This window comes from Melospiza melodia, chromosome 2 (assembly GCF_035770615.1).
Source record: "Melospiza melodia melodia isolate bMelMel2 chromosome 2, bMelMel2.pri, whole genome shotgun sequence".
NCBI lineage: Eukaryota > Metazoa > Chordata > Aves > Passeriformes > Passerellidae > Melospiza > Melospiza melodia.
This window is the reverse complement of record NC_086195.1, coordinates 65319508-65457988: the sequence shown is the minus strand read 5'-3', so window position 1 is coordinate 65457988 and position 138481 is coordinate 65319508. Positions and strand designations below refer to the sequence as shown.

Genomic DNA, 138481 nt, shown 5'->3' with positions numbered 1-138481 from the left:
ACCACATGGGGTCTCACACCAAGACACCTAAATAGCTAAAACTACCTGATGGCCATTCCACCTCACTTCAAACAGCTCCACTCATAGCCACACCACTTTCAAGGACTCTCCTTTTCAACCACTATTGCCTTCAGAGATCTGACCACTCTTCTCTGCATACTTCTCTCTCCTTATTACACACAGCTCCCTCCTGTCTCCTGCTGTAATGCCAGACACACAGCCAGCAAGTTTCCCAATGCTCTGGCTCCCAATCCTTCTGGCTACCTCACTACAGGGACCATTTCCAGTCCAGCCCTAGGATTCCATTCCAGAGTCACTCACTGTCTCTGCCACATCTCCTGCTGTGTTCATCACTCAGTGCTTCACTCCATTCCATCCTTCCTTGGCTTCCTCTCACTCTGTTCCCTAACATCATCTTCAGTATCAAATTAACCACCATCAAACTGATCCACCAGTGCCATGCTGACTGCTCTGGGATGGCAGAAAATATTTGCTGGGCTCTGGGAGTGCAATGGCCTTCTGCATGACAGCATGTCCCTTGTGTCCACATTCATGTAACACCAGAGAAGGAAGGTAGGCAACTATTTGTGTGCCAGAAATCCAGAGCTCCAGTTGTGCCCTCAGTCACTCTTCCACTGATTTACAGCATCAGAGCATTGTAAAAAGGCACTGGCACAAGACAGCATCTTCAAACAATTTTTTTTTTTTTTTTTTGATGCAGCAGGTCTGGTAATTTTGAATGAAATTCATCCTAACTAAGGAAGGAGCTTCACAATGAATTCACGTGCAACAAGCATGCATGCAAGAGCTGGGAAAAAAGATAGGGTATGGAGAAGGTGGATGGAAGGATGGAAGCATTGCTTGGGTACAGAATGATGAAATCAGAAAGGCCTTAGAGCCTAGCTAGAGGAGAAACTTGCATGGAACAGGATGGGTGACAAAGGGATTATGCAACTATCCTAGTAACTAGTCCAGGGAAAATACAGGTCTGCTGAGGAATGGGGTGACAAAGTAGTGACCAATCACTCAGCCTTAGATGAGGATGAAGTACTCAAAGCCTTCCTTGCTATGGTCTGTAGAAGCAAAGCCTGCTCCCAGATTTCCAAACATATCGTAATGGTTTGTAAAACTGAGGGACAGCAAGGAGGGGGGCATCACCAGGCTTGATACTATTTAGGGATGTTGAATATATTACAGTGCATGAGATTGAATAGAATACACTCTAAGAGTGCTGGGACATTTCTGAAGCTGCTGAAAAAATTGCCTGATGTGATTGTGAGACCAGAGTCTTTCATCTGTCATCCCTGGCAGCTGGAAAAAATACTAATGTTGCATGCAGCTGTGCAGACCAAGCAGGATGAGTCAGTGAACCCCAGACCAGCCATCCCTACCTCAGTGCTGTGTCCTCTTGTCACCCAGTGCCACATGCACCAAAGACAAGGATGTGGTCAGGAAAGGGTGGTGCTGGTTTACCAAGGGCAAACTGACTGCCTTTGGAAATGAAAGGACTGGCTATATGGATTAGGGGAGAGCGGCTGATGTGATGCACTTTGACAGGACTGTAGGCACAGCATCCTCCCTTGGAAGGAGGGGGAGGTATGGCAGCAAACCACAACTCAGCATACTGGGAACTGGGAAGATGCAAAATATCCCAGTGATTGTGAATGATGCCACCAGCAGCTCCTCTAAACTCCAGGCTGGTGTCCTGTGACATTGCCCAAAGACTGCCCCGAGCAACCTCTCATGCTCTTCACACCCTGACACACGGCAGAACACATCAGAAAGAGTAAATATTGCACCTACACAGACTGGTTGTGCGACAAAATATTCTGTACCACTGAACGTTGCTCTGGAGACAGAGAAAAAGCTTGATCAGAATTAATTGACCAAATTTTATCAAATTTCCCCCAACCTTTTCATGAGCAATATCTGGAAACAAAAGAGGCATCCCCCATCTATTACAACCACATACTTCTGATGTTCTGCTGATGTTCTACATCCACTGAATGTTGCTTTACTCAAGCATGTAATTTGTAGAGATGCATTTGCCCATGAAATAGTTGGCACCTTCAAGAGGCCAGAGAAGATGTCAATGGAAAATTCATAACCAGGGAGACAGAGTGAGGAAGAAAGTTTTCACACTAGTTTCAGCTTATGCAAAATGGTTATCAGCTATTCCTTACAAGCTATCCAATAGTGCATCTATCTAGGCAGAAGCTGCTGGGCCCACATGGCCACTGCTCTGGCCATGCTGGGACAGCCAGCAGGACGCTTCAGTGCTGAGGGCAGGAGCTGAGAGCAGCCCCTATGGGTTGCCTGCATTTTTCTGTGCACTGGGGCGTGGAACTGGCTGGAGCGATAGTGGGAGAGCTGGGTCAGACACTGGGAGGTAGAATGGCAAAGTGCAGCACGCCAAAATCTGCTGGGTAATATGGATCTGGAGTGGCAGGAGATGAGTTCTCACAGTAGCTACTCACCCATTTTCTGCCCCATGTGACAGGGTGCTTCCGAGAAGGGATTGGTGTTTCCTTACGGCAAAGAAGTGCCACATTCAGATTTCTGTCCCAGTCCACTGGGAATGAGGGGTTGGCATTACAGGCACAGACAGAAAATGTGGAAAGGAGGGACCTTATGGCTTCCAGTTCTCAGGTGATCAAGCTAGAATGGGAAATCCCAGGTAGCAGGACTATTTTGGAGGAACAGTTGATTTTAATGGGCAAATAGAGAGAAGGAGATGGGGTAGAGCCTTGAGAAATTCTTCTTCAGTATCAATGCCTCCTCACAATTCACTGATAAAATCCCACCACCTGCCCCTTCTAAATATTCCTTGCAAAGACTGCCTCTCTTCACAGTAAGCACAGGCCTAGCTGCTAAGCACTCATGTTCAGACCCTCACCACCACTCAGACTCCAGAGTTCTGTAAGAAAGGCAATAAAAACTGTTCTGAGGGTTTCATATCTGTCCGTCAAGGTTTCAGTGTGAATCAAGGGAGCAGACATGGGGGACATAATTTCAGATTATGTTGTTTTAAAAAATGGGAGTGATAGGAAGTCTGGCTTAATCACAGAAATATCTTCTATCCCAGCTGCACTTTTAACACTGTACACTACCTTGAGCAAGCAATGATATCTGTGTAACCAAAGTGTTCGCACCCACAAACCACACATCAGATAAGTTTTTATTTCATAAGAAAGACGTGGACTCTAATATGAATCTCAGCTGGGGTTTGCAGCGTTAGTGGGAAGCCACTTCAAACATGGTTTTTATGGCTGTGCACCAAAAACCTTCCCAGGAGCACCCAGTTCAGAGAGTCCGGGAGCAGGAGCAGCGTGAACCCTTTGGATCCATCCAGGTCTTCTAGTTACCTGGCACCAGATCTTCCAGTCCTGCAGTCCATTGCATTTATATCAGGAGATCATCCCTTTCCTTTGTGCTCCTCTTTCCTCACCTTGCCCTTCCAAGCCAGGCAAGACAAGGAGATGAGGAGCCATGCCAGGCCTCGGCAGTCTCCCTCACCTCAGAGGCCAGCACCAGCAAATGCACCCCATGACTGCACGTCGGGTGCCAGGTGAGTGCATTTGGGACCATTCCCGTGTCCCTTTTGGCTTCCAGTCCAGAGAGGGCTGCCAGGGAACTGAGGTGTGTCCAGCCTGCCCAGTTCAAGTTGCAGTGGCTGCTTCTGGCTCCAAAGAGCTGTCAGCATTTCCAGGCATGAGTCCCATCCCTCCCTCCCTGTCAACCCTCTCTGCAAAATTCACTCCTTTAAGTCTTCCCATTGAGCTTTAGATTTCCTCAGTCACTATTTTTAAAGTGTCACTAATTTGTTTTGAACCTGCCTTCAGCAGAACAAAACCTGTTAATAAAAATTAAGTAGCAATCAAGGAAAAAATATGAAACTGTCTTTTCAAGAGCCAACACTGTGCACAAAATCTTTGTTAAAGCTTTATTTCTAGTCAGCCCTTGTGTTTGTTCCTTTGGCTGCTCTGTTCTCACACAGCCAGTCAGGAAGTGGACTTTCCAGTCACAAAGAAAAATGTTTCTCTCCCTTAACTTCTATTTTTTCCCCTTTTTTTTTGGTTTTGCTTCGTTTTCTTTTCTGTGTATTTTTGGAAACACCAAAACCTTACACTAATACAACGCTTTTAACTTTTTTGTGTATATGTGCTTGACCAGAGCATGCCAGCACACACCATTACCTATGAACTACATATGGTCTGTGTGAATGTAACTCTTGCATCAGAATGAGAAAAAGGAGGAGCATAAAGGTGGTTGAGTGCTGCTCCATCACTCCATAAAAATTTGGTCTCTGGCACAAAATAAGGGAGCTGAAAAGTATTCCTCTCAACATTTCTGCATGGATAAGTTTTTCTGAGATGCGGAAGCCCCTGAATGTTTCAGCAGTGGTGGTCTCTGCCCACACTGGGCTTTGCTGACACTGGCCTTGGCCAGTTCTGTTGGGATCTCATCTTGCACTACCTACCACAGTTGGGGAGAAATCTCTGCTTTGTGCTTATGGCCAGGCTGCTTCTGGCTTGCTACTGGGAGCCTTCAGTCCAGCTGAGCCAGCTGTATCTTGCATGCCCATCAGGTTTACCTGCCTGTGGCTCTCAAGAGGCATTTTTAGAGCCACCTTTCAAGCAAGCAGAACACAATCTTTGTGGACCAAGAGGTGAGGTCGTACTGCAAAGAACACTGTGACTCTGACATAGCTGTTTGTTTCAGCTGCAAAAATACTTCTGTACACATGGTGGAGGTGACACCTCTATTTCTCTTTCCCTGAAGAACCCATGACCTCTTCCCTGTGATTCACAAGCTTCTGGAGTACTATTGGGCTTCATTTTATTTTGCGTGCAGGTCAAGGGCCCACACCTTGGTTGTCTTCAGTCTTTCACTTCCTCAGTATCTCACCTGCTTCTTTTAAAGTTCATATTCCTCTCTTTTAGATCCTGTTCCACCTTTTCATACTTATAAACATCTTATCTTCCTTCCACATCTTGGGTAATTTTAAGATTTTTTTTTTTCCCTCATTCTCCTGCTACATGGCTGTGTCCATGTCCCTTCACACCTTCACCACTGCTCCTAGGTTTCATCCTCTCCTGGTTCTGCATCCTTAGGCCTTTCTCAGTGGAAAATTATTCTGGTGGCTTTCCTCTAAACCTTGAGGACTCTTTAGGTCATACACTGGACTCAAAGCAGAGTTAGTATCTTAAGACTTTCACTGTGGGTTTTGATCCATACCAGAGAGGAGAGCACTTTGCAAGAAATAAGCAGAGCAAAGGGGAGAAAAAGCTAGTCCAGACCTCAAAGAATTTAATGTAACAAGATAATATGCAGTCTGAGTGACAGAGCACTTGGTGACGGGAATATAAAGGAAGCAATAAACATCTGAGTTTGTTTGTGTTGGAGAATCAAATTTGTTAATGGAAGGCAAATTCGTTCATGATGGAAAAGACTAAAAAACAGGATGAAACAGAGACCAGAGATGGAAAAGCAGGATACTGTTCGATCAGGTTGATCTAGTTGTAGCTTAGTTTTAACGTGGATGACCAGTTGCTAGTTCAGAACAGGATCTGCAGTGGTCCCACAATGCATGTCACAGTGACAGGTGCACCAGTATGACTGCCTTACACAAATCCATGTGACCTCTTGCTAAACAGAAAATGGTTGTGCAACATAAGCAGAAAACAGACTTAGCAGGTCAGTCATGTGTCTGTCAGGCCTGCTGAAACTTATGGAAAAGGAAGAGACAGTTCTTGTAAACACTGTGTAATTTAGTGAGGTATAGCATTGAAACAAGATATATCACAGCAAGTTAATTGTTTTTAAAAGTTACAGCCTGCCTCCACCAGAAATGGAATACGTTCAAGTAACACCAATTAAATTGTCATAGCAATATAAATTTTAGGAGGCAAAATCATATTCTCTTCTTGTCTGACAGCCTGAGTGCTGCCTTTTCCCAGCAGCATATTATGAAGACAACTGTCTCTCTTGTCTGGTAACTCACATTGTAAAGACAGAACCAGGCTAAGTGACAGACCAGACCCCAGGTTTTCCAGCAAGCATCCCACATGTCTTCAAAGAGTCCTTCTGAAAGTGAAGAAAATGTTAGAATTGTGTCCTTGGTCTGATCTGCAGGAAGTCTGGAAAAAAAAGCCAGAGACGTAAATTTTCTGTGCAACAAAACGTGCATTTGATTTACCTGCTGGCAGGACCTTGCTCACAATGTGTGCAGTGGGAAAAAATGTTGTGGTGAGTCACTTGATGCTGCTCCACTGTGGCCCATCACAATGACATTGGCAGTGTGTCCACACCTTCTTTCCTCTCAAATGAAAGCAGTGATGGCACAGTCCCCCACCAAACTGGCAAATGTTCCTTCTTGAAGTAACCCTCAAAGAAGGGGTTAGTGACTTTGCTCAGAGGTAAGACTGCAGTCTCCTGCCTGTGCTCTCACCCAGACACCTTCCCAAGGGACAAGCTGCCCCATATCTCCCCAGCTACTGAGGTGTCTAAAATGTGTCCTCTTTTCAGAACAGAAAATCAAATTAAAAGATTTTTGCACTGGACATGGAGCAGGGAAATGTGCCTCCAATAAAATGTTATTTGCTGGAGGCTTTTTTCCCATATTTCTTCTCACAGAAATAAACTGCTGTTCTTGGCTGGTATGCAAAGACATTAATCAGAAATAACACAGGCAGAAAGCAACAGATGTTGGCAGTGATGCTGTGACACTTTATTGTGCTCCAGCCTGTAAAACAGCACTGAAACCTTTGACATGGCTGATGTCACTTGAGACCCTGGGGGTTCTTCTCCAATCCATTCAGCATCAGTTTCATTCCAAGAACTTGCCAATGATTAATTTCTGTGGGGTATTGTGGTGGCCACAAGTACTGCCTACATGCACACTTGGATGGGATGAACACTTCCAGCTGAAAACAGCCCATCCTCAAACCATTCAATTGCATTCAAAGCATTTAATTGGAAATAGGTTTTCCATTTGAAGCTTCCTTACAATTTTAAGAAGCAGATCTAAACCAAAGCCTTGTTCCCTAACCCAAATTTTATCACAAATGCTACACAAAAGATTAATTTAGTGCTCAGTGAATCACGTGCTTTGGCCACAAGTGATTTTGTTCTCTGCATCCACTTTGACAAAGAAGACCGAAATGTTAAGAGTTAAGTTTGAGCTGGATATGCTTATGAGTTTGGATGGCTGGGCTTTATTTTTGTAGTTGAGCTAGAATTGAAAAACAATCCTAGACAGATTAGCCCAGGGCACTCCCCAGCTCCAAGGCTGGTTGCATACCAAGCTTAGCACAACACAGGCGCGAGCTGGGAGCACGCAGCAGCCAGCAACAGCAGCTTTCAGAAAGGCTTCATGGGATCCCTGCTCTGCTGAGCTTTTCCAGACTTTACATTGCTCCCTACCTTCTCCTTGTTTTAGGCTTTGAGCAGCCTGCTGACTCTGGAGTTATATTAGCCATATTCCTGCTCTAAGGTACTCTGGAATCTGCCATCTTTTCCTTCCTTTCACTTAAGCCCATCCTCTTCTCCTGAAGGATATTCTGTTCACATAATTTTTGAGAGCAGCCCAAAGACCTGAGAGTAGCCCAAGGAATGCTGCAGGCCCTGAGCTACAGGATCAGCTCCTGAAGCAGTGGGTTTTTTTTCTCCATCCCTCTGCTCCTTTCCACTATTCACTGCTGAGTGTACAGTGGCACAATCTCACAGGAGGACATGAAGGTCACACCCCAAACAGAGGGAGGAAAGCAGCTACAGGGGAAAGGGGTCCTTCTTCTCCCTCCTGGCAGAGAAGGTGAGGAGTGCAGTGGGAACAGAGCAGGGGCAGAAGCCTCACCTTCTTTAGCTCTGGGCAAGATTCATATCCTGCAGCCACTTCTCCTCTCCCTTCCTGTTACATTGGAAAAGTATTTGCACATAAACAAAAAGGATTTGGGCAAACAAGAAGCAGAGAAGCACATCTTTAGTTTAAAAATTGCTAAGAAATGGTAGTAAGGGAATGATAGGTGATTTGCATAGAAGCTGAGAGAAATTATCACTTCCAGTGATAAAACAGTAACTCCAGAGTGCCTAGCAACCCAGAAAGGTTGCAGCGTAGATGCTGGTGATATTTCAGGATGCAGTCCCAGGCTTTGATAAAAGAATAAGAGAAGACCTACAAGATAAAGGTAAAATCCGAATCAGGTATTTATTTCATATTTTTTATTTCAAAACCAGGAAACAACCACATTAATAAGCATATAAAATCCATCAGAAATATTCACAATGCCATTACAGAAAAAGAAATTAAGAAAAATAGGCCTACACATTTCGGTCCAAGCCAACACACATCTGATGCAAAGTATGGAATGCTCTTATGCACAGCTGTGTGGGGAATTTCCTAACATACAGAGACCCATACAGAAATATCATGTCTGGATGTGCTGGAGGGCCAAAGGAAGGGCACAGAAATCTATGTAACTGAGCCAAATATCAAAACTGGGAGAGACATCTTATGTAATACTTCTGTGAATAAATATCTGGAATGTAAGCCTCAATAAAAAGCTTGGGAAAACTGGATGTAATATGATTACATTGTGCAAAGCTGGGGCATTTCAAATTAATTCATAGGGAGCATTTAACAGCAGCAAATTTAACTGATCTTTGCAACTGTTTCTCATTAGGGAAGGTAGAAATGTCATCACTAGTTACTAAAAATGTCAGACAGACCCCCCAGAATATACATCAATGGGAATTTCTCTAACCTGCTCTGAAGCACTATGTTGGCAAGAAAGCTTGGGCTATCCATGCTGCAAAAGTCTTGCTGTCATTCCAACCTTTCTTCCTTTTACCACCTCAAAACCTGTGGGCCTAATTCTTTTCTAGGATATCCAGTGATGAATTCCTGCAGGTCGACCCAAGTCTGACCACATTCAAAAACTGCAGCTTGATCTCAGAAAAACAGGAGAGTAAACTGGACCTACCTCTGTGCTACCTTTAGATATTTTGTGCAGGTCTGGACAGGCACGGGCCTGGAGCCTGTCACAGAACACTGCAGGGATTAAAGCTGCCCCTCCTTGACTGCAAGTGTACCCTAGGCACTACTTTTTGCCTGCCTGAGCTAGCTTGGCAGCAAGGGTGAGGAACACAAACTCAATTGTCCATGGAATGACAAGCAAGGAGACCAACATTTACTGATGAACAATTACTGCCTGCCACATCTCTTAGAACAGAGGCACTATAACAGAGCTGTACACATCTACAAAGCACACTGGTGAGCACCACAACATCATGCAGACCTTCCAGAGAGGATATATGGGGCAAAAAACACCTGGCCTTCAACCAAGCAGGGGACTGCGCACTACAGACCTTTCACACTGCTAAACCAGCAAATTCCAGTAGCTCTGGTGTCTAGTCCTGCATCTCTACTCTCATGAACTAACATGTACCACAACTGACCATGCCTGTGTCCAGGAGGGTCATGCTACATGACCCTCTGTAATATTTATAGGAACAACTGCTAAGAAAATACAGCTATGAAAAATAATCTTTACCCTTGCGCTCCTTTAAATGACAATCTGCAAGTTTCAGAACTTATGATGTACTAGACTATAACAGAGAAGCCAAAAAGAAATAAAATTAAGAGAAGGCAGGAAAAACTACCTTCTGGTTTGCAATCACCACCCTCGGTCATCCATAGAATGCTTAAAACCATGTGTGAAAACATAATCCAACAAAACCCATTTTAAGATGCAATATCACACTCTCATCAACACTTGAGAACAATTATTTAAAACAGCCACCAAAAATCCCTAATAACAGAGATTTTAGTGCAGAAACATACCTCTTCTCACAAGTACAGAACTCCTCGAATTTCTTTCCAGAGGGCACAAATAACTTCAAGGTGATGTGCATAATTGGCTCTGCTGTACATACCACCTAAAATGCTCAACCTCCTTTTAGTACATTTCTCCTTTACAGTCTTATTGCACCTCAAGTCTACAGCATCTTTTGTTAGAATAGCTATTTCTCTTAAACCTCTCTGATTTCTTTATCTGTACATTTTTGTACACCATTAAAAAAATAAATATTTACAAAGTGACATACAAATAAATAAACTGAAGTAAAGTATGCTTTCAGTCTGTCTATACAAAAAATAAAAGAGCAGGAAAAAATATGCATGTGACTTGGTCCCCTTTTTCCTGAGGCTAAAAAGAGTGCACACTGGATAGGAAAAAGCACGATGGCTTTTTGGTAAGCTTGCTAAATTCCAGTGTAACACCATACACACACACAGAGTAGACTCAAAGGGCTGGGGACTTGTTTAGCGGGTCACTTCAACTCACTACAAAAATAGTATATAGGGTCAAATACATAAAGGTCACTGTGTGCATAAGTATGTTAACCCCAAATGGCAATTTTATGTGAGAAAAGTAAAAATATTGCCAGCTCTTCTCTGTTCTCCTGGTGTTTGTGGCAGGAAAGATGAGATTATTTTTGCAAGGACCAGGTGCTTTCCAGTATGGCAGATCACCCATATCAGAATTGCTTAATGCTGGCAAGCCTGGCAGAATGGGCGAGCATGTGGGTGAAAAGAAGAATATAGCAGCAATTGAGGAGGGGAAAAACGTCCCAGTTCTCATGGTTTTCTTTGCTCATTCCTTTAATGACTCTTTAAGCATGAAAGAGTTAAAGAATGGGTGCATCATCGTGGCTCTTAGGCAGCTTTGTTCATCTCCATCTTCTGGGGTGAGCCGGTTCCTCGTCCTTCAAAGACTCTGGAGATCTCTTCAAAAGTCCTGCCCTTGGTCTCTGGCACTTTGAAGAAGGTGAAGACAAAGAAGATGACCAGAAAAACAAGGAAGATGAGGAAGACATAGGAGCCACATAGTTTCTGCAGGGAGAACACACACAAGATTTTTTTTCATATTACACGTAAGGTCATTTGCTGTTGAGAGGTTAAAATTCCAACACCTTTCTCCAACAGTGCCCTTACTGACTTTTTCCTCACCACAGCATTTTAAAAATTGAAATCACATTCCTATGGGCTTCTAGAAGTCTTTAATCTTCCTGAGGGTGACCAAAATTGATGCATTTAAAGCAAAAGCAATGATGTGCTAAGATGGCTCCTGCAAATATTTGTAAGCTGCAACCAGTTAAAACAGCAGAATATAAGGTGAACAACAGCCTCCAGTAACAATCATAACACTGACTCAGAGACCTCTGGAAGACTCACCAGCCCTCTTCCCAAAGCCGGGACAATTTCTAGGAGAGGCTAAGCTATTAAAGGTCATATATAGTCACGTGCCAAACTCTTCAATGACACAGATTCTACTGCTTTTCTGGACACCTCTTCCAATGGTGCAGTGCTTTCACACTGCTTCATAAACCAGGACTTACCTCGGCATAGGGGAAGAGCATTCCCACCAAGAAATTGGAGGTCCAGTTGGAACAACCAGCCACTGCCACAGCTGCAGGTCGTGGGCCCTGGCTGAAGAGTTCTGCCACAATGAACCACGGGATAGGGCCAGGGCCAATCTCAAAAAGAGCCACAAAGCCAAAAGTGGCAACAATGCTGATGTATCTGATCCAGTCCACGACATCCTGCAAGGGAACAAAGTATGATCAGCACAACCTCATCTCTAGCATCACAAGTTTCTCAGCTGCACTGCGAACACTGTAGCAGTTCCCAGAGTTATAAAATTGCTCTTTCCATTGCACACTTGGCTCTACCTGCCTACAGGGCAGTATTGCAGAGAAAAGCAGATGTGTTTTCTTATAGGTTCCTGCTGGGGTCAGCCTGGACAATAACACCCATCACTCACCTTCAGAGCCAAAGCCACAGTCATAATAGCAGCACACACAGCCATGCCACCCAAACCAGCTAAATGGAGGGTCCGGCGGCCAGCACGCTCCACCAGGAACAGCTGGAAAGGAGAAGGCAGAAGGAAAAAATGTCCATTACTTTGGCAGAAAAGCAGGACCAACCTCCTCACTCAGTATCTCCTGCATCTTTTCCTTATCTGCCCATAAACCTCAGAGACCATGATGATCTCAGTGCCCATCACCAGGCTGCTCCATTGTCAGCACAAGTTCTTCCACTCTGGTTCTTGCTGCTGCTCCCTCTCATCACTCTTTTCCCCACGTGCTCTCCTTTTCTACATTCTCTTTCATCTAAGATAACAACATCTCTTTCTGCCCGTCTCTCCTCCCACCACGCCTTTGATGCATACTGGTCTTTGCTCCCACAGGTCAGTGCACAGCCCAGTGCTTTGCCACCACCTGGCTCCTTGTCTGTAGTGCCACCAGCCAGGGACACACCCAGGCAGACACAGCCCTGTCCCACTCACCGACACCACAGTGAAGACTGTGTTCACCACACCGGCTCCAATGGTGGCATAGACAGGCTGTGTGATACCAGCTCGTTCAAAAATCCCCGTGGAATAGTAGAATACCTTGCAAGAGAAGAGAAAGTTGGACAGAGTCACGATTCCATGTTTGAGAGCATGTCCCTCATCCTATGCCTACCACCTTGCACTCCCATCAGGGAGTTTCTAAGCAGCACTCCACACTATAAAACAGCATGCTTCCAGTCAAGGTTCACTCACTTGGTGCAAGGCTGCAGTGCCTCACCAGGGTGCACGTGGGCAAAGTGAAAGTCACAATATCCACTTTCCATCTCAGCATCTTTGCCAAATGACAAAACAGTGACCTCCATTCAAGGCAAAAAGATGTTTTGGGACTTGGAGTTCTCTCCACACCAGTAGCAAGTGCAAGTTTAGCCAGAGATAAGGGAGGCCCAGAAGATGGGACAGCAAGATAACTCACAGCATTGATGCCTGAGAGCTGCTGGGAGAGCTGCAGCATGATGGCAATGATAATGGCTTGACGGTAGTTTGGAGAACGGAAGAGCTCAGGCACAGTTACTTTCTTTTCCTGGGACATTTTAGCACTTTCTTCTTTCATTTCCTCGATGTCTTGAGATACATCTCGATCGCCACGGAGCTTCTGGAGAACTGGAGGGAAGAATCCAAAGACACCAGGCATGAGATACACATCTACCGGCCAGGGCAGGTGTGTGTCCCATCCTGCTGCTGCAGGGAGGGCACAGGAGGAAGACTCAACACCCCCAGCTGGTGTTGAGGCCTGCTGCATGGAAAGGCCAAGCTTCTACTGCCAGCCTTGCTCTTCTTTTCAACCCAGAGGTCAGGGTGCTGTGAACAGCACAGAAACTAGGCCCAGGTCCTGCTCATGTTTACTGATCTCCAAGCTTATGTTTGATCCTGAATTTCTGTTCAGACTCTTGCTAGAGCTGACCCCAGCCCTCCAAGCTCCTGTTAAATGCCAGCCTACTTCCTGCCTTTCAGGAGGAGTTGGGAGAGTGGCAGCAGCAGCTGGTCCTGCTACATCCCACCAGGCTAGGTGCCACTCCTCACATCTTGATCCCACCTGCAGCCTCTGTTGGCATGCCAGGTTTTTCATGCTTCCTGGCACTGGTGCAACCTAAAGGATGGGAAGGTAGGCCAGGTCTGATGCCCTCCGGCAGTCACACCCTAATTCACCACAGGCACCAGGATCAGTCCTGGCCTCCCACTCAAGCTCAGTGCAGGCTGGGAGCCAGAACACTGCCCTGCCCCTTTGAGATGAGTTCTTACCTGCTTGGGCTTTCTCCTCCTCCATCTTGTTGATCAATAGGAAGCGGGGGCTTTCAGGGCAGAACAGAAGACCAATACACTGAATGATTGCTGGGAGGATTGTGAAGCCCAAAAGCATTGGCCAAAGACCTTCAGTGCCCATGATCGCCTCCAGTCCAAAGATCTACACCAAGGACAGAAGAGAAATAAGAGTGACTTCAAACACTTCAATTCCTCACCCCCACCCCAGTGCGACAGGATCCACACTCTGCCCCTGATGGCAAGTAAAGCCCTCCTCACCCCACGTGAGGGCAGGATCAGGTTGTGCCAGGCCTACCTGAGCCACCAGGATGCCCACAACAATGCCCAGCTGGTTGAGGGTGCCGAAGGCTCCACGGAGACTGGTGGGCGACACTTCGCTGATGTACATGGGCACAAAGCCGGTGCACAGGCCACAGAAGGTGCCGATGACAAAGCGGCCAATGATGAACATCTCCACCGATCCTGCTGCCTTAGAGAAGGCCATGAGAAGGCCACCAGCAAAGGCCAAGACATTGACAAGCAGCATGGAGTTCCTCCTGCCAGGGTAAAGATGTCAAGATTGAACTTAAACTGGCAATACAGCAGGAAAATCATCAGGAGAGGGGTAAATGTAAACCCGCCCGTGATCGCCCATCTCAGGGGTGGGAACAGAATGGAGTAATTCTCATTCAGATCCTGCCTTGGCCTGCAATCCTTTTTGCAGCCCACACATTCTTGCCTTCTCCCCACACATCTCTCCCCACCTCGGCCCTCTTCCTCCCACCACTCCTTTGTAAAGGGAAAATTTCTCCAAACGCTTGCATCCCCCGCTTCCCAGCTTACCTGCCAAATCTGTTTACAAAGAGACTGACTGAGAATGAGCCAATCATTCCTCCTACTGAGAAGATGGCCACAGAAAGTGACCACAGGGAGGTGAGTAGTTCTTGGGAGGCCGCCGACCCGCTCCTTTCTGACAGGGTTCTGTTGAAAAAGCCCCGGATGATCTGCAAGAGGAGTCAGGTAGCAAGAATTACAATCCAGAGGGGGGCATTTTACACGTGGGAGAGGGGAGACTGCCTTCCTTCTGCTTCCTGCTACCATGAGAGAGACCCAGCAAGGCAGCAACAAGTGATACAAGGGAACGACAAGGGCACAGAAGTAGCTCAGTATGATGAGGGACAGTGCTTCACTGAGTGGAGGGGCAGGCAGGGTAGCCGCAGGACAGCAGTGTTTATTAATGAGAACAGGCTTATCTTCTGAATATTTCAGATGAGTCACTGGTGGTTCTTGGGAGTTGGGAATGAAAGGGAACAAGAAAACATGACCAGTGAGTGGATGGGAACATTTCCGGCAATACCAAAACATCGACAGCAGGGATGGGATTTCTGGTATAGAAATAGCTGGAGACACACAAGGCTTCACTGAAGTAAGCCTGAAAAATTGTTTATTTCTTACATAATGCTGTCTCAGAGGGGATGTGACAGGGCCACCTTGCTGATTTCCCAAGGCATCCTCCTAGCTGGTGAGGTAAATTCTGGCATGGGCAGGGGGGATGGAGTGTGTGCCCCAGCAGATGGCAGCAGGACATTAACTAGGGAGGACTGACCCCATCCCCCATCCCGTGGTGAACGTCTCTTCCCGGAGAGAGGGTGGATGTGGTATTCGTGACTCAGTTCTTGACAGAGGAACCATCTTAAAGTTACACAAAAAGCACATCTCATTTTCTTCACCTCTTAGCCTACAGTCATGGGATGATTTGGTCAAATGTCCAAGTCACAACCCTTTTACAAGCACTGAATCTATACTTAACACAAGGAATGAATAAACAAGTAAAATAAACTTGAAATAAACTAAATTAGGGCAGCTGTAATTCCTACCAACCTTTAACTGTTTTCTGCACACTGCTCTCTACATTCCTTCTGCCGTGGTTGGTTTATTCTGACTCAAAACTGAGGCAGCTCACATTCCTCCACACACCACATATGGCAGATGGAACCCTCCTGCCCTTCCTGTGCCTCTAATTAAGAGAATTAACCCCTCTGTTTGCTCTCCGCCCTCCCCAAAACTTTGCTCTTCCTGTTCAATATTGTATTTGAACGGGGGTTTTAATACCTTACTGACTTCATAAACCAAAACCAAATTACTTGGGAGACAGTCCCTCTCCTTTCTACACCACTGTGGTCCCATCAGCAACTCACCCATCCCACCTCCCCCTTCCTCTCACCTTCTCAGGGGCATTGATGACACCGGTGTTGTATCCAAATTGGAGGGATCCGATGGCAGCAATGGAAACCGCATAGATGAGAGGGGCTGTGAGTTTCTGTGGCAAGAGAGGGAACAATTATTTAGTTAATTTGGCTTTCTACACAACTTGAGCTTCTCTTCAGCATAAAGAGCAGCTGCAGCTCAGAGGTGGCTCCGTGCAAGTGCTCTGAGGGCAGGGAATGGGCTTTTATCCAGCGAGGGTGAGTACCAGTTGCATCCCTCGGATCCCCCTCCCTAGAAAGGGAGATGCAACTGTACAGCATGAAAAGTTCTGCGGCTACAAGTAGGAGGGATTGTCAGGGCCTCCCCTTTGTTATCTCCTGACCTTCAGCAACTATTCTCAGCTCATCAGTAACAAATACACTGCCTGCATTAGTGGCTGTTATTTTGGGTTGATCTGCTTTACAGCAGCTTTTGCTGATCTCTGGCATGTCATGAAAGAAAGGTCTAACTCTTCCCTGAGCCAGCTGACAAGTTCCCATAAATTGAGTCTCGGATCTGGCCACGAGCTACACTGGCAGTCACTCACAACAGTTACAACACGCACTCTCTTCGGCAACAAGCTTGTTTTTCCCAGGCTAGGGCTTCCCATCCCTGCCCCAGGGCACTGGCACAGCGGCTGCATCAAGAGGTGGCAGCAGTTGCTACCGAGCTCCCCGTCCATTTTTCTTTAAGCTGTGGCAATAGTTGGTATCTTACATGAAGCACACTCCCTGAAGTTTCAGCGTACCTGAATCTCTAGTAAATTAAAATAAAAACTGCTGAGCCCTTAGACCCATAGGGAAAGTTGAGGGACCAACCTCAGAAGTCCCACAGAGAAATTGAAGTGTCAGCAAAAAGCATCTGACATTTTATTCATTTTTAAAGCTTGTAGCATTTAAGCCAGCTCCGAGTGAGGGAGGTGTGGGGGAGCAGGTGACTCAGGAGTTGGCACTTAGGCAGCCACTGCCTGAGTTGGCACAATTCAGAAAGATTGTGTTCTTTCCCATCTCAGGAGGTTTGGAAGCTTTTCCAAAAATATTAACAGTTCCTTTTCCAAGACTTTCCAATTATTGTACTTAAGCCTGGCAGAGTAAACTACTAGGTGGGGCCCACTGTCACAGCTCCTCCAGTCTCTCACTTTCTAGCTCAGCTCCAGGAGTAGCAGCTCTCAAAACTGCCCAAAGTTTTGGACAATAACCTGTTATACAGTGCTTGTGCCACCTCCACCAATCTTTCAAGCCAAGAGTGTATGTGCTTCTAGCCTGCACAACCCTCAGACACAACCACTTCTGCCTCAATAAACAACATTTGGGGAAAGGACTCTCAGGCACAACTTCCTCCACCGACCTACATCATGTAAATGTCCTCCTGCCCAGGTCAGTGGTGGCGACAAAATGGACACGGGCCAGATGAGCACGGAGGTGCATTCAAACCTGAATGCAGGCCTAGGCAGGCCAGGCATTCTCCCTGGCACCCTGTGACCGCTCCCCTCATTTTTATCTCAAGGAAATTTGGCACAGAACCACAAGGACACAGCTCTTCCAAAGCAACTCGATGCCTGCAAAAAACGCATTATAATATCTAAACAGTTTTGGGACTCCAGGCCAGGTCATCTCTATCCAGCAGGTATGGCGGTATGGCAAAGCTGCAGACAAACCCCAGCTCTCCACATGGCTCACACAGGAGCACCTTCCCTCCAGGACTCTGCTTTGTCATGGCTAGCAGTGACCACAGCTGGCCGTCTCCTTCTGGGTGCTGCAGGGACCACAGGGTCCCTGCTTGGTGGGCACCCCTCACTTACATGACATATAAATGAGCTGCAGGGTTAGTAGTTCTACCCTCTTTCATGCTTCCTCCTCCTGGCTGCTGCCTGCTATTCATCTTCTGCCCAGCCTCCCACCACCTAGACATCACACGGCATGACCCATCCCCTCCAGTGAGCCAGACCGTGATCTAATGTATGGATCATTTGTTAGTGCTGTAAGTGCCTCGCTTCCCAAAAGGCAAACAGGGAGCTCAGAAATAGTACAGCTACACCCACTCGATCTGAAGGCTCAAGGCTGAGGTCTGTGCACCAGCACGGAATTCAAACCACCACCCCTCCCTCCGACCACAGGCGTCGGCAGCATTTGTTTGCAGGAGATGCTCCTCACCAGCTCCCCTCCCTCGCTGCCTCCAACCCCAGAGCTGCACAACTTGTTGAGCCCGGCAGGAGTGGCCTCTCCCCGCTGCTCTGAACGACCTTGACCAGACGCTCTCTTTGCCCCATCCTCTCACACTGCCCCCATCTCCCATCAATATGGCGATGAGACCGCCGGCCCTCTCCAATTCTGGCTGTTCCCGTGTAATTCCCCGGCATCCCGCCCCAGGTTCAGGCGGGTATATGCTGTCTCCTTTAGTACGTTCAAATACACGCAGTCATGAGCTCACTCCGCCGCTGCAGACGAGGAGATGCAGACAAATATCCCCTGCTCTATATGAGAAGAAGGGGAAGGACACGCTCTGCCACCTTCTTGAAATTTTAAAATGCCTTTATAAGTCATACTGCCACCACTCAAAAAAAAAATAAAAAATCTTTAGCATCAATCTCCCGCTTAGCATCCTAAACCCAGGGACCAACCGAGTGCGGCGCCGCCAGCGAAGCAAACCTCGTGACCAATACCCTACAACGCGGACAGCATCGTGTGCATCATCAGGCCACGCGCACGGAACCAAAAATCGATCGCGCAACCTGCGCCAACCTCTCCCGAACCGTGCGGTCCCCATCCTCCATCCCCCATCCCCCCCGGAGACAGAGCCGCCGAAGGGCCGAGCAGCGGCCCCGCCGAGCCCACCGCCGCATCCCTGCCCACGCCGAGCCGCAGGCGAACGCCGGCCGCGACCGCATCCCTCCGCCCGGCAGCCCGGGGAGCCGAGCGGCGGCGGCAGCAGCGGGGAGAAAGAGGGCGAGAGGGATGCGCGACGGCTCGCCTACCTTCTTGGTGTCCATCGTCGGCGGCTCCCGGTGCCCGACTGCCAGCGAACGGCCGCCCGCCGCTGCTAACGGAACCCGCGAGAGGCGGCTGCGGCTGCGCCCGCCCACACCCGAGCCTGCCCGAACCGCCCCGCGCACGCCGCCGCCTGCGCCCGCCGCCGCTTTATGGGCCCGGCCGTGGGAGGGGACACGGAGGGGCGGGGCGGCTGCCCCACGCTGAAACACAGCAATCACGGAGCACCCCCCGAGCTCACGCCCCTCCGTGACGGGAACCTGCGTGCGGGGCGGCCGGGCGGTGATGGAGCGGGCCCGGCGGCCGGGGGGCGGTGATGGAGCGGGCCCGACGGCCGTGGGGCGGTGGCCCCGCGCTACCCGCGCCCCGCAGGGACCGCGCAAGGAGCCGCCACACCTCGGATGCCAGGCGCGAAGCTTTCGCGAATGGCACAAATCGGTTTTTTTTGGGCGGCTTGCACCGATGGCGGCTGCGTGACGTAAAGCGACGTCTTTATTTATGATCTGTTGTATGTAAACATAAATGTCTTTATTATTCGGTCTGTCAGATAAAGCAGCAAGGCGGGCAGTGACGGTGCAGAGGCAGGCGCGCAAACAGCACCGGCAGTAGCATTAAGTCTGCGGGTGCTGCCACCACCTCGCAAAGCTGTGGATGAAGTACACTTCTGGGTAGCTGCGTTTCGGGGATTTTTTTGTTTGTCTGGTTGCCAAAAATATACTTTTCATACGATGCTGGAATCTACAGAGGCGAAGCTGAAGCTGGATCTGGTCCCAGACTTGCCCCTTCCTTACAAGGGCATGTAGTGACAGGATATGGGGGAATGGCTTCAAAATGACAGAGGGCAGGTTTAGATTAGAAAACAGGAAGAAACTCTTTACTGTGAAGGTGGTAGAGTATTGGCAGAGATTTCCCAGAGAAATTGGGGATGCCCCATCCTTGGAAGTCCATAAGGCCAGGTTGGATGTGGCTTCGAGAAAAAAGTGGAAAGTGTCACTACCATTTCAAAGGTCCTCTCCAACTCAAACCATTCAATGAGTCTATAATTCAATCAAACGCTACTGTGCTCCACATTTACTGTCCATCCTTCAGGTCAAACAATTGCCAAACTCTTCCAGAAGAATAATGAAGAGCTGTACTTTGAATCAAGCAAAAGTGCTGCCAAACAGTAAAAGTCTTCACTGAATTAAGAATCTGTCAAGGACTGACTTCAGAAAAAGCAGCAGCTGAGGGCTGGGGGCAAGGACAATGGGAAAAAAGCTGACTTACTTCCCCTGGTTTTTATTGTTAGGAAAAATACCTTGAGACCAGACACCACTTTTGCCATCAAATTCTGGGGAACTGGAACAATCACATTTTAAATTCGATTCTGCTGTTTATTTGGTGTCACCACCTGGCCACACGTAACTAAATTTACAGGTCAAGGCTTTCCTTCACTCATCCTCACAAATACCCGTTTATTTAATGGCATTTATGAGAGTGATGGATAAAGCACCCTCATGGGATGTTTATGTGTTGTATTTATTTGATAAATATCTCATGGGTATTCTGTGTGTTGTTGTTAAAATATTATTTGCTAGCAGAATAAGTGTGTAAGGGCACGGGATGCCTGCACAGTCCTCCTTCCGCAGCTGTGTGACAAGAGCGCCAGCTCACACCCACAGGGGAGCACCGAGGGACAATGGCAGAAGGAGGGCCCCAGCTAACACTCCGTCCCAGCTCCTCCCCGGCCCCTCACAGCAGCCATTAGCACTTCAAAGGTTTCATTTTCATACACCAGGAGGAAAACAGGGACACAATGCCAGGTGAGGACCCGGATTAAGGACACCCTGCCTGGGCCAGCAGCCCAGGAGAGCCATCAGCCCAGGTGTGAAATTCATCACAAAGCCAAAGCTGGAGCACCTTTCAAACTGCGAAAGAGGAGATGCTGTGTACAGGGGCACGGACACCTTACAGGATGTAGGGGAAGAGCATTTTGGGATTGTCGGAGACATACTATGGGATGTTTAGGGGAGGAAACAAAGAGGGGAAAGGGAGAGATATGGAGGAAGAAGGTACACTTGCATGAAAATTCCTTGCTGACCTGCACTTGGTTAGCACGGTTTGCCCTACCTCGCTATTAAATCCTATTCTTAGGGATGAGGTGCTCTCTGTAGGGGTGAGTACCACTGGTGTCTTCTTGTCTCTGAGGGTGAGTCCATGCCAGTTTGGCTCCTGGGGGCACAGGAGTGTCCTGGCCATCCGTGCACACACCTCTGTGTGTGTGTACCAGCAACAGGAGCGGGGCTGCAGCCTTGTGCCAGCACCAGAGAGACTGGTGTCTGTGCTCAGACTGCCTGAGCCCAGCTCCTTGGAAGGATTCACCTTATCATATTTATATGTATGTTCCCCGCTGCTGGAGCTCCCTCCAGCTCCTCCTCTGAGGTCAGTGGTGCTGTTTGTGTAACTGCACCGGTGCTGTTTGTGTAAGTGCACCGTGTGAGTTTATGCATGTGCCTCCAGGAAATACAGGGTCATCCTTGCTCCTGGGAGCAAGGAGCTATGTCAACCTCACCTCTGTCCAGTTTGAGTACATTTTCCTTTTTCCTAGCTTATTTTCCATTTGTTTGCAAGCACAGGAAGCTCCACATTGAATCTGATCACCCATCTGTCCCAAACTGGCATTAGCTCCGGAAATATTAATTTACTTGTTAGTGTGAGAAGTTGGCATATTTGTGGAGGCTTTAAGCATATTCACATTTCAGAGAGACAATCTTTGGACTGCATTCTTCTGAAATGTCCTCATTCATTGTTTATTCTTAACACACATAAGTCTGTTGCAAATGCTGAGCAACCCGAACTTCAAGATTAGATTAAATACATACATAGCTACTGGTCCAATTTAGAAGTAATAAAAGTGTAGCTGAAAATTAAATCTCTAACACATAATGGAGAACATCATGGGTAGCAGGTCTTTATTTAATAGAGCTGGAAAAGTTAACAGCAATAAGAAAGAGGGTTTCTTTCTCAAGCTCAAAATGCATCACTGAAACCCCAATTTCCCTAAGGAATGTGCGGGAAAATACCCATTTCAGTGAGCTTTGCCCCTGTGTGCTGATGCTCAAATATTTAGATTTGAAGTTTGCATCACAGCCTGTTCGTGCTAAATACCAGTTTTGTTTCTGTCCCAGGACACACGCCTACCTCCCACATTACTGCTAATTCTTCTGAAGATCGGCTGCTGGGGGAAGTACCTTAACACCTTCTTAGCAGGGCTATCTGATACCGCACCAAAACCATCCATCTTTTGGGGAATGTAATGCTCGAGTATTGTGCAAAGTGCAGTAACTGTGCTGGGATGGAGGCCCATGGCATGTGGGCAGCCAGACCTAGGGTTGCTAGGGGAAGGGCCAGGCAGAACCGGTCCCAAGCAGAACCTGATGCAGGCTGCCCCACATTAAACACCGGTATCCTAACCACAGAGCTGTGGGGATTGGGAAAGACCTGTCTTTTGCTTAACAAGCTTTTTTCTTTTTAGCTTTGAGAATGCTTGCATGTCTAAACTAGTGCATGCCAACTAGCATTTCACTTCCAGGGAGCTTACATTTTCTGAGAAAGGCTGGTTTAATCAGAGAGCCCCTATCTAACATTAAGCAAGAGCTCCAATGATGAGCAAGCCTGTTCTTATTTTAATTTATCTCAGGGACTGGAGCTGGCATGTCACCCCACAGAAGCACTCTGCTGTGGCTTTTTGAGAATGTCAGTGGAGATCCAGCAGGTACAGTTCTCTGGCAAACACATTCCATATTCACAAGGCCTTGGCTCAAGGCACAAATGAGGAGAAGGTGCCAAAAATTAGGTGCTAAAAAAATTTTACAACTAACATTTTTGGTCCTGTCCATGCCTCTACAACCTAATGTGAGCACAGACTGATCAACAGGGATTGATCAACCACATTGCTGTCAAAACTCCTGGTGAGCTATATTTCACCCACTTTAATGAATCTGCCCAAGTTGCAGTTCAGTGGTGCTGCCCCATATGATGTAGCTCTTTCCAGTCTCTCTCGCCTCCAAATTTGGCAAATCCTATCTCGTGTTTCTTCTTATTTTGCCTGGAGAACAAATTCTTCAGAGATAAGAGGAGCAGGGACAAGGAGGATTATTATGCAGTGTTTGCCTTGAGAGCTGATTTTGTGCTTTACTGTTTGTTGTGTTTATAACAAAAGAGCATTCAGAACAAAGGAGAGAGAATGAGAGCCAGCATGGGCCAGATGCTTCCCCCTCAAGCCATGAGTAACTTTTATTGTTGAGAGGAGGTTAGGAGGAGGGGGGGAAGAAGGGGAGGAAAGATAAAAGAGAGAAACAAGATGATGGGTGGGATGTAGGTTGGCCTGTAAACAACAGGAGGTTAAACGAGTGAGAAAAGAACCAATGGAGAGACAGAAGCCAAAAACAAAAGGACATAATGAGGTGAAGAAAGAAAATACTAAAGCAGATTAGAAGGGCAAGGCAGAAGAATAGAAGAGAAAAAATATCAGAGGAAGAAGGATAACTTGTGAATAGTCAGAAAAGATGAACAGAGAGGTAGAGGAGGAAGCTACAAAATTGCCCAGCTAATAAAGCACAGACATAGCACTGGAGAGATCACAGCAGTAAACCCAAGGCACCTTTAAATTCTGCCCTCAACCACGGTGCAGTATAGGCTGAAGCTACTGTCTGAAAACTTTGGTCATTAAGCTGGCTGGTTAGTCTGAATTAAACCAAAGTTAAAAGTTTTAATACTTTCCCCATTGCTTTCAAAAGGGGAAGTATCTGTTGTAAAAAAAAAAAAAAAAAAAAAAAAAAAATCAGCGGAAACCAATTTTTATTGCTTTAACAATGATTCACAAAGAGGAACTAACTTTATTAAAAGAATGAATAGTTCTGCAGAAACCTACATGCTGGAGAGGAAACCAGCATCCCCTTGAAAATTCTGTCCTGGTGTATGTGAAAGACGTGACAAGCCCCTGGAAGTCCTCTAAGGTTTCCTAGTCCCATTTCCTATAACGCTTCAGGCCTTGTCCTCTTCTTTTGTTCTGACTGGAAAAAGACTCTTGGCCTGCATCTAGGCCACAAGCCTGCTTTTTGTCCTGGTTGATTTTGCCTTGTGAAACCAGGCTTTCTAGCAAAGAGAGGAGCTAGATACCTGTACATTTGCCTTTCCTTGTGCTATTTATTGATCTGATTTTATTCTAACGCTGGTTCCTATCTCATAATAGCAATAATTAAGTATGTGCATGTGACTCACAGAGAATGTCATAAGTATACTTTTTTTTTTAACCACAAGCAAATGCCCTTCTTATGATCTCTCCCCTTTTTTGCCTCCTTTCATCTGTAATGTAGAGGTGACCTACAACTGAAACTGCCCCAAAGCCCATGTCCCAGTCGTGAACTGGGATGCTGCAGCTTCTGGGGTGGTGGAGACAGCAGCAGAGCTGTGATGGGAACTCAGGGCTGAGCTATCAGGAGGCTGCAGGGCTGCAAGAGCAAGAAGCTTTGGCCAAAACATTCGTGGTGTGGGGTTTTTTTTGTATCAGTCACTGCATCACACTGTGTTTTTGCCCAACCTGAGCAAGAAACTAAATTTGAAGGGCAATGTAAGAAACCAGGCTGGCTAATGAAGTTCAATTAAAGCCCATCAGCATAAGCAGAGAGGGAAAAAAATTGTACCAAGATGTGAAATTACAAGGGGAATTTCCTGGCAAAGTTTCCTAGCAAACTGGAGAAAGATAAACCCAGCTCAGGAGAGGTCTGGGATAGAGGAAATCAGGGTTGCCAGTTATCTTAGCCACCCTTGCTTCCTCTCTTCTCCCAAAGGCTGAGCAATATATGCATAAAGACTGGGTTGTTTTTGCTAAGTCTTCACAAAACTAATCTTTACTTCATATTGGTCAAGAAGTGACTATATTCAGATGGTCAAATGTTATGTGTTGAGGGTGGGAAACATTCTTCTCTGGAGACATAAGAAGAAACTCTCTTTGGTACGTGCGGGGCACTGTGCCAGCCTGAGGGAAGGACGATGGGAAGTTTGACGAGTGCAGCTCGACAATGTGCTCTAGCTGCCTAACCAGCTGCAGGGTTTCAGTCACACAGATAGCGATCAGAGGCACAGGCTTCCTCACAGCTTTTGCCCGGCCTGGTGAGTCCAGCAGCAGTGGAATGGGTGCTGGGGAATGCTGCCTGCTGGCACGCAGAGCCAGTCTGGGCCTGCACCCGTGGCACGGAGAGGAGGCGTTCCGTCAGGGCGAGCGAGCGGCCTTATCTCACGTCCCCTTTTGGCGCATTTCTCACACCCCAACATTTGTAAGAGCAGCACACACACACACATACGGAGTGGGCAGAGCTGAAACCACCCACTAGACCCACACACGCCCCAGCAAACACACACATTAACACGCGGATCTTGACAGGGCAGCTGAGACATGAGCACACAGACACACACCGGGCACGGCACAGCCACAAAGGGAGGCATTTCTCAGCAAGCCCTGCTCTGCTCCCAGGTAGCTGACCCGAATCACACTGCATTTTCCAGCAACACAGTGAAGGATGGTAGCCTGGGGCTGAGGGGAGCAGAGACTGTGAAAATGGCTGGGATCACAAGTAATTACAGCAGCAGAATTCCCAGGCAAAGAACAAAGCCCCTGGCCAACCCTTCTCTACTGCCCTCACTATTGTAATCTAAAGTTAGCTGTAAACACCCAGCGGGACCTGAGCCTCACCCTTATCCCTCTGCGGGCTAACAAAGGCTAAACCAGACCAGCGCACCCGGGTTTATCATTCCTGTCCCAGCAGGAGATGCTCTGAGCTGCCCCGGGGCACTGCTCCCCTCTCCCCCAAGCACAGCACCCCTTGCTTGCTGCTCAGTCACCAGGAGCAGCCCATGCAGGTCAAAAAAGAGGGTGACGGGAAGAGTGTCCCAAAACACCGCACACTGCTCCTGTGCTGAGATCCAGGCAGAGCAGATGAGGAAAAACGAAATTAAACTGGTCTTCAGGAAGTTTGTGCAGCCAGTCCTGCTCTCTATTGCCATCAGGGTCAACCACCAGAAAGGGGGCAGAAGGGACTCCAGCATGCAGCCTCATCATCCCATCCCATCCCATCCCATCCCATCCCATCCCATCCCATCCCATCCCATCCCATCCCATCCCATCCCATCCCATCCCATCCCATCCCATCCCATCCCATCCCATCCCATCCCATCCCATCCCATCCCATCCCATCCCAGCAGTTCTGCCCCACTCCCCTCAGAAATGGGTGCCAGCAGACCAGGGTGGGTATCTCCCCTAAACTGCCCCTCATACTTCTTCCTTTTCAGGGCAGTACCACGTTTCCTGATCCATGCTCCCTTGTCTCTTCCCCAGCCTCCTTTCTCACCCGCCAGTGATGCTGCCCTGGTCATGTAACCCCATCTGGCTCTTGTATTGCTCCCTCTGGGTGCTCCACATGCCCTTTGTCCTCCCCCAGGATCATTCCTTCACCCTTTCATGGCTCACCTGCACTCCCACACTCTCGCGTGTACCTGCTTGCCTGTGGCCCTCCTCACCCCTTTGAAAACCAGAGGGGTTGCATTCAGCCAGCCTAGCTGGGCAAGGATGCTGTGCACAGCTGCCCAGGTGTGTTTTGGTGGGCAGGTGGAGGATTCTTGGGGCCTGCTGCATTACAGTTGCATTTCTATATAAAATGTTCATATCTAAGTAACTTTATGTTCTGATACATAAACAGACACATAATGTGGGACATTGCAAATGTGTACAAACATTAGCATGCCTGAGATTACCAGCGTATGAATTCATAATATCAATAATATCACCATATTAAAATTTGTACATATTGCTTTATGTCCATATTTATGCACATGCTTTTATTTCTGAGCTTACATTTAAATACCTGAAGATATTTGCATACATGCTACTTTGTACATACAAAGGTATGTAGATAAACACATGATCATGGGTGTATACATTATATATAACTGTATTTTTGTTTCTGTTTGCATATCTCTGCTTGCATTCATATATATATATACTTGTTTTTATATATGTGTCCCTGTGAACCTGTTCCCTCTCTGAAAGCCTTTATTTTTATTGTTTATTTCTACTGGGCAAAGTTTACCCAAACTCCAACTTTCACATTTATAAAAATAAAGGCAAAATCCTACAGGGGAACTTCTGTAGGTAATGAAGAAGGGGGTTTTTTTCCTTCATATTTTGTTTTGCAGAAAATATCACTCCTTACAGCGATAAGGTCTCAAACCCGGAAAAAGGGAGAGCTTAAACAGTAAAGATAAGATTTTGCTGAAAGCATTAAGAAAGTTAATGCTATTGAACAAATCCTGAAAATAAATCTGTACCTTTCCAACCAGATGTGAAGGTCAATACTTTTAATATTTTACATGACCATTTGCAAAGGGTAGGTCACAAGTGCTGCTCTGCACAGCTTTACAGTGAAGTGGAAAGAGAGCTCCTTTGTACTCTCCAGTGGCAACTCCCTGCAGAGGTTCCCGGGGGACTCACACAGGAGCTGTGGCTGCTCTGGCCCAGACCTCTCCAGAGAAAGCTCTGGAAACTTGGAGAGGTCACAGACCTGGCTGCATGGCCTCCTCCTTCCAATCCAAGTAACTGCAGTGAGTCCTCTTCCCATCATAGTTTTGTTTGCTCTGAAACAGCTCTCGCAGTGGCCCTGTTTCTCAGCAAGGAACAGGCCACCTGCTCAGAGGTCAGGGACCAAGAATAAGCTTTGACAAACATCTCCAGTACTGGGAAGCTTTGGGTTCAAGTTCCCCGGAGACAAGAGAGCTTGCAGGAAACAGGCTCAGCACCACTCCATGAGAGTGCTGAGTGTTGTGAGAGCAACAACATCCCCGAGAAAGCATGGATACCACTTGTTCCAGTAGGGGCTTCGTTCAGGCAGGCTGCACAGGGATGTACTGCAGGGAAAACACCATCACAGGTGCTTCTGACCCCACTGCAGTCTGCCTGAGCAGGACAGCAGGGATGAGCTGCCCATCCCACAGCCCCAGGTAGGGCTGAGGTGGTGTTCACAGGGGAAGTCACCACACATCTTTCCAGGAGGCAAAGTGCTTGGCCTCAAGTCAGTGCTTCTGCACAGATTTGTTCCGGTTTAATTGACCAGGTGGGAACAGGGTGCACTTTGCTTGAAAGACATTATACTGCTGAATTAGCTCTCCTGCCAAGTGCATTATCGCTCTACAAACAATGTGAGTATGGGGAAATGCACCTGGGAAAGCAGAGACTAGATGCATGAGGAAGAGTGTAGATTCCTCTGTTGATGACACAGATAAGTAGAACTGGCCATTGAACTAAATTGAACTATTGAACCAAATTGAACTAAAGAAATGAGATGGCAGGTCTAGGATAGCAAGGAGCCACAAGGCAGGGAGTACACAGTGGCCAGTCCAAAATCCCTGGCAACTGACAGAGTTATAGAATGGTAATCAGGGAACATATGGGGGAAACCACCCACATGGAAAGACTGAGGAACCCACACAGCCTTTGAACTTTCTATCTTCAGCCAGTGGTCTTCTCCCCACCAATTTTAAACATCTGTAGTTTCCCTTCTACAAAACTTTGCCCCAGGCAGGCCCAGGTGTTTGTAGCCACTTTCCAAGTGCCTTGGTTTCAGTATGTCACATAACGTTCCTCTAGCTAGCTCTTGGCACCTCCTGCATTTGTGCCTTCATCCTCTTCAGGCTGACTGTCTTCCCCTGCTTTCTCTTTCCTCAAGTCTGCTTCCATCTCTTGGTGGATTCTCCATCTGCTCTTTCTATCCTTTTCCCTACTGCTGTGTCTGTTTCCAAGCAGGGTACATCTTTCTATATGCTCTCCCTCAAGATGTTTTTCTTCTTTGCCCTTCACATCTGTGGCTCCTCCTTTCCCCAGCCACACTCCCTCTCATCATTTCCCCCATCACTTTCCACTGTGTGTGCATCCCTGTTCCTCCTCCAGCCTCTGCTGCTGTGATCCCTCACTTGCATGGCAAGGTGAAAAGACATCATGGTCCCCACAGGGTTAAAAGCACAAGTGGGGGTGGGGAGCTGCCCTTCTCTGTCCTTGATTAGTGCCATCAGCCTTTTGGGAGGCAGCAGGTGCCCCGAGGGAGCTGGGCTGCATCCTCATGCAGGCTCTCACGTCCTCAGCACTTAGGGGAGTGCAGCAGCCCTGCTATCAGCTGGGCCAGTGCCAGGCTGCAGGGAAGGAGGGAGGCCATGAAAAGCAGACTTTTTGGCAGACACAGCCCGTACCACATGTGGAAACCTCAAACACACGAGGACTGAAGAGGATTGATATGGTGAGTGACTGTACTTTATGCAGCCAGAGGATGTTAGGTGTCATTTTCCTTGTACTCAGCTGCTCTGCAGAGGCCCCTTGGTCCCCCGTGCTGCTCCTGTATTCCTCTGGGGTGCAATGAGGCTCCTCAAAGCCTTCCCACATTATACCAGGAGTCCCTCCCAGTAATCCTTATTCTGACCCACTATTCACACATTCATATGTGCATATCTGAGATCCCCAAGCAGCTGAATTTCTAAAGAAGGGAACACCTCACAGCAGTCAGTCTGACAGACATCCACCCGGGAAAACCCAACTTCCCTGGCAATGGGACTGTGAGGAGACAGACAAAACAGAATTAGATTTTTCAGAAGTAAGAGCAAGGAGCAGGCATCTCCTGTGAAGACATCCACATACCCTCCACTCAGAAACACAGCAGGAGAATTTAGGGGGTAGAAATAAAACATACCAAAAACAAAGGGGACCTGGCTGAGAGAGACAAAGCATTGAAGTTTAGGTGTGATACCAGAGATTTTGCCTTTGAGCTAAAGTCCCCCAGCTGAAGGACTGCTGTGTTACTTCTGCTTCTGGTACAGCCATTTGGAACCTGATATGGGGTAGGGCAGCATCTTGCCAGATTCTCAGTCTTCAGGGATCACAGAACAATATGTTAAGTGCTTCAAAATATGTCACTAATTGTACACCCTCTCCCATCCACAATGCATATACTCATTACACCACTCCTGGAGCACTGAGAGATCTGGGCATCTGACAGTCTTGATTTTTCACAGCACCCCACTGAAAGGAGCAAAGAGCCTTTATCAGATGTAGAACTGAGACAAAGAGAAACAAAAAGCAGATCCCAGTCTGAGATGCCACAATGCTGAGCACTGCAGCACTGGGACTTTCTCAGTCCCTTAAATGGAAACCAAGAGCCCAGAAGAAGAAAAAAACAATACCCTGGGGAACCATAATACAAAATGACACAGAAGAAAATAGTAAATCCCAGCACTCTCCAGGTTACACTGCAGAAATCAGAAGTGCCGAGAGGTGCCTTCCTTCAGAGGGGCAGCCTGCAGTCTCTGCTTTCCTGAACCTGCCCTCACCCCTCACTGTACTTCTAAAAAAAGAGCAGATTCTTTAGTAGTTGCTTTTTCTCCACTGACAGGGTAGCTTTATGGTTGGTGCAATATCACAGAACAAGAGACCAGTGTTCAGCTTCTCCATTAAGGGAACCATTTTTTACATTCCTAGACACTAGACATGGTGTTCATGGATCCACAAGTTGCTATGGAAGGACAAACCCATGCTGCTCTGAATGCCTGATTACATCTGAAAACCACCTGCTGTAGTCCTTAGAATATACATGTGCTCTGCCTAATGAATTTGAACATGCTCATGGTGAAAAAAGACTAGGAGCCAAGATCACTGCTTTCTGTACCTATGCCAGGTAGGGCAGGAATCAGGCTGCCTCATACCCAATGCATCCTTAATTATCCTTTGTATGGGGATGTGTCCCACTGTCTGACCCAGAATTTGCAATCACTAACTTCTTAGGGTCTCCACCACTCCAGCTGCCTCCAGTGGTGAGACAGGCTTCCTATGGAGGCTTTTTTAAATGAATACACACTAATCACCACTGTGTTTCATGTCATGTCTGATCTCTAGTAGGGATTTAAACAGTATTTTCAGAAATAAAGCAGTGACAAAAAATTGCCTCCAGCACATGAGAGTCACTGAGTGTAGCTTTTTTTTGGAACGTGTTGTTTTAGGTGTAGTTGCCTAAAAGCTGCCTCTATCCCCCTTCAGATCCATAAGCCACTGTCTTGAAGTCTGCCTTAACTAACAAGCACTGCAGTACCTGTCCCAAGAACAGCAGGGGTGGAGTGCAACCTGTTTACACCAAATTCTTAGCTCCAGCCAGTGTCCTGGCACTACAGCCACTGTTACACTTCTTTTCTGCAACTTTAACTCATCTGTTTTTCTAGACCTTGTGGCAGCACAGTGACTGAGACAATAAAACAGAAAAAGAGATTAAGAAGAATTGAAGTGGAAAAAAAAAAAAAAAGAGGAAGGAACTATCTGTCTTACACAAAATGGACAGAAAAAGAAAGAGAAAACCAAGGTGCAGGTTAAGACAATGTGACAAATAAACAGCTGGGCAAAATAAATATATATGTGAAAGAAAGTACAAGGACATCATAAAAATTAAGAAAAAGAGAAATAGAAGAAAATGGCTGATATGGAAACACATCTCTAGTAGGCAATAGATATTCTTCTAATTCTCAGAAAGTTGCATGACAGTATAAGGGAAGTATGTTCTTGCAGCATTTTTGTGTCCAGTGAAGCAATTAGTGCAGCACTGGGTGACAGGGACAGAATGTGTGCAGGATTCCTCCAATGCCCACAGAAGGATTTTCTTGCTGGGTGAAAGACCACGATGTCAGCAAGTCAGTAATGTTCAGGTCTTCAAAGAGTCCCTTGGTTAAGTATCTCCTGCACTATCCCTGATGTTAAGTGCAGACTGTGCAGCTCTTCCTGTCACAAAGGCACAGGGCACACTCAGCTACCCTATGCCAAGAGTTCAGGTTTCCCTGGGAATTTGGGACCCTGAGCCAAACCACCTTTAACAGGTCCAAAGACTTATCAGATAACACATTCTTTAGCCTTTCAGAAGAATCACTGGATCAGACAGAGAAGACAATGTGCTAGTCACATGAGACCCTAAATCCTGAACTGACCTAAAAATGCAGTGAAGCTCAAAACTCTCTGAATAACATATTTATCTGCAACTGATTCCTGATCAAGCATTGATGCAAGATTTCTGGGAACACCTTAAACAGCAAAGTGAAATGTAGTAGTAAAATAAACGTCTGACCACTGCTGCCATTATCTGATGTTCATACAGCAGATCCAAGCCTCCCCAAATTCCACCCCATTCTGTGCCAGGCTCAGTGAAAAGATCTGGAATTATTTTCCCATGGCAGCCACTCCTCTGATTCTTCCAGAGTTCACCCCACAGAGCTTAGGATATTGCAGAAACCAACAAATGAAACTACTGATGACATGATCTTCAGAGCTTGGAGCCAGCTAGAGATGCATTATTAATAGGATTAATTAGTCCTCCTAAAGGGTCCAACTTAAATCAGGATGACACTGTAGAAAGCACTGTATGTATAAAAAGAGAGAAAGAGAGACTATATCCTGAAGACTTATCTCAAGGTCTACAGACATAAGGCAAAGGAAGAAGTATTAATTCTGTTTTGCTGGTATGGAAACCCAGCATGTAGTGACTACATTGTTTGGCCCAAGAGAAGATCTGTGATGGAGCCATAAATCAAATCCCAATATCCAGCAACCCAGACCAGTGTTTCACCAGCTAGGCAGTCCACAGTCTCCCTCTGGACTAAAAGCAGAGACCGAGACTCAGGCAGCTGCCCAGTCTGCTAAACAGAGCCACAAGTGCTGCATGTTCAGCGTTGTTTGTTTTCATTCTTGATTTCATGCTCCTTTACTTAGTTGAAGCCTCTGGCACCAACAAACAATTTTCTGGGATGCAAGAAAGTATAGTTATGGATCATAAACCCTCACTTGCCTGCTGGGAATGTGCATAGCTGATGCTATCGGGGGAACATACACATGTCAGATTGTGTCCATCTAGCCCAGACCAGAAACAAGAAAATGACCTTCAGAGTCACGTGTCAAATTTTTGTGGTTAGATGACTGAGAAGCTGATGTTGCAGCAGGACACTCTTCCTAAACTAGGAAGAAAAACAAAGCCACTCACTGGCCGGTGTTACACACCAAAAGAAGTTAGGATACGGCCTTGGAAAATAGCTGCACACAGCATGGAAGTATTGTGAGACAGCCTACGTGAGCCTAAGCATATTCTTACTTTTTACTGAGAGGAATAAGAGCTGCTGAGTACTGTGACATTGTTCCTAAACAGACTGACTGCCTCCTCCCAACAGCTGAGAGAGGACCAAGCTAACACTGAAGAAATCTACTCCTGCAGCCCTATGGCCATTTCTCCCTCCTGGGATTTTCAAAAGGCTAAACCAAACCTCAGTGGCCTGAAGAGCAGTAAAAGGCTTGCCAGTCACAGAGACACACACAACATGACATGCTTGAATACTGTACAACCTTTTCAGTCTCTAATTTTGGCTCCCTAATCACCTAATATCTGGACCTGATGTAAACTGCTGTGGCGAAGCAGGTTTATACGAGTTCAGTGTGCTCTGTAGAGATCAACTGTCTCCTCCTGCCAGGCAGCAGGTGTGCACATTAAACCTGCCCTGCCCTTTCTATCCATCAGTTTTCAAGGTGCCCAAAAGACAGCAAGGAGGTAATTTTGGGTCTTCTGTTTTCTTACAAAAAGGCTACAAAGATCCAGAGACTCAAGTGGCTCTCAGGCAATAACCGGTGCCCACTATCTGCAACAGGTACCAACTTTTCCAGTTCCACTCTGTTTTCCCTCCCATCACAGGCTCAGCTGCTGGGCAGTTATATTTCAACTTCCCCAAACCAATGAAGGTGTGTGAGATACCTAAGTGGGGTAACTCTACAGGCAGAATCTCTGATGGGGAATATGGGGCTCATTTCCATTATGTAAGGTAGACTTATTCCCTCTGCTTTACATTATGAAAAAGCCTATCCTCCTCTTATGTTGCCTCTGCACCCCTTTCTTCAAGCAGGAAGGCACAACCAGACTAGGAGCAAGTGCATATGTGCACCAGATGTGGGGGGCAAGTTAAGCAGTGGGGGTAGGACACATGGAGCAGACGTGGATTTGATCCACATTGCGAAGATCTTGCAATAGCCCTGACTTCACTCTGGCTCTTCCCCAGATGGAAAGGAGCTGCCACATCTGGCAGCAATGAAAGGCATTCAGGTACTGTGTTCCACTCATTCTATGTTCTCTGTATCCCCATTTTGCGTGCAGGAGCCCTGCTAGAGCTGCCCCACTTTGTGACCCAACAATGGGAATCTGCCACCTTCCACCAATGTGAAATTAAGACAGACCCACGGCAGTTTAAGTCAACAATAAATTAAACTCCCCTTCAACAAGAAGAGATGTCAGATATCCCACCCAGGGCACAAAGCCTGCAAACACAAGTTATCACAACCTGAAAAATTGGCTGGAGACTAAATACAGCGATCCAACACAGTCAAGTCTGCATCTACTTACTCCAGATACCACTTTTGTCATTCCTCCCTTACAGCAATCTCCCAAAAGCCTCTTTCCCTTGGGGCCCCCTCTGCCTGCAGCATCCCTCTATTATGCACTCAGGTAATCCTCATGGAGGAGCTCTGTTACCCTTTGAAATCTTTGCCCTCACCACTTGCCCGATGATATTTTCTTCCTCTGCCTTCCTAACTCTGTCACATGCAACTACCCTCCCATTTTCTAAGCACTTCCCTCAGGGCAGCACCTCCCGCTCTGCTCTGGAGGCTGATATCTCCCAGACTTCCAGTCTCAGCTGACCTGGCTTGATCTCCCACCTCCACACAGCCTGCCAGCTTCACCTCACTGAGGAAAAGGTGAAAGGCAGCACAGCAAAAGGGAGAGCTACATCTGGATCAACACACCAGCTGTGCCATCTCACCCTGTTTCCAGAACTTCCCCCATTGTAAGGAACAGAGGGGCTGATTTCTTTATACCTGTCCCCTGAGAAAGCTTCTGTTTGCTGCCCTTCCACAAGCACTGACCAAACAGGACTGCTCATCCTGTGAAAAGAAGGCCAAGGAAGCTGGAATGGGGCTACACTGCTGGGTCTCACATCCAATCCAAGATCAGACCATCAGGACCTCCTCTCATTTTCCCTCTCCTATGCTCTCCCTCTCCCCCTCTCACCCCTGAGAGGCTGGGGCAGATGTGCTTCTGAGGGGATCTCACTGTCACAGGGACAGAGCCAACATGCCAGCACTAACCTGAGACCAGCAATCCTGGACAGATACAGTGTCTGCAAGGTTCCTTGGTTTGCTGTCTTTTCCCTGTTCCCCAGAGGAGCTGGAATGACAAAAAAGAATGACCCCACAGGGTTAGGCTGCCTCTTTAAACTCAAGTGGGTTGCAGCGGATCCCCAGTGCCTTTGGGATTGCCAAAGGGCATGGTGAAATGCATCTAGGAAAACCTAAAAGCAAGATAGGGTACTTCCTCTTTGTTAAAGCTTTCCAGTTGTCTTCTGTTCACAGCTGAAGCAACCCAGTTGTCCTGACTTGCTCCACCTGGGACAAGGACTCTGCCTCTATGTATATGCAACAAATGTGACTACTTTGGAATTACTCTGGCTCATGACCTCTGTAAAAGACTGACTGTTTTCCTTCTTTTGGACAAGGAGTGTTGGTATCTGCAAGCATGATAAAGCACGATGGGTTCTTCTGACAACACTTCTTTCCACTCCATATGGGACAAACAAACAGAGAAAATGTGACTCTTCTGTTGTGCATAGGACAATTTTAGGCTTTTTATCTGAATTTGTTGAAGTATAGGTCACAAATGGGCAGCTTTTGAGAAAGGTAAACAAATTCCTCTTGTAGTTTTTCATGTGAGTCACATTGTCTCAGATCTGCTATAAAAATCTCTTATCAGCCTGTTTCACAGTGAGTGGTTATTTTGATAGTTATATGATCTGGTTTTGGTGTGCATGTTGTTTCAAAGTTCCAAAATTTTTTCCCAGACTAAAAACGGTTTTGAAAGTTTGCACTTACCACTGATTGAGGTAGTTTTTATTTTGTACAGAAACAGATGTAAGGATAATCATAGCAGAATGATTATGCCACTGCAATACACACCAGTTTATTTCCCCTCCCAAGTTAGGTACAGTTAGGTTCAATGACAGCGTGAGCCGTTGTAGCCAGCAAGGCCTTAGAACGAGGGGATCCTCTTGGGCATGTTAATATCACTCCAGATAAAGTCAGCCTTGATTTGTCATTAAGTCCCTTACTAAGAACAGTGTGTTAAGGACTGCACAGAGAAACTTCCACGGCACAGTAACAAATATTCCCAACAAAGGTCAGAGTTGTTTAATGCCTCTGCCATATGACATGGATCAGTCATGCCCGACCTGGAAATAGACTTCAAGCCTTCTAATTTTATAATCCCATTATCCTCTGCTCCCCACCTCCTGGCGCTTCTTCTGTTCTCTTGCACCTTAGCATCTTTGCAGTGAAAGATCCCAGGCAGGTAATGTGATGGAAATGTGCAACTGGATCCTCCAGCCTCCCCTTCTTACCTCATGCTCTCACCTCTGCCGTGTGGTTGCTCTCCTGTCCATTTTCAGCCAAACTTTGCGCTCTGCTCCGTACCCAGCATGCACATTACACATCTCCCTTGCCTTTGCAACAGTGATTTTATGTATCATTTCTTCTCCATCATCCTTCTTCTCTCCAGCTGCATTTCTTCCAATACCTACCTCCTCCTCTCTCTCTGAGCTAATCTAGTCTGAGTTTAAGGTGTGATGTTAGCCACAAAGGATATTGTGGTAATTTAACCAGCCTGATATTGACTCAATAGACTGGCTTTAAGTGTTGTTAACAATCCTAATTGAGGCAAGAAAACAGTGAAAGACTGATTTACCACTTTGCATATTTATTAGGTTTTATCAGTTTCTGATATGCTTTCCAAGAGTCCCTCCTCGTTTTTGTTCTGGTCATTATCTTTTGAAACTTACCTCTTTTTCCTCCCTTTCTGACGAAGAAAAGGCTGCATTTCACAACTTGATCATCACCCTAAGCAAGATACAAGCTGCTTCCCCTTCACATGTGTTTATGTTAATGTGCTTGCTTCCTATTCCAAGTGTAGAGCTCCTGCTTCAAAGTCAAAAATGATTTTTTTTAAGAAGAACAAAGAACTTCTTTTCCATCTTAGATATGGATAAGGCGAGGTCATGATCCAGGAAAGCTGTGGCTAATCATAAAGGGAGGCAAAGAGAGAACAAAACTGATACTAGAAAACAAGGCTGAAGTGAAAGCATGAAGGCAAAAGGTTACAGATAGGGCTGAGTAAGAGCTAATATCAAGAACAAAGAGGAGGCCCAAATCCACCTTCCCACAGGTGTCTTAGGTACCCGGGAACGGGAAGGTGCTGGCAAAAACCGGACTGTGCCGCAGGATCCAGCTGACTCCAGCACTTCCCTCTGCTGGCCGGTGTGGAGAGCCCCAGACAGGGCACCCAGAGCAGGGGAAGGAGGGCTCTGGATTGCCCCACTTTGTCCTGGGACACAAGCCATTTGTGGGATCCAAGGGAGCACCTGAACCACCTCTGTTTGCTGAACCACAGCCTTCTTCCAAGACTGAAGATGGCTGAATTATTGGGGGAACTTTAGGTCAATTCTAGGTATCTATATTGTGTTCTCATTCAACTTTAAGGTCAATTAGTAGGCCTTTTATGTTTTGAAATGCACACAAATCTACTGCAATACTCCAGCTTCCTTGTGGCACCTAACCATTTCCCCCAGTGGCTTCAATTTTCTTACCTCACTGCTGTTGAAAGAGGGCAGAAGCTACAAGGAAATGCTGAACAGGAAGCCCCAAAAGGCCAGATGATTTACAAAACAACATATAGACACATGTGTCCATAATGTATTGTGGATAATACTCAACAGCATGGAAAAGAGTTATTTGTTTTGCTGTATCCTTTTGTACTTAAATACTGATGTATGATCTTGGTTTAACAGGCAGCACGAGCTTCTTGGCCTGCTCCCCAGATGTGCACAGATCTGTAAAATTTCCTAAAGCTTTTCTGTTGACAATGCAATATAGGAGGCACTATTTGGCAACAGCAGAGCTCTTGCTGTTTTGTTGCAGGGGTTCTGCAGTGTACGTCATGTCTATTGTATGTGTATTGAAGAGTTTCTAGATTTCCTTCCTATGCTGCAAGACTGCAGGCTTACAGCTAAGTCATATTTTTTTCTAAGGTTCCCATCTCTAGATCCTTTTGCAACTTCAAATTTCCTTTATCTTGTTTTTAGCTACAGGTTTCAGATGATTTTTCTGGGGTATGTATATCTTAATAAGCATTCATTTCAACATGTTCATTCCCCAAACCTCCCACCTCTGGCTGTGCCCCACCCTCCTCGCCGGTGCCCATCACAAAGCTTTCCAGCTGCCCTCGCTGTCCATCTGTCCTGCTGCCTCTCCTAGCCACAGTTCTTCCAGCCACCTCCTTTTCCCGTTTCTCTCACCAGTCTCCCCTCCTTCCCCCTCCTAGTTCCTTCTTCCTTTTCTCTTTCTCTGAATGACTGTAACGCTGCCAGGACTTGGCAGATGAGCCAGCCCCTGTCTTAGAATTAGCTAAATTAGCTCCATCAGCGGTGTGTGAGACAGGGAAACCCCTCTTTCTTTCGCAAGCTCAGCCCTGCCCATCCTGGACACGAGAGGGCCGTTCTTAGGGATTTGCTTTCCTGCAAGCACTTACTGTCTGACGCTGTTTGCTTCTGAGGCTCTGAGGTGTGCAGTGATGTACCCTGACAGCTATTTATAGGATAAAAAGATGGGCATGCTGCCCCAGGAAACAGCTCAGGCAGGCAGGCAGGCAGGGTTTGCTAAGCGGTGCGTGCTCATGCTCGGGGGTAGGGGGAGGCAGAGCTGGGATCTGGCAGCGCTTCCCGCACCTGTTGCGGAGACAGGCAGGACCACCCCCGCTCAGCGGCAGGGGCACGGGGGACACGGCTGATTTATTGTAGGGTTTGACGAGCATCTAGCTGCGTCGTAGAGACAATGACAGGAGGGGGCAGCAATCCAGTTCCCATGGCAACCGTGCTCAAGTCATCTAAGGTCAAAATGATGGCCGACGCCGCCGGAGAAAACGAATTTTGATGAGAGGATAAATCCCACATCAGTGACCGCATGACTCAGTCTGCCAGCTCGGGTGCCCGAGCAGCCCCGCACCCCGCTTTGTCCGCCGTCCCTCCCAAACTGGACTGCACTGCTCCCCTCTATGATGCTTCTGGGGCCCTCTCAAAGCCTGATCATCTCTCTCAGTGCCTGCCCTGAATCCACCCCCAGCTATTTCTGTTTCTGGGTCACCGAGACCACATCTGCACAGCCACCAGCGGCTGACTGCAGTGTGGGCTGGCACCGTGAGCAGGGGCTGCCCACAGCTGCCGGGCTCAGGCCGCCAGCGCGCCACCGGCCAGCAGAGCCTCGGCTCGCCAGTCACCACCTCTCGCTGTCCTCAAGGCTCCCACCTCATCGAAAGCCATCGCGTACGCGCCTGGTGACGACAAAAACCACGTCAGCTTTCATCTTTTTTGGAAAGCAGCTGGAACTGAGCAGCCGTCTCCGCAGGATGCTGCCGCGCTGAAACGGATTTCTGTTGCCATCTGGTGGCTACTGAACAGTACTTGGAAGTACAGACAAATTACCAAGCTCCACGCCCCACTATTCCCTGAGAGGGGCTCGCTCTCTCCACTGGATTGGAGGGAGGTGCCCAGGGAGTCACCATTCCTGAAGGTGTTCAAGGAACGGCTGGACTGGGCACTTAGTGCCATGGTCGAGTTGACAAAGTGGTGATCAGTCAAAGGTTGGACCAGATGGTTTTGGAGATCCTTTCCAGCCTGTGATACTGTTTATTCCACAAATCTTTACTCGCACCACATCAAAATTTCCTCACTTTAAAAGAGAACAGGGGAGAATGCTAACACTATTAGATTCGATTTGATATCTAGATTCCAGATTATACTTGCCATTGCAAGTGTTGTCCACAGTTTTTAATTAAACACCAGCAATTTTCTTAACTACTCCACGTGCTGTAATCAAGACTCTCTCCTATTATCCCCTAAACCCTGCTGTTTAGCTCACCATAAATTAGAAATCTTCCCTCTGCCTCTGAGAATTGTTGAATGAATCATCCACAGTTGGTCAGTTCATGAATGTACAATTACCAACCCCATCTGGCTATTGCAGAAATCTCCCTAAAGGACTGCACCCCTGCTTACTGAGAAACATATGAACCAGAAGCCAGCCTCAGACTCCCTCTCTGTCTAGCTCAGGGCCCCATCCTATCTCTGCTTAAGGGCAGAGGCCTCATGAAGGGCAGAGTTTTCTCATCAGATGGTCTGCCCTGACACGTTCCTCTTGTGGGCGCTATTGCAGTTTCGGCTGGAGCCTGGCTTACACTGCAGCACCAGCATTTCTGAAAGCAGCCACAGATTGACCCTCTTGTCAATTCACTGCTCTCTTGTAGAGAATAATTCCCTTCCTGTTTAAGGAGGGCACCAAACCATTGGACTGCATGGACAATGCAGAAGCAGGGCATCGTAATGGCATTTGATTGCGTAGTCCTCCTTTGGTTTTTGTTCCCACTTATGCATAGCCCTGCCTTTGTGCCTTCCCTCATGCCAATCTTGCTCCTGCCCGTTTCCCACTCCAGCCCAGCCACATCTGCCTGCTGGAACCACCCAACCTCCTTCATGGTCATGTTGCCTCAACTCCAACAAACCGCCTTTACCAGTCAGGCAGAGAGCCCACAGAGAGTTTCCCACTCTGTTGTTCCCACAGGCAGGGGTGACTCATGACATTTTGTCACTCCCAAGTAACTCAGCTGATGAAATCCCAGAAGCAGCCAGCCACACTCCAGCTCCACGTTGGTGCTCCAGCACCAGCTTCTGCTCCATGTGAAATAATCCGAGGAAGTGCAGTAGCTCCTTCACTAGCCCCATCTCAGAGCTGAACCTTCCCTTGCCACACACAACTTACAATGGCCACTGATGTTGTTTTGGTGCTGTTCATCTTTCTCACAGGTTGGTTTTGGCCCAGTCTCCTGTGTGTGCTCTTGCTTGCCCGACACAGGATGTGAGTGAGGGCCCAAACAAGCCCTCCCCCGCAGAAGGTGAGGCATTGCTTTTAATCCTTTGTTTAGATCCCAGGAGAGAGCAGTGAGCAGAAGCAGCACTCACAACATTAAACCAAAAGCAGAAGGACTCTGTGGATATCTGGCAGTACTGTGATCCTCAGCATGGTCCCAGAAAGAAGTTATGCAATGCAGCCACCCCACTTCCAACAGGAGCCAATTGGAAAAGCCCTGGTGCAGCTGTAAACATCCTTCACTTTTATTAATTTATTTTTTTATTCTCTACATCTGTTCTGACATCCACTTTCAAGAGAGGAAGGCTGAGTGTTTGAAAGGCTTGTAACTTGAGGTGATTTTCTCATCCAGTTCTCTACAGCTTCATGTTTCATCTTCATGTTGAGTGCATTCAGAACTGTTACCTCAGGCCACAGAGCAGACAGAGGCACTAGAGAGTCACACCACAAATGTAGGCAGCCCGACCGACCTGCTCCAAAACGAGGAAACCTCATCCCACCACCGTATGGTGGCAGTGAATCACATGGGTATGAAAGACACAGGAGCCTCCACAAACTCCATAGACACAGGATTTTATTGAGAATGTGAATGGTTTTTACAATTTAGACTAGGAACAGATCTTCAGTCACTGTACGCTGTTTTGGGAAAGCAATTAGTTGGTTACACAACAGCACTAGTAAATGAAATGGTGGCTGGGAGTGTTCCCCACTAAAAATTGATGATTAAAGTTAGTAGTCCAATAGAAATTTTCTTACAGTTCTGTACACAGTTTATAAGTCAGCACATGGGAAAGAATGTTCCAGAAGGAAGTATCCTGCAGCCAGTCTGTTATAGAGGGTAAGATTTTAACACTATGGCCACTCCATGCCCAGTAGCCTCAAAACCAAAGGAGTTTAATCTACTGCCAGAGTGAGCCTTACTCTCTAAGTGGGCATTGAATCAATTTCTCAACACTTTGTTCACTTTTCATGTGGCCCAATTACTTTAAGCTCTCTGCATGGTACCAAAATAATTTGGGTCAAGAGCCTAATGCAGTTTAGGTTCAAAGTCATCTTTCACTAACGTGTCTCTACATGTAATGTTTGATTCACTCTGATGACAGAGTCAAGTTTATTATTTTTTTTCCCTTTAGAAAAGTAGAGCTTGTTGCTGGTTTTGAGGATCCAAGTTACTGGAATCACTGGTCAATAGGTCAGGTGTATTGCTCCACCACATTTGTGCTCTTCCCCACAACTCCCATTGATTTGATCCCAGACATGAAGTCTCCCTAAAAGAGACAAAGCCAATGTGGATTTGAAACAAAGCCAGGTTATTCTGAATGCTTAACATAGGGTTCCTTGTTCCCAGAGCTTCATCTACACATTCTTTCACAGCTGGAAAGGACAGCTTCCTTAAATCTTGTGCTGCCTACCAAATACTGAAGAGGAAATACTGGGAAATACCTCTTGCATTGCTTCCCTGACCTATTGGCTTGCATATGGCAAAAATCACCGCAAAGCTGGAGTCAGGAAAGCATAGTTGTTCTAAATCCAATAGGATATAAATAGTAAACAAGTCTTCCAGGCCAGAACTGGTCATTTGGGGTATATGGCCACTTATCTTGTTAACAGTATCTTTTCCAGAAGCTGCAGACTATTTTGCATCATCCCCACAACCTCAGCAATGCCCTTTTAAGCAACCCAGAGCAGAACTATTGGCTCATACCAATTTTTAAGAAGGACTAAGAATGACTCACATTAACATTTCAAAGCTCACAGACTGAACCAAGCCTACTGCTGTTTAGGGACTCTGCAAATGCTTCTTACCAATTTCTTACCAGGTAACAAATAATCTCTCTTCCTGACACAGACTCCTTAAGAAGGGGACAGTATTTTTGGGACAGCAGCCATTCAGAAATGCACTGAAAACCTTACAAAAGCCTTTAAAAATACTTCCCCCCTCTCCTATTAATCCTGTTTCCTCAAATACTTGAGACAAAAATCTTCTGAATATGCACAGGAACACAGTTGTCCCAGGTCCTCATTTCTTGGACAGAAAGACATCTGATTCTGGCTACTCCTATAAACCAACACTTTAGAACATAATTAGCAATGCTGTCAAAAAACCCTGCAACTAATTAGGATCACGTCTGGTCAATGGTAAACTCCACTTGAAGGAATATGTTGTGCTTTAAAATGTGGACTGATCAGAAAACTTGAATAGTTCAGACAAGAAACCAAATTAAGTTGGAGATAAATAGCTGTTTCCACCTCAGGCTGAGTGAAAGAGTAGGACAGCAAATGACTGTCCATGAAAGGAAACATTAGTCAGTCCCCTTCTTGAGCTCTGTATCTTCAGTTTAAATTCAGCTATGTTTCAGTGTGACTCACACGCCCTTGGGACATTCTTTGCTATCATCTCTCCTGGGCATCAGTAACCCACCAAATAATTTGGCATCTGTAGCCAGGATGTCCCCCCTCAGAACCTCTCAACAGTTTGTGGGGACAGTACCGTAACAAATAGTCCTGCCCCAATTCTATTGTCACTGATGACAGCATGAGACACTGATGAGAGCTGTATAAATTTCCAGTCCTTTCTGAAAGCTAGTGAAGCATTTGAGTCAACCACTTCCTTCAGCGATGAATTCTCCAGTGCAATCTCATTATATGGAAAAGCGATCCCCAATTTTCACTTCCCAGTTTCATTGAATGGTCCTTTTGTTCTCATGTATATGATACAGGCAGAACAGAAGCTAAGTCTACTTTTCCTACTCTAGCAATTATTTTATAAACTACCTGTCCACTTTTATATCTCTCCTTTTCAAAATAGCAATCTCAGTTTTTCCCATGTCTCAGAGTTTTTGCATGCTGTAGTTTCTCATGTCACCATTTCCTGAAGTCTCCTATTTGAGGGCAGACTCCTGTGTTGTCTCCAGAGCATTCATACAAGATGTCCTCAATGGTAATGAAATCTCATGCCTCTAATTATTGCAGAGTTAATTTAAACCCCACAAGGGTAACATCAGCCCTTGCAATTGTACTGTTGAGACTGAATTTCAAATACTGTTGTGTTGTCCAGGAACCTTCCCTGTACAGGTCATTTTAGGGAAAGACGTTGCAGAAAGTCCTTAAATAACTCTGGAATTTTTTTTTTTTTTTTTACTGTTCACCCTCACTTTGGGACATATAAGTTCTTAAATTTGTAGCATCCTCCTGACTGAAAGCTCCTTTCCTTATCTGTTGATTACCATCAAGTGTATCTCTGGAAAACCATCAGCCTTAATTTTACTAGGCAAAGTTGTTAAGCCAAAGTTCTCAGGATAGGATCTTCATTCTCCAGAAGATCCTAAATGAAAACACCTGTTTTCATTTGCGTGAATCTTTATTGAGAATTAATGATCAGAATTATTCACAATATTCTCTATGAGACTTTTTACATAAAATATTCTCTTGATACTTTTCTGTTTACCATTTACCTTTTAGCAGTTCATGATGTGTGACCACCTAATATTCAAAGATCCTTTTTTCTCCTTCTCTCTCATTTCCAGTTGGTGAGCTCCCAGGAACAAAAGTTATTAGTCCCTATATCCATGGTAGTAAATTTTGCATACTCAAATCTCATCCAAGATTTCATTTCATCCATCTTTCAGTATTCATTTATAACATCCTGATCATTCTGTCCTTGTGCCATCAGCAAATTTCATCCAAATGCTCTTTTTATTTATGCCAAGGCCATGAATTCAAATATGAAACAAGATAAGGCCCCATAGTGACCTCCATTAGTAATCCCTTTTCCCTATCAAGATTTTGCCTTTGTGGAGCAGTCTCAAAGGCCTTTTAAAAATCTAAACATATCAGATTAAATGTTTCTCTTTTATTAAGTTCTTTGTTGATGCATCCCGAAAACTGAGCAGAGGATTTATGAGATACTCTTTGCTTAAAGAATTAATCTCAGTTATCAGGCTCTTCCAGGTGTTTTGACATATTTTTAATTACCATTCTGACCAGCTTTCAAGAAACAGATAAAAGCTTCACTATTCTACTTCCCTGATTCATCCCTAGCACCTTTTTCAAAATTGTGGGTAAAGTCTGTGTTCCCTGAAGCTCTGGTACCATGGCAGCTTTCCGTGACAGACCATGTATTTTCCTTCCGTGACAGACCATATATTTTCCTAACCCAAGAATCCAAGAAGCCCCACTACTACTCACTTGAAATTCCTTGGAATTCTTGGAGTTATACCATATTATATTTTAAAATTATCAGTTTGGTCCAACATTTCTCATTATCAACTCTCAGTCTTTGAAAGCTGCTTCATTGTTAAAAACAGACTGCATGCAGGACAGGAATAGAAAAGTCTCAAAACTGAAAGTGTATTGAGAAAAAACAAGGTTTTTCTCAATTGTTCTCTTTAACCACCCTTGATCCAACACATCCACTAATTGTTTCACAGGCTTCCCAGTTCTCACACCCAGGAAGATTCTCATTTATCCTTTTCATTCATTTAGTTGTTTGCTCTGCAACTCTCTGTTCTGTCTTCCCTCCTAATTATTAAATGCTGCAAATTCAAGCTTCTCCCTCCTGTAAATTTTGAAGAACCTCTTGCTTGACTCTGAAATTATAAGTTAAGTCACACAGGTATCCTATTTTCCTTTTGATCCACAGGAATGCTTGTCATCCAAGACTATTATTATTGCTGATATCATAGGTATCTGCCAGCACTTCTAAGGATTTTAATCTTTTACTATTAACTCTGATGTCTGCTTCTCAGTCAGGACGCAACGGCATGACCTGCTCATTAGTTTGAGTTATTGCGATCAAACTTTATATCCTGTCTGCATTTTCTCACCATCTGCTTTTGAAGTGGCAGATAGGCTGCTAATCAGACCCACCGTGCTTCAGTGCCTGTGAAGTGTACTGGCTCTTTGAAAAGTGACTTCAGGTGGTTCTTCATTTACTGTTTCAAGCAACTGCTGTCCACACTTACAGGCAGACAGAGCTTTCCTAGCTGCCAGTCCTGGGAATGTGTCCACAGCTTTCCTTTCCGGGCGCCAATGCCCAATATGAAGACCCAAATTTTGATACACAAAACAGGGTTCTCCTTTAAGGACAGCTACCAATTGATCTTTTGGTTTGTTCACTATAAGCACACAAAACTTAGAATGCAATTTTGTCAGTTCCAAAGGGAGGAGCAGTATCCAGCTTCCTCTTTCAGAGCTATTTTTATTCTGCAGGGCTAACAAGCAAGAAAACCAGTAAAAATTACTTCAGCTTATCTAGTGAAATTAGCCAAAATGAACCTAAGCATCTTAACTGCTGTGTAAGAAGGTACCTTTCATGTAGTCATTTCAGAGGAGAATCACTTTATAACTTTGCTGTACTTTGTATTCATTGAGCCTGTGCTAATACATGTGACAGTACCTCCGTGAGCTTTGGGGCCCTAAAATCTGACCTTCGATATCAATTTGTCTGTCTGTCCAATGACTGAAATGTTTCCCTTGTGAGTACTTCACAGTCCTTATCATAGTAACATTATGCAAATCTTTTGAGTCAGGAAAGTGCAATTGTAATGGAAATAATTTTTTTTATGGAAAACTCTTTAGATGTTCTACACTGAAGGGAAAAACAGCACGACTTGGAAATGTATGCAAAAAAATTCATTCACTAACACTCCTTTCTCTTCCTAGAAAAGCACCTTTGTCTCACCCAAGTCTTCTAGAACACAGCACAGCAGTCCCTAAGCCACCAGAAATACTTGTGAAGACCTCAACACCCTGGTCCGCCAGACCACGATGGCCAGGAGTCCCTGCCCAGGGCTCCCCTGCCCTCTCTCCTTACAAGCACTGAGATCACACAGGAGTTTGCATTTCAATCCTGCTTAGGATCGTGCAGGCTCCTGCAGACTGACAGCTTCAACTTTATCCTCCAGGTTTTTCAGTTTGAACACAAGCTCCAGAACAAGGCTCCTGCATATGATCTTCCTCCACCAGCCTTTCCAGATGACATTGTTCCCAGAGCCCATTCACAACACAATTCAGCCACAGGGAACCCATAGGAAGGGCTGGGGCAGACCAAAAACATCATGGGTAAAATATTTTCCCCAGTTTGTGTTAGATCTGTATCCTGACTCCTGCCTCGCTGCACTGCTTTCTGTCAGAGATAGCACAATCTGAACACACAGTTAAGCATTGTGCAGCAAGTATTTGTCATTTTGTATCTCCCTGGTATCTCCCATGTACTGCCTGAATATCCTAATGACTGGGATTTGTAATCCACCTATTTTTGTCTCTGTGAATATTTAATCAATCATTCACACAAAGAGGATAAGCTTCAAGGGAAAAAAAAAGTCATTAAAAAACAATTACCTCCAATTATCCAAAGCTGAATAACAAAAGCATTTGCCTAGGATATGCTGGCACATCTCTCTTTCAAACAGAGCACTTGACCTCGGGACACAGAAAGAGCAGTCTCCCTCTGCTCACAATCCTTGGGAACGAGCCCTAGTCTGTTCCCGTGCCTACCTACAGCCACTGCGCCTGTCTGAAAGATCAAGGGAAAAACGGGTGAGCCAGGTTTAAACCTCTGCTAAAAAGCCATGAAAAGAATGAAAGTCCCTTGCAGAGATCTAAAAAACCAAGAACTCATGTAGGGTTCATGAAAATAAGAGACCAAATACAGGAGACAGACTTTATTTTTGTCCTTGCAGAGGGAAAGGTCACAGTACAAACTAAAGATTTAAAAGGCTTAAGAGAACCAGAATGAAAAGAGACATTACAAATGCACCAATTAGGGGAAAAGCTTCAGTTAGAACTTGTGCCTTGTCACTCATCAAAGGATCCAATTACGAGACCAAAACCAGGCTTTGTTAGTACTGCAATTCACAGAACTACCTGCTTCAAAGCACATTAAAGTGCAGCTGCAGCCTGAAAAGTGACTGTCACAGCTACGTGGGATGGCATGGAGCCTGCACTGAGCCTTGGAGGAAACAAAGACCCAACCTTCAGTCCCTAAGGAATGAACACAGGGACTTTCCTCGTTTCAACAAAGCCTCCCTGTATTGGAAGTACAGCCAGTGGCCATGTCTTGGACTTCTGAGGACTTCAGAGAGAGCCTGTACTCTTTCGGGTCCTATTTGAAAGCAGAGGTGGGCCTGGAAGAGACAGGACAGCCCATGTGGAAACCGTTTTTGTGGGTTGCGAGAGACAGAGGGGCTTCTGTCCACCCAAAATATTCCACTGCCTTTCCCAGTGACTAAACCTCTGGAGCACAACTGGTTTGGGTTTGGCTGGCATTTCTTAGGCAGGGAATGGCTGAAAGACAAAACACACCCCACTGCTGGGAGCCCCAGTGCTGTGTGTGGGAAGCGGACATACTTCACCCTGAGAATTCCGTCCTACCCGCTGTGCGAGTAAATGAATTAACTTTAAAGGCTTCCAGGATGAAAGGATATAGTCTCAAGATGTGCCAGGGGAAGTTTAGGTTGGGAGACTTTAGGTTGGATAAATTACTTCACCAAAAGGGTGTTTAGACATTGGAATAGCCTGCACAGGGAGGTGGTGGAGCCACCATCCCTGGAGGTGTTTAAAGAACACTGGATGTGGCACACAGTGCCATGGTCTATTGCCATGGTGGCGTTCAGTCACAGGATGGACTCTGCGGTCTTTCCCAACACGACTGACTCCGTGTCTCCACCCGCAGCCGGAGGGGCGCACACGGGCGCGGCCCTCACGCACAACATGGACCCCCCGCTGCCATTTTGCGCGCGCCGCTCCCCACGTGCCCCGGACACGGGGGATGGCCCCGCCCGCGCCCTGACGTCACGCAAAGCGCATGCGCCGAGCGGAGGCGGGAGGGGGCGCCACCGCCCGAGGCCGCGGGGCGGGTCAGCCGGAAGCCGCCGAGCCCCGCGCAGGAAGTGGCCCTACGCGCACGCCGCGACCAGCGGCCCCCGGCTGCGGCCGCCCGCGCGGCCCTTTGTGACTCATGTGACTGACGCGCGCGGCGCTGACCAATGACAGCGGCTCCTCCCTTGCGCACCTGGCCCCGCCTCCCCTCGGGTATCACGGCCAATCGCGAGGGCGAGTTCGCCTCCGTCGCCATCTCCTCCCTGATGGATGGGTGCGAAACCCAATGAGATCGCTAGCCCCGCCCCCGCCAATGGGCGCCGCGCAATGCGGCGCTCGCGGGCCGGGGGCAGCCGGGGAGGGCCCGGCCGGACGCCCCCGCCCCGCGGAGTCGTCGCGGGCGCCGCCGGCCGCGCTCCTGCGCCGGGGGCAGCCGCCCCGCCCTCCCCCCGCCTCCGTGAGAGGCTCCGGCCGCCCCCGGCCCCGGGCAGCCCCGCCGCCCGCCACACGTTCCCTGGCTGGATGCGACACGGGGCGGGGAGGAGCCGCCCGGCCGCTGCGTGCGGGGGCTCTGCGCGCTCTTAAGGTGGCCCGAGAGCCCAGTGGGAGCGGGACCGGGATAGCCGGGGGTGTCCCCGGTGGGGCGGAGGAGGGCGCGGAGGCGGGAGCTGCCTGGTGTGAGGGCGGCTGCTGGGGAATGCCCGCTCGGCCGTCAGGGTGAGGGAAGCGGGTGGAGGTTTGTATCGGGAGATAAGGGCCTGTCACATGAGGATTCCCGCTGCAGAGACGGGGAGCGGCGGCTGGAGACACTCTGTGCCTTCCTGTGTGTCCGAGGCTGGGCCAGCAAACACGTCCCTCGACGATTGTCCAACCTTTGAAACTTTGGAGCTCCCGGCAGGTGCGGTTGGCTCTGGTGGAGATATCAGGTACACTGGCTTTCTTGTAGTTAGAATCCTAAACGTGCAATTGAAGGGCTGAGTTTTAAACCACCAGTTTTGGCTTCTTGATTTTGCAAGGTGCATCATTACACGCATAGGTATGTCATTTACATAGAGCACACCAAGAAATTATTCGAGATACATAAAGTGAGTAACCAATAAATTTTTACATATGTATCTACAGAATCACAGAATCTGTGATGTGGCAAAAGACCTCTGAGAAAATCAAATCGAACCTGTGACTGAACACCACCATAGCAACTAGACCATGGCACTGAGTGCCACATCCAGTCTTTGCTTAAAGACTTCCAAGGACATAGGTTGCACCACCTCCCTGGCAGCCCATTCCAATGTCTAATCACCATTCCTCGTGAAGTCCAACCTAAACCGCCCCTGATACAGCCTCTGGCTATGTCCTTCTGTCCTGTCTCTTGATAGCTGGGAGAAGAGGCTGACCCCCACCTGGCTGCCCCCTCCTTTCAGGTGGTTGTAGAGTCAGAGGGTTACCTCTGAGCCTCTTCCACAGGCTAAACAACCCCATTCCCTCAGTCATTCTTGTACTTGTGTGCAAGTACATAAACAAAGGTTTTGCTGGCTAAGAAGGGCTTTTTAAAAAAACCCAAGCCAAACACCTAACCCTGCCCAGGGAGAAAAACATGTTAGGATACCTGCACGTTACATAGAATTGCTGAGATGCCTGTTTATTACTAGTTGCAAATGGAAGGAACAGTCCTTCAGCCAGGATGTAGAAGAGAATTCCTTCCCAAATACTGAGACTTTCAGTGTCCCAACTGCCAAAAACCAAAGCCACCTCCTACACCTTCCTGGATGCAAGAAGCCCCAACTGCCCGCTATCCATCTGTCAAAATTTATAGATCTCCTTAGACAAATATTAACAATTCCGTCATGCGCAAAGCCTGTGGCATATTGAAAAAATTGGGAGAAGGATAAAATACAGTGAATGTAATGTAAAAATAAGCTACGTGGTGACTGGTTTACTCTTTTTCCCTGTGTCTCCATCTGCTCTCCTCTGCCTTCTCTTTAGCTGTGAAAGGCTTTGGGATGTGTCTTTGTTCTCTGAATGCTGAATATGATGATGGATCACAATACATTTATCTCTGTGCATTTCTGCCACACTGATCCTTTGCCCTGCCTCCCTAGGGCACTTTTTGTGTTGGATGGTAATTTTTACATTTACATTCTTACAAGCAGTGGAACAAGTTAGTTACATCATACCTTTTAATTGTCTATAAAAAGCAGGCAGTACTTCACATATTCATTCGAGGAGAGGATCCTGAAAACCAAAAGGAAAAATAAGTAGGGAACACACATCGGATGCCTGGCACACGTCGAGTCCAACCACAGCTTTTTAACACCTCTGCATTTGGCTACAGATCAAACAACTTGCAGATACCACCCGTCTGCCTCGCAGCACAAGGATGCTCCTGCCTTGTCTCTCAGTAAAGAGTAGTCTGAGCACTGTGTGGACACAAATCCTAGCTAGAGGGGAACTGGAGAACATGGACTAGGAGTAGCAGGCACACCCAAAGACCACCTAGCTCAAAGAGAAGTCAGAGGCAGAAGAGGGGAGCTGAAGCTAGGCTGTTCTCGCAGGACTTGAGTGAGGCTGGGAGAAATGACAATAGGACAGAGCTCTGCTGTGGCACTGGGAGGGAAAGAGATGGTTGTTGGCCCTTGGTAAGGCTCAAGAACTCCATAATTGGGATCTGTAGTGAGATAAGGCAAATAGTATGGGGAAAAAGGCAGGAAACCCTTCTTGACAGAACAGGTAGTAGCATAGGGAGGGAAGTTGTGACTAGAGCTGCTGGCATAGGTGCAGAAGAAGGGGATAGTATGGGAGAAGGAGAACACAGAGAATCCTGAGAGGATGGAGGATGATGACTTGACTTCCTGAAATGAAGGCGTGGAACTATGGCACAGGTTTTGACCTGTCGAAAGAATGCAAAGAGTCATTGCAGGTGCAATGGTAAATTCAGCTCTGCAAAAGCAGCAAGTCTTAAAACACCCCTTCTACTATCTCAATTTCCATATTACAGTTTCCAGAAGTAAAAAAAATTATTTTCTCAGAAAGTGCCATTTCCTCCCAGTATATGTGCTGTCCTCTACTTCAAGCCTTACAGCAGTGCTACCATTTGGAAGCATTCAGATGTGAAACCACACACAAAAAGATGAGATGATGAAATACGGGGTGACTTTCAGATAACTGGGATAGGGGCCCCAGGGGGGGCTGTTTCAGTCATGCTTTTCAGATTGACACATCAAAATGATCTGCCTATGACACTGCAGGTGTATGGGACACCAGGCAGCACCTGCTCCTCCTCAGACACACATTTTAGAGTATTGGCTTTATTTGGCTGCTTTACTGCACAGTCCCCTTTAACGTTATAATGAACTACTGCCTTGATCTGCATCCATGAGACACATCGACAGGAGACTCCTAGTTTTTGGCCTGCTGGGTCAGAGTGGGACAGCACTGAGTGTAATTCAGAGTCACAGAATGAGTTAGGTTGGAAGTGACCGCAGTGGGTCATCTGGTCCATCCTCCTCATTTTAACAGGGTCTTCCCAGAGCCCATTGTGTGTGATTGCATTCAGATGGTTCTTGAGTCTCTCCTATGAGGGAGACTCCACAGCCTCTCTGGGCAGCTTTTTCCATTGGACAGTCTGTACAGTGCAGTTTACCTGCACAGTGAAGAAGTTCTTCCCCATCTTCAGGTGGAACTTCCCGTACATCAGCTTCTGCCTCTTCATCCTAGTGGTTGGCACCACTGAGAAAAGCCTTCTTGCATCTTCTTGGACCCCCACTTTACATATTTATACACACTAATGAGGTCAATTAATGGGGTTTCCTATATGGTTCTAGTTGGCGTTAACACACAAGAGAGATAGCAATGAGACTTTTAACAGGATTGTGGTAGAAACACCTTTTAAGATCTAGTCATGTCTCTGCAATAGCTTATGGACACACACAATGTTTGAGGGAAGACTACCAGAGACGGAGGGCTGCATTGTTTGGGGTGGGAGTTGACTCGGAGCACTCAGGGCTGAAGCAGGGCACCACCGCTGCACGGGCGGTGTGAGCAGCGCGGGTGGGCAGACCCCGGCCCGGGGTGGCCATTTGCGAGCCCCCGTGCCGGGGCTGTGACCGGCTGTCGCAGGGGTGCCCCCGCAGCCGCTGCCCCTTCTTACAGCGGCGAAAGGCGGCTGCTGGCCGCGGCCTGGGGGCGAGGGCCCCACGGCCATCTCCGCGGTGAATCGAGCCCCGTGCGGGGGACGGCCTCGGCCGGTCCCGGCAGGCGGGCAGCTCCTCCCCTCTGCCTGGCAGAGCGGGCGGGCAGCCCCTGCTCCCCCGGCCCGGCGCCTCCTTAACCCGGGGAGGCGGGGGCGGCCGCGGCCGGGGGAGCCGGGGGAGGCGGAGCGGCAGCCGGGGAGGAGCCGGGGCCTGCAGTGGAGCCGCAGCCCGGAGCAGCAGCCGCGGGAGCGGTGGGGCCTGGATAGAGTCAGCGCCGCCCGGGCCGGGCCCCCCGCACCGGAGCCCGGGAGACCCTGGGGACGAAGCCGCGGCCCGGCGGAAGGCGGCGGAGGCGCCGCGCAGCCCCGCGCAGGCCCGTGAGCCGCCGCGGCCTCCCGTGGTAGCCGAGCCCGGGCAGGAGGAGCTGGGGCCTGGGGGGAAGCCAGGGACAGCGGCCGGGGTGGGGGGACACCCCCGTAGCCTGCCGGGGTGGGGGAGAGAGCCAGGCCGCCGCCCCCCGCCCCGTCCGCAGCCCCGTTAGGCAGCCCCGCGCCCGGTGTGGGGACACCCCGGCGCCCCCCCCTGCCAGGCCCCTTCCCCGCAGCTGGTGAGGGAGCTTAACACTTGCCCCCTTCCCCACTAACCAGCCAAGGGTGTGCGCAGGCCCCCGGCAGCCAGCCCTAGTAACTATCTAGAAGCAGGTCTGCTCTTTCTCGCTGTGGAACAGAGCTTTCTGGAGCTCCTCCGATACTTGTTACAGGGAGAGGTGTCCTCAGACCCCAGTTCCTGAGGACTGTGAGAATAACCTTTACTGCCGACTCCCTCCTGCTGCTGAGGAAAGTCTTCGCTCAAGCAGAGCAGATAGCCCTTCCCCAGATCAGGTAGTAGTGAGTGTCTTTACAGAGGAAATCCTGTATGCCCAGGAGAGGCATTTCCCAAGACAGAAATAAGTAGGAGCTTCTGATACTTACCTAGTAATTTTAATTATTTACATCTGCTCGGCAGGTGATAGAGCAAAACAAGGGAGAGAAAGCAGAGAGAGATTTAGCTAGTCTTTCCTTTTCCAGTTGCTGTTAACTGGAGATAAAGGTAATTTCCAATACTGATTTCATCTTCCTTCATCCCAAGGAAGATCCCTCATCCCCTAATCCCAAGAGGGTTTTCTTCAAATACCCCGTGCAAGGAGAGAGGACACACCTCCTAGTTACAGGGAGAGGAAAAGGCAGATTTCACTGATAATATCCACCGAGATAGCAAGAATTGTTTTAGAGAAAGAGATTTTTTTTTTCCCTTACGGGCAAGGTGTACCTAGAGAAAAGAGATTTCTAGGTAGGCAGATTGGGGAAATTGATTTCTGAAATAATCTGACCATCAGTGAAAAGGCTGTTTCCCGGGGAACACCCCTTTAGTAGTTAGCTGCCAAAAGGGAGAGAGGATCTCCATCCCGGGATAAAACCAGCAGTTTTAGGGGACTGACAATCCCCTAGCAGATTGTTTTAATACTCAAGATCCTGATTTCATCCACAATCCTTTCGCCCTCGAAATATTTTTTGAAGAAGCCCTTGGAATAGCTGACAGCAACGGTCTGAGTATGGGTCTCAGAGAAGGAGTGTGAAGGGCAGCACCCCAACAACCAGCACTGAAGATTATCCACCTCCCTCCAGAAAATCTTCCAGACAGAGTGAGTGACCACATTATATCACCTCTCTATTCCTAGCTGTCTTCTCTCGCTTTCTGTCCTTGTTTTCTGTGTCTTTTCTTCTCTCACGGTATCTGCATGCTTTTAATCTTTTAGCTCTTTCTGTTTCTGGACCTCTCCCCACCTTCTTTTTCTGTGTGTCTTTCTCAGTCTCATTCATTTTGCTGCCTTATGGAGCTAAATGAATTGACCTGATTCTTTCCCTCACTATTTAGCTTATGGGAGACCTTAGCCCGATATAATTGTAAGAAGCCTCTCTGCCCTTTCCCTTCTACTTTCTTTCCCTGGTTTATTCATCCTAGACTCAGCCTTAATTATCACTGGTGTGAATTAATTTCTGTCATTTAGGGGTCATTGAGAATGATAATAGTGGCCAAAAAAAGCTTTGAGGAGACAAGGAGCAGTGATTTGTAGTGCCAGGGTCCAAGGATGCAGCCATGGGGTGGAGTGTCAGTTCTCCATGTGGGTCCTACTATGCTTGTAACTGTGGGAATAAAATCATTGTGCGGTGCAGACCTCACTGTGCTTGGGGTCTGAACCTACAGATCCCCATGCAAATACCCTGAGATGCATGTCCTAATGTTACCTGAGGGACTGTGGGGTGAATTCTGGAAAGAGTGCCCTTGGGAGTGGGTCCTGTGGTGCTCAGGGGCCTGGGAATGAAAGCTGTGACAGTGCTGGTGGAACCTGCTCTGAAAGCCGAAAGAAGCCGTTTGGTTGCCACCAGTCTTCATCTGTGTTTTATGCTGCATTCAGGGGCTAGGAATGTGAATCCTAGTGCTAGTGCTGCGTGAGCCAAGCTGCTGCTTTTTGTAAATGAGGCAGTTAATTCCCAGCCACAAATGAGTATTCTGACACCAGCGTAGTGATTTCCTGAGGAATCAAGTCTGAGGGAGATGTCGTCTCAAATAAAGCCAAAGCAGACTCCAGGAGCAGAAGAATCTTGGATGTCTCACATGAGGTATTACTGTTTCTAGTGAGATAGCAGTGAGGAAATCCAAGATCAAAGGGCCAGGACAGAGAGCCCTTTTGGAGAGCAATGGTTAAACAGGGAGTCCCTGAAGAAGGAACTCCTTGGTGTAATGTGCTCGCAAGATCAGACAAAAGATGCCAAAGTGATTCCCCATTTTGGCAGAGAATTTTGTCAGCTATCCATGGCTTCAGAAGGTGACTCTATCTAAGGGAGGGCTGAACCACCAAGCCTGCATATGTTCTGGGGGTACTGTTAGATGCCCTCCTACCTGTTGCCCTATAGTTATGCAATCAGCCTGTTTTGAGTAGAGCTGTGTTATCTAGCACAAGGGAAGAGATAACTGAGGCATTTTGGCCTTTGTACATTCAAGGGGATAAACTGACTTTTCGTGCTCGTGAGGTTAATTTACCTCACGCTGCCCCCTTCCTCACAGTCATGACTTGACATTTTTCAAGTGCTTTTGCCTCTGATGGATGCCAGGGCACTTTACAGAATATATACACCAGACTTAACAAAATTCTGCTCTTCCACAATTACCTTTCTGCATATGAAACATTTTTTTTTCTTCCATTAATGATAAAGATTCTGTATTTGCTGCCTGAGCTTTAAATGTTCTTTACAGACACAAAAGACTGGAAGTGGTATGCTATAGACTAATGGTAATTTATTTGTTAATTGCTGACAAGGCATTCAGTACTGACTTGGACACCAAATTAAGACAATCTCTGCTCAAAAGATCTCATAATCTAAAACACAGCTATACAAAAGCTGAGACATACTCATAAATTTTAGGGAATAATTTTTCGTGAGCACAGCTTTTCAAAATGATCATGGTATTCACATCAAATGTTTATCACAGGTGAAAATGCAGCTTCCTCTGAGATGGAATACTGCAGCTGCTCTGCACCATTTATTTTATACAAAAGTATCTATGCAAGAAAAAGGGAGAGTATTATTTATCTTCATGAAAGTGCAGGGTACTTTATAGACACGCTTAAATGGAAGTGTTATGTCTATAAGAGTTTACATTAAGAATGTTAAACCTGACCACCTAAAATTAGACTTTAAAAACCACATTTATGTACCTTCATAAGCAACCTAATTCTTGTAGATGCCTAGGAACGTAGAGTTGGCTTCAGCATAAGCAATGAAGTCTTCTGCATTTGGGGAAAAGGACACTTAGTTGTGTGTATATGGGTTTGTAAATTTAAATCTGGACTTTCATGCTTCCAAAAGTTGACTTTATAAGTGGAAGCAGTCAGAGTGTCCTGTGGGCACTCAGCTCCCCTCTGAGAACTGACAGTGGCATTTCTCAGGTCAAGCCCTTAAGCAAAATGAAACGAGACGGTCTAAAGAGTTATGGGAAAAGGATTATGTTACTGAAAGATCATGAGGTTGTAATACTGTTTTAGTCTGTGTTCTATAACTTTTTGGGTTTTATCTTGAAGTGTGGCTTTGTAGGCAAGTTTCTAGGATAGAATAAGAAGTCCAAAAAGTTGGAATAAAAGAAGGAAGCAGTTTGAGGAGTTGGTATCTAAGCTTTCAGTCCAAGAGAGGGTTGTGACTACTGTAGTCCTTCTGGTTTGGGTTTTTTTGCTGAGTTTTTTTCCCCCCTCTAAAATACAGCAGAATGTTGGTGTCTCTGCAGAAATTTATTCTTACCACAGAGGTACAGGTTACAGGTTACCACCTCTTTCCCTAAACTTCGGCTGACCTTCATGTAGTGGGAGATTCCATCTTCATCCCAGTTTGGATCTTTGGCCCTTTACTTCAAATGTCAGAAAGGAGGAGTGGTTAATGGCAACTGTGATATGGACAGCTGTCCCTCAAGAGCGGGACTGAGCTGATTATCTCATTTTACACAGCTGTCAGACAGGAATTGGATCTCAGTTATTAGCAACCAAAAAATGAAAAATGCTTCTGGACTCATTTTTCCATTTGCTTCTCCCAACCTTGGGTAGAAGAGTAACCAGCGATTTTCATGCAGAACCTTCTATGTTTTTGTAGCACTCCATTTGCAGAATCTGTTTCTGAGCGATGCTTCAGAACTGAAACTTTGAAGGATACTGTTTTTGGTCTGGGAGGTGTATTAGAGAAGATGAGTGGCCCCTTGATTGATGGGCAGCCTAATGTGATAGCTGGCATGTTTGAACTCTCCAGTTGTGTTAACTCTGAGGCCTAAAGAAAAGCCTTTAATTTGCTGTATTGTTGGCAGTTGCACATGTTATTTTAGCAAGAATATCCAGTTCATGTGTTCAACCTCCAAATGCTTATTGCCTTTGTAGGAGGCAGTATTGCTACTTGATATCTGTTTTGCTGGTTTTGTTTCCTTCTTCCTTCTAAGGGATATATGATGAACATCAAAATCTGTAACATATTTCTGCCCTGAACTCACGTTTTTCACTTTTTAAAGGCTGTCTGTGTATGTGTATTACTGAGAGAGAGCAAGCATGCAGCAGTATGTTTTCGCAATTAATTAATTGCAAATTTTCATCTTAAGTTTGAAGTGCAAATGCAAAATACTGTGAATGTTTCAAAATTTGGAGATTTCACAGCCAACTTTAAGACCAATTTAATGCTATATCCTGTGATGCTTTGCCAAGATTTGGACTAGATTGTTGTTTTATCCATCTGTTTTGACCTGACCAGGCTTCCTACTATGAACCTGATACTTCCTTAGGTAGGCAGCACAGATTTAAAGGTAGCCAGCAGAGGTTTTGGTAGTGCCTGACCTTTCCTGAATATCTGGGCTCCATAGCATCATGTGGCACTCATGTTCCTCTCCTGCACCTTTAAGGCCCAGCATGTTTCCAGCCTGCCTACTTCTTGATTCTCATTTCCTCCTACACCCACTCCTCCTCTCAGTTGTTCCTGCTCCTTGCATCTCTTCTCTCCTTTGGTCCCTTTGGCATTCTGTCCTATGGTCCTAGAAGCCTAAATGCTGCTTTTCTCTTCATCAAGGAAGCATCCCTCATCTTCTCACTAAGATTCTTCACTGGCAGGAGCCTTACTGCGTCTCACAGGCTCTGGTCTTACTTCTACACCTGCCTTTTGACTTGTTCCTGGTTGCCTTTTGTTAGATTATATGCCTGTGGACATGTAGGACTTTTTGTCTGAGGTTATCTCAAGAAACTTCTTTTTTTAACCGCTGAAAATAAGCAGTTCTGCTTGCCTGGGGAATGGCACTTGGTCTCCATAGTCCAACTCAATTTCATTCTCCCACCCTCTCTTCTCTTCTGGCCCCTCTCCTTCCTCAGGAATTGCTGCATTTTGGTTAGTTGGAATAAAACCCCCTTCTATTACATTCTCTGGTTCCCTCTAGTTGAGGATCTTGGTTTTCAGAGCTGGACTGAGCATTTTGTGCAAGGCCCAGTACCTCATTCCTCATCTTTCTGAGCTGGTCAGTTTATTTGATGTGAAATCAAGAACCAAGGGAATGTGTGTTCTTTTTTTGGCCTTTTTTATGTATAAGAGAGACTGAGTAATGAGGGACAGGGTGCAATGATGAGTGAGAGCTTTTATACCTCGAGGAAAAAAATATTTGCTTTTTTGTTTTTTACCATTAGCAATTCAAATTTTGTTTATGCTCTCTGCTCTGTGAAGACTGTGGCTGATTATAGCAGAAATCTGTAATTACTGTTAAAAGTTCAAATCTGAATAATTGAGAAAGAATCTGAACACTTTGTGGTCACAAATTAAAAGAGCAAAGTTCCTGAATTCTCAGTTTCCCCTAAAAAAACTATTGTTAAGTAAAACCAAGACAAATTCTCCCTCCCCATCAGGAACTTGCAGAGAAAAATAAACAAGCTGGTAAAATAGTTATATCTGAAATTCTTTTTATCTCTACCTGAACAAAGCAGACAAGGTTTGACTGTAGAGAACTGGTCTGGGTTTTGGGAGAGCAAAGTTGTGCTGTTCCTTTGCTGGCTGACCTTGGGCTGCATGCTTCTCCATGCATGACTTCCCGTTTATCCTGGAATAGGTTATTGATCCTTTCTAAGGGTTCCAAAGTATAAGGATGAAAACCACTTTCTAATGGCTTTCTGCTCTTGCTGCTGATTGCCTTAATTACAATGTGATATTGAACTTAAAACCTCTATATGCCCTTTTTTTTGGCATTGGGAAACAGTAGAAGCCCCAATGCGTTTTTGTTTCATTGAAGGACCAGTCACTCCAAATTTGAAAGATTCTGTATGATTGTGTGCAGTCTAGAACTGTTTTATAAGGTGACTTCAGTGTAGATATTCTCACTCCCTTGAAGCTTCTCCTGAGATCTCTAATGACCTTTTCTTGGCCAAGTCTCAGGGTCTCTATTCCATCTTCATCCTTCTTGGCTTCCCTGCTGTTTTTGACACTTGATCATGCCCAGTCTTGAAATCTTGTCCTCCCTTGACTTTTGTGACAGTATTTTCCTGGTTTCCCTCCTGACTATTCCAGTCATTCATTCAGTAGCCTCTGCACTAAGTTGTTTACTTCCCTCCATATTTTTTTGTCACAACTTAGACACAATGACCCACTTCTAGTGTCCTCTCTTTGCTTTTCTTTACCTCCTTCATGCCAGGGATATTAAATGATGCAGCCTTGCATACTACCTTAACATATTTTTTAATTAATTGCTGCAAGTTTAAGACCCCTGAGGCCAGTGTGGAACTTGAGAAAGCTCCTTTGAGATTTGCCTTTGTTTCCTGCCTTCCTCTGCTGCAAGCTTCCACAGTTGGGCCTCTATGACATGTTCTTCCTCTGAACATACAGTGTAGGACTCATATTCCTGTTCATGGCTTGAATTTTTTGCTGCTTCTTTGAGTCTCTTTGGGTAACCCTTGTGCTTCCTCCTTCATTTCCCATCTCTGTCAGTGGGAGCTGTTCTTGTTGGCCTCTGAGAACCGTGTTACCTTTTCATCTTGTTAGCATCACAATTGCTGAGGCTGTCCTCCTGGCATGTTTTCTCAACACGTTGCCATCTCCTCCTTGACAAGCCTGTGCTTTGGCTATCATCCACCACATAAGGTTCCAGCTTGTTGTGCTCACTCTAAAGGGCCTTCACATTTCTGTTTCTCCCCTATCTGTCGCTGTCCCTTACTGCATTGTCCTTTGCTGTCCCAGCAACACAAGCATGACATTGTGCTTTTCCATTTTTTGCATGAACATCTCTTTGCATTCTTCCTCAGCTGACTCATACCTTGATACACACGGGAATATTGCCAGCCAATAGAGGCCAGACATACTGGAAAGTACTTACTTCATAAAACCCTAGAATCATTAAGGTTGGAAAAGGCCTCTAAGATCATTGGGTCCCACTGTTAATTGCATATTTGCAATTAGCAGTTTTCAAATATGCAAATAGCCATTATTTGCATTTTTGAAAATTATTGAAAGGTCTAACTGATACTCAAATGTACTCGTCTTACTGTATGTACCCCACTCTCCCTGGCTCCTTTTGTGAAGAAGCATGATTGCAAAAGCAATAAAGAGCAAAAAAAAAGGCTGTTATAAACAAAGACACAACATCTTGAAGACTGGAATGTTCAAGGTTAGAGCAGAATAATATTTACTTGCAGCTGCAAGGTGACAACTGTGGCAAGCATCTGTGTAGAAGAAAGGGACTTCTTCCAGTGTCTGTAAGGAGACGAACAGAAGATTTAGTTCCTGGGTGATACACAAAATGGAGCATTTAGTGAGTAGGATGCCAAGCAGCAGTACTAGTGTTTTAAGTAAAAAGAAACCATTAATTGTGTGTCTTCTGTGGTAGTGTGGTTCTGAATCCTCTTGAATTTCAAGAGTGGTACAAATCTTTTCGAATTGTGAGCCAGGCAGGGATTGTCAGGTGTTTTGTCTACTGGAAGAGAGTTCTGTCAGTTTGAGAATAACAGCTAACAGAATAGTAAAAAGGAATTATGTTAAAACAGTGGTTGAGACTTAATTTATGAGCCTCACACAGTATTATTTGATTCTTCTGATCATTCTCCAACTTCAATTTCAGCTGTGCTTTGCTCTCAGACTCCTTTTTAACAGGCTTCTCTGCAGTGCTTTGGTAATCTCAACCCTGGGAGCATGTGCTCTGTGTACATTTTGGGCACGTGGCATTCAACTAATCTGCACTTGATACCGATTTCCTTTTTTCCTATGAATTCAGTACAGAGTTCTTGCTACTGCTTGATACCCGTTTCCACGAGTGGGTTGTGGTTTGTTTCAGCAACTGTTGCAGAGTTCATATTGACTATTTTGTTTTCAGTGGTTCAGCCTTTGGTGAACAAGTTCTGACCACTTGCAGTCAGATTTTTATTTTCCCTGTGTGTGGCTGATGTTCCTTTCTCTACCATAGAAGCCTTTCACTATTGCTGTCATTAAAATGCAAGGCTAACAGTAATTTTTCCCTGAGAGACCCATTTTTTAATGTGAATAAGAATACAGTTTTCATTTATAAGCATGTTACATTCTTTTAACCTGTGTCTCTATATATGTCTGCAATGCTGTGCAGATCTTCTGAGCAAGATAGTGCACATGCTGATCTACTTCTGATGTTGTCTCTAATTTCAGAAACAATCTGGATATTAAATCAGTGTTTACATATCCTCTGCTGCAGGTTTGTTACTGGATGTGATTCTGATAGGCAGGTAAAATTGAAATCCTTCAGCTTGGGGCCTCTCAAAAGGCTGGGGGAAATACCTGCTCTTACCTACCATTTCTCTACCAGACTTCCCTGTTTCCCAGGGAAAATTTCATTTCAGATATGTGCTCATAAACTTGACTTATTCCAAAACCAGTTCCCTCTACCTTTCTCAGTGTAAGAGTAATTGTTCCGTTAATATTCTTAAAGCAAATGTCAGAGATTTCTCTCCTGCCTTGGCATATGCTTGGAATTACAGCTGCTACTTCCATCGGTGAAATATTGCGTATGGTACCGAGGGTGGAGGGATGCTGCAGAGACACTTCTGCTGGGGTGATGTATTTTCATTGCACTTCTTCAAAGTGCTTGGTTTACTTTTTACTTCAAATCTGTTATTGGGAAGGTTGTCATGGGACATTTGGCTTATTATTAGAATAAATCTTTTCTAGTAGTCTTATTACAAAGGAAATAATTTCCAGCTCAAAAGTATTTTATGTATACCAGTATTCTCAGTATCATTTACTGTTTCTTTTGACAGGTGTTACATATTCCCCACTTTACCTTACACAGCATCATAAATAAACAAACTGGTCCTAACTTTGAGCACATATTTTCAGACTGTCTTAGGAGTGTCTGCAATGTTTGTGTAGTATTTCTCAATGCTTTTTTTCCCTGTATGTTTATATAGCAGACAACCAAAACATTTGATTAGTTTGTCTTATTAAAATCTGGCAAGGCCCTAGCTATGCTCAATCTTAGCCTGTTATGCCCATAAAGATACTGCTTCTCTTGACATGAGCATATTTCAGGCTTTGGCTATAATGCCATCTGTTGATAAGTTTAAATAAGCAGGTCAGGTTTTGTAAACTATACCATTTGTCAGTTTCAAACAAAGCTAGGACATAATTGCCTTTGGAATTGAATCCTGATGCACTTCCAACATGAGGGTTTGGGTGACTTTATAGTTCTCACAAGACTTCATGTTTCATTAGTACCAAAAATGCCTGCAGAGTCAGTGCTGTTCATTTACTAAATTCAAAATACAAATTTATAGCCTGCTTGTGTACCTTTCACAAAATGGAGGGAATTGAAAGGTCCTATGATAAATGTGCTATCATGATATCTATCTAAACTGTAATGACAGTGAAAACAAATTTTTCTTTTTATTTTTCTTTGAGACTTAATATGAACCTTATTTTGTTGAGATTTCTATTCATTAAAGGAAAATCATATCTGTATAACAGTTTCATTACAACAAAACAATTAGTCGAGTAATTTATATTAAGCTATACATGGCCTAAAAGTTTTCATCTTCCTCAAACTGGTAATTTTCAGTACCATCTCAGTGTTTTGTGTGACTTGGAGCAGATTTTCCATTCAGGATGCCACAGTCCCAGTACTGCCTGTGTTCCATGTAGCAGCACCCTGAGCATTCAGAGCTGTGCAGTCTTGCACCCACAGTAGTTCTGAGCGGGGCTGTGCAGGCAGGACCCGACGCGTGGACAGGTGCACACTGTGACGCTCACAGGCAATAGCACGCCGTGTGCTCCGAGGTGACAGTGGCTTCCTTTGGTTGGATCCCTTTTCCCTTTGTGGCTCATGACTAGTGAGAACCATGTGCCTCCTGTTACCATATCTGCAAGCCTGTAATTGGGAAAACATTTTTTGGCTTGTTCTACTGCTCCCCTAAAAGGGAAGCGTGGTTCTAGGGTATGAGAATTTCTCTTACCTCCTTGCCCCCAGGGATGGATTTTCCTCCTTTCATAGGGCACTGAAGGCAGAAGGCTGCTGTCAAACTGAAATGCCTTTCTTTTGTCAGTAACATGACACCTATCATTCCTTCCAGGTTAAGTTTCATTTTATGAAATACCCACCAGCCTCTCTTCCTTCATTTGATTCCAGAAACATAAACATTTCCTGAAGGCTTCTCACAAGGAGTTACCAAAACGAGGGATAGCCATTTCAGTCTGGGCTGATAATCAGTATCCTCTTTTCTTATTTCTTACATGAAACAAGTATTTCTGTGAGAATGTTTGCTTAGCGAAGATCGGATTTTGAAGTGTTTTACTCCCGCCATCTTAGTTCACACCACCTTCTTTATGAGGGAAAGCACATATCTTAAAACGGCAAATTTCTCTTCCTTCTAGACTCAGCTAAATTGATTATTTCCCCCTTCTTGTACTGGATGAGGACACAGAGTTTTTTGAGTGTGTAATTTACACAAGTCCATTAGAACTGCCTTTTCTTCACCAAAGTAGAGGCTCCTCATTTCTTCATGCATGTTTTACTTTTACTCCTCACAATGTGACATTATTTCAGAAAGGTTGTAGTCAAATAGTCTTTTTTTTGACAGTTTTTAAATCTGCTAAATACCTTAGAGACTAGGGGTATCTCTGAGTATATTAGATGGATATTGTTAGTTGGATCACTGGATCTGTGTTTCAGGCACTGAAATTCAAGTGGTCACCTATTCATAGGTGCTCTGCAGCAATGTCTGTCATTGCTTGGTAGTCTGTCTGAGTTTGTTCTCTCAAAGTTCATGTTGAGAAACTTGAGTCTCCTTTAAATCTTTTTGTCATAGTGTTTTGTTGGATCAAAATACTAGCAAATAAAGCAACAGTGAAAGTAAACACATCAAAATGTAAATGTACAGATTTATTCTAGAATAGGCATCTTCTGTAGGCAGTGCGCTGCATTGTATGGCTCCCCATTTGAGTCCCAACTGATTCTGCCTGACCAGCCCTTGAATCCAGCCTTAGAGAATGCTTCAAGCTATAAATGTCTATTAACTCTGTGCTCAGTGGGACCCTTAGTGTGTTGTTCCCCACATTTCATGTGTTTTTCTGTCCTGATGGGCAAGTAGCAGTGATCCTGGGTAACATCTGACTGGCTTAGAGTGAGCATTTGCAGAGTAGCAAAGTACAGATTTCTTCAGCACTGCTAAGGGATGGCCCTTACTGTCCCATCAACAGGAGCCTGGCTTGCATTTGCAGCAGGAGCTTCCACTTGCTACTTGCAAAGATTCAAAGTAAGGCAGCAGTTTTCCCAGCAAGCTGTAGGTCTAGTCTGAAGTGAATTAGTGGTTATTAAAAGGTATTCAATGCAGGAATTTTCTTTAATACATTTTTCTTATGCATTGGATAGATTCTTGTCTGTTTAACTGTAGTTCAGGATCCATGCTTGGCTCAACTTTTTGTATCTCTCTGACCTGACTTGGGATTGTACTGTAACTGTTTAGTGCTTGAGAAATGAAGACTCTGCTGTCGCCTTCCAGCTGTTGATGGTGGTTATGACCTTGGCTACTCTAACCTTGCTTTTTAAATTCAGCCAAATACATAGACAGATAGCATTTACCTTGTAAAGTGGGACATTGTGAATTCTGGTCTTCAACTTTCTTTTTACTTCTTGAAATTTAATTCTGACTTGCTAATGTGGTAGGATTTTTAAAGCACCCTTGATTTCAGTTCCATGTGCTTATTGCTTATTACTGGTTTTTTCTTTGTTTGAGTGGGATCATAAGAGAAGAGTTCAAAAGATTTGCCAGGCAATAAGCTGGGAAAGGAAAGTTGGAAGAATGATCAGCTGCTCTGGTTTGGCTGCAGTCTTGTTTTATCATGCCATTTAGTAGTGTCAAGCTGATGCACCAAATACTTGGGTCAGGTGAATGAGAAATGCAACATAAATTAACAGTAATACTTACTGCATAGCAAATATTCTTTTAAATCATTTAGTAGCCAATTACACTAAATTATTGTTGCCCTGAAAGTGTTCTGGAATTGCCACCTTACGTAGTGTTTGACTATGCTCAATTATTACAGATCCCATATTGCCAGCAAATCCAGTAACATGATCAAGTGCGAACTTGGAAAAAAAGGTCTTATTCCACGGCTTTGAAATTTCCCGTGTGATTGCTGTTTGGTCTGACTCTCTGCTTTCTGTCCTAAATTACTGTCTAGTGTATATCTTCTTATCTTCTTAAAAAGCTGCTGTGTTTTACTGAAAAGTGTGTTAGTTTGGGGGTTTTTGGGGGTTTTTTGTGGGTTTTTTTTTTTTTGGTGGGTTTTTTTTTTTAAGATTTTTGGATTTTGTTTTCTTGTCAAAGATTTTTATAAACCAAGGAATGAAAATACTAAATTTCTTAGTGTGGGTGTAATCTGACCCAATTCTAATTTTGCTTGTCTCCCTGACGAGTGTATTTTATACAAATGCACAAAAGCTTGTGTATTTGATGATGGGGATGTTGCATATCAGCCTTACATTTTACTGCATAGCCAATCATCCCAGATGCTCTACTGACATAACCTGGGCAAACCTGAAGCTCTGTGAAAACAACAGTGCTTTCTTCTGTTTCTTGAATTTCTGGTGTTTCAGATTGGTATCTTAATCTGCCATATGCTTTTATAACCTAATTTTCTTGATTTCTCTGCTTGTCTTTAAAAAGCAAAAAGCGGGGAGGGGGTGGAACAGATAAATTTGTGTTTATTTTACTTTGGAGTTGTATTGTTAATGCAACTGATATTTCATAATGGTTTAACAAGAAGCAGTATTTTTTTTTCTGCTTGCACCACAGAACTTAAAATTTATATGAGACACTTACAAAATGAAGCATTCAACTTAACATTTAGTTCATGTTTGTTTTCTTCCAGGTGGGGTACTACTTTTAATGAGGGCTTTACCTGTGAAGTTACCGTGTAAATGTAGCTGTGTTTTGATTGGTCTATTTGTCCCAACTGGATAAAAATATATTGTTGCTTTTCCCTTGTATTATTCACAAAAGAATAATCCTGCTATTTTTTTTTTTTTAATTTGTGTAAATTTCAAATGTTTGATACTAGATTAAATCGGTCAAAACGAGTTAGTCAATAACGCTCAACTTGAGGGGCTGGATAGTGGAAAGCCTTTTGCAGCTTGGATCAATTAGCTGTGCAGCAGGTAGTAATGCCTGTCCCAAGTGAGAGTGTGGCAGATGAGTAGATGGGTAAGTTGGTAGCTGATGGGCTTTTCCTTTCCTCCCCAGACATAAAAATGTTTCCACTCACCTAGACACTGTGGTGCTGCAATTGTGCTTCTCAGTCTGGGTGCCTAAGAGTGAGTGATGGTGTTAGCTGTGCAATTAGGACGTGTTTCCTGAGGCCAGGGCTGTGAAGCCACTGCCTGTGGGGGCTGAGAGATGGATTTTGCTGGGGTATTGTGTAGGTGTTTGAGCCCTAAGAGGTGTGGTGAGCACATGCATGGAAATGAAAGGTTTAGCGCATATGAATGCGTTGGAGTGTGGGCTTCATTGCTTTGGTGCTGTGAGAGCTCTGGAGTGCAGAAGTGAAAGGTAGAATGCATATGGGTGTGGGGGAAGAACGGGTAGCTTCAGTGTCAAAATGCTGGGTGCATCTGTCTCTGGATCTGTGCATCCACACTGTGTTATTGTCAAATGCCTATTTTTAGAACGAGTATCTAATTGGTATTCATGCAGATGGGTGTCTCCCTGTCTCATCTGATCCACTCATCTGAGTGATGCACTCAGTGGGAGGTGTCTGCTGACGAATCTTTCCTAAGCAGAGTGTGTTTGTGTCAGTCTCTTCTCTCTTACATGTATGCAAGTGTTTAATTTGCTGTACAGACTTAAGTGTGTTTGTGTGTTTGCCTTGTCTATGCTCCAGCATGCTCAAAGAAAGTACTATTTAATGTTCTGGAATGACTAATTTCAGAAATTAAAGGTATAGAATTTGCATGCCTTCAAGACACGTTTCTTCTCTTTATGCAAAGAGCAGTGCAAGTTATGGCCTTGGAAACTTAGTTCCCTCAGTCCAGACTTCAAGGGATTGCTCCCAGTATAGTAATGCAGCCAGTTGTGAGTAGGAATGACAGACTTTCTGCTGCCTGTCTACTGCAACAGACTACAGAAAACTTAGTGTGCTAAGGGTGCAAGTTCATACAAGTTCATGCTGCAAAATGTTTTCTTCTTATAAAATAATTTGTATACAACTGCTAGCCAGGTGTGGTTTATTTTTCTGAGGGGAAGTATATAATGTTTATGAGAGAAAACATTCTGAGTCTTTTCCTGCAGCAAACTTGTGTGATTTCAGACAAGTAAGTTTTTTCTGTGTCTCAGAATTGGAGAAAATACTTGCCTGCTATAGTGTGAATTAAGCAGGATTTAAATATATATCTATATATTTTTTTAGGAAAAACTGGTTATGGCAGGCAAAGCTTTAACTATTATGAGCTTAATATAGTCTGTTCCAACTTGACATGGTAGATGTAATTATCTATATATAGTATTATGCATGATCTTGGTGTTTTAAAATGAGATGTGTAATCCTAGCTCTAAGGAATAGGATTCATTATAATGTCACCTAATGCAAAAAGAGAGGCTAGGCCTCAGAGAGAAATTAATTTCCCCTCAAATTAAGATAGTCCTGACTTTGCAGATGATCTAATTAAATTGTGGTTTGTGTGTGGCATGAATGAATATTCCCTTTTAGCTATGATTTTCCTCTTACCTGACACCGTAAACTTACTGGATCACACATAATCTTGGTGAAGAGTACCAAGGTTATATGGATTATGTAGTAAAGGAGTGAATGTGATATACCTGCTGAGAGGGCTCTGCTTCCCTTAAACAGAGCTTGGCTTTTTACCTGGGAGCAGTGCCCTGGGGTAAGCCTGCCCTAGCAATGTTACCATCAGTGTGGAAAAGCACTGTCCCAGCTGCCCTCAGTATGGATGGTCCTCCCTGAGGCACAGTCATGGGCCTCTTGGAGTGGTGCTGGCTAGCTGTGAGTAAGATAAATAAAGTAGGATGATCTTCATACAGGTATTTGTGATAGCAGGAGAAGAAGGCAAATGGATGTTTCTGTTCTTAGGCTTCCCCTTGTTTGTGTCTCAAGGGTTTCCTTTCCTCTCCTTTCTCCTCACAGATATTCCTGCTTCCAGCAGCATGGCCTCTGATCTGGAAAGCAGCCTCACTTCCATAGACTGGCTCCCACAGCTTACTTTAAGGGCTACTATTGAAAAATTAGGGGGTTCCTCACAAGCAGGACCTCCAGGGTCTGCCCGAAAGTGTCCCCCAGGCTCACCAACAGATCCCAATGCCACACTGAGTAAGGATGAGGCAGCAGTGCACCAAGATGGGAAGCCACGTTACAGCTATGCCACTTTGATCACGTATGCCATCAACTCATCACCTGCCAAGAAGATGACGCTTAGTGAGATCTACCGTTGGATCTGCGACAACTTTCCCTACTACAAAAATGCTGGTATTGGTTGGAAGGTGAGGGCTTGCATCACTGAAGTACCCTTTTTTGCCTAATTATAAGGCTTACTTTCTTGGTTCTATGCAGAATAGCTTCACTGATTAAAATAAGACTGATGGAGAACTAAGTTGACCAACTGGAGAAAATGCAGAGCCAGCAGTCCCATTTTCTCTGAGAATTTTGTTGAACATATGTGGTGGTCCACTAAAAAGGAGTGCACACAAAACTCACCACCACCAACCAAGGAAAACAAAAAAATCCCCCACAAAGCACACATCACTACCATCCTCTGCATCACACTGATGCTATTTTCATTGCACCTTCTATAGGTGTAGAGGTGGTTCAGCCCCATGTTAACCATTTTAATCAGTCCCTTTCCACAGCTTCTGTTCTGCCCCATTCCAGCAATATGTAGTGAGCTTTGGCTTTTAGGTACCATCCTATTTTCTCTGCTCCAGCACATACTCAGAAGACTGTATGTTTTTGTTGTAGCACTTACCTGTATCTCTTACTCTCTTATCAGAACTCTATTCGTCATAACCTCTCTCTGAATAAATGTTTTCGAAAGGTGCCTCGACCAAGAGATGATCCTGGGAAGGTAAGAAATCTGCATGCTCCTGGGCAAGCAATTTAAAACTGCAGGGAAGTAAGCTGGGGTTGCCCTTTCTAACTCATGGTTGGAATTTGAAACCTAAAGTGTAGGCAAAAATGGAAGCAGTAGTAAGATTTACTGCAGTCCTTTGGCTACAGAAGCATTTACTTAAAGGGAACCTCTAAAGGAACTTTAAGGGTTTTAGTAATTATTTTTCTTATCTGTGATCTTCAGTTGACTTTAAAGATACAGGCAGAAGTCAAAAGTGTGATTGAATGTACTTTATTAATTTTGTTTCTTTTTCTTCTTATCTTTGTGTGCAAAATGTGAGTATAGTCTAACTTGTTCTGCTATGAGAGAGCATAGCGGCTGCTGGTGAACAGTAGGACTGTGATGTGACATCATGGATTTCATGGAGGCAGGATCCATGGAAATGAGAGCAGAATTGCTGCCTATATAGATTGCAAAGTATTTGGTATTGGAAAAATGTGTCATCATCACATAGTTTAAATCTGTAGAAATTATTTACGAGTAAAACTCAAGAATTCAGGAATATGTTGGCTAACTAAGGAAAGCTGTGATAGTACACATAGATTGTAAAGGGGAATTGCTAGCAAAACCAAGACTTGGCATCTTGGCATGCAGATATTATTGTCTGAAAAAACCCACAACCAAACAAGCGGGAGGAGATGGTAGGGGTACGAAGCTGTGTATTTAGACACAAAGATTGTCTCTTCTTCCTCATCCTAAAGTTGCAAGAAAGGACAATTTGCTCAGGCCTTTGTTTCAGGTTATATTTAAAGGACTGTGTGGTGCTCAGTTTGCACCTATAAGTGGAAATAGTAGATCTTTGAGGATCACAGCTCAAAAATACCATTAATTATGTAGCTTATTCCAGGAAATCCTGACTGACTTAAGGGTATATGTTTGCAGGTGTTCATTGGCATGTTGGGCTGGGTTTATAATGAAAACTTGTGCTTGATGCTTATTCAGGTTATTCAGATCTTGATGGGAGGTTAAAACAAGCTAAATCACTTTAGAGTTCTTTTTATACTTAGTCAGAAGACAACACTCATAATTATATGCTGTTTTATATTGAAAGGGAGGTCTAGGGGTTGACATGTACCCCTGTCCTCTCCCAGACAGGAACAATAACATTAAGCTGATGAGATCTGTCAAATTTTTAATATCTCCAGGGATAGAGATAGCAAAACTGGGCATTTGTTCTAGTTCTGCACCACCATGATTGTGAAGAAAGTTTTGTTTATATCTGACTGTACTTTCCCTTGCTGCAACTTGTATTTTTTGCCTCTTCTTGTGCTGTACATTTTTGAGAAGAATTTGATTCTGTCTTTTATAATATGCTTACACAGTTGAAGGCAGTGGTTTGATCCCCTTAGCTTTTTCTTGTCCAAGCTAAAACAGACCTCTCTGTACATAATTTGTTGAAGTTCTTAACAGTGGTTTTTTTCTTAGCCATCACGGGTCCTCTGTGGATGCTTGAAGTGTAGTCTCACAATCATGAAAAAAGAGCAATCCTTCTGGCTGTCTCTGCCAAATACCAGCGTTGAGTTGGTTCTCATGAGTTAATCATAAATTCAGATTGTGAGGAAGCCACTGAAAGGAGTGTGCAGGCCTAAAAGAGTTCACTCAGCTTGGATCAAACCATCCTTTTGTGTCCTGTCTCAAGAGTGATGGAAAGTAGAAGATTCTGCCTTCCACCAGTAGCATTATTCCTCATAGTTCAAAGCAACCCAGTGCAAGAAAGGAATCTGTTGGCAACACCTGAGTCTCAGTTGTGTGAGGTTCTAGAGGATGGTCCTTGTGGTCCTAATGTTTAGTTGGTGCTGCATGTCTTGAGTCAGCAGCCCCCTACTTCAGGAAGCTCTGTGATTTCATCATTCATTCACCCATGGGTTTTCTTTGCAGGGCTCTTACTGGACAATAGATACATGTCCAGATATATCTCGCAAGAGGCGGCATCCTCCAGATGATGACGTGAGTGTTTTTCTTTCCACACAGCGTGGAGTGGGCTGGGAATTCCCTTCCAGCACCAGACCATGATAATGTTTTGGGGTCAGGGTGTATGGATGGGCAGACAAAGGCCAGGACTGAACTAGTATGTATGTCCTGTTGATTGCCAGTTGTTGCAGCTATTCAGTAGCAAAGTTAATCTTGTCTGAAGGCCTTTATCCTGACTTTTCAGTGACTAAGGCCCAGTCCTCCTCTTTTTTAAGCCATGAACTTCTGCAGCGGGGGAGCTGGCTTCCCATCTGCAGTTTCACTTCTCCATCTGTTTTTGATTTCTGCTCCTTTCCTTCTCTCTCTTCCCCATCCACAGATACCCCAAGACTCCCCAGAGCAAGAGGCAAGTAAAAGCCCCCGAGGGGCTGTTCCAGTCAGCACAGAAGCCTCTTTGCCACCTGAGGCCACCCCTCAGATGTCGATCCAGAGCACCACCCCCATTGCTAACTACAGTCAGGTGAGCTGTGGGGAAAAGGATAGAAGTGGGAGGAAAAGGAGAGTAGGAGGGGTGCATGAATGGAAAAGCGAAGTGGTGAGGAGAGGGAATTGTGAAAATTGTGATAGGGAGGCAAAAATAAAAAGAAGGGAAGGAGCTGAAATTGCAGAGATAGAAAATAAGGAGGAAGTGAATTTTAGCAAAGGGTTGGATGGGGATAAGGATAAAGGCATAATGGTATTAACTGAAGAAAAGGCTGGAGCCATTGTTGTGTGGTTGGTGTTCCTCAAGAAAATGGCGCTTGGGAAGATTTGTTGGAAGATGAGCTAAGTGATATGGGATATCAGTGCATGTTCTATGTGTATCTAGTCTGATCTCTGTCTCAAGCTGACAATCCTAGTACAGACTGAAGGCCTTTTTTCTGCCTCCCTTAGCAGGGTGCAGGGCCTGTGGATGTTGCCTCCACTGTAGCAGGGGGGCAGGGCCGTGAAGGGGCCGATGTGCCACCTCCGCTGTACAGTGCCAACCATGACTTCAAGTTCTCCTACTCTGAGATCAACTTCCAGGACCTTAGCTGGTCCTTCCGAAATCTCTACAAATCCATGCTGGAGAAATCATCTTCCTCTCAGCACGGTGAGTAACTACATGCGTCATGTGGGGTGGGCAGGTATCTGCCCACACAGTCTTGTCCATTTGGCATCTCTCAGATCTTTCCTCGTTTAGGAGCCTGTGCAAACAGACTTTCCTTCTTTGGCATGCTGTAATTACTTCTGCCAGGAGCTGATAAGAAATCTGCACGTCCTTTTATGCATTGCTCCCCCTAGTTCTCTCAGAATAAAAAAGCACAATGATTTAAAAATGCCGTGTGTTGATACAAATGCAAATACTAAAATGGCAGAAGCTGGGAAAAATGAAGTCCTGAAGAAAAGCATGTCAGAGAAACATTCACAGTCTGTCAGACTAGAAACCGTAAGAGGGAGGGGATTGTTGCATCTGGAGTTTCTCAGAAGGAGAGTGGAAAATCATCATTGCTCAGATCTGTTAAAAGTAGGATTGTACAAGGCCTTGGAGAATTGAGCTTTGTGGATTTAGAGCAGAGAAGAGAGGGCCTCCAACTCCATTCATATCTTGCATTTCTGGGAGTGAATAAGCAGCCAGAAGAGGGCAGAATCATTTCAGGGATGAGATGTCCATGGAAAATACTTCAGAAAAACTTAAAGCTCTTTCTGCCTTTAAACACTATTCTAAATATTAATCTGATGTAAAAAGAATTATGTTGTTACATGAGCTTTTCGCCTGTGCTATCAGCCATCACACAGTGCAGGCAAAGTTTGTCACTCCAGAAAGGGCCTCCTGAACTTGAAGCTTCAGTGAAATAAAAATGTATATACTTCCACTGCTTTCATGATGCTGGCACTCCTAGTAGGAGACTGTTGTGTGAGGTGTTGTAGTATGAGCAAGCTAGAAAAATGTAGAGAAGAACCTTGGCTTGGTGTGTTCCTCTGATTTTACAAAGTTAGCAGCTGCTGGCTTTTCCCCTCCAAGTTGTAGGCTGCATGACAGTGTAGGAAAACTTGCAGTTTTTGAAAAAATTTTGTTGGCAACTTTTGAGTCAGAATGGCAGTATTCATCCTTTTCCCCTAGGACAGTAGTAGGATACTCGAAGGGTTGATGTTCAACCTAGTGAAAATGTGAGGCTTGCTTGCAGATGGTCAAGTAAAGGTACTCAAAGGAAGAAGCGAGTAGCTCAGGTTAATGGCATGCAGTGCCCCTGACTGGTTTTCCACAGAGGTTCCCCAGTGTATGGGGAGAATGGACAGGGGAAGCAGGTGTAAGAGATATGCTGAGCTCCTGGTGTTGGGGAAAGATGGAAAATACCTGATGCTCTCACGTGTAGGGGTTGTCTGAAATACAGGATAGAAGTGACGCACCCAGTGAGTCAGGAGGAATGAAAGTAATAAAGGAGCCCTGGTGTGTGCAGTGTGCTCTTTGTACAAAAGCAGTCTTTTATGACCTCTTATGATCAATGTGAGAAAAATTGTGAAGATTCCTGACCAAGCTGCTTGTAAGAAGGGAACTGAAGGGAGTTTTTGGAAACAAGCAAGTCAGATGCATTAAATTACCAATTTCCTAAATGTTGTACTGTTTAAGTATGCTTAATGGTCATTTATAGGAAAACAACATGTGCTTGACATTTCAGGAGAGGTTGGGTTACTTTGGTAAGTCTAGGAAAAAATCCAGGGAGGAACTTAAGTGCCTAACGCTGTACTAAAATCCTTGTGGGTCTTTGTTGTAGAGCGTTTTGTTTTGTGTCTGGAGCACAGCAAGGGCGTAACTGCACAGGTGATGGTTGCTGGCAGCCTGTAGAGGGCACTCCTAAAGCTTCATGAATAGCAGGATGAGCAGTGTGAAATTAGAGCTGGATAATGTAAGCAGAAGTCTGATGCAGGGTCTCTTAAAGCTCCTTCCTCTTTCATTTACTCGGCAGGTTTCTCTTCACTCCTTGGTGACATGCAGCCCTCCAACCACAATTACTACATGTACCAGCAGCAGCAGCAGCAAGGCCCCTCCTCAGTGGGTGCTGCTCCCCCACTCCACACTCCAACCCCAGAGGGTTGCCCATCCCAAGGAGGGAAGCAGCAGGGTGGTGAAGGTTATGGCCCTCCGCCAGTGATGTCCATGCACCCGCCCCCGATGCAGCATGGAGGTTACCACCAGCATCAACAGCATCACCCACACTCCCACCCACAGCAGCAGCCACACCAGCAGCAGCAGCAGTCACAGGCTTCAATCAACAACGCTGGCTTTGGTGAGTCAGGGGTGATGGAAAGCACGGATGGGGAAAAGGGAGCAGTGAGGAGCAGCCCCCAAACAGAAATCCCACAAGTGAGCGTTCCCTAAGTAGTGCCTACTTGTGTGTAGAAAACGGGGGAAAGTCAGATAGGCTTGAAATCTGAGAAGGAAATTGCTTTCTTACCTGGAGAATGGAGGATATATCACCCTGGTTTTGGGATTCTGTTAAGGGATGCAGCATAAAATCAGGGCCTTAGTGAAAAAGGAGATACCGCCCCTGGTTTTCAAGGGGGAAAGGATTTCTAGCTGCTGTAGCATCTGGCTCATTGGTGAAGAGGGGCCAATCTTTATAGGGGTGGAGAGGAAGGGTGATCTGTGTTGTATTAATCTTGTCCCTGTTTCATTCCAGCGTTTCCCCCTGATTGGTGCTCCAACATTGATTCCCTGAAGGAAAGCTTCAAGATGGTAAACCGGCTGAACTGGTCTAGCATTGAGCACTCCCAATTCTCAGGTCAGTGTTGGCCTAGTGACTAAGGCTAGTGACTCAGTGACTAGGGCTGTAGTCTAGAACATGCAAGTGCTGTGCAGGGATCTATTTTTCAGTGTAACTGTGGCAAGTGCCTGGATTTCTCAGCGATTCACCTCATTTTTAAAAAGAGGTGTCCTGCTTCATGGGTTCTGTTAAAGATCCTGAAGTGCTTGAATGAACACTGCAGGATTTGGAGCAGGGAGAATTAAGTCATGAAAGGATGTCAGAAAGCTAACTGAGCTTTTTCCTTCCAACTTTTCTTTGCCCTACCCGAGTCAGTGTGACAGTATCTTAGATGTGGAGCTTTTCAGGAGTGTGGCGACAGATTTGAAACAATCAAGTTTGGTTTGTGAGGAGGAGGTAGGATTTAGGGACAGAAGACAAATTCTTTGCAGGGAAGATCATTGTGTGACTGCTGTCTTTGACACTCTCCTCTGTTCCCTGCAGAGCTCATGGAGAGTTTGCGCCAGGCTGAGCGGAAGAACTGGACGCTGGATCAACACCATATTGCCAACCTCTGTGACTCCCTTAATCACTTCCTTACCCAGACTGGTCAGCTCCCTCATCTGGTTGGCCCACAGCAGCCCCCTCGAATCTCTGATTCTTGTGCCCTGAACAGTGGCAAACAGGAGCAATCCATGAACCAAGGTAATTAGGAGGAGACTAAAATGACATGCAAATGAAGGCCCAATTCTGTGAGTATCCTAAATGACTTGCAGCCTTACCAGGCAATGCAGCACTGAGCAGCTCAGAGCTGTTCATAGGAACTCAGCCTTCTCTGGCTTTAAAGAACTGGGATGTCTGATACCCCTGGTCTGGACAGACTGCTGTTATGTGATGCATGCTATTGACAGGCAACCTCCAGGCAGGAATATATTTAAAAGGCAAACCTGGAAGAGGAGAAGAGGTGTTTTTTTAGGTGACAAACAGAGAGGAGTGGCAAGATAGAGAGTTTGCTATTCCAGATGGCAGGAACAGTAAAAGAAAAAGCTCTTGCACCCTTCTTGGAGAAATACTGTACAGAGGAGAAGGGGATACATTCTGAGGAGGGGATATGGTGGTCCTGATAGAACTGTAATGGTGTGTGTAATCTAATACTGAACTAAGTGGATGATATTGAGCCAGCTTGTGGTGTTTCTGGATGAAAATTTTCTTCTCTTACAATAATATAGAAACTCCTGCTGGTTTCAAGAACAAGATCCCTGACCAAGCTATAGCTTGGAGTTAGGACTCAACAGCTGAACATCTCCTCAGTATCCTGTGGGTCTGAGTGAGTTGCTCTGTGGCTGAGCTGCCCTCCAGTCAGGGCCAAGACTTCTGACCTGAACATTAACAATTGTTTTTTTTGTTTTCTTAATTCATTTCCTTTCACAGTGAACTCCTATGGTCAGCCCCAGCCTCCCCATCTCTTCTCCGGGCCATCTCCTATGTACCAGATTTCTACCCAGGACTCTCCGGGATATAATCGCCCAGGTAAGGGGTGATGTTAAGGCATATTACACCAATGAATATTGAAGAACTGATTCCCAACCCCTTGGTGCATTTCTCCCAAAGCACTTAGTAATCAAATGGAGCACTATGGGTAGAGAGGGAGCATGGACTGCAAGGGACCCTCCATTCAGGGCTGTGTTATAGCTCTGGGAAGGTTTAGGATTTCAAAGGCCTGATTTCTTTCACTTCACATAAGCAGTCTTCTAGCTTAGACTTACTCTCAGTTAGTTGTTCAAAGACAGCTAGCTGTACATGAGAAGCTTCTGTTGATGAAGTCATTGGTGCTCTATCAGCAGTCAGCTATGAGGTAAATAAAGGAGGCTGAAAGGTAACTTCTGTAGAAGCTGCTGTGGAGAGTTTCACAGCAGAACATTCCCACACACTGGTAGATGCTGACAGAGATTAATGCCTGTAGTGTTCTTGCTTGTTAGACTGTTGGAAAGGAGAAGGCCCAAATCACTTTTGATTTCTTTTGCCCAAGGACCCACTGTGAAGAAACATGTAGTTTTAGAATCTAACTCTCCTCTTTCCTTTTTCTTTTTTTTTCTTGTTTTTGGCTCAGCTCATCATCTGGTCCCTCGGCCTCCAGGGCCTCCTCCAGGCGCCAGTGAGGAAATCCCCGATGATTTCGACTGGGACTTAATCACCTAGCAAGTTACAGACTTGATAGCCCGTCCTTTTTGAAGGATGTGGGAGGGGAGGGGGACATGGGGTCAGTGGTGTCAGCACCTCCCTCCCCAGCCTCCCTGCCTTGCCTGTATATAGATATATATTCTCTATCTCCGCCAGAGAAGCCACCGCAAGATGCTGCCGAAGATAATCCTTCCTTGCGTCCTGTTTTATCTTCTTTTCTTCTTTTGTTTATTATTATTATTGTTATTATTATTATTACCAATAATTGAGCACAGCCCTCCCCCTCCTCTGGTGGCCTCAGACGCATCGGATCGGCTCTTTCGTGTTGCGCAGTGCCCTGTGGAGGGCGGGAAGATGGGTCCTTGGTGCCATGAAAAGACCTTGGAAGGCTGAATCCTCGAGTGCATCTTTCTCTGCCTCCGTTATTTTGCGTTTAACAATCCCTCTTTCCCTTCAAGGTGGCCGGTGAATCTGTTGTATTGGCTACTGGAGTGAGAGAGCCTAGTGGACCCTGGGAGCCTGTAGTTATGTTGTTTCATAAATGTTGTAAAGGTCAGGGGGCTGAAGGGACACTGGAGGGGTGATCTTAGCTCTGTGAACTTTTTGCACCAGCAGGAACAGCAAGAAAATAAGTGGTGTTCCCAAGTACAAAGAGAGGGTAATCCCTGAGGTAGGGAGAGCTGAGCTGAGCTGGGAGGGCAGACTTGAGTTTGGAGAAAGGAGAATGTAGCAGATTCGGTGTTTCAGCAGAGAAGTTGGGTTTCAGAATGTGGTCCCATCTGTGAAGACTGAGAGGTTTTGAGGGAATCCTGACCCATTTCCTACACTGCCTTTTGCAGTCTCTAGGTGAAGCCTACATACCCATCAGGTAAAAGAAGCAGTCAGGGGTGTCACATGTGATTCAGCAAATTCTGTTCCCCAGAGCTTTTCGTTTCACCCCACACCCTTTCAAGCCCTTTTTCAAAATATGTAGTGAGGCTCTCCCTTTTATATGCAAATTTGGAAGTTTTCTCTCATCAGTATTTGTCCAATTGTTATTTGATCCTCCACCCCTCATATTTCTTTGGAGTCTGTCCTTGCCTGTGGCTGAGAGTGCCAGCAACAGGAGTCTGGCTGTGTAGGTGCACATCGTCCGTCAGTGGTTCCCACTTGGTGAATGGGCTTGTGGTGGGCAGAGTGGGGCTGAACTGGGGGGCTGCTGGCCAAGGGCTGAACCCTCTGGTCAGGGACTGAGAAGCCCCTGCAAGCAGTTTTTGTAAGAGAGGCATTAGGGGAGAGAGGGTGAATCAGGGCAGGGTTTTGAACTGACCAACCAAAGAGTGTAGTATGAAAGGGAGGAAGGTGTCTTGGACCCCTTGCAGTTCAGCTGGGGAGATGATGTAACCTAGTGTAAATCCTGAAGGATGAGCTTTGTCAGCATGTGCAAATCAGGAAGGTGGGAAAGATGCAGGAATGGGAGTGAGCATTTAGGTGCTTCCTCCCCAAAGTTGTGTCCTGTGTTCCCCTTCTTTTCTCGTATGGCTCCGTTCTGTCAAACTTCTTGTTTCTTCTTAATATTTTATAAAGCCTCCCCCCAGCCCTTATTCCCTATTTACCAGTGAAGGGAACAAATGTGGAAATAGACTATCGTGGCTTCTTGACAGACCTGGAGCACAGGAGTAAAGTAATAACCTCTCTTCTGACTGCAGGAAGGTGGGGAACTAGCACTGCTTTTTAAATTTGCTGTAGGGATAAACCAATTGGAAATTGGATTGTTGTCAGGGAAGCAGGGTCTCATTACATTGGAAGGGGGGAACAGCACTTTTATTTTTTCTTTTTTTTTTTTTTTTTCCTTTTTTTTGGGATTTTTTTTTTTTTTTGTTTGGATTTTTTTTTGTTTTGTTTAAGTGTGAGTTTGGGGGGGGAAGTTCGTCATTGAGCATTTCCAAGAGAAATGAGGAATCCCAGACAGCTTCAACATGGAGTCAGCTGTTATCTCTGCTGCCTCAGGATGGGAACGATACAGCTTTGGAAGCAAGTGTGATAGGTTTCTGTGGAAAGTGGCACCGGCGACAACAAGAGACAACTTATGGCAGGTGCCAGTTAAGTGTTTTGCAGTGGACATTACTGAGAGCCGGCCCTGTGGAAGTCTGAAAACACCACCGGAAGCAAACCAAACCAAGATGGCTCCTTCTGCGTATCCAAGTGCTCCTCATTTGCATATTTGCCTCATTTGCGTATTAAGTTGTGCCTCATTTGCATATGTAAATACATGCTGGTCAGTGTGCAAATTAGCCTCGTTCCTCTGCCCCTGAAATCAATGTGTGTTGTCAGTGCGTGGTAAGACATCGATGGGTGGGTGTGGAGCTCTGCGGGTGCGCTGGCACCGGCCTGCAGGCAGGGCAGGGGGGCCAGCCTGGCCCACAGAGGGGTCCTGCAGGCCCCTCCAGCACAATGTGGCCCCCAGTGCTTTGTGTCAGTGGTCAGGGAGAGAGGGGCGTGGTCTCACGAGTTTATTTTTGTGCATGCTTTCTTAATAAAAAGAAAAAGTGAATGTTTATGGTTTAACTGTTTTGGTGCCAGTATTGATTTTTTTCTTTCAGCGGCGCCTGTTAGGATGGCTTGGTTCCCACCTTAGAATTTGGGTGTGGACATGGCTAAATGGATGTTCTTGAGATGGAGACTTTTTAGGATTTTAAGAGCTGAAGGTTCTTCCAGCTGGCTGTTCTCAGGGCGGTGAGATCTGGAAATCTTTCCATTCATGCTCACCAGAATCGCAGAGTGAAAACTCTACCAATGCTTAGTGTCTATTTGTCTTACTGCTTGTTGGCCTTTCTCTTTTAAGGAAGAACTAACACAGAAAAGCAGATTTTTAAACTGCTTCTGTAGAGTATCTAGTAAATCTGTTTCTGCTTTTTAGGAGCAGGGAACATTGAACCTTGGGAACACCCCAAATAGCCTGACTGGATGAAACTTTTTCTCCACTGGAAGGACATAAGAAACACATTTCTCTTGTAAGGAGAGCTTGACATGACTGAGCCACAACATGGTCATTCTCTACCTTCTTGGGGTCAGATTGGAAGTTATCACTTCTCAGTTTCAGGGTTTTGCCAAATGGCTGATAGTCCAGCAGTCACCTAATCTGGGTCTTCAGTGACTGCATCTGCTCAAATTCTATTAATGTATCATCTCAAAATACAGTAGGTACATTTGGATAATCTCTAACTGCTTCCTAAAAGGAAGGTTTGGGACACTGGTGGTGGAGGGAGTCTTGGGGAGACAGTGAGTGTGCACATGCTACTGAACATAGGTACAGCATGTGCATTGACTAGTTACTGCCATACAGTGATGTATGTGCCAGGACAAACAAATAGATTGGGTATCTGCCAGGGCACGAAAGTCAGTTCAATGCAGCTGACTGGGGCAAGTGCTGTTCTAGTGCCTGGCTGTAAGGAAATGTAGTAGTACTCTAGGGAATCTCCAGATATTCCTACACACCTCAGACCCCTAGTAGAGTCAGAGCAATGATGTGATGACCTTCTGAGGACCAATATCCCAGTTGGTTTTATCTGCACTTTTATCAGACACAGGAGATGTAGAACACAGACAAATATATGCAAATAAAATAACATTCTTATCTCAACTGAGAGGTTCAACTACATTATTCCCACCACAAATCTGTAACCAGCCCTGCTTTCTTAAAATAGTCTGTGTAGGTTAAAATACTGTGTCTTCTGCTTCACCAGTCATCCCTCAGATTATTGCTCTTGGTGCTTCCAACTTCCCATCTCTCTAGTGTAGGATATATCTGTCATGAGCTGAATGCTTGCAGTGTCCTGGGTTGGAGCCGCAGATTAATCAAACATATTGGAGTAAAACCACCTGCTAAGCGGAGAGTGATTGATGTGCAGCGCTATAGCTAGTTCCTTCTACAGTGGTGATAGGAAGTCCTGCATTACAAGGTGCTGCTCAGGTTCTTGTCTGCTGAAGTCTGGCTTCTGTGAAGGGTTGAAGATGTGAGTTCCTCACTAAAGGCGCTTTCCAAGATTCTTTGCACCGATTGCCGCACCTTTGCCCTGAAGTCCCGTCCCACAAAAACATAAAGCAGGGGGTTGATGCAGCTGTTGGCATATGCAAGTGCTGTAGAGAGGTGGTCCCACAGGATCAGTGACTCCATCAGCCTTGTTCGAAGGCTAGGTACAACGGAGAGCATCCCAACTACGTGGTATGGAGCCCAGCAGATGAAGAATGCCACTACCACGCACACAATTGTTCGCAGTGTCCTGTTGCGTGACTTGTGAAACTGGTTTGCATGTGTTCTGAAAACAATGAGGGCGTAGCAAAGTGCCATTATGCCAAAGGGCAGCAAAAAGCCAAAGACAGCCCTAGTGATGTTTATTACTGCTGAGGCAAGGGGTACAGAATCATTACCTTCATTGATGTCTCCCCACAAGTCACTACCATTGTAGGTTGAGTAATCCCATAACTCATTTACAGACACATTTACAGGTACATTTACAGGATCATCTATGTAATCATCAACTCCAGAATTGTACCCACACTCTGTTTTGCCTTCGTAAGTGCTTGTCTCACGGTAGTAGAAGACAGGGCAGCAGAAAATGAAGGCCAGCATCCAAATGCCACTGCATATGAGCGATATAAATTTCACTGTTCGGTGGTTCTGACACCAGACAGGTTTCATCACCAGGAGGCACCGATCAATGCTGATGGCCACGAGTAGGAAGACACTAGCAAACATGGTGAAGATTATGACTGATGGAATGACTTTGCAGAGGAACCAGCCATAGGGCCAGTGTTCATGAAGGGCCAGGTGAACAATGAAAAATGGCAAGGACAAGCAGCACATGATGTCAGCCACAGCAAGGTTTAGGAACCAGACAGTGTTCACAGACCTCTTCATTTTCAGACCAGCTACCCAGATCACCAACCCATTGCCTGGGATACCTATGATGAAAACGATGGTGAAGACAGCAATGGAGACAATTGATTCTGATGCATAATACACAGCAGCCTGTTCCTGTGAACTGCTATTGCCCAGGGCTTGAGGCATTCTGTAGCTGTAAAACAGAAGGGAAATCAGTAGCAATTCACATCCTTGGTTCTCGTTAGCCACGCAAGCGCAGCAGGGCGGGGCTTTGCTCCGGCGAGCGGCGGGGAGATCAAAAGAGGGCTCTAGGGAGCGCGGAGAACGGGAGCGGGCCAGCGGGGGCATGGCACGGCCGTTCGTGCAGACAGGGTCGCAGGCTTCCTCCTGCTAGTGCGGTTTTTAGTCTGTTGTGTTTTGGTTGCTTGTTGTGTTTTTGTTGGTTGGTTTGGTTTTGTTTTGTTTTTTTGTGGAGTGTTTGAGCCTGTCAGTGGCTCCAGAGGCCGCTGCAAAAGAAGCCTGCCTGCAGTTTGAATAGGTGAACGACCTCCTTTCGCTGGTGGCCGAGCTTAGGGAGGAAGTAGAAAGGATAAGGAGTATTAGGGAAAGTGAAAGGGAAAATGGATTGGAGGAGTTCCGGCGTTCCATCCTTGAGGGAGGCCCACCGGGAGTCAGAGGACTCCCATGCCTCTCACTGTCAGGTGATAGGAGGACACCTGGTGGATGAAGGGGAGTGGAAATGGGTTCCTACTCGGAGAGGTAATAATAAAAATTCCTCCCAACCCCTATCCCTTAGCCAGGTCCCACTTCAGAATACATATGAGGCCCTGGATCTAGAGAGTCAGCCAGAGGATGTAGAAGAAAATGATCTGCCCAGTGAGCCTTCCAATTGCACGTCATCTGTGAGTGATCACCACCTCTGACATCGAAAAGAAAAGAAGGGTAGTTGTAGTGGGTGACTCCCTTCTGAGGGGAACAGAGGGCCCCCTATGCTGGCCAGACCCATCCCTCAGGGAGATCTGCCTTCCTGGGGCATGGGTATGGCATATTACTGAGAGACTTCCTGGGCTGATTTGGCCCTCTCATTATTACCCACTGCTGATACTCCAAGCTGACAGTGATGAGATTGAAAAGACAAATGTCAGAGCAATTAAAAGAGACTTTAGGGCACTGGGTCAAATGGTTGATAGGGCAGGAGCACAAGTCCTTTTGGTGGCAGAGAAAAACGAAAGGAATGAATAGGAGAGCTCACACTATCAATAAGTGGTTCAAGGGTTGGTGTCATCAGCAGAATTTTGGGTTCTTTGATCATGGGGCAACTTTTGTGGCACCTGGCCTGCTGGAACTGGATGGGCTCCATCTCTCTGTTATGAGCAGAAGGATTTTAGCTCATGAACTGCTAGAACTCATTGCAAGGGCTTTAAACTAGGTTTGAAGGGGGAAGGGGATGCAGCTGGGCTCTCTGGAAGCAGGCCCAAGGGTGGTAAGCCTGAGTTAGGAGCAAAATCAGCAGCCCAGCTGAGGTGCACACAGCATGGGTAACAAACCAGGAGAGCTGGAGGCCATGGTGCAGCAGCAAAGCTGTGATGTAATTGCCATCATAGAAACATGGTGGGATGACTCACATGGCTAGGGCACTGCACTGGATGGCTACAAGCTCTTCAGGAGAGATGGGAAAGGGAGAAGAGGTGGAGGGCCAGCCCTTTATCTTAGGGAGGCTTTTGATGCCATGGGTATTGAAACTAGTGACAATGAAGTTGAGTCCCTATGGGTGAGAATTAGGGGGAAGACCAACAAGGCTGGCATTCTACTGGGAGTCTGTTATTGTCCATCCAGCCAGGAAGAAGAAGTGGACAACTTATTCTATAAGCGGCTGGAGAATGTTTCAGGATCATCGGCCCTTGTTCTTGTAAGGTGACTTTAACCTACCAAACATCTGCTGGGAACTTAATACAGCAGAAAAGAGGCAGTTCAGGAAATTCTTAGAGTGTGTGGAGGAAAACTTTGTGTGGCAGCTGCTGAGTGAGCCCACCAGGAGAGGGGCTATGTTAGACCTGTTGTTTGCAAATAGAGATGGGCTGGTGGGAGACGTGGTGGTTGGAGGCTGCTTGGGGGATAGTGATCATGAAATTATAGAGCTCTCCATATTTGGTGAAATGAGGAGGAACATCAATAAGACTCTTACATTGGACTTCCAGAGGGCAGACTTTGGCCTATTCAGGAGACTTATTAAGAGAGTTCCTTGGGAAGCAGCCCTTAAAAACAAAGGAGTGCAGGAAAGGTGGGCCTGCTTCAAAGCAGAGATCTTGAGGGCACAGGAACAGACATTTTTTGCCCCTGTGTGGCGAAAGATGAGTCAACAAGGCAAATGTCCAGCCTGGATGGGCAATGAGGTTTTAAAGGAACTTAGGAATAAAAAGGAATGTCATTCTTCCCCTGTACTTGGCACTGGTGAGGCCACACCCTGAGTGCTGTGTCCAGTTCTGGGCCTCTCAGTTTGGGAAGGACATTGAGATGCTTGAGTGTGTCCAGAGGAGGGCAACAAGGCTGGTGAGGGGCTTGGAATACAAGTCCTGTCAGGAACAACTGAGGGAGCTGGGGATGTTTAGCCTGGAGAAAAGGAGGCTCAGAGGTGACCTTATCACTCCCTACAACTTCTGAAAGGTGGCTGTAGTCAGGTGGGGGTTGGTCTCTTTCACCAGGCAGTGACTGACAGAACGAGAGGACACAGGCTTAAGCAGTGTCAAGGGAAATATACGTTGGATATTAGGAAAAGGTTTTTTTTATGGAAAGAGTGATAAAGTTCTGGAATGGTCTGCCTGGGGAGGTGGCGGAGTCACCATCCCTGGATGTGTTTAAAAAAGACTGTATATGGCACTTGATGCCATGGTTGAGTTGAGGTGTTAGGGCATGGATTGGACTTGATCTTAAAGATCTCTTCCAACCTAGTGATTCTGTGATCCTCCTCCCCAGATTCTTCTCCTAACCTTTACTGAAGCATCCCTGAGTCAGGTGACAGTACAGAGCTGTCAGGATACAAATGCATTGGCCTACACAAATTTGTTACTAGTGTACCTGTTGTACACTGTCATAATTTTCATAGTGGCTAAACCTGTAAGTAAGCTTGCTATTTAAACAGGGGGCTCTATACAGTTATGTTCTCCTGTCTCTATCATCCCTTTGATTTCCATCTGGTTCTCCTTAGTCTCCAAAGGGGAGCTCTCTATTCAGATGGCCATGCTGTCCCCAGGTATGTTTCCTGGTTGACTTCCTGCTTCAGAAAGGCAAATCAGCATTTTTAGTTCCTCTTTCCTTTAAAATGAGCAATTTCTTTTGGCATAACTGGTGAAGTACATTTCAGTTAAGAAAACAATGTCTATGTTTCTGAAATAACCCTGCTTCACTTTCTGAACATTACAAACAGAACAGACATGACATAAATTCTGTTGGCTAAGTGGTATTTTAGGGAAGCGCCAGTGACCACTTCCTTTTCTTACACATGCGTTCCGAGCTGTCTGCTGGTTCCTTGGAAAGCTTATCTTGACCAGGAGAAAGGCAAGACATTAATGGTTTAAGATTCTGTGAAAGACAAGAAATGGATCTTTAAGAAAGACAGATATTTACTTGTAGAAATAAAAATACAGAGTACTGTTCTTCAGCCATTTTAGATATGAGCTGTCTTACTGCAAGACAATGAGGCTGACCTACAGCATACTTAAGTGACATTTTAAACTATGACCATAGTAGAGGAAAAATGTTAATTGCTCAGTTATCCTGGACTTAGTAAATTTAGAGAGGAGAAGAAAACCAGCAAAGCTAAGATAGAATTGAGGAAACAAAACCACCTCGATCTTCATCCTTTAGGCATTAATAGAATTGTCTATAAAATTCCTGTTAACTAAACCCTTGCTGAATTGATGAAGGCAGTTGTATTACTGAAAGGTTCCAAAAAGTGTTACCAAAATGCAAGGAAACTGAATAGGGAAGAGGTAAATACAGCCTGTAGAAGCAACTGAGAAGACATAAATAAGACAACTGGCCCTTTTTTAACCTATTATGCCAGTACTTAAATACCAGCCAGAGATTGTTGTATGCAGGACTAAATATGAATTTTATTTTAAAAAAATTCAAATCATCAATCTCACTCTTGCACAACATGCAGTCTGAAAGTGGAGTGATGCATCAGTGTTCAAACTGCTTCACTAAGAAGAAACTGAAATAAACAATTGTAACAAACATTGTCATTTATCAGGTTTTGGTAATATCGGCCAAGAGACTTGTAAGTGAGGGTGATCTGCAAGGAAAGCTATGAAAAACATTACTGAAGGCTTAACTTAAAGCTGGAGGCTTAATTTAATATTCTCCCAAGTTTGTTTCATTTCCTGTGGTCTTGCTGGTCCATGTAGAAGCAACTTTTAGAGGGACAACTGGCGAACAGTGCCGCAAGAGTTGAACCCTGCTGCCTCCCCAGACAGCTACAGAAAATGGTATGAAGAAGACAAGGAAACAAGGAATGCTGAAAATAGTAATGCAAGTCCTACTCCAAAGTAAACTGACGAATCAATTAGAAGATACTGCCCACACTATATTTTGCAGAGTGCTAAAAGGGCTGCAATGTGGTTTGAAAATGGAAAGGGAACTGGAGGAGGGAGAGCGGTTTTCAGGAGTAAAGAATAATAAATGGCAAATAGATGAGGAAAGCAAAAAGTTTATGATACCTACCTGAGTGAAGCAGTTATTTCAGTGTGTTGGAGCAAGTACCATCAGTCCTGTCTCTGAAGTGACTGAAAAAACTCTCACATGACATTTTAGGAACTACATTTTTTTTCCCTGCATGCATCCTGTATGTGCCAAGTGTGTTCTTTCACCCTGATAAAATGACTCATTTGAATGTAATTTCGAGATCTGGATATCATCTGCTCATAAAATAAACAGTCAAACCACAGGAAGTTTCTCAAAACTGTCAAAATAAATAGTGCTCAAAATAAATATTAATAGATTTATAATCACAAACACATACTTTACTATATTCAGTAAGACAAGTGAATGACATCTTGCCTGTTGACACAGTGTGACCTTTGCTGGAAGTAATTCTAAGTCCAAACCCTGCCATGTTGCTGTGAAATGTCTGATCTGTTATTGTCTTGTAGCCACTTCTATATTTACCAGTCAGCATGTTCACCTAGCTAATCTCATTTCTAGGATTCTTACCAATCCAGATCAGCCTCTGTCCCAGCTTGAGATAGTTTGCTTCATCAAATACAGAGCACTGCATTCATCAAACCATGACTAGTCATGACAAAAGGATTTTAATCTGCCTTTTACTTTTTAGGGTATTAAAAGTCTATTTTTTAAAAAGGAACTCGACTGACAAAAAGTTAGAAGCGGTTAACTGAAATGGTGATTTGCACAAAATGTGGCAAGACAATAAACATGGAAGACTTCCAGGGCAAGGCATTTCTAATGTTTAACAATGGGGTTCCCCCTCGCCCTTCACAATTTGGGAAATCAAGACTCCTCAACAGAAATGAAAAAGCCCAGACATACAAGAATCAGCCTCAGTATTTTGGTTTTGGTCTGGAAAATGAACTGTGATAGAGCAGACTTCTGCTCCTGAGCGTGTCTGTGAAAGACACAGATGCTGCCTCCAACACAAAATCAGAGAAAGGAAGACAGGCCAAGGCTGAGCTGTACCCACAAAGATAGACAGACAGGCTGTCAGCAGCCTGCCAGGAAAATTCCTGTAGCTTCATCTCATTCTCAGCTGCCATCCTGCCAGGGGGACTCCTCGGGCGCAGACAGGCAGTGCTGATGGGAGCTTACTGCTATGGGCTCCTCTTGGCTGAGGGACACAGAGCTGGGTCACCACCACGGGACCTGCCCATCAAGCCCTGCCTTGCTGGAAGGTCCTTAACCAGTTCTATCCTCCAGGTTAAATGTTCTGTTTCAAGATTTCAACCTCTCTGATGAATCCTTAAAAAAAAAAGTAATAAATAAATAAAAAATTAAACTTTGGTGGTTATTGGCAATGCTTTGTATTTTTTTGGTCCAGAGATGCTTGTTTGAACCGAGCTGAAGAATGTTATGTTCTCTGCTCAATGGAATTGAATGGGAGATGTATTCCTGGCGTTCTGGTGCTGCTTGTGAGTCTTTGCTCACATGCCTTATAATAGTTGGCCCTTTGCCACTCCCTCATCCGAGATGCTCTCCTCCTGGAGGGACCGTAGGAGGGCTGTGGCACGCTGAATGACAGCACTGTGAAGAGGGAGGTGAAACTTAATGCTGCTAATTGTGAATCACTGATCTTGGAAAAGCAGCCCTAACTATGCACACGGAGATGTGTACTCCCAGTAAGTTATTAGTGCTCAATGAAAAAATTTAGCAGTCACTGCAGGAAGTTCTAATGAAAAATTAAGTCAATGAGCAACTCTATCCAAAAGGTAAATGTAAGTTTCTTCTTGAATTCTGAATGCTGTACTGGTCCTTGATCTTAAGAAGTTCTAGAACAAGAAAAAACATAAAGAATGGTGACTAGACAGCCATGACTGGGAATGGCTCTGTCTGCATTAACTAATGCTATTTCCCTACTGGGAAAACAAGCAAATAAACAAACAAAACAACCCCCCAAAACAAAAACAAACACACACCCCAAAAACCAAACAAAAACCCCAAAACCCCAAACAAACAAAAAACCCAAAACAAAAAGAAAAAACCAACAAAACCAACAAAAAGCCTCCAAAAGCACAAAAACCCAAACAAAAACAAAAAAAGCGAACAAAACCAAACAAAAAATCAAACCAAAACCTAAAACCTAGTGATGTTTCAGTGGTTATTTTTGCCTCAACACCTCCAGGGATGATGACTCCACCATCCCCCTAGGCAGCCCGTTCCAATGCTTGACATGGAATGCTCAGACATGGCTCCATGTAATTTTTAAACTTCTCTTATGCCTTTTCTTCCACTTTTCAGAGTAAATACTGGTACTTTCTGAGATTCAGTCACAGGACGCTGCACAGCGCTAAATTTCAACACCAGTCTCCTCTGAGAAGCCACCATTAAAAGAGTGGTTTAAATGCTGCCAGCCTTATCATTATTGACAAATAAACAAACTACTATCTACACCCTGTTTGGGGGAAGACCCACTCCTGAAACTAAGCTTTGCACAGCTGCCATTTCCATCACTTCCAGCAGCAAACCCTGTCGTGCTCTGCGCCGCATTTCCATTTTGGCTTGCTCTTTTACCAAAAAGCCACCTAATCCCCGCAGCACAGAAAGAACACTGGCACTGAACCCGCCAGGGCGGCAGGGAGCAGCCCCGGGGGATGCAGATACACGGGTCGATACCGTGTGGCGACACAAGCAGCCGCGCTGCCCCCGCCATCCCGCCCGGCCCTTCCTTCCCGCTGCCCGGCACTCCAGGGCATGGCGCCCCTAACAAACATGGCCGCGCCAGCCCCGCCGCGGCACCTGCCAGGCCCCAAGATGGCGCCGGCCGCCGCTGCTGTGTCAGGGGCGGCTCCAAGATGGCGCCCTCTCGCCCCCGCTGCCAGCACCCAAGATGGCTCCATCCGCTTCACCGACGTGGCCCGCGTCTGGCGCGGCCGCGCCGGCGCCCCCAGGCGGTGTCTGCCCTCATCAAAGATGGCGGTGGGCAGCGCCGCTGGTCACTAGGCTCCCGCCGCTCGCTCCTCGCTGGGCTCCGCGGCCAACATGGCGGCGGCCGAGCTGGAGTACGAGTCCGTTCTCTGCGTGAAGCCCGATGTCAACGTCTACCGCATCCCGCCGCGCACCTCCAACCGCGGCTACAGGTGAGGGACCGTGCGGCGCCCGCGATCGCCCCGGCGCGGCCCGGCTTGCCTCGGGCCCTGCCCGCAGGGCGGACGGGGGCTGGACTGTGCCCGTGGCCCGGCCTCGTCCCTAGGGAAAGCCGTGTCCTGTGGCCGCGAGCGGGTCTGGCCGTCCCCTGAGGCCCCTCCTGCCGAGCTCCGGAGGAGCCGCCGGCTGGAATTGCCTCTTGTGGCAGGTGGTGAGCGCCTGAAGGCAGGGGAGCCTCCGCACCGCGCTGTGCGGGAGCAGGGGCTGCTCTGTTCATCAGCGGCAGGAGGCGAGGGGCAGCCCGCTGTTCCCGGCAGAGCTCACGGCTGATCCCGGTGCTCCCGGGATCCTGGGATGGGACCGATGTGCTGTAACGGCACGTTGGATTTGGCCTGGTGGCTCTAGCAGTGGCTGTTAGGAAAACAGGAGGAATTCGGGGTGATTTTTAAGAAGAGGCTGTAGAACCAGCAGTTAGAAATGCCTTCTCTGGTCAGGCAGAAGCAGCAGAGTGTGAGTTTGTAAGATGTGCCCACAGGCCTGCTGGAGGAGCGGGTTTGTGAACTCCCTGAACCTGACAGACTGTAGGCGGATATTGTGCCTGGCCAAGGATGTTTGTTTCCAGTTATAAAATCCAGTAGATTTTACAGCACCAAGCCTGCTAGAGTTCAGGAAGCGTTTGGACAATGCTCTCAGGCACGTGATGTCATTTTTCGGGTGTCCTGTGCAGAGCCAGGAGCTGGATTCAGTGATCCTCATGGGTCCCTTCTAACTCACAATATTCTGTGATGCTGTAGGTTGGGTTTTTTCTCACTTTCCTTTCTCGCTTTCCTTTTTTTTTTTTTTTTTCCTTCACAAGAGCCTGTGGCAGAGTATGATGGGTCAGTCAGAATGTCTGTGTGTATGTTTTGCCTAGTGTAAGTCAGCTGCCTCTAGGCTATGAAGTACTGAGTGTTATTTTACAACCACAGGGTAGAATAATGGAGTGTCTTTTCAGCATGTTACGAATTAATTTTTGGGGTCTTCCCAATGCTCACAAATCGCTTTTGTGGATTTCCTGTTCAAGTGAGTTTCTGTGCTTCTGTCTCCCCTTTTTTGCAGACTTATAAGGGTGAGGAGTTGATGCTCTCTGGACTGTGACTCTTTCCCTTTGCCCAGAGGTGCCAGTCAGAGCCATGTGTCAGTTGGCAGCAGCAAGAGAGGAGCCGAGACCCCATGTGTTTTTTGGGGAGGGAAGTGCTGAGACCCCATGTGTTTTTTAGGGAGGGAAGTGGCATGAGGCAGCTGCAGGGCTTGAGGGATTGGGGGCAGAGACTTCTGCTGAGGTGGCTGGGCAGAACTGGGGAGGTTGACTGTGGTCAGTGTTCAGCTGCTCTTCCTTTCAGGGCGTCTGACTGGAAACTGGACCATCCAGACTGGACAGGGCGGCTTCGTGTCACCTCCAAAGGCAAAACCGCCTACATAAAACTGGAGGATAAGGTTTCAGGTAAGGGAAAAGCTGTGCCCTCCAAGGCTGTGACTATGATTGTTGCCCCTAAGCCTGCCCAGAGCTGTGCATGAGCCCTGGCCACACTTTAGGAAGGGGTTGCTTTTCTTAACACCTGATTCATTGTCTGCAGGAGAACTTTTTGCCCAGGCTCCTATAGATCAATACCCTGGCATTGCAGTGGAGACTGTGGCAGATTCCAGCCGCTACTTTGTCATTCGAATTCAGGATGGCACTGGTGAGTTGGGGGCCAATGTAAGTGCCAAGTGCTAGGGGTGGAGGAGACCCAGGTGGAGCTGGGAGTGTGCCAGGAGGATGAAAGTGGTGTTGAGAATGCTGAAAAGGCCAGGTGGTGTTCCTGGAGGGGTCTGAGGACAGGGTAAGCAGAGGAGGTTCTCTACATTGCACAGGGCCCAGGGGCTGGGCTGGGAAGGAACATCCTGAAGGCTGGGGACAATGAACTGCTGTGAGCTGCTGGCTTCCATCTATCTGCAGGTGTGTCAGAGAGAGGTAGCACAGAGGGGTTTAGGACAAGCAGAGGGATTTGTGGCCCAGTTGCAGGGCACCTCCAGTGACTCCTCCTGTCTCCTTGCTAGGACGAAGTGCTTTTATAGGCATTGGCTTCACAGATCGGGGTGATGCTTTTGACTTCAACGTCTCTTTGCAGGATCACTTCAAGTGAGTTTTGCTTTTCTGGAATGCTATTTTTCCTCTGGCCTGTAGAACATGGTGGGTGGTGGTGCATGTTCATTTAGCACAGGTTTCCTTGGGGTGGCCCTGAAGCCCTGCTCTGGCAAGGGACACTTGTGTGTGCTGCAGGCAGTCATGCAAGCTGACAGCCCCTGCAGGTCAGATCTGTAAGTCTTAAGCTTAGGTCCTGTGATGCTCCAGGTGCAGTGTTAAACAGCTTCATGGGTTTGTGGTGGTCCCAGCTTTGTGCTGTGTGACACCAGCAGTAGGGAGGTAGGTGGTTTGACAAGGCAAAGTAGTTAGGTGGGATGGAGAGAGAAGCCACATATTTTTCTAAAACCTTTTTGCCACAGGGTCTCATGTTTTAACCTCTTCTTTTTAGGTGGGTGAAGCAGGAGACTGAAATCTCCAAGGAGTCCCAGGAAGCTGACACACGTCCCAAATTAGACTTAGGGTTTAAGGAAGGGCAGACCATCAAACTAAATATTGGGGTAAGCAGATCAGTTACCCCTGCTTCTTTGTCTGGATGTGACAGTGGAGACTCTTCCTTACACTTCCTTTTTTTTTTTTTTTTTAATGCAGAACATGACATCAAAGAAAGGAGGAGCAGCCAAGCCCCGTGTGTCTGGATCAGGGGGCCTAAGCCTGCTGCCACCCCCACCAGGAGGCAAAATTGCAGTCCCTCCTATACCTCCCCCTTCCTCCACAGCCATTGCCAACCACGTCACACCACCACCTGTGCAGAAATCCAGTAATGCAAGCAGTGCAGGTAAACCTTAGCACTGAGCCTGCTGGTGTAACACACCAGCAGGTGCTGCCTCAGTAAACTGTGTTCAACCTAGTGCCAGCTGTGCCCTCTGGACACATGGTGTGTCCCAAGGATTGTGGTCTCCCTGGCAGCTCCAGTGTCCCCAGTGCAAGAAGGATGTGGACCTGTACTGGGTCCAGAGGAAGGCCATGGGAATGGTCAGAAGGCTGGACCAACTCTCCTGTGAAGAAAGACTGAGAGGGTTGGGGTTGTTTAGCCTGGAGAGGACACGGCTCTGGGGAGATGTTTCACTGTGTAAAGAGAGCTTGTAAGAAAGATGGAGAAAGACTTCTTACCATGGCTTGGAGTGACAGGGCAAAGGGTAGAGGTTTAAACTGAAAGAGGGTAGATTTAGATTGGATATAAAGAAGAAATTTTTACCATGAGAGGGGTGAAGCCCTGGAACAGGTTGCCCAGAGAAGGAATGGATACTCCTTCATTTCAAGTGTTCAAGACCAGATTGAACAGGACTTTGAGTAACCTGATTTAGTGCAAGATGTCCCTGCTCATGGCATGGCAGTGGGACTAGATGAGATGATCTTTGGAGGTCCCTTCCAATTTAAATCATTCTGTGTTACTGTAACAAAGAGGTTGCTGCAGTCTTCTGGAGGCTGTGTTAAAACTGTGACTATGCAGAGGTGTCTGAGAGCTGATGATCCCTTTGTGAAGGCAGAGACTTCAGCAGTGCTGTCCATGGGTTCGAGTGAGAATAAACATTAACTTCTGAGTAGGGCTCATGTGGTCCCAGGGTGTGGTTTGTGCTGTTAAGGTGGTGCCTGTTTGGCAGCTGTTGGGATTGCTGAGCTTGGGTTGAGTGAGCCTTATGTCTGCTGGGAGAGGTAATAAGTGACAAATGTGTCAGGTGGTGTGCAGAGTGGAGACTGAATAGTTCCTGAAGACAATGTTCCCCTGCTGGAGGTACAGTGTCAGCTGGAGCTGTGCACATTCAGCAAAAGGAGATGCTGTTATAACAAGCCCCTCAAAAAGTCTGACTTTTGCAGGGAAAGCTGGAGTCCCTTCTAAGGTTTTCTGCCCTGCATCCAGGAGTTTGTTTGAGGTGACAGTTGAAATGCCTGTAGGATTTTCTGGATAAGCTGATGTATTTTTTTTCTCTCTATCTTTCTCTTTTGCCTTAGATATTCTTTTAGATTTAGATGCTCCTGCAGCTGCATCCAAGGCACCAGTATCAGCTACCACAGACCTCTGGGGAGACTTCAGCACTGCATCGAGGTAAACTGTGATGAATGGAACACAAGAAGGGTAGTGTCCTGATGGGTGTGGGAAGAACCAGAATTAAGAAGTCTTACTGCATCTGCTCATTTGATTTTCCTTTTTTTGTTTCAGTGCTGTTCCCAATCAGGCTCCTCAGCAGTCCAACTGGGTCCAGTTCTGAATGATCAAAGCAGTGGAATGGGACAAATTGATGACCTAGAGGCACCAAATGGGATCAGAGAGGGCACAAACCTCTCTAGTCTTCAATCAAATTGGGACAATCCTTCATTTTTAGATCAGACCTTCACTTAAACTTAGTATTTTTGATCCCACTGAACCTAAAGAGAACATACAGACTCCTCCCAAGATGGGCAAGGAGAAGAGAGGTAGCCTTATCGCCTCCATCTGCTTGGCCATTACATGGTACATCCTAGCTCTTTTTCCCTGTCTTTCCATACAGGGAAAGCAAGAATCTTGAAGAAAGTGGATACAGGGGGAGGCTGGGTAGGTGCCTCTGGGTTCCTTGTCCTTCACATTTTCTCTGGCTAGGCTGTTGCTTTTTGTGGCTGCTTTCAGTAGTGACTGCAGCATGCGGTGCTGAGGACAGCTGCATTTGGCTACACTTGCTAAATGGAACCTCTGAGGAGATAGGTCTTTTCTCAACACAAAACCCTCTTGGATGAATGACATCTGTGGTGAGGAGTGACTCTCCCCATGCACACACTGCTCTTCCATCTTTGGTGCAATTCTTGGTAGTGCTGCATGTCCCTTTGCTCCTGTGGGAGGAGCCATGCAAGTCCTTGAGTAGGCTGCTCCTGTTGCACTGTAGTTCCAGGTGGGCACCCTGTCCTTGAGGCTCCTGCTTTGGATTGAAGGTTCACTGGAGGAACTTCTCTCGTTTTAACTCCTTTCTCCCCTGGCAAAGGCCTCACTGTCACTGAGATGTTTTAACTGGAAATAGCTTTAAGGAAAAAAAAAAAAAGCCTGTTTTTACGATTTGGTAGTTACTTGCACTAGATGACAACCAGGTGATTCCCACTACTCAGCATTTCATGTTCCTGCATCACTATCCTGAACCCTGGCCTTGTGTTGTGACTTGGCACTGTGTTTCAAGTATTGCATATCTACAATAAGAATTATGGTGGGACAATAGATTATTCTCTGATGAAGGGACAGTCCCCTTCCCCTTTTTAACTCACTCATTGGTCCTGAGATCTGTGGGAGCAAAATTCTCCCACCTCTGTCCCTTATTATGATTTTACTTCTGAATCCAGAAGAAAAGGGATGTGAGCTCATTATTGGAACTTACATTTTTATTTTTAATGTGTCCAGGCCCCCTCTATTTCCTGTGTGGTTAAGGGAGTTAGGAAGAGGTAAAAAGCCACGACTTCCTACTTTTTTCTTTGGGAGAGTTTCCTGAGGCAGTGTGGACACTACTTTGTCTTCAGCAGCTGTGGATGTGATCTGGGCTGTAAGTCTGTTGATTACTGTGGGCAAACTCACAGGGCAGGCTGGAAACCTCACACTGCTGAATTGCTACCCTTCATGCTGGCACAGAAGCCAAAACCTCCCAACTGGCTGGGAAGTTGGTCTCAGTAACTCTTGGCTGTACCCAGTTCCTGGAACACTAGGGCATTGGTGCTTTGCTGGAAGGCTTCTTCCTGTTTTGAACACTCAACACAGCAACACTTTTGTGTCTCTAGCACACCTTCACAAGGAAATGTTTCCCTTTGGGCAAAAATTTTCTGGTGAGGCTTTTAAAAGTAGTTTTGCACCTTGTATTGGCAAAGGTCTTTTGTCATTTTTGTCTGGCTACAGTGAGGGCATTTTGGAGACAGTTCCACTTAGACCATCCCTCTGGGAAGCAACATTCTTGAAATATCTCTAAAGCTGCTGCAGTTCCACTTGTGGAAGTGGGGACCAGACTGCTCTTGGATGTATTTTAAGTAGTCATTTAACCCTGATTCCCTGGTTCTCTTGGTGTTTCCCCCTGCCAGCCCTCCTCTGCCTTCATAGTCACTCCTGCAGTCTCACTGTACTTCAGCTCCTTGCCTCCTGAACTTGTGGATGGCTGTAGTCTACAAGCAACATCACAGACTCCTGGGTTGGCATTTTGTTTTCTTTGTCTCCTCTTTGTTTGCTCACATCCTTGTGAGGTCCTGTCATTTCAACTATGTATCAGTTCCCCAACCAAGGAAGTTGGTGGCACCAATTAACAACTAACTAGGAGCCTCTTCTGTATTGTCTTAGTATTCTGGAGATAATATATTATGTATTTGAAAAGCTGAAGAAGCAAAAATTAAAGATATATGTATATAAAGCATATGATGTACTGGTGCAAATGGTAATTAAACAAGTAATACTGGGGTGAAAAATGTCATGAGTCTTCTAAGTTGTCAAATTGTTTTTCCATTGGAAGCCTCTAGGTTGAAGGTCTTCATGTCTCCAGCAAGATCCTCACAGCCTACTTATCCTTCTGCATATCTGTTGTGGCCTGCAGACTGAACAAGAGCAACTTCAGGAGTGATGGGTTCAGGCTCTGTCTGGGCAAAGAGGTAGGAGTGTGGAAAAAGGACACAAAAATGGTACAGCTGTTGCACATATGGCACAAAACTCACACAATACCAAACACAAATCAACAACGTGGAAACAGGCCTGAGTGTAGGCTCCTGTGGGACTTGGTAAGAGTGTGGATAAAGCATGCAAGTGAGAAGACTTAGTGGCCCTGATATTTAGCATCTCAGACATTAAAGGCTTCTACAGCCTGCTGGTATTTTCAGAAATTATTCTTTCTGTGCTGGTAGATGGAAAATGGTCTGTGCCTATTAGAGATGGTCAAGGTGAGCCAGGTGGCCCCTTTGTTAGGGGCAGCAAGGACAGGCTGTCTGGAAAGAGAGGAAGCAGGAAGATGGGTCACAGCAGGGCAGGAAGGGGCAGTGGCCTCACCAGCAGAGGAGCAGTCCTGAAGTACCTGAGCACAAAGATCAGAGCAGGTCAGAATGAGGATTTAGATAGCAGGGGACATGGCCTGGCATGGCTGTGCTAGCTCAGGCAGGGTCCAAGGGTCCACTTAGCTGTGATAAGGCCCATGTTGCTGAGGTTTCTCAAAGCCAAACACCTCTATTACTTAAGCTGGACCTGAGTCCAGCCAATCCCCCAGGAGGTGAATATGTTCAGGGCCCTGACATTGTTCTGTCAAGCCTGCTTGCAGCCATTTTGCACAGCATGCTTGCTCCATGTTCCTCTGGCAGACAGCAAAGCTGTGTATATGGCTGTGTTGGAAGTACAACATAAGTCTTGTGGCCTGGGTAAAGATAAGAAATCTTAACCTATTAAGTCAGCTGTTGGAATTGTCAAGCATTCTAGTATCTGTAGTGGCTGGGGAAAAAGACATTTTTTCGGCTCTACGACCAAAACTTTTACCTTATTTTCATAAATAGGATGAGTATGTTGTATAGGTTCTGGCAGGGACAAGATGTAGCATTTTACCCATAAGCTATGGTAGAGCTTCTCAGACCTTTCAGTAGGTACTTGCAGCAGAAAGAGTTGAGAAGCCTTAAAGGGTCTTTCTCCAGAGCAGGAGAATTTTCAGATGAAATTCACCTAAGGGAAGTGCTGGGATATACTCCTCTTTGTGCATCAAGAAGCACAGAAGACTGGGAAACAGTTCATGCAGGAGAGCTTAGTCATGTTTGGAGATCTTCCCAGGCCCCATGCCTTTCCTCACAGCAAGACCTGCTAGGATGCACAGCTTGCTGAGTCCTCTGCAAGTTTTCCCTTTCTTCCAGTTGGGAGACAGACTGTAGCACATAGAAAGAAACAGGAAACAAGTGTCAAAGGGAAGATCCCAGTTTTGTCTGGTTTTTGGTTGTCAATACTTCTGAGGGAGCAATAGTTGAGGTGTGATGTGTGTATTTCCCTGCCCCTTCTCCCATTAATTATGTTCTGTGACTTTGTGTCTCAGAGCCATGCAGCAACTGTTCTTACCACAGCCACACAATCTGGATTGCAGACACAAACCTGCCAGATTTCACAAAGCCTTCATGCTGTGTTTGGACTCCTGAAGAAATGGAGAAGGGCTGTACATCGGAGGAAATCAAACAAAAACCAAACGGGAAACCAAAACCCCCAAAGTCTTCCTGAGCTTTGATAATGAGGTAAAAGGATCTGAATCTGACCTCATCCTGCTAAATCAGCATAAACCTACAAGGTTCTAGGAGGAAGAATAACAGGGCTGTTAATGTATACAATAAGCAGAGCACTCTGAACACAAGTGGTTAACACACATGGTAATGCCTCCAGGTCTAGGTAGTCTGATGAGTGCTCATTACATTATGTGAGCAATAGACTCTCACTCTGCAGACTGTTACTGACAATAGTTCTGTCCATGCTAACAGTCAGGGAAAGCACATTGCAGGATGACAGCTTAATTTTGTCACCTGCCATTTCCTATAGCTGTATGTCCCCATCCAGAGCTGGGGCTATGATGGACATTGCTTGAAGCTGAGCCTAGGAAGATCAGCCAGCAACAGCTGGGTTGTGTAGTGATTCCTGACCAGAGGTATGATTTCCAGTCACTGCTGGGATCCTGGGGTGCACTTCTTGCATCACTTGTGTTTGGGGCAGGCCAGGCAGGTGACTTGCAACGAATGGCCTGCTGTCCCTTTTCTTTCCCAGGCATTGTAGGTTGGCAGCTCCTGCATGCTGAGGTAGAGAGAGAGGCAGCTTTCAAGCCTTGAAGCAGTTTGGAGAGACATTCCCTGAAGGAGGGAGCCGCCTGTAACTTGCAGCCTTTGTGTGGAGCCTTGTGTGTTCAGCATGCACAGAGGCGCGGCGCTCCCTGCCCTGCCGAGGCTGGGCTGGTGCCAGCCGCGAGCAGGCGCCGAGTTCAGTCTCAGCCGTGGCCGTGTGCTGCCATCTGCTGCCCGATCCCTTTGTTGCGGGCTTTCCCGCAATCCCTGGGCTCCCGCTCCAGGGGCTGGCTGGGCGCCCAGCAGTCGAGAGGGTGGCAGGTGGGATGCAAGCAGACATCACCTGAGATCTGGCTAGCACTGGTGGGGTGCTCTCTGAAAAGAAATCGCAGCTGGTGATTTGTAGTTTGATAGTTTAGTGATGGAGCTGGTGCTTCCAAACGTAGCTGTGTCCTGCTGTTCTACTGCCCTCTGTGCTTCGGTGCCCTCCTGCACAAACACGGTGATGTAGGGCTTGGAGCTGAGCTGTGCCAGGGCAGGCACGCATCCCCTCTTGCGGTCAGTGTGCATACAGGTATGGATGTCGTTTGTCTTAAAAAAAACTAGAAGTTCCATTCTTTTGGGGCTAACTTTAAAGGGGTGGCTAAGCACTTGTCCATGAGTCCCTGTTTATGGTGTTAAGCAAACTGTTCAAAGATGTGTGAGATGCTATGCTGGTAGTGCTACACAAATCATCCTTTTGATTAGCTGGCAGAGACAAGAAGCTGGATTCAAGTGAGAGGGAAGGGATAGGAGAGCATTTTCTTTGGAGAATATATGCTAAGAGAGTATAGATACAGCTGTATGTCTGGCCCAGACTTAGGGGCTGCTGTAACCAGTATCTAAAGCTGAAGTCAATACCATGGGTACATGTACAAAATGTGCTTGAAAATCACTCTTTTTTGGGTAGAAAAGCAGGAAAAGCCCTTAAGTGATATATCCCATACAGAAACAGGGTTACTTTAGGCAGATAACCTGTCCTGGGTACCCTGGTCTAGCTCCAAAAGTAGACCTGATTTGAGCAGGGTTTGAACAAGATACCTCCAGTCTGAAGTATTTCCTAGCACAACTTCTGTGCTCAGCTTGCTGTGGTGGGGCCCAAGCTAGACCAGCAGTGTGGTGAGATGTCTGACATGGGCTGTTGGTCAGTGAAAAGGAACACTGAGATCTGACAGTCATCCTTCACCTCAGAGGCTCTGTGAAGAGCAGGATGGTGTGCTGAGCCTGTCCTGCCCAGTCTTAAAATGCTAAATAGGCAAATAACTGTGATCTGGAGGCAGAGTCTAAGATGCCTCGAGGAGCACTTTGCCCTCTTTGTCAGTCCCAGCCAGCAGGGAGTCAGCAGCAGGGGCCCTTTGGCCTCTGGGTCAGTGCCAGCTCTGTGCTGGAGGCTGGCACCCTAGAGTGCCATTTGCCCACCCTTTGCTTCCCTGTGCTGACTTCAGTGTCCTGGCATAGTAAAAGTGGCTGACACAGGCACCTGAAGCGTGTGCTCTTCCAAAAAAAAAATAATTTGCCTTTCCGCCTCTGACAGTGTTGACATCTGTGTCATGAGGAGGTTCCTGCATATGGTTGAGCCCCAAAGCTTGGGGCCTTCCTGCCTGGCATTAAAACTTTCCCATCATGTTTCATTGATGAGGTGCCCAGGAGTGTTTGGTTGAGCTGACTGTACTCCTTGGATTTAGTTCAGCTTTCTATGGCTGTTACGAGATGGCTTTTGCTTTGTCCCATCCTGACTGGACACCTGCAGGCAGGTGATGTCTCATCACCTTGCTGCTGGCTGTCACAAGTTGGGCTGGGAGGCTGCAAGTGGCCTGCAGGGCCACTTTGGCTACAGGGTAAGGGCCAGCACAGGCCACTTGCAATCTTCCTGATAAATCCACCCTTGAGGATAGGAGGGGGTGAGGGAGTCCTGCAGGGCCAGGGAGGTTTGTGCTGCTATTCCAACAGCACCTGCTGGGACAGCCTAACCAGTACAGCTCACCCCAGAACCTCCCTATGAGAATGTTTTTTACTGCCTTCCACTTACATGCATGCAGAGGATGTGGAGGGAAGCAGTTTAAGTTCCAATAAGAGTGACCCTAAGGTGGAACTCCTAGCATGAGTCTGGGTGAACTTACGTGACAGCTCCATACCTGCTCGGTGACTGTGGTTGTTTTCCAGATTTTTGCTTTTCTTTCCATTCCCACCATTCCCCCTTCAGGAGAGGGAGATCACATGCATTCACCTCACTGGGAAGAGAGTAGCCAAACAGAATTCAAGGCTGTGGAGATCTGTGCAATCCTGAGAACTGGAAATGAAGCATGTAGAATTGCTTCTGTGGAGAGGTGTTATGTGGCCACAACTTGTGCATGTGAATTCCATATACCCACTCTAAGAAGATAAACTCCACAGTCCCACCTCTGAAAACAGCCACTGGGGTCTGAGCAGGACTTGGATCTGGCCCAGGTTTGAAGTCAGATATGGTGCTGTGGCAAGCAATTGCAGTATCTGGTTCTGTTCTCCAGCACAGCCTTGAGACTTATGACTCAGATCCAAAAGAGGAAGGAGACAAAAGTGCAATGTTCCAGTAATGGCATAAAACAAAGCTCTGAGGTAACTGCATCTGAATTTGCCCTCTGTTGGCTTTGACTTGGTAATCTGTAAATTGGGGGAAATAAAGAAATAAAACATAGTTTTGCTCTTCTGAAGAAAATCCTCTGTTAATGCTACATGTAAAGGGGCATACTGGGGCTTCTTGTCTCTTTGAAGATTCTCTGGATCGTGTTCTTTCTTCTCTTATTCCTTCCCTTACACCTGAGGGATTTTGGTAACCTATCATCACACTAGAGTGGGCACATGAGTTTCCCTTTGCAATTCGCACTGAGTTTGAGCTCCCTCAGCTCAGGTAACTTTGGGACATGATCTCTTCTGCTTGAAATCCTCAGCATTTACTAAAATTTGGCAGAGATATGGCCAGGGGAGAAATGCACAAGCTGTTCTGGGGAGGAACATTTCTTTTTATCACTCCTACTTTTCTTTTGTTCCCCTGTGTTGTGCATGGTACTGTAACCGTAGCATTGTCTTTCTGCCAACTCAGGCCTGCCTGCGGTGAGGTGCTGCCACCTGCCAGAAACTTGTGTGGCTTTACAGTGCTACCTTCTGTTTCATCCATCCCACTCACTGCTCTCACTCCCCTTTCCCACTGTCCATTCAGTACTTCCCTCTTTCCTCTTCATGCCTGGATGCTCCAATGTCTTTTTCCTGTGCTTTCACAGCTCCATAGAAGCCATTTTTTCCCTTGGTCTCTTAGCAACCTGTATGGAAACCTGATTAACCTTCTCTCATTAGAGGGTTTGACTGTCTTCCAGAAGAGGTCTCTTCTCCCTGCAGCTCTGGCCTGTGTCAGCCTTGGCTGAGAAGGGCCTAGGGTACCTTTCTCTCAGATCCCAGGAGTCTGCTGTGCTCCCACACTGTCCCCTGGAGCAGTATGGACTGCAGCATCCTACCCCTCCCCAGCCAGTTCCATGCAGCAGGGTACACAATGAGATCACCTATTGCTAGACTCTCTCTAACCAGCCAAATCCCTCAGGAGCTCTCAAGGAGCTCTGGCTGCCTGAATCTCTTTGATTTGTTACTTGACATCCCTTATTACTGCTCAGTGTCAGGCCTTGGGTCCTCATTCTTCATGTTCCAGTGCATTTTTATGCTCTTCCCTTGGCTGCTCTGCTCTATAGCCTTAATCCCTGAAAAGGAGCCCGGTGATGTGGAGAGGGAGGATCAAAAAGGTGGCATATATTCACTTCTGGTGCTCTTCTCACCCAGGTGCAGGGATATAAAGCCTGCAATTGGTTTAGGCTTTTGTCTAAGTGACTTGGAAGTCTGTGCTAGCTACAAGTGCCATAAGAGTAGGTGATGCCAGGACTGTAGGCAAAAACCCACAACAGGCAGGGTTTCTTTACAAGAGTTATATTGACTCTCCCCAAAGTCCATCATATTTACACACATGTCTATCCATTAATTCTTTTGTTATATTAACCTGACCACCAGAGATGTCAAACCTTTAACTTTCTAAATCTCCCTGAGACTTCTCCACTTCTTCTTCTTTGATATGTTCCCCCCCAGTCTGAGATTTGCTGATAAAAAGATAGTTTTAGGCAAAAGGTGACCCACTGATATTAGCAACTGTTTCACTTTTGAATTTCCTGAGAATCCATGGGACCATCTTGCCCAGGCCTGCTAATTCCATACATTTTGCACAATCAATATTTTATTTTGGACAGATCCTTTGATTTAGTACTCCACAAAGCAGGGTTCTGCAGTGTGAATGTCACCAATTTATTCCACTGTGACAAATAATTATTTTAGCTTTGTTTTGATGTGCTTGTTCTCTCTGATTGCTTATTTTATACCCTGCTCTTCACCTGCCCTCAAGGCAGTATATCAAATATAAAGGGTTTGAAGAAGTTCTGACACTTTTGCTTTGTTATGGTTTTGCACTTACTGGAGGTCGCACTCATTTAAATTTTCCTCATTTGCCTGCAAGGTCAGCTTGTTGAAAAATGCATATTGATAATCCCTTTGGGAAATCATTTTAGTCATGTCAGCTTCATTTTGCCTTTTGTCAAATCTTCTGAAGAGGGTCTAGGTATTTGGGTGGCCAATGTGATGTCCCTGTGTAACCTTCATGTCATTTGTGATGATTCACAGCCTTCAGCTCAATTCTCTCAGCTGCCCCTCTGTGTTCAAACTGGCTTGTAAGATGTGTGTCACTTCCCTGCAGCTTCCACCACAACTGTGGCCAATTAAAAAATGGGATTTCTTTTGGATCTGTGGGGTCACAGCTTTAGGATTCCGGTCCTACTCTTTGCCTATAAATTTGAATTTAACTCCTCAGGTTCAGCTGGATTTTCAAAAGAAGTGTAAGGCATGTGCAATGACACAGTTTCCTCTGCTCACATGGACCTGCTTGCTAAACTGGATGATGCTGCCTGTGGGGTGGAAGGCTTGCAGGTACCACCTTGTTCAACTTCACTGACAGGCTGGGGAGAAAGAGCATTAGTGCCTCTGCTGCCTTCTCTTTGGGTCAGGGACAAAGGGTGGCCATGTAGCTTGCAGAGCAACCAGGAGCTGGAGCACGAGTGAGGAGGGAAAGCGAACTGGGAGAGTCCCAGAAAGGAGCTGGGGCTTGTGAGGCACTTGGGGGCTGAGAGCATGGGAGACACTTGGCAGTGTGGGGTAGGGCGGAGCTGAAAGATCTGTAGGGAAACACGGGTATTGTGGGAGGACAAGGGAGTGAGCAGAGCACAGGAAGAGGGGGAATGGAATTACTGAGGAAGAGCAGTGAGTATGCAAGGAAGAAAAGCATGAGTTTGGGGAGGGTTTAAGCAAGATTTTTTTTTTTTTTTTTTTTAGCACCACAACTATCTGCAGGGTCCAGTTGTTTCCATCTCCCACTCATTTACATGCCATCAGTGTGTATGAAATTCAAAGGACAAATTTTTCAGGAATATCATGTGATTGTTGTTACACCTTGGCTCAGCACTGTGTCCCGTGGAAGTATGTATGATTCAGGGTTGAATTTTGATAACAAGCAACAACTCTGATGGCTGACAAAGAAGAATTGAGCTGTCTACTGATGTTTAAGTGCAGTCTAATGTAATCTAATAAAAAGAGCAGCTAGAGCCTGAATTTGCATTTGAAATGCGTCGGCTGTGTTTGGAGACGTGTTTCAGTGGAAAAAGTGCATGAAGCTGCTCTGTAACTTCCTTCTCTGTCTGCTGGTTGGGTTTCCTGTTTCTTCACAGACCCTGCAAGGAAGTAAGCCTTTTTCCCATGAGACGAGTCTGCTGAGGCTTGCTTGGGTGGGGACAGGGGGAAGTATGCAGAGGATTGCTCTGAATTCTCAACAAGAATTTTGAGGGCTGAAGTAAATTTCAGCAGAGACTTAGGGAGGCTTAATTTCAGTGAGAGGGCCAAGACTGAAGACAGAGGATAGTGCTGGAAGGATGTTGGAAAGAGAAGCAGGCAGCATGCTTGCTTGAGGGATCAGATTTCTCTCCTGTAGCTGTTCTCATTCTTGTGTGAAAGTCACCCTCTTTGCACACAATACCTAAAGGTGAAATAAAGTTAGCTCAGGACACAAGACACAAAAGGAATCCTTGGTAAAGACATCCAGTTACTGCCTCACTCTGCTTAGGGGCAGTTCTCCCTAAACTGTGTTCAGATTCCCTTTACCTTCTGTCACATTGTTCTTCTCCGTTGTCTGGTGCATGTTCTTTATTCTACTGCCCTATCTCATCTCCAGCTCTGCTCTGGTTACCCTCTGTGCTCTCTGGATGTGCTGTGAGCATCTCATTCTGCTCTGCCTTAAGGCTAGCCAAACTAACCAGCTTCTTCCTTCTGGTTGTTTTGGAGACCTTGTTGTGGCTTTTTTCAGGCTGTTACAGGGGGCTTATAGGAAAGATGGAGAGAAACCTTTTAATGGAACTGGTAGTGGTAGGATAAGGGGTCATAGGTTTAAACTGAAAAAGCCAGATCTAGATTAGATATAAGGAAGAAATTCTTTACAATGAGGGTGCTGAGATGCTGAAACAGATTGCCCAGAGAAATTGCAGATTCCCCTTAATTGAAAATGTTTAGGGCCAGGTTGGAAGGGGCTTTGAGCAGCCTGATGTAGTGACAGATGTCCTTGCCCATGGCAGGTGGGCTGCAGAAGATAGATAGTCTTTGAAAGTCCCTTACAACACAGACCTTAGTCCTGTCTGCTGACTGAACCCTCCTCACCCTGCCTGACTTATTAGCATCTGTTCCCAGAGTCTTTCTGATTTAGAATGTATCTCAGCTGCCATTTGCCTTGTCTCCTTTCAAGATCTGCTCCAGCTTCAAATCAGACTAAACACTGACATTTTGCTCAAGATAGTATCAGAGGTTTTTACCAGAAAACAGTTAAAGGAGATAAATGACAGTGTTGGAAAAGTGGCAGAAAAATGTAAACCATCCCTTTTCAGCCTCTGAAATGGAGCCTGAAGCAAGCACTGCTCTGAACTTCCACAGGCTATGAATCAGGTTTTAATAGAAAAGTTTTTGTGTGTTCTCTTCCCAATAATCTCTCACACCATCAACATATGCTTTTTAAAATTCCACTTTGCTTGTTCTCCTCTCTGACTCCAGCCTGATCCTTCTGTTTCTTCATGGATATATCAACCTTCTGATTATTTTTATTGCTCTAAGGCTGCAGCTCCCCAGTCTCACTTCTACAGGAACATTTCCTAGTCTGAGATTTGTTCTAGTGCTAATTTCCAGCTGGGTCTGACTTTGAAGAGTGAGACATAGCTGTGACGTTTGATGTAGCAAATGCAGCTTAACCACAAGGGGCAAGTTGGGCAGAATGCATTTTGTTCTGGACTGCAGGTTAAACTGGGCTAGGAGCTGTGATAGCTGCAAATGTGAGAGCAATGTTAGAATTACTAACAGACAAAGAAACACTTGAAAATATGGGGTAATAGTTAAGTAAGAAAGTTAAAAAGAGGAAAAAAACCAATAAATGTCTTGAAAAGGAAGCCAATCAGCTGAGAATCTGATATGGGGAAGGAGTGCAACTTCCCTTTCAGTTGTTAGGTTCTCATTTTTCTTTTATGTCTCAGAATCTTCCATGGTGCCAGGGCTGATTTCCTGGGCTAAGAAACTGAAGATCTCTTTGGAGCATTTCTGAGCTCCCAGGAATTCTTGGGTTATCACCAGTGCTTCCAGTGTTCAGCACAGCCTTCTTTGATGGGTAGAGAGTGAATGAATGTATGGGAAAGGCTCAGTAACCTATTCCTGTCACCCTCTGGAAAAAAGGAGCTAAAAGACCCACCTTTTACGTGGCAAAACTAAGGACAGGGTCACACTGTGATTAAATGGCATCAGAAATCACCTATGCTGAGGTGAAGTTCAAAAATGAATCGCCAGCTCCAGTGGTCAAAGGTAAGGAATGAATGGGTTATTTGGGAGAAAGGGAGCAGGGTGAGGAAGAGGGAAGGAAGATTTTTCCTTCTGTGACTTTGGTTCCTAGCTGATCTTGATGGATTCGTGAGAAAAAGGAGCTAAATGATCAGGAGACCGGAGGAGTTTTGAAATAAGAGTCTTGAGGAACGTCTCTAAGAGAAAAGGCAAATAGGAGTTGCAACATGAACAAAAATGACTACTGGGAGCACAAACAGTAGGTTTCAAATGAACATTCATTAAGGAACCTGTTTGTGCTCCCTCAGTACCCTCCCTACATGTTATGTAGTCTTGAAAGAGTCAAATTTGGCCCATGCTGAGTACCAACAGTAGAGACTGTGGTTTATTACAAACAATCAGATCTGTCACAAAGGTGGAGGGGCTCCCAAAGCAGCAAATAAGCCCATGTCCTGGCTGCTCTTGCCTCTGAGTGAAACTACAGATTGCTGCTTGTGGAGAGGGTAGGAGAATCAACATGCCTGCTTATAGTAGAGCAGTCAGTTGTACTCTGCAGCTTCATGAGAAGTGGTACTGCTGCAGAAACATAGCCCCATTGTCCATGGCTGATTGAGAAATGGTCCTTGGAGAAGACACCCAAAACTTAAACACTCTGAAATATACAGAAGAAGAATTATTTAAAATCTGGAGGGAGATCCAAATCTGTTATTGATGTCTGCCACTCCTGAAAAACATTTCACACACCAAACAAATTTTTTTTTCCTATTAAAAATTCCAGTGGTAAAATTGTTCTTTTATTAGACTTCATGCAAATTTAAGGCATATTCTGGTTAATATCTACTCTGTAGTCATTGTTCCACAAGTAGAAACCCATAGAGATGTTCTGTATAAGGCTCACCGCTTCTGCTTGACATGTAGGACCCTACACAACAGCAGGTCCTAGGGCAGGAAATGTATGTGTGCATAAATCAATGAACAATATTTTTTAAAAATTAAATAAATAATTACTGCTGCCTAAGGATATATAATAGCTTGCCTATTTACAGCTTTATCTCAGTTTTACAATCCCAGACAGAGCAGGCATCAGCTCCAGGTTATTCTTTGCTTGCTCTGAGACATGAGTCATGGAAATAAATAGTGTACATAGTCCTGTCTGCCTTGAAAGCTCACTGTTTTCAGTGCACCAAGATTAGTTGGTTCTGGATGTAGTTAGCATTTCCACTGTGGTGAGGTGGGGGTGGTGGAAGTTCCCCATGGTGTTCCAAATTATTATTCCAAAGAACATCAAGTCTGTTGTATGTGATCATGCTAGACATGTTACAGAGCACAGACCAGCTGTGGAAAGCATTTTGCAGGGAGTTCATCCCCCCGAGTGTGCACAAGATTACTGCACTTCACTCGTGTTGCTGAGGTGCGCAGCATGCAGTGCTGCCTGTGCCACCTGGGTGTGAGTGTGGGATGCTCAGGTCTGACTGGGCACAGGTTGAACAATGTCTGGATGTGATGCATATCAAAAAAACCAGTTGGACTGGTTAGAGCTATTTCTGAAGTAAGTGCTTTGACTCTAGATCTTGAGGGGGCTCCTTGTTTTCACTAAGGCAAAAGAAAGAAAAACGTTATTAGAAAAACATTATTTGACCAGGGAAACCTGGACCTGGTCTGTCCACATGTTTTCTCTCCGGATAATGAAAAATGATGCCTTTTCCCCTGCTGTAGCAGTCTCTCCCAAGCCTTTGGGAAGTAGTCAGAAGGCATCCACAAAGAGCAGGTTTCTTACAGTCTTGCTTACTAGGCATGTCTGGCAGGCACACTTGGCTGCTGACAGACCTGGGAGCTTCATGCTCAAACCACGACAACAATGAATGAAGGCTCTCTAAATCTTCTCTTTAATAGTAGTCTCTCCCAAAGCTTCTTGACTCCTGTCCTGCAGTGAGTGCTGCTGTCTCTTTCCCCTCTTATTTGCCCTGGCTTGTGTACCTGCCACAAGCTAGAACAATCCCCTACCGCGTGTTTGCTTCTCCTTCCCTGTGACCCACTCTCCTGCCTGCTCCCAAACCTCCTCAGTACTGGCAATATCCCCCTAGATTAAACTGAGGTCTTGGCAAATCTTAGTCTGAGTACTTTACTTAGGCTGCTGGGCACAGCCCTCTGTTCTCCCCAAATATCCAGCCTAGCACAATCTAGTTTTACTACAGCCAATCTTTGAATCCTGACTTGGAAAGCAAGGATGGAAGGAAAAATACATCTTTCAATCTTCCAATGACGATGTGCCATCATAGCCTTGCACATTTTTCGTCTCCCATCCTCTTTCAGATTACTTCTGCACAGAAAGTTCAAAAAGCTAATGGAACTGAAGGAGGCAGAAAAAGTTTTCTGGGAAGAAGTCAACGTGAAATCTTCCCTTATGTCTTAAGTGTCATGGTTTGAGCAATATTGCATTTAGCAGCTTTGGACTCAATCTAGAAATACATTGTTTCACTGTAATTTTTGAAGCCCTCACCCCCAAACACCAACAATTATCATTGTTGGTAGTTTTGGCTGGTAGTTTTGAAGGGCTCACCCCCAAACACCAACAATTATCATTGTTGGCTGACTGGCTGGGCTGGGAACACACTCACTGAATTGGACTTTTCTCCAAAAACCACAGACATTCCCTGCTCTGTCCCAGTCTGTCATTCTCCTAAACCTTGTATTTTCCACGTCAGAAATCTTTTTTTCTTTTGAGGAGCTCTCCCTTGAGTAGTACATCCTTGATATGTGGACTGTGGACTGACAGACCCATAGTTGACTGCAGTGTTTTGTTTGGTGTGTTTCTGTCACTTTTAGGACCTCCCGAGACAAAGAAGCCTGAGCAACATCCCCAGAAATACCCACTCTGGCTGCCATGGTTGATCTCACTGCTGCTTCTCTTGGTGTGCATTGCCCTTGTTGTTGTCCTCCTTGGTAAGTATGTGCAAGGAGATTACAAGGGAGAACTCTGGGGGGAGTGCTGGGAGAAAAGTTAGAGAAACCATGCTTCATGGTTGTCTGGGCTTTGTGTAAGGTCTCAAGTTTTCCTGCCCTCACTTTGTATATGTCTGCATACTGAGGAAGAGACTGCCCTCCATCTCTGAGAAAATGAAAACTTCCACAGCTGCTAATTCCGTCAGCTGAACAAAACTACAAGCCAAATTTCTTCTCGTCCTTTATATTTGAGTAGGGAAAAGGTCACTTTAATTGGCAATGGGGGTGCTCAGCCAGGCATTGCCCTTGCTCATCTCCTCTGAGCCTTCCTCCATTACAGCCATTCACTCATCAGGCACTGGAGCCACTGGGATTCTCCTACTCATCAGTGAAAATAGTTCTAAATTAAATGATCAATGAAAATAGGCATCTGGATTGTTGAGCACACCCTGATCAGCTCCTAATCCATACTCCTGATGAGTGTCTGGGTTGCTAGGAAGTCCTTGGGATTGTGGCTGTGGCCTGTCACCAAGAGTGCATCATTCCCCACAGAGTGGAGCCAGTAAGTCCTAGGGGTTTATGGTGCTGCACCCTGGTTTCAGGAGCTGCAGCTGTAAGTGATTCCCTTCACCTGCACTGGCTGTTGCTGATGGGACAGGCCCAGCTGAGGGCGGCTCCCCCAGGGGCCTGTTGCTGTGTAGCTGAGGAAGAGACAGAGGGTGACAAGGAGAGGCTGCTTTGTAGACTGGCAGCTGGGCTGTGGGTGTGTGCATGGCACAGTGGCTGTGGCTGGGAGGGCTCCCTGCTGCCGTGTGTGTGGCATGTCCCCAGTGGGATGTGCTCCCAGGGGTCCCTCTGCTGTCTCACTTGGAAGGCACAGGGCTCTTTCTGGCTGGGCAGGAGCTGTGCCCCTGGGGTGGGCCAGGAGAGGTGACAGCTGGGAGCGTGCTTGCTGGGGAAATGGTGGAAGGAGAGTGCAGGGGCCAGAGATGCTGTGTGAGGAGCTGGGAGCAAGGGCTAATCCTGCTGCCTTTCCTGTCCCTTTGCAGTGGTTCCCTTCTGCCACAGCAGTGACCAGCCCTCAGCCCTGCAGCAGCAGTTCTCGGAGTGGGAGTGCGACTCAGCGGTGCCACAAGGCACAGGTCAGTAGCCCAATGTCCCCTCTTCCTTGGGGCAAGGGCCTCAAGGGGCTGTGCCAGGGCAGGTCAAAGCACATCCCCAAAGGAACTTTGCAGAGCCCTGAGATGCCCTTACAAGGATTACCCTGGCTTTGGGTACCCAAGGCTCACTGGTCATACCCCAAAGCAATGGGAAGGAATGTCTGTACTATCCCTGTTTCTTCAAGCACTTTCTGTCAGGAAAAGTCACTGAGGAGGACATGGGCACTGTCCCTGGAAAACCTGGATGTCTGCAATCACCATCTCTTGTTAGTAGCCTGCATCTGTCTGTCCTCTCCCTGCACAGACCGAGGCTGGATGTGCTGCCCAAAGGGCTGGAGAAGGTTTGAAGGAAGCTGCTATTTCCTGTCCACTGACATGATGAATTGTGCTGAGAGTGCACGGAACTGCACTGGGATGGGCTCCCACCTGGTGGTGATCACCAGCGAGGCAGAGCAGGTAAGTGCAAAGGGCTCCAGCGAGAGGGACCTGGCAGGCAGAGCCACAGTGCTGGGCCCTGGAGGGGACTCAGAGCCCCTCCTTGTCCTGCAGGGGAGGGGGAAGGTCCTGTCTGCACCTCTGCAGCACCAGCCCCCTCTGCCACCAGCCCCACATCATGGGGATTCCTGATGCCTCTCTGTACTCAGTCCTGCAACTCATGGACATTGCACTCTCTCTGATTGCCAGAAATTCCTCACTGAGCTGAAAAATCAAGATGTGCCAAGAATGAATTTATACATTGGTCTGTTTGAGGTTGGTGTCGACCAGTGGCAGTGGGTGGACAAGACTCCCTACAATGTGAACGCAACGTGAGTATCTCTGGATGAAGAGTGTTTGGTGTGACTCCTGGTAGGGAAAGAAAGTAGGAGAGATCTGAGAGGTTCAGGTACTGCATGAGAGGGAATTGTCACCCCACTGTCTTGGCAGAGAGTAAAGATGCAGAAGGACAGAACTTTGTAGTACAGCCAGTTCACATGTCCACATCTGTGCTGGGTATTGATTATGAATTAACTACCTATGACATGGAAATCATTGCTGTCAGCCTAGAAAAAGCTGCATTTTGCCATCAGCAAGAACTCTTAAGAGTTGACAGGCCTCACCTGGCCTACACAGCACTTATGTGCACAAAATGACATGTGCTGAAATGCAAGGAAAGAGATGGGGCACAGGGAGAGATCACCAGGACTGTTCTTGCTGTGCCTTCTTCTGGAGAACAACCTTGCCCTGGAGTCCAGCACTGGCCCCTGCTGGGAGTGAGGTGCATGGGGTGAGTGGTGGTGATCAGTTGCCCCCAGCAGGATGGAGCAGGTGGGCTCTGTTGTACTGGAAGGCAGTAGGAAGGAGGCAGGTTTCCATGCGCCACTGGTGCCAGTGGGATATGGAGTGGGAGGAAGGGCACTGCTTCAGTCCATGGATCAGCATTGGGAATTTGTGTCTGTTCCCTTCAAGTCTGGTATCCCATTGTGGCCTTTTCCTGCAGTGCTTTACAGTGGGCACTGGGGAGTAACAAGCCTGTCTGTGTCCCAGGTTCTGGAAAAGCAACGAACCAAGTGATGGCCATACTGAGAACTGCACAGTAATGCATGTGCCTGAAGAGACCCTCAACAACTGGAATGATGTCGTACCAACTGCGAAGCATCATCGAATTTGTGAAGCTGCCGCAGCAACTGTGTGATGGAAATGCTCCTGTCCTGAGTGAAGCTGGGAGCTCAGCAGGGAGCTGGGAACAGCTCTGGCTGTGCTGGGAAGGGTGGGGAGCTCTGACACATCTTCACTGTGTGGAGTGGGACCATGTGTGTGGAAATGAAATGAGCTTTGTCCAGCATCCCCAGTGCATGTGGTGGCTCAGGGAACACAGGGAGGCTCAGGCTCTTTGGAGCAGCTCCTGTGTTCTTGAGTCCTCTTCTCTCCATGTGGTTCCAGCAGCCTCTGGCTGAAAAGAGATGGACTTCTCCAGGAGGAAGGCACTGGAATGGAAGAGAGATATTCAGAGATTCAATGTCCTCTGTCTCCTTGAGCCGAGCTGTTTGCTTTTTGTTGAGTCACACACAAAATGTCCTCTAGCTGTACTGGTTTTGCCTAACAAATTCTGAAATCTTAGACAAAAGAAAATACAACATCACACCAATGAAGAAATTCTCTGTACCCTGTCTCTGTATCTCTTTTTTTCTCCATATCTAAGCTGGAGAGGTAAAGTCCTAGAATCAAGGAATGGTTTGGGTTTTATGGAACGTTTAAGGATCAAGTTTTCAACCACTGAGTCTTGAGCAGGGACTCCTTCCACTAGATCAAGTTGCTCAAAGCCCCATGCAGCCTGGCCTTGAACACTTCCAGGGCTGGGCTATGCACAGCTTCTCTGGGAAACATGTGCCAGTGCCTCACAACCCATACAGAAAAGAATTTCTTCCTAATACCTACTCTAAACCTACCCTCTTTCACTTTAAAGCAATTTCCCTCTGCCTTGTGTTGCCCTTGTTACAAGTCTCTCTCCAGCCCTCCTAGAATCCTTCTGGAAGACTGCTATAAGACCAACTTGGAATCTCCTTTTCCCTATGCTGAACAATCCCAATTCTTTTAGGTTGCGCCCCAACCCTCTGTCTCTGACATCATTTCCATGGAGAGAAACAATCCACACTGGCCATTCAGATCCACCTGGAGGAAAAAGTCCTCTGCCTGACTCAGGGCTGATCCCAGGCTCACCTGAGGCAGCAGGAGTCCTGGAAAGCCAAATCCTCAGTGGTGCCAGGAAGGGCATGCCTGCCCAGGCCAGACCATGCTGCAGAGGAGGCTGACGGGACAGGGCTCCTGCTGCACATGACATCCCATCCAGAACATCAGTGCCTGTTGCATTGCCTTCATGTCCTGCTGTAGGCCATTGGACACCATGGATCCTCCTTTGCTCCACCTCTTTCCACTTATTGCCTCCCGTTTCCTCGCTTCTCTTTCCTCAGGAAGCACCAAGGGCCCAAGCTGCCCTGACGGAACAGGGAATGCAATTGGGTGTTCAGCTCCTGTCTGTGCACCTCTGTCCTACCTATGGAAGTGAATCCTCTCTGTGTCCCAGGGAGAGAGGGGAATTTGTTCTGGAGGCAAGGTGCCCAGGACATTTGGCTTCCTAATCCAGTGGGAGCAGTTGCATGAACAGCAGTGCAGATGCTGCAGGTGGCTGCAGGTCACATGCACAGCTCGAGGCAGCAGTGAGACACAGCGTGGAGGGACAGTAGGTCCTACATATCTATGGACATATGGAAGAAAGAGGACATATACATGCAAAATACCACACAAATCAGCACAGGCAGTAGGCACTGATCCCAACTCAAAGAGCTGCCTGTTCCTGTTCCTCTCCCTGGCTGCAGCAGGATGAAATCCTTCAGAGAAAATGTCTGTTTACAGCTGTACAATGTGGCCCTGCTGCTGAGGGCCTCTCCTTCTACACCTGGAAAGCACAGCCTGCAGTGGCACAGCTTCTCCCAGCACCAGCCTGGGCTGCTGGGCCTGCCACTGGCTGGAAAGGGCTACTTTGTCTGGGGCCTTGAGCACCATTCCCACAGGTTTCTGGCTTTTGCCGTGCAGGATCCCCTTTAGGCCTCCCCTCTGCCATAACTCTTAGCACACAAGCAGGACAAGGAGCACATTTCCTGTCTGCCCTCCTCCACACAAGAGCCAGCCCTGCACAGGAGGCTTAGGCCTGCTGTGGTGCAGCCAGTGAGGGTGCACAGTCCCTGAGGGACAGAGCTGACCAGCAGGCTCCTCTGCTGGCTGTCCACTCCTGGGCTCAGCCTGTGGTGAGCAGCAGCCCCTGCTGGGTCTGGACACGGCCCCTCCCCTTGGCTGTAGGAAGAAGGCAGGATTCCATGCAGGACTGCTTCCCGTAGGAGCAGGGCAGGAGGAGAACAAGGGTGATTCATCCTGGGAGTTTGGGATGAATCAGGATCTGGAAGAGTCTGTCTCCATGTCACTTTGAGCCCTGAGAGCCCAGGCCCTGGAGCTCATCCTTCTATGCAAGGACTGCCAACATCCTGAATCCCAATGTGTCAGAATCACTGCAGACAAAGTGGACCTCAGCCTCTACTTGCCCAACAGTTCGGCCTCATTGGTGAGAGAGAGGTCCAATGGAGTCCATCTTGTTTTTGGGTCCTCCATAACCTGTCTCCTGTCTCAGAAAGATCCATGGTAATGATCCTCCAGTTTCCTCCTGGATTGAATTCATCTTTCCTGCTGAAAACAAAGCTCAGAAACTGCAGCACAAGTTGCAGAGCCTGACAGCTGCCTCTGTGAGCTGCCCTCACCCACTGCTGGGGCTCAGGGCTGTGGGGCTGGATTTCAGGCTGTGAGAGGGGAAAGCAACCAGGCACAGTGGGAACAACTTTCTCTGGGATTGATTCTCTCTTCCTGTCTGTGCTGCTAGCACTTGCCTGTGCTTTCTGCCTTCCTCTTTGTTAGTATTTCCTTCCAGGCTCCTTGCCCTTATGTCATTGCTGCACATAAGTCTTTGCCTTCAAATTGTCTGGAAATCAAGGAAACTGGATAGCAGGAGTGCTCAGGGGATTCAGGTTGATGGAGAAATGGCCATCAACCACTGAGAAAGAGAGAATGTCCTCCACCAAGTTCATTTCTGAACAGGAGAACACTTGCTGTTCTTTGGACTTGGAACCCTCTCCAGCCTTACCCATCCCACTTCCTATTGGTCAGATGGCCTGGACAGCAGCAAGTGACAGAAATGGGAGTGTGAATGCAGACAGCTGTGGGAGTTCAAAAGCTGCAGCTATGTCAGGGGCAATTGACCCAAACCACTGCTGTTACAGGAGAACATGACTACCAGCTTAACAGTCACCAGGGCATTAGGGAAAGGCATCTGAGACACAGAAGAAACAGTCTGAAAACAAAGTTCAGATGAAGGAAGAACATGGTAAGAGAAAGAAAGGAGAGAGAAGAGGGAAGGAAGTGGCCATGGAGCCCAGGGTGCTCTGCAGCTTGGCCACCTCTGTGTGCAAGAAGCTCCCTGGCAGCTGAGTGCTGTGGGTGACCTCACTGATGGCACTGAGGGAGCAGCAGGCACACACCCACAGTTCTGCACTGTGACAGTGTGACCCTGTGCTTTCACCTGTGCTTCACAGGCTGCTGGGAGAGCTGTGGATTCTCAGGAACCCCACATCTCCAGCAGGAAGTGTGTGGGACCAGGGGAAGCCCTGCTCCCACAAAGGGGATGTGTTCTTGCAGCTGCCCTTCCTGCATGGCTGGTGGGAGGCTGGAGGTTGCACAAGTCTTGGGAATGTGTTTTTCTGTGGGGTGAGAGCTTGTGAACACTGCTTACATAGAGATGTTTAGAAATGTAGGCTCTGACCCTGCCTGCAGCCTGTTGTGCACAAAATAACAGAATCAGGGGATGTCTTCTACAGAGAGCTCAGCCTTGTCCTCCCTTGTAAGCAGTTCTGTAGCCTGATGTTGTGATGCCTCAGCTGAAATGCCTGTGCTGCTGCTGTGAGCTCTCCTATTCCTGTGTCTCTACCCCCATGCATTGCTCTCCACAGGAGAAACCAGCTGATGGAACATCTCAGCCTGTTCCACATATGTCTGCAGCATTTGCAGTCACAACCAAGTGAGACTTCATGATCTGTCAGGCTCATGCACTCTGGCAGTGCCAAGTGATCCTTCTGCCCCACAGTGCCAGGTCATGCTGAACCCCTTTGCTCAAAGCCCAGCTCCCTTCCAATGCAATGAGACCAAAACAGTGTCACAAGTTCTCTGTTGTGCTCAGGATTTCTGGGCTCAGGATGCCAATGGTCACTGCCCAGACTCAGTCACAGATCTGCTTTCCTCTCATTTTTGGTTCCCTTTGGCAGGCTGTGCTCAGTGGGTTTAACCCTTTGCTAGCCAATGCCAAATACACCTGCCCATGTGTGTATTGTCACAGACATGGAGCCTCAGCAGGAGAGAGCAGGCAGCAGAGAGGGAAGGCCATGGATCACCTGTGCAAGTGCCTGAGGTTGGGCAAAGGGAGATTGTGTGAGCTGCAGTGATGCTCCCCTTCATCTGCTTTCCCTTGCCTTCATGAGATTGTGTGTTGCAATGATTCTTGTGTGAAATGCCCTGGCAGGGAAATAATGAAAGTTCCTCAATCTCCTGTGCTGTGGGTACACCCAGGATATGGCTTTTTCAGCACATCAGATTAGAGCCTGTGCAGGCCCCTCACCAGAGTGGGAGGTGCCCTGTGCAGGAGGAAGGCTGTTTGTGCCCACACTGGTAACAGGGACCCTTGGAGAAGTGTGATTCTCCTGCAGAGATGATGAATGGCCAAGGGAGAGTCAGTCCTGGAAGTGCAGGTAAGCCCCAAACCTTCCTTCCTTTCTGTCCTCCTGCCACAGGGGTTGGGGAAAGGCAGGGCTGGGATGGATCCTGGGCATGGTGCAGTGGGCAGCAGGAGATGGGGCTCAGGGCAAGAGCAAAGCAAGAGATGAGGGCAGTGGGCAGTGGGCAGGCTGGCCGAATGAGCTTTTCCTAGAGCCAGGGGGAATGGAAGTGCAGGCAGAGCGTGCCCTGCTATTCCCTCAGTGCTGTGTCTGTAAACAATGGGGCTGAAGGGGGCTGTCCTTCTGTCATTGCCCTGCTAAAGCTCTCTGCATCACTCTGAGCACAAGCCCCTGCTCCCATCTCTGCTGTCTCCAAGGACACCCCAGCCAGGGCTCCCCAAGAGCTCCCAAGTGCCTTTTCCCCCTGTGGAAACAATCCCTCTGTGGGTCTGGCTGTGCACACCCTGAGCTGGGCACTCACTGCTTTGGGGGACTGTGCCACTGCAGAAAGGGGCTGATGGGACAGAGGCAAAATGCAGGGAGTGAGGGAAAGAAGCTCCAAAGAGAGAGGAAGAGGAGGGAGCTCCACAAAGAGCATTCAGGGACAGACAGTGTAATGGAAGGCAAGATGGAAGATGTGTTGAGGAGAAAGGAGGTCTGACAGGACAAAGGGTTGGGCAGAATCCAGGCAGGTCTTGTGATAAACAGGGAAATAGAAAAGCAGCCTCAGGGCAGCCCCTGTGCTCCTGTACTCTGTGGCTCTGAGCCCCTGCTAGGGACAGGCAGCAGGACCTGCTTCCAGCACCTGAGGGGCTCCCAGTGCTTGGAAGAAGGGAGCAGCAGGGTGCTGGGGAACAGAGCCCCCTGGGTTATCCTGCTCCTAACTCTGGGCTGGGACATGCTCACTCTTGCTTTGTGTTTTCCAGCCCCAGCAGAAGAGAGAGGCTGCTCCTGGCTGAACATCTGTGTCTTCCTTATTTTTGCCCTTGCAATCAAAGCTGCCATTGGGACCTTGTGCCTCTTGTTTGTGCTGCACCCTGGTTTCAGGAGCTGCAGCTGTAAGTGATTCCCTTCACCTGCACTGGCTGTTGCTGATGGAACAGGCCCAGCTGAAGGTGGCTCCCCCAGGGGCCTGTTGCTGTGTAGCTGAGGAAGAGACAGAGGGTGACAAGGAGAGGCTGCTTTGTAGACTGGCAGCTGGGCTGGGGGTGTGTGCATGGCACAGTGGCTGTGGCTGGGAGGGCTCCCTGCTGCCGTGTGTGTGGCATGTCCCCAGTGGGATGTGCTCCCGGGGGTCCCTCTGCTGTCTCACTTGGAAGGCACAGGGCTCTTTCTGGCTGGGAAGGAGCTGTGCCCCTGGGGTGGGCCAGGAGAGGTGACAGCTGGGAGCGTGCTTGCTGGGGAAATGGTGGAAGGAGAGTGCAGGGGCCAGAGATGCTGTGTGAGGAGCTGGGAGCAAGGGCTAATCCTGCTGCCTTTCCTGTCCCTTTGCAGTGGTTCCCTTCTGCCACAGCAGTGACCAGCCCTCAGCCCTGCAGCAGCAGTTCTCGGAGTGGGAGTGCGGCTCAGCGGTGCCACAAGGCACAGGTCAGTAGCCCAATGTCCCCTCTTCCTTGGGGCCAAGGGCCTCAAGGGGCTGTGCCAGGGCAGGTCAAAGCACATCCCCAAAGGGACTTTGGAGGGCCCTGAGATGCCCTTACAAGGATTACCCTGGCTTTGGGTACCCAAGGCTCACTGGTCATACCCCAAAGCAATGGGAAGGAATGTCTGTACTATCCCTGTTTCTTCAAGCACTTTCTGTCAGGAAAAGTCACTGAGCAGGACATGGGCACTGTCCCTGGAAAACCTGGATGTCTGCAATCACCATCTCTTGTTAGTAGCCTGCATCTGTCTGTCCTCTCCCTGCACAGACCGAGGCTGGATGTGCTGCCCAAAGGGCTGGAGAAGGTTTGAAGGAAGCTGCTATTTCCTGTCCACTGACATCATGAACTGTGCTGAGAGTGCAGAGAACTGCACTGGGATGGGCTCCCACCTGGTGGTGATCACCAGCAGTGCAGAGCAGGTGAGTGCACAGGGCCCCAGAGAGAGGGACCCAGCAGGCAGAGCCACAGTGCTGGGCCCTGGAGGGGACTCAGAGCCCCTCCTTGTCCTGCAGGGGAGGGGGAAGGTCCTGTCTGCACCTCTGCAGCACCAGCCCCCTCTGCCACCAGCCCCACATCATGGGGATTCCTGATGCCTCTCTGTACTCAGTCCTGCACCTCATGGACATTGCACTCTCTCTCTCTGATTGCCAGGAATTTCTCATTGAGCAGGGAACTCAGCCTTCAAAAGAAATTAATTTTTACATTGGTCTGTTTGAGGATGATGTGGGCCAGTGGCAGTGGGTGGACAAGTCTCCCTACAATGGGACAGCAGCATGAGTATCTCTGGATGGAGAGTGTTTGGTGTGACTCCTGGTAGGGAAAGAAAGTAGGAGTCCTGTGAGAGCTTCAGGTGGTTCATAAAAGGGAGTTGTCCCCACTGTCTTGGCAGAGAGTAAAGACGCAGAAAGAGAGAGCTTTGTAGTACACTCAGTTCACATGGCCCCATCTGTGCTGGGTATTGGTTATGAATTAACTACCTGTGATCTGGAAATCATTGCTGTCAGCCTAGAAAAAGCTGCATTTTGCCATCAGCAAGAGCCCTTAATACTTGACAGGCCTTGGCTGGCCTACACAGCACTTATGTGAGCAAAATGGCTGTGCTGAAATTCAAGGAAAGAGATGGGGCACAGGGAGAGAGCACCAGGACTGTCCTTGCTGTGCCTTCTTCTGGAGAACAACCTTGCCCTGGAGTCCAGCACGGGCCTCTGCTGGGAGTGAGGTGCATGGGGTGAGTGGTGGTGAGCAGTTGCCCCCAGCAGGATGGAGCAGGGGGGCTCTGTTGTGCTGGAAGGCTGTAGGAAGGAGGCAGGTTTCCATGTGCCACTGGTGCCAGTGTGATATGGAGTGGGAGGAAGGGCATTGCTTCAGTCCATGGATCAGCATTGGGAATTTGTGTCTGTTCCCTTCAAGTCTGGTATCCCATTGTGGCCTTTTCCTGCAGTGCTTTACAGTGGGCACTGGGGAGTAACAAGCCTGTCTGTGTCCCAGGTTCTGGAGAAAAGGAGAACCAAGTCCAGACCATACTGAGAACTGCACAGTAATGCATTTGCCTGAAGGGACCCACAACAACTGGAATGATGTCAGACCAACTACGAAGCGTCATCGAATTTGTGAAGCTGCAGCAGTAACTGTGTGATGGAAATGCCCCTGTCCTGAGTAAAGCTGGGAGCTCAGCAGGGAGCTGGGAACAGCTCTGGCTGTGCTGGGAAGGGTGGGGAGCTCTGACACATCTTCACTGTGTTGGGTGGGACCATGTGTGTGGAAATGAAATGAGCTTTGTCCAGCATGCCCAGTGCATGTGGTGGCTCAGGGAACACAGGGAGGCTCAGGCTCTTTGCAGCAGCTCCTGTGTTCTTGAGTCCTCTTCTCTCCATGTGGTTCCAGCAGCCTCTGGCTGATAAGAGATGGACTTCTCCAGGAGGAAGGCACTGGAATGGAAGGCAGACATCCCGAGATTCAATGTCCTCTGTCTCCTTGAGCACAGCTGTTTGCTTTTTGTTGAGTCCCACACAAAATGTCCTCTAGCTGTACTGGTTTTGCCGAACAAATTCCGAAATCTTAGACAAGAGAAAATACACTATCAGAACAATGAAGAAAGGCCCTGTGCTCTGTGTGCATATCTCTCTACCCTTTTCCATCTCTAGGCTTTGGGGAAATAATCCACAAACCATGGAATGGTTTGGGGTGGAAGGGACTTTTAAGGATAGTCTAGTTTTGTGCCCCCTGGATCATGGGCAGGGACCCCTTCCTCTAGACTACGTTGCTCATTTCCCCCTCCAGCCTGGCTGTGAACACTTCAGGGATGTGACAGCCACATCTCCTATGGGCAACTGGATCCCGTGCCTCACCACCTCACAGTAATGTATTCCTTCCTAATATTTAATCATAACCCGTATCCTGTCATTCCCTTTTTTCCTATCACGACATTCTTGTGTACAAATTCCCTCTCAGCAAGGCCATTTCCACTGCTGTAATATTGACACTGGCAGGGATTTGACTTCATTCCACAGGATACAGTCAATAACACAAGCAAATGTGGAGAAGTGTCACAAGCAGCTGTGAGAAAGCAGTTGTCAGCAGAGACTTGTGGTGGTACCAGAGAACTGGAGAAGTGGCGTGCTGCAAATATCCTCCCTTCCCTTTCCCGGTGTCCTGGTCCTCTCCGGGTTCCCAGTGCAGATGTGTATCTCATGCACAACTATCTCCTTCTCTGATGCCACTTGAGTTGATGTCCCTTGGTGTCCTGTGGTGGGAACATGACTACAGTGCTCTTCAGGGCCTCTTTGGGCCTGAGAAACTTCTGCCCTCTTCCAGTGGCCTGGACAGCAGCAAGTGACAGAAATGGGAGTGTAAATGCAGACAGCTGTGGGAGTTCAAAAGCTGCAGCTGTCAGGGGGCTTTTGACCCAAACCACAGCTATTACAGGAGAACGTGGCCACCAGCTTAACAGTAACCAGGGCATTAGGGAAAGGCATCTGAGACACAGAAGAAACAGCCTAAAACAAAGTTTAGATGAAGAAAGAATATTGTAAGAGAAAGAAAAGAGAAAAATAGGAAAGAAGTGGCAATGGTGCCCAGGGTGCTCTGCAGCTTGGCCACCTCTGTGTGCAAGAAGCTCCCTGGCAGCTGAGTGCTGTGGGTGACCTCACTGATGGCACTGAGGGAGCAGCAGGCACACACCCACAGTTCTGCTCTGTGACAGTGTGACCCTGTGCTTTCACCTGTGCTTCACAGGCTGCTGGGAGAGCTGTGGATACTCAGGAACCCCACATTTCCAGCAGGAAGTGTGTGAGACCAGGGGAAGTCTTGCTCCCACAAAGGGGATGTGTTCTTGCAGCTGCCCTTCCTGCATGGCTGGTGGGAGGCTGGAGGTTGCACAAGTCTTGGGAATGTGTTTTTCTGTGGGGTGAGAGCTTGTGAACACTGCTTACATAGAGATGTTTAGAAATGTAGGCTCTGACCCTGCCTGCAGCCTGTTGTGCACAAAATAATAGAATCAGGGGATTTCTTCTACAGAGAGCTCAGGCTTGTCCTCCCTTGTAAGCAGTTCTGTACCCTGATCTTGTGATGCCTCAGCGAAATGCCTGTGCTGCTGCTGTGAGCTCTCCTATTCCCGTGTGTCTGCCCCCATGCATTGCTCTCCACAGGGAGAAACCAGCTGATGGAACAAGAGCAAAAGCTGTGTTTCCATCTCAGTCCATTCAGAGGACACTGGGATCCAGTAGGGATCCTTTATCCTTAGTGATATCCTTAGGAATATGAGGCTGCTGGACTTGAATCTAGCAGGTGTTTCCAGCTGAAAACACAACATAGGATTTCAGCTTTTTTAGTAATAACCAGGGCAAAATTCCTGATCTGTCATGCAAAGGGACTCCAGCACCATCCAATGATCCTTTCTGTCCGCCAGGCCCACAAAGAAGGCATATTGAACACCACTGCCCAAAGCTCCATCCTCTTTTCTAATTATATTATTAAATTAGTTAGTTCATTAGTTAAAAACAGTGTCACAAGTTCTCTGTTGTGCTCAGGATTTCTGGGCTCATGTTGTCAATGGTCACTGCCCAGACTCAGTCACAGATCTGCTTGCCTCTCATTTTTGGTTCCCTTTTGGAGGCTGTGCTCAGTGGGTTTAACCCTTTGCTAGCCAATGCCAAATATACCTGGCCATGTGTGTATTGTCACACACATGGAGCCTCAGCAGGGGAGAGCAGGCAGCAGAGAGGGAAGGCCATGGATCACCTGTGTAAGTGCCTGAGGCTGGGCAAAGGGAGACTGTGTGAGCTGCAGTGATGCTCTCCTTCATCTGCTTTCCTTTGTCTAGGTGACTTGGTGTTTTGCAGTGAGCATTGTGTGACATGTCTGGGCTAGGTAATGATGAAAGTTCCCCAATCTCCTGTGCTGTGGGTCCACCCAGGATATGGCTTTTTCAGCACATCAGATTAGAGCCTGTGCAGGCCCCTCACCAGAGTGGGAGGTGCCCTGTGCAGGAGGAAGGCTGTTTGTGCCCACACTGGTAACAGGGACCCTTGGAGAAGAGTGATCCTCCTGCAGAGATGAAGAATGGCCAAGGGAGAGTCAGTCCTGGAAGTGCAGGTAACCCCCAAACCTTCCTTCCTTTCTCTCCTCCTGCCACAATGGTGGGGAAAGGCAGGGCTGGGATGGATCCTGGGCATGGTGCAGTGGGCCCCAGGAGATGGGGCTCAGGGCAAGAGCAAAGCAAGAGATGAGGGCAGTGGGCAGTGGGCAGGCTGGCAGAATGAGCTTTTCCTAGAGCCAGGGGGAATGGAAGTGCAGGCAGAGCGTGCCCTGCTATTCCCTCAGTGCTGTGTCTGTAAACACTGGGGCTGAAGGAGGCTGTCCTTCTGTCATTGCCCTGCTAAAGCTCTCTGCATCACTCTGAGCACAAGCCCCTGCTCCCATCTCTGCTGTCTCCAAGGACACCCCAGCCAGGGCTCCCCAAGAGCTCCCACGTGCCTTTTCCCCCTGTGGAAACAATCCCTCTGTGGGTCTGGCTCTGCACACCCTGAGCTGGGCACTCACTGCTTTGGGGGACTGTGCCACTGCAGAAAGGGGCTGATGGGACAGAGGCAAAATGCAGGGAGTGAGGGAAAGAAGCTTCAAAGAGAGAGGAAGAGGAGGGAGCTCCACAAAGTGCATTCAGAGACAGACAGGGTAATGGAAGGCAAGATGGAAGATGTGTTGAGGAGAAAGGAGGTCTGACAGGACAAAGCGGGAGTGAGGGTTGGGCAGAATCCAGGCAGGTCTTGTGATAAACAGGGAAATAGAAAAGCAGCCTCAGGGCAGCCCCTGTGCTCCTGTACTCTGTGGCTCTGAGCCCCTGCTAGGGACAGGCAGCAGGACCTGCTTCCTGAGGGGCTCCCAGTGCTTGGAAGAAGGGAACAGCAGGGTGCTGGGGAACAGAGCCCCCTGGGTTATCGTGCTCCTAACTCTGGGCTGGGACATGCTCACTCTTGCTTTGTGTTTTCCAGCCCCAGCAGAAGAGAGAGGCTGCTCCTGGCTGAACATCTGGGTCTTCCTTATTTTTACTCTTGCAATCAAAGCTGCCATTGGGACTTTGTGCCTCTGGCTTGGTGAGTTCCAGGGTGTCTTAATTCCCTTGGGATGAAGGGCTCAGGTGGCTGCCCTTGGTCAGGTGGGAAAGGCACATCCGAGTGCCTCTGCCAGCAGGTAAAGTGCCTGTGGCATAAGGTAGAAAACAGCTCTGCCAGACATGACCATTTTTGATCCCTACAGGATTGAACAGCTCCACAGCAGGTCAGATCCCTCAGCTGAACTAAACCACAAGTCATCTCTCTTCTCGTCCTTTATCTTTGGGTAGGGACAAGGTCACCTTTATTGGCAATGGGGGTGCTCAGCCAGGCATTGCCCATCTCCTCTGAGCCTTCCTCCATTACAGCCATTCACTCATCAGGCACCGGAGCCACTGGGATTCGTCTGCTCATCAGTGACAATAGTTCTAAATTGAAAGATCAATGAAAATAGGCATCTGGATTGTTGAGCACACACTGATCAGCTCCTAATCCATACTCCTGACCTAATGAGTGTCTGGGTTCCTAGGAAGTCCTTGGGATTGTGGTTGTGGCCTGTCACCAAGAGTGCATTATTCCCCACAGAGTGGAGCCAGTAAGTCCTAGGGGTTTATGGTGCTGCACCCTGGTTTCAGGAGCTGCAGCTGTAAGTGATTCCCTTCGCCTGCACTGGCTGTTGCTGATGGGACAGGCCCAGCTGAGGGCGGCTCCCCCAGGGGCCTGTTGCTGTGTAGCTGAGGAAGAGACAGAGGGTGACAAGGAGAGGCTGCTTTGTAGACTGGCAGCTGGGCTGTGGGTGTGTGCATGGCACAGTGGCTGTGGCTGGGAGGGCTCCCTCCTGCCGTGTGTGTGGCATGTCCCCAGTGGGATGTGCTCCCAGGGGTCCCTCTGCTGTCTCACTTGGAAGGCACAGGGCTCTTTCTGGCTGGGAAGGAGCTGTGCCCCTGGGGTGGGCCAGGAGAGGTGACAGCTGGGAGCGTGCTTGCTGGGGAAATGGTGGAAGGAGAGTGCAGGGGCCAGAGATGTTGTGTGAGGAGCTGGGAGCAAGGGCTAATCCTGCTGCCTTTCCTGTCCCTTTGCAGTGGTTCCCTTCTGCCACAGCAGTGACCAGCCCTCAGCCCTGCAGCAGCAGTTCTCGGAGTGGGAGTGCGGCTCAGCGGTGCCACAAGGCACAGGTCAGTAGCCCAATGTCCCCTCTTCCTTGGGGCCCAGGGCCTCAAGGGGCTGTGCCAGGGCAGGTCAAAGCACATCCCCAAAGGAACTTTGCAGAGCCCTGAGATGCCCCTTACAAGGATTACCCTGGCTTTGGGTACACAAGGCTCACTGGTCATACCCCAAAGCAATGGGAAGGAATGTCTGAACTATCCCTGTTTCTTCAAGCACTTTCTGTCAGGAAAAGGGCACTGTCCCTGGAAAACCTGGATGTCTGCAATCACCATCTCTTGTTAGTAGCCTGCATCTGTCTGTTTTCTCCCTGCACAGACCGAGGCTGGATGTGCTGCCCAAAGGGCTGGAGAAGGTTTCAAGGAAGCTGCTATTTCCTGTCCACTGACACCATGAACTGTGCTGAGAGTGCACGGAACTGCACTGGGATGGGCTCCCAGCTGGTGGTGATCACCAGCAAGGCAGAGCAGGTAAGTGCACAGGGCCCCAGAGAGAGGGACCCAGCAGGCAGAGCCACAGTGCTGGGCCCTGGAGGGGGCTCAGAGCCCCTCCTTGTCCTGCAGGGGAGGGGGAAGGTCCTGTCTGCACCTCTGCAGCACCAGCCCCCTCTGCCACCAGCCCCACATCATGGGGATTCCTGATGCCTCTGTGTGCTCAGTCCTGTCACTCATGCACATTGCTCTCTCTCTGTCTGATTGCCAGGAATTCCTCACTGAGCAGGGAACTCATCCTCTGAAAGAAATTAATTTTTACATTGGTTTGTTTGAGTATGATGTGGGCCAGTGGCAGTGGGTGGACAAGACTCCCTACAATGAGACAGCAGCGTGAGTATTTCTGCATGAAGAGTGTTTGTTGTGACTCCTGGTATGGAAAGAAAGTAGGAGAGTTGTGAGAGCTTCAGGTGCTGCATGAGAGGGAGTTGTCACCCCACTGTCTTGGCAGAGAGTAAAGATGCAGAAGGAGAGAGCTTTGTAGTACACTCAGTTCACATGGCCCCATCTATGCTGGGTTTTGGTTATGAATTAACTACTTGTGACATGGAAATCATTGCTGTCAGCCTAGAAAAAGCTGCATTTTGCCATCAGCAAGAGCCCTTAAGACTTGACAGGCCTTGGCTGGCCTCCACAGCACTTATGTGAGCAAAATGGCTGTGCTGAAATTCAAGGAAAGTGATGGGGCACAGGGAGAGAGCACCAGGACTGTCCTTGCTGTGCCTTCTTCTGGAGAGCAAACTTGCCCTGGAGTCCAGCACTGGCCTCTGCTGGGAGTGAGGTGCATGGGGTGAGTGGTGGTGAGCAGTTGCCCCCAGCAGGATGGAGCAGGGGGGCTCTGTTGTGCTGGAAGGCTGTAGGAAGGAGGCAGGTTTCCATGTGCCATGGGTGCCAGTGGGATATGGAGTGGGAGGAAGGGCACTGCTTCAGTCCATGAATCAGCATTGGGAATTTGTGTCTGTTCCCTTCAAGTCTGGTATCCCACTGTGGCCTTTTCCTGCAGTGCTTTACAGTGGGCACTGGGGAGTAACAAGCCTGTCTGTGTCCCAGGTTCTGGCGAAACGGGGAACCAAGTCCAGACCCTAATGAGAACTGCACAGTAATGCATTTGCCTGAAGGGACCCACAAAAACTGGAATGATGTCAGACCATATGAATGGCATTATCGAATTTGTGAAGCTGCAGCAGTAACTGTGTGATGGAAATGCCCCTGTCCTGAGTAAAGCTGGGAGCTCAGCAGGGAGCTGGGAACAGCTCTGGCTGTGCTGGGAAGGGTGGGGAGCTCTGACACATCTTCACTGTGTGGGGTGGGACCACGTGTGTGGAAATGAAATGAGCTTTGTCCAGCATCCCCAGTGCATGTGCTGGCTCAGGGAACACAGGGAGGCTCAGGCTCTTTGGAGCATCTCCTGTGTTCTTGAGTCCTCTTCTCTCTATGTGGTTCCAGCAGCCTCTGGCTGATAAGAGATGGACTTCTCCAGGAGGAAGGCACTGGAATTGAAGGCAGTTACCAGATATTCAATGTTTTTTGTCTCCTTGAGCAGAGCTATTTGCTTTTTGTTGAGTCACACACAAAATGTCCTCTAGCTGTACTGGTTTTCCTGAACAAATTCTGAAATCTTAGAAAGAGAAAATACAACATCACACCAATGAAGAAATTCTCTGTACCCTGTTTCTGTATCTCTTTTTTTCTCCATATCTAAGCTGGAGAGGTAAAGTCCTAGAATCACTGAATGGTTTGGGTTGTATGGAACGTTTAAGGATCAAGTTTTCAACCACTGAGTCTTGAACAGGGACTCCTTTCACTAGATCAAGTTGCTCAAAGCCCCATGCAGCCTGGCCTTGAACACTTCCAGGGCTGGGCTATGCACAGCTTCTCTGGGAAACATGTGCCAGTGCCTCACAACCCATACAGAAAAGAATTTCTTCCTAATACCTACTCTAAACCTACCCTCTTTCACTTTAAAGCAATTTCCCTCTGCCTTGTGTTGCCCTTGTTACAAGTCTCTCTCCAGCCCTCCTAGAATCCTTCTGGAAGACTGCTATAGGACCAACTTGGAATCTCCTCTTTCCCATGCTGAACAATCCCAATTCTTTTAGGTTGCGCCCCAACCCTCTGTCTCTGACATCATTTCCATGGAGAGAAACAATCCACACTGGCCATTCAGATCCACCTGGAGGGAAAAGTCCTCTGCCTGACGCAGAGCTGATCCCAGGCTCACCTGAGGCAGCAGGACTCCTAAAAAGCCAAATCCTCAGTGGTGCCAGGAATGGCATGCCTGCCCAGGCCAGACCATGCTGCAGAGGAGGCTGATGGGACAGGGCTCCTGCTGCACATGACATCCCATCCAGAACATCAGTGCCTGTTGCATTGCCTTCATGTCCTGCTGTAGGCCTTTGGACACCATGGATCTTCCTTTGCTCCATCTCTTCCCACTTCCTGCCTCCTGTGTCCTCGCTTCTCTTTCCTCAGGAAGCACCAAGGGCCCAAGCTGCCTTGAGGGAACAGTGCCAGCTCCTCACAGGGAATGCAATGGGGTGTTCAGCTCCTGTCTGTGCGCCTCTGTCCTACCTATGGAAATGAATCCTCCCTCTGTGTCCCAGGGAGAGAGGGGAATTTGTTCTGGAGACAAGGTGCCCAGGAGATTTGGCTTCCTAATCCAGTGGGAACAGTTGCATGAACAGCAGTGCAGGTGCTGCAGGTGGCTGCAGGTCACATGCACAGCTCGAGGCAGCAGTGAGACACAGCGTGGAGGGACAGTAGGTCCTACATATCTTGGGACATGTGGAAGAAAGAGGACATATACATGCAAAATACCACACAAATCAGCACAGGCAGTAGGCACTGATCCCAACTCAAAGAGCTGCCTGTTCCTGTTCCTCTCCCTGGCTGCAGCAGGATGAAATCCTTCAGAGAAAATGTCTGTTTACAGCTGTACAATGTGGTCCTGCCGGTGAGGGCCTCTCTTCTACACCTGGAAAGCACAGCCTGCAGTGGCACAGCTTCTCCCAGCACCAGCCTGGGCTGCTGGGCTTGCCACTGGCTGGAAAGGGCTGCTTTGTCTGGGGCCTTCAGCACCATTCCCACACGTTTCTGGCTTTTGCCGTGCAGGATCCCCTTTAGGCCTCCCCTCTGCCATAACTCTTAGCACACAAGCAGGACAAGGAGCACATTTCCTGTCTGCCCTCCTCCACACAAGAGCCAGCCCTGCACAGGAGGCTTAGGCCTGCTGTGGTGCAGCCAGTGAGGGTGCACAGTCCCTGAAGGACAGAGCTGACCAGCAGGCTCCTCTGCTGGCTGTCCACTCCTGGGCTCAGCCTGTGGTGAGCAGCAGCCCCTGCTGGGTCTGGACACGGCCCCCTCCCCTTGGCTGTAGGAAGAAGGCAGGATTCCATGCAGGACTGCTTCCCCTACAAACAGGGCAGGAAGAGAACAAGGGTGATTGATCTGGGGAATTTGGGATGAATCAGGATCTGGAAGAGTTTGTCTCCATGTCCCTCTGAGCCCTGAGCCCCCAGGTCCTGGAGCTCATCCTTCCATGCAAGATGTGACAAGGCCATGGTGCAGGGTGACACCTCTCCACTTGTGGAGCCATGGGGAGCTGACTAATGTGAAAGGTGCAGCCTGTGTTGTAATCCTCCAGAAGGCAGCAGGACAGCAGGGCTGGAACAATCTCCCACAGCAGTGAGAGCCATTGTCTGCAAATATCTGAAGCTGAAGTAGAAAATGCCTGATGGAGGAAACCTCATCCCGAGGACAATGGGAGGCCAGCAGTTACACACAGAGGGTCTTTGAGGTGGGTATGAATGCTGCAGCCTGCATCCCCACTTTGCTGAGATGGAATATTGTGTGGGAGACTGATGGTCAGGCAGTGGGTAGCCTCCCTCCCTCCTCTGCTCTGAACACTTCTGACTCAGCCTGTCTTCATGTGCAGGAGGTCCATCCCAAAGATGCTCCATTTGCCTTGTCAGGGCCTAGGAAGCTGCTGTCTGTTACTCCTGACTGGCAAAGACTGGCTTTGCAAGGAGATTGGCAATTTGCTGTCAGTCACTAGGACGCATGGGCAGTGCTGTGCTCAGCTGCCTGAGGAGCAGCCTGCAGAGAACAATCCAGCCTTGTCCCCATGCCTCTGGGGACTCTCCAGATAAAAGAACACATTCCCTCTCTGTCTTGGGCACGTTCACTGTGTGTCCTGCTATTGCTGCCCAGGTGAGACTGGAGGTGCTGCACAATGGGCTGGAGAGGCTCTCTTAAGTTGGTGCTTGCACACATTGGCTGAACAGATGTCTTGGAAAGCAAGGACACAGGCTCCCACAGGGTGGGGATCAATGCAAAAGCACATCATCAGAGTGGGAGTCTTCCAAGGGAGTCTTGCAAACAAATGCTCAAACTGGCCACTGTTTGCCCTTCTAAAGCCTCTGGTTGTGAGCCTGGCTTTTGCCCTGCTGCCTTCTCCCATGATTCTGCATCCCAACATCTCAGAATTACTGCAGATAAGCTGCCACTCAGCCTCTACTTGCCCAGCAGTTCTGCCTCACTGGGGAGTGTGAGAGCCACCAGAGTCCATTTCCTCCTTGGGTCCTCCACAACCTGTCTCAGAAAGATCCATGGTAATGATCCTCCAATTTCCTCCTGGACTGAATTCATCTTTCCTGCTGAAAACAAAGCTCAGAAACTGCAGCACAAGTTGCAGAGCGTGACAGCTGCCTCTGCGAGCGGCCCTCACCCACTGCTGGGGCTCAGGGCTGTGGGGCTGGATTTCAGGCTGTGAGAGGGGAAAGCAACCAGGCACAGTGGGAACAACTTTCTCTGGGATTGATTCTCTCTTCCTGTCTGTGCTGCTAGCACTTGCCTGTGCTTTCTGCCTTCCTCTTTGTTAGTATTTCCTTCCAGGCTCCTTGCCCTTATGTCATTGCTGCAGATAAGTCTTTGCCTTCAAATCATTTGGAATTCCAGAAAAGTGGATAGCAGGAGTGCTCAGGGGATTCAGGTTGATGGAGAAACGGCCATCAACTACTGAATATGTCCTCCACCAAGTTCATTTCTGAACAGGAGCACACTTGCTGTTCTTTGGACTTGGAACCCTCTCCAGCCTTACCCATCCCACTTCCTATTGGTCAGATGGCCTGGACAGCAGCAAGTGACAGGAATGGGAGTGTGAATGCAGACAGCTGTGGGAGTTCAAAAGCTGCAGCTGTCAGGGGCTTTTGACCCAAACCACTGCTGTTACAGGAGAACATGGACACCAGCTTAACAGTAACCAGGGCATTAGGGAAAGGCTTCTGAGACACAGAAGAAACAGTCTGAAAACAAAGTTCAGATGAAGGAAGAACATGGTAAGAGAAAGAATGGAGAGAGAAGAGGGAAGGAAGTGGCCATGGAGCCCAGGGTGTTCTGCAGCTTGGCCACCTCTGTGTGTAAGAAGCTCCCTGGCAGCTGAGTGCTGTGGGTGACCTCACTGATGGCACTGAGGGAGCAGCAGGCACACACCCACAGTTCTGCAGTGTGACAGTGTGACCCTGTGCTTTCACCTGTGCTTCACAGGCTGCTGGGAGAGCTGTGGATTCTCAGGTACCCCACATCTCCAGCAGGAAGTGTGTGGGACCAGGGGAAGCCCTGCTCCCACAAAGGGGATGTGTGCTTGCAGCTGCCCTTCCTGCATGGCTGGTGGGAGGCTGGAGGTTCCACAAGTCTTGGGAATGTGTTTTTCTGTGGGGTGAGAGCTTGTGAACACTGCTTACATAGAGATGTTTAGAAATGTAGGCTCTGACCCTGCCTGCAGCCTGTTGTGCACAAAATAACAGAATCAGGGGATGTCTTCTACAGAGAGCTCAGCCTTGTCCTCCCTTGTAAGCAGTTCTATACCCTGATCTTGTGATGCCTCAGCTGAAATGCCTGTGCTGCTGCTGTGAGCTCTCCTATTCCTGTCTCTGCCCCCATGCATTCCTCTTCACAGGAGAAACCAGCTGATGGAACATCTCAGCATGTTCCACGTATGTCTGCAGCATTTGCAGTCACAACCAAGTGAGACTTCATGATCTGTCATGCACATGGACTCTGGCACTGCCAAGTGATCCTTCTGCCCCACAGTGCCAGGTCATGCTGAACCCCTTTGCTCAAAGCCCAGCTCCCTTCCAATGCAATGAGACCAAAACAGTGTCTGAAACAAGTTCTCTGTTGTGCTCAGGATTTCTGGGCTCATGTTGTCAATGGTCACTGCCCAGACTCAGTCACAGATCTGCTTGCCTCTCATTTTTGGTTCCCTTTTGGAGGCTGTGCTCAGTGGGTTTAACCCTTTGCTAGCCAATGCCAAATATACCTGGCCATGTGTGTATTGTCACACACATGGAGCCTCAGCAGGGGAGAGCAGGCAGCAGAGAGGGAAGGCCATGGATGACCTGTGTAAGTGCCTGAGGCTGGGCAAAGGGAGACTGTGTGAGCTGCAGTGATGCTCTCCTTCATCTGCTTTCCTTTGTCTAGGTGACTTGGTGTTTTGCAGTGAGCATTGTGTGACATGTCTGGGCTAGGTAATGATGAAAGTTCCCCCATCTCCTGTGCTGTGGTTACACCCAGGATATGGCTTTTTCAGCACATCAGATTAGAGCCTGTGCAGGCCCCTCACCAGAGTGGGAGGTGTCCTGTGCAGGAGGAAGGCTGAAGGCTGTTTGTGCCCACACTGGTAACAGGGACCCTTGGAGAAGAGTGATCCTCCTACAGAGATGATGAATGGCCAAGGGAGAGTCAGTCCTGGAAGTGCAGGTAAGCCCCAAACCTTCCTTCCTTTCTGTCCTCCTGCCACAGGGGTTGGGGAAAGGCAGGGCTGGGATGGATCCTGGGCATGGTGCAGTGGGCCCCAGGAGATGGGGCTCAGGGCAAGAGCAAAGCAAGAGATGAGGGCAGTGGGCAGTGGCCAGGCTGGCAGAATGAGCTTTTCCTAGAGCCAGGGGGAATGGAAGTGCAGGCAGAGCGTGCCCTGCTATTCCCTCAGTGCTGTGCCTGTAAGCAATGGGGCTGAAGGGGGCTGTCCTTCTGTCATTGCCCTGCTAAAGCTCTCTGCATCACTCTGAGCACAAGTGCCTGCTCCCATCTCTGCTGTCTCCAAGGACACCCCAGCCAGGGCTCCCCAAGAGCTCCCACGTGCCTTTTCCCCCTGTGGAAACAATCCCTCTGTGGGTCTGGCTCTGCACACCCTGAGCTGGGCACTCACTGCTTTGGGGGACTGTGCCACTGCAGAAAGGGGCTGATGGGACAGAGGCAAAATGCAGGGAGTGAGGGAAAGAAGCTCCAAAGAGAGAGGAAGAGGAGGGAGCTCCACAAAGAGCATTCAGGGACAGACAGGGTAATGGAAGGCAAGATGGAAGATGTGTTGAGGAGAAAGGAGGTCTGACAGGACAAAGGGGGAGTGAGGGTTGGGCAGAATCCAGGCAGGTCTTGTGATAAACAGGGAAATAGAAAAGCAGCCTCAGGGCAGCCCCTGTGCTCCTGTACTCTATGGCTCTGAGCCCCTGCTGGGGACAGGCAGCAGGACCTGCTTCCAGCACCTGAGGGGCTCCCAGTGCTTGGAAGAAGGGAGCAGCAGGGTGCTGGGGAACAGAGGCCCCTGGGCTATCCTGCTCCTAACTCTGGGCTGGGACATGCTCACTCTTGCTTTGTGTTTTCCAGCCCCAGCAGAAGAGAGAGGCTGCTCCTGGCTGAAGATCTGGGTCTTCCTTATTTTTGCCCTTGCAATCAAAGCTGCCATTGGGACCTTGTGCCTCTTGTTTGTGCTGTACCCTGGTTTCAGGAGCTGCAGCTGTAAGTGATTCCCTTCACCTGCACTGGCTGTTGCTGATGGAACAGGCCCAGCTGAGGGTGGCTCCCCCAGGGGCCTGTTGCTGTGTAGCTGAGGAAGAGACAGAGGGTGACAAGGAGAGGCTGCTTTGTAGACTGGCAGCTGGGCTGGGGGTGTGTGCATGGCACAGTGGCTGTGGCTGGGAGGGCTCCCTGCTGCCCTGTGTGTGGCATGTCCCCAGTGGGATGTGCTTCCAGGGGTCCCTCTGCTGTCTCACTTGGAAGGCACAGGGCTCTTTCTGGCTGGGAAGGAGCTGTGCCCCTGGGGTGGGCCAGGAGAGGTGACAGCTGGGAGCGTGCTTGCTGGGGAAATGGTGGAAGGAATGTGCAGGGGCCAGAGATGCTGTGTGAGGAGCTGGGAGCAAGGGCTAATCCTGCTGCCTTTCCTGTCCCTTTGCAGTGGTTCCCTTCTGCCACAGCAGTGACCAGCCCTCAGCCCTGCAGCAGCAGTTCTCGGAGTGGGAGTGCGACTCAGCGGTGCCACAAGGCACAGGTCAGTAGCCCAATGTCCCCTCTTCCTTGGGGCCAAGGGCCTCAAGGGGCTGTGCCAGGGCAGGTCAAAGCACATCCCCAAAGGAACTTTGCAGAGCCCTGAGATGCCCTTACAAGGATTACCTTGGCTTTGGGTACCCAAGGCCCACTGCTCATACCCCAAAGCAATGGGAAGGAATGTCTGTACTATCCCTGTTTCTTCAAGCACTTTCTGTCAGGAAAAGTCACTGAGGAGGACATGAGCACTGTCCCTGGAAAACCTGGATGTCTGCAATGACCATCTCTTGTTAGTAGCCTGCATCTGTCTGTCCTCTCCCTGCACAGACCGAGGCTGGATGTGCTGCCCAAAGGGCTGGAGAAGGTTTCAAGGAAGCTGCTATTTCCTGTCCCCTGACATGATGTCATGGGATGAGAGTGCACGGAACTGCACTGGGATGGGCTCCCAGCTGGTGGTGATCACCAGCAAGGCAGAGCAGGTGAGTGCACAGGGCCCCAGAGAGAGGGACCCAGCAGGCAGAGCCGCAGTGCTGGGCCCTGGAGGGGACTCAGAGCCCCTCCTTGTCCTGCAGGGGAGGGGGAAGGTCCTGTCTGCACCTCTGCAGCACCAGCCCCCTCTGCCACCAGCCCCACATCATGGGGATTCCTGATGCCTCTCTGTACTCAGTCCTGCCACTCATGGACATTGCACTCTCTCTCTCTGATTGCCAGGAATTTCTCTCTGAGCAGATAAGTCAATCTAAACAACCTAAACCAGACAATTTCTACATTGGACTGTTTGCAGAGCAGGAGGGCCAGTGGCAGTGGGTGGACAAGACTCCCTACAATGGGACAGCAGCGTGAGTATCTCTGGATGAAGAGTGCTTGGTGTGACTCCTGGTAGGGAAAGAAAGTAGCTGTCCTGTGAGAGCATCAGGTGGTTCATAAAAGGGAGTTGTCAACCACTGCCTTTCAGAGATCAAAGATACAGCAGGAGAGGGCTGTGTAGGACACCAGGTTCTGGGTACTGGTTATGAATTAACTACTTGTGACATGGAAGTAAATCATGTAGGCATAGAAATAACTTCCACTTGCTGGCTGCAAGGGCCCTTCAGAACCCTGATGACCAGCCCGGCCTGACCTCCATTCACTGCATTTATGTGAGCAAAATGGCTGTGCTGGAATTCAAGGAAAGAGATGGGGCACAGGGAGAGAGCACCAGGACTGTCCTTGCTGTGCCTTCTTCTGGAGAACAAACTTGCCCTGGAGTGCAGCACGGGCCTCTGCTGGGAGTGAGGTGCATGGGGTGAGTGGTGGTGAGCAGTTGCCCCCAGCAGGATGGGGCAGGGGGGCTCTGTTGTGCTGGAAGGCTGTAGGAAGGAGGCAGGTTTCCATGTGCCACGGGTGCCAGTGGGATATGGAGTGGGAGGAAGGGCATTGCTTCAGTCCATGGATCAGCATTGGGAATTTGTGTCTCTTGTTGTCAAGTCTGGTATCCCATTGTGGCCTTTTCCTGCAGTGCTTTACAGTGGGCACTGGGGAGTAACAAGCCTATCTGTGTCCCAGGTTCTGGAGAAAAGGAGAACCAAATTATTTAGATGGTGAAAATTGCACCGTAATTCATGTGCCTACACCAACTCCCAACAACTGGAATGACGTCATATCAAATTTGGAGTGTCATCGAATTTGTGAAGCTGCAGCAGTAACTGTGTGATGGAAATGCCCCTGTTCTGAGTGAAGCTGGGAGCTCAGCAGGGAGCTGGGAACAGCTCTGGCTGTGCTGGGAAGGGTGGGGAGCTCTGACACATCTTCACTGTTTGGGGTGGGACCACGTGTGTGGAAATGAAATGAGCTTTGTCCAGCATCCCCAGTGCATGTGCTGGCTCAGGGAACACAGGGAGGCTCAGGCTCTTTGGAGCATCTCCTGTGTTCTTGAGTCCTCTTCTCTCTATGTGGTTCCAGCAGCCTCTGGCTGAAAAGAGATGGACTTCTCCAGGAGGAAGGCGCTGGAATAGAAGGCAGATATCCTGAGATTCAATGTCCTCTGTCTCCTTGAGCAGAGCTGTTTGCTTTTTGTTGAGTCACACACAAAATGTCCTCTAGCTGTACTGGTTTTGCTGAACAAATTCTGAAATCTTAGACAAGAGAAAATACAGTATCGGACTAATGAAGAAAGGCCCTGTGCTCTGTGTGCATATCTGTCTCTCCTTTTCCGTCTCTAGACTGTGGGGAAATAATCCACAAACCATGGAATGGTTTGGGGTGGAAAAGACTTTTAAGGATAATCTAGTTTCAAGTCCCCTGGATCATGGGCAGGGACCCCTTCCTCTAGACCAGATTGCTCATATCCCCATCCAGCCTGGCCTTGAACATATTACAGTTGGGATACATCTCCTATGGGAAACTGGTTCCAGTGCCTCTCCACCTCACTTTCCTAAATATAACGAAGGAACCACTACTCCTCCCTAATATTTAATCAAAACCTTCCCTCTGTCAGTTTAAAGCCATTCCCCTTTGTCCTATAACAATGTTCTTGTGTACAAATTCCCTCTCTACAAGGCCTTTTCCACTGCTGTAGTATGGACACTGGCAGGGATTGGACTTCATTCCACAGGATACAGTCAATAACACAAGCAAATGTGGAGAAGTGTCACAGGCAGCTGTGAGAAAGCAGTTGTCAGCAGAAACTTGTGGTGGTACCAGAGAACTGGAGAAGCGGCGTGCTGCAAATATCCTCCCTTCCCTTTCCTGGTGTCCTGGTCCTCTCCAGGTTCCCAGTGCAGATGTGTGTTTTATGCAGAACTAACTCCTTCTCTGATGCCACTTGAGTTGATGTCCCTTGGTGTCCTGTGGTGGGAACATGATCAGCAATGTCTTCAGGGCCTCTTTGGGCCTGAGATGCTTCTCCCTTGCTCCCATTGCTTTCTTCCCAGTTCCAAGCCTTTCCTTTCCCCACAACTCCTACTTAAGCTATTTCTTGACGCCATTTCTCTCTCTTTGCCTCAGCCTACTCTCATTCCCTGCTGGCTCTGCCTAAGCCCAGGTCTCTGGCTGAGAGCACAATACAACTCCCTTCAGCCCCCCTAGGTCACACGTCTAGACCCAGAGTCAGTGTGCCTCTCCTGGGGACCCACTGCCAGACAGCCCTTCTGGTTTTGGGACTCTTATGGGGGTACAGCTCATCCCTGCAAAGCAGCATTTTGTCCACTTGCCTCAGAGTTTATTTGCATGTTGACTTTCTTCTCCACTGTGTATTTGCATGCATCTGCCTTGCAGGCATGTGTTCTTCTCTGGTTTGAGTTCATTTCTCTACTTCCCACATCACTTATTGTCCCAGCTTGTCTCCTGGCTTGTCCCTTCTCACGTGTTCACAAAAATTTCTGCTCTT

General features: G+C 47.4%; 8 protein-coding genes across 11 annotated transcripts; 6 read left to right on the top strand and 2 right to left on the bottom strand.

Moving 5' to 3' along the window:
- Positions 1–8187: 8187 nt before the first annotated feature.
- Positions 8188–19002, bottom strand: LOC134414292 (solute carrier family 2, facilitated glucose transporter member 3). The gene is made up of 10 exons (XM_063148645.1): positions 18874–19002; positions 15877–15972; positions 14496–14656; positions 13969–14209; positions 13653–13815; positions 12826–13013; positions 12348–12452; positions 11823–11924; positions 11398–11601; positions 8188–10891 (listed from the first exon to the last, which is right to left on the bottom strand). The coding sequence occupies exons 1-10, from the start codon at positions 18886–18888 to the stop codon at positions 10715–10717; spliced, it is 1452 nt and encodes a 483-aa protein (XP_063004715.1). The 5' UTR covers positions 18889–19002; the 3' UTR covers positions 8188–10714.
- Positions 19003–49525: 30523 nt separating this feature from the next.
- Positions 49526–80580, top strand: FOXJ2 (forkhead box J2). 3 transcript variants are annotated; one of them, XM_063148640.1, is made up of 12 exons: positions 49526–49741; positions 54562–54686; positions 69199–69551; positions 70058–70132; positions 72056–72124; positions 72468–72608; positions 73022–73220; positions 75076–75396; positions 75790–75891; positions 76357–76557; positions 77284–77382; positions 77963–80580. In XM_063148640.1, exons 3-12 carry the CDS (start codon positions 69219–69221, stop codon positions 78049–78051), a joined length of 1629 nt encoding a protein of 542 aa, XP_063004710.1. In that variant the 5' UTR covers positions 49526–49741; positions 54562–54686; positions 69199–69218; the 3' UTR covers positions 78052–80580. The 3 variants fall into 3 exon arrangements, with proteins under 3 accessions (XP_063004710.1, XP_063004711.1, XP_063004712.1); XM_063148641.1 differs by lacking the exon at positions 49526–49741 and adding an exon at positions 53619–53886; XM_063148642.1 differs by lacking the exon at positions 49526–49741 and having other exon boundaries at positions 53619–54686; positions 73025–73220.
- Positions 80581–81627: 1047 nt separating this feature from the next.
- C3AR1 (complement C3a receptor 1) lies at positions 81628–87897 on the bottom strand. 2 transcript variants are annotated; one of them, XM_063148644.1, is made up of 3 exons: positions 87620–87897; positions 86395–86476; positions 81628–83090 (listed from the first exon to the last, which is right to left on the bottom strand). In XM_063148644.1, exon 3 carries the CDS (start codon positions 83081–83083, stop codon positions 81968–81970), a length of 1116 nt encoding a protein of 371 aa, XP_063004714.1. In that variant the 5' UTR covers positions 83084–83090; positions 86395–86476; positions 87620–87897; the 3' UTR covers positions 81628–81967. The 2 variants fall into 2 exon arrangements, with proteins under 2 accessions (XP_063004714.1, XP_063004713.1); XM_063148643.1 differs by lacking the exon at positions 86395–86476 and having other exon boundaries at positions 87620–87896.
- Positions 87898–90519: 2622 nt separating this feature from the next.
- On the top strand, positions 90520–97280 carry NECAP1 (NECAP endocytosis associated 1). The gene is made up of 8 exons (XM_063148637.1): positions 90520–90705; positions 92095–92195; positions 92329–92433; positions 92792–92873; positions 93268–93376; positions 93468–93654; positions 94830–94923; positions 95038–97280. The coding sequence occupies exons 1-8, from the start codon at positions 90608–90610 to the stop codon at positions 95084–95086; spliced, it is 825 nt and encodes a 274-aa protein (XP_063004707.1). The 5' UTR covers positions 90520–90607; the 3' UTR covers positions 95087–97280.
- Positions 97281–107263: 9983 nt separating this feature from the next.
- On the top strand, positions 107264–113775 carry LOC134414286 (C-type lectin domain family 4 member A-like). Its single transcript, XM_063148638.1, has 6 exons — positions 107264–107582; positions 110385–110501; positions 111551–111643; positions 111966–112117; positions 112346–112467; positions 113186–113775. The coding sequence occupies exons 1-6, from the start codon at positions 107516–107518 to the stop codon at positions 113331–113333; spliced, it is 699 nt and encodes a 232-aa protein (XP_063004708.1). The 5' UTR covers positions 107264–107515; the 3' UTR covers positions 113334–113775.
- A 4061-nt stretch (positions 113776–117836) lies between these two features.
- On the top strand, positions 117837–120368 carry LOC134414992 (C-type lectin domain family 4 member D-like). Its single transcript, XM_063150317.1, has 5 exons — positions 117837–117981; positions 118875–119006; positions 119443–119535; positions 119859–120010; positions 120243–120368. Exons 1-5 carry the CDS (start codon positions 117942–117944, stop codon positions 120366–120368), a joined length of 543 nt encoding a protein of 180 aa, XP_063006387.1. The 5' UTR covers positions 117837–117941.
- A 3596-nt stretch (positions 120369–123964) lies between these two features.
- LOC134414287 (C-type lectin domain family 4 member E-like) lies at positions 123965–128428 on the top strand. The gene is made up of 6 exons (XM_063148639.1): positions 123965–124184; positions 125081–125182; positions 126223–126315; positions 126623–126774; positions 127007–127128; positions 127846–128428. Exons 1-6 carry the CDS (start codon positions 124145–124147, stop codon positions 127991–127993), a joined length of 657 nt encoding a protein of 218 aa, XP_063004709.1. The 5' UTR covers positions 123965–124144; the 3' UTR covers positions 127994–128428.
- Positions 128429–133451: 5023 nt separating this feature from the next.
- On the top strand, positions 133452–137268 carry LOC134414991 (C-type lectin domain family 4 member E-like). The gene is made up of 6 exons (XM_063150315.1): positions 133452–133554; positions 134458–134589; positions 135026–135118; positions 135442–135593; positions 135826–135953; positions 136660–137268. The coding sequence occupies exons 1-6, from the start codon at positions 133515–133517 to the stop codon at positions 136805–136807; spliced, it is 693 nt and encodes a 230-aa protein (XP_063006385.1). The 5' UTR covers positions 133452–133514; the 3' UTR covers positions 136808–137268.
- The last annotated feature ends 1213 nt before the right edge of the window (positions 137269–138481 follow it).

What these genes read in the sequence shown, in the direction of transcription:
- LOC134414292 (XM_063148645.1), bottom strand. An exon ending in TCATCAATGCCCCTGAGAAG is followed by an intron (nt 14,657 to 15,876) that starts GTGAGAGGAAGG and finishes CTCCTCTTGCAG; the next exon opens with ATCATCCGGGGCTTTTTCAA. An exon ending in CAGTCTTCACTGTGGTGTCG is followed by an intron (nt 11,925 to 12,347) that starts GTGAGTGGGACA and finishes TCTCCTTTCCAG; the next exon opens with CTGTTCCTGGTGGAGCGTGC.
- FOXJ2 (XM_063148640.1), top strand. Translation starts at nt 69,219, where the DNA reads ATGGCCTCTGATCTGGAAAGCAGCCTCACTTCCATAGACTGGCTCCCA. An exon ending in GGCATCCTCCAGATGATGAC is followed by an intron (nt 72,125 to 72,467) that starts GTGAGTGTTTTT and finishes CCCCATCCACAG; the next exon opens with ATACCCCAAGACTCCCCAGA. An exon ending in GGAGCAATCCATGAACCAAG is followed by an intron (nt 76,558 to 77,283) that starts GTAATTAGGAGG and finishes TTCCTTTCACAG; the next exon opens with TGAACTCCTATGGTCAGCCC.
- C3AR1 (XM_063148644.1), bottom strand. Translation starts at nt 83,083, where the DNA reads ATGCCTCAAGCCCTGGGCAATAGCAGTTCACAGGAACAGGCTGCTGTG.
- NECAP1 (XM_063148637.1), top strand. Translation starts at nt 90,608, where the DNA reads ATGGCGGCGGCCGAGCTGGAGTACGAGTCCGTTCTCTGCGTGAAGCCC. An exon ending in ACTGGAGGATAAGGTTTCAG is followed by an intron (nt 92,196 to 92,328) that starts GTAAGGGAAAAG and finishes CATTGTCTGCAG; the next exon opens with GAGAACTTTTTGCCCAGGCT. An exon ending in GACTTCAGCACTGCATCGAG is followed by an intron (nt 94,924 to 95,037) that starts GTAAACTGTGAT and finishes TTTTTGTTTCAG; the next exon opens with TGCTGTTCCCAATCAGGCTC.
- LOC134414286 (XM_063148638.1), top strand. Translation starts at nt 107,516, where the DNA reads ATGGCATCAGAAATCACCTATGCTGAGGTGAAGTTCAAAAATGAATCG. An exon ending in CCTTGTTGTTGTCCTCCTTG is followed by an intron (nt 110,502 to 111,550) that starts GTAAGTATGTGC and finishes GTCCCTTTGCAG; the next exon opens with TGGTTCCCTTCTGCCACAGC. An exon ending in CCCTACAATGTGAACGCAAC is followed by an intron (nt 112,468 to 113,185) that starts GTGAGTATCTCT and finishes TCTGTGTCCCAG; the next exon opens with GTTCTGGAAAAGCAACGAAC.
- LOC134414992 (XM_063150317.1), top strand. Translation starts at nt 117,942, where the DNA reads ATGATGAATGGCCAAGGGAGAGTCAGTCCTGGAAGTGCAG. An exon ending in TGGTTTCAGGAGCTGCAGCT is followed by an intron (nt 119,007 to 119,442) that starts GTAAGTGATTCC and finishes GTCCCTTTGCAG; the next exon opens with TGGTTCCCTTCTGCCACAGC. An exon ending in AGCGGTGCCACAAGGCACAG is followed by an intron (nt 119,536 to 119,858) that starts GTCAGTAGCCCA and finishes CTCCCTGCACAG; the next exon opens with ACCGAGGCTGGATGTGCTGC.
- LOC134414287 (XM_063148639.1), top strand. Translation starts at nt 124,145, where the DNA reads ATGAAGAATGGCCAAGGGAGAGTCAGTCCTGGAAGTGCAG. An exon ending in GACTTTGTGCCTCTGGCTTG is followed by an intron (nt 125,183 to 126,222) that starts GTGAGTTCCAGG and finishes GTCCCTTTGCAG; the next exon opens with TGGTTCCCTTCTGCCACAGC. An exon ending in AGCGGTGCCACAAGGCACAG is followed by an intron (nt 126,316 to 126,622) that starts GTCAGTAGCCCA and finishes CTCCCTGCACAG; the next exon opens with ACCGAGGCTGGATGTGCTGC.
- LOC134414991 (XM_063150315.1), top strand. Translation starts at nt 133,515, where the DNA reads ATGATGAATGGCCAAGGGAGAGTCAGTCCTGGAAGTGCAG. An exon ending in AGTCAGTCCTGGAAGTGCAG is followed by an intron (nt 133,555 to 134,457) that starts GTAAGCCCCAAA and finishes TGTGTTTTCCAG; the next exon opens with CCCCAGCAGAAGAGAGAGGC. An exon ending in TCACCAGCAAGGCAGAGCAG is followed by an intron (nt 135,594 to 135,825) that starts GTGAGTGCACAG and finishes TCTGATTGCCAG; the next exon opens with GAATTTCTCTCTGAGCAGAT.